Source organism: Molossus molossus, unplaced genomic scaffold (genome assembly GCF_014108415.1).
Source record: "Molossus molossus isolate mMolMol1 unplaced genomic scaffold, mMolMol1.p scaffold_m16_p_2, whole genome shotgun sequence".
NCBI lineage: Eukaryota > Metazoa > Chordata > Mammalia > Chiroptera > Molossidae > Molossus > Molossus molossus.
In genome coordinates, this window is record NW_023425355.1 from 30446237 (window position 1) to 30590415 (window position 144179).

Sequence of the window (144179 nt, forward strand, 5' to 3'; positions counted from 1 at the left end):
ACAAGAACAGGCACATAGACCAATGGAACAGAATAGAGAACACAGAAATTGACCCAAGACAATATTTGACAAAGGTGGCAAGAGCATACAGTGGGGTGAAGACAGCCTCTTTAATAAATGGTGCTGGGTAAATTGGACAGCTACATGCAAAGAAATGAACCTAGACCATCAACTTACACCATAAACAAAAATAAACTCAAAATGGATAAAAGACTTAAATGTGACTCTTGATTTCATAAAAATCCTAGAAGAAACTGTAGGCAACAAAATTTCAGACATCATATGCAGCAGAATTTTCACTGATGCATCACCTAAGGCAACAGAAACAAAGGAAAAAATGAACACATGGGGCTACATTAAACTCAAAAGCTTCTGCACAGCAAAAGAAGCAACCATCAAAATGATAAGGTCACCCACTGTATAGGAGAGCATAATTGCCAATGATATATCAGAGAAGGGGTTAATTTAAAAAATATATAGAGTACTCATACAACTCAACAAAAGGAAGACAAAGAACCCAATTTTAAAAATGGGCAGAGGAGCTGAATAGATAGCTGTCCAAACAGGACATACAAATGGCCAAGAGACATATGAAAAAATGCTCAATGTAATTAATCATCAGAGAGATGCAAATTAAAACAACAACAATAAGGTATCACTTCACACCTGTCAGAATGACCGCCACCAACAAATCATCAAACAACAAACGCTGGCAAGGGTGTGGAGAAAAGGAAACTCTAGTACACTGCTGGTGGGAATGCAGACTGGTGCAGCCAATATGGAAAATTATATGGTGTAACCTCAAAAAATTAAAAATTGCACTGATATTTGACCCAGTGATCCCACTTTTAGGACTATACCCTTAGAAGCCTGAAACACCAATCAGAAAGAATATATGTACCCCTATGTTCATAGCAGCACTATTTACAATAGCTAAGATCTGGAAATAGCGCAAGTGTCCATTAGTAAATGAGTGGATAAAATAGCAGTGGTACATATACACAATGGAATACTATGCAGCTGTAAGAGAGAAAGATCTCTTATCCTTTGAGATGACTTGGAGGGTCCTGGAAAGTATAATCCTAAGCAAAACAAGCATAACAGAGAAAAACAAATATCACATGATCTCACTTATTTCTGGAATATAATGAACTAAACAAACTGATGAACAAAATAGACCCAGAGTCATAGAAGTAGGGTACAGACTGACATTCTTCAGAAGGAGTGGGGGAGGGATAAACCACAGAACTTATATGCATGTATGCATAACCGATGTATCCAGACAACAAAGCTGGGGATGGGGTGGGAGGGTATAGGGAGGAGGGAGTCAAAGGGGGGAAAAAGGAGAAACACCTGTAACAAAAATAAATTAATAAAAAGATAAAAATAAAAATAAAAAAATAAAAGTAAATAATGAATGAAAAAAATAAAAGGAAGTAGAAGTAAAAAAAAAGAATTTGAGACTAACAGTCATAGATTATTTATACTGTTTAAAAGAGTTGGTATGTTATAAGTACAAATTGGTTTTAAGCCTAGTGTTTTAGTTTTATTCCTTTATGTTATTCTATGTTATAGTTGAGAATATAATAATTAAATCACGCCTGAACTGAATCATTTGATGTATTTTGATATGAATGAAAACAGTGACGGCATTAAAAATTAAAAGCAAAACAAAACAAAACAAAAGGGCAGAGGACCTAAATAGACACCTCTCCAAACAGGACATACAAATGGCCAAGAGACATATAAGGGGAAGCATACTTTCCATGACATGAAAAAATGCTCAATGTCACTAATCATCAGAGAGATGCAAATTAAAATGACTATGAGGTATCACCTCACACCTGCCAGAATGGCTGCCATCAACAAATTGTTGTAGCTCACTGTCCTTAGAATCCAATAAAGAAAAACAACTTGTCTTTGAGCTGCCCTAATTAACAACCTCAGGGACAGCAAGATGAACAACGTGGATTGTTATAGACAGCTTTAGCCCCATAAAAATTAACCAGAGTTTGACCTTCACTGGGAATTTGAAAAGCAACATCCTTCAGAAAAAGGGAGGACAGAAATGGCCCCAAGGCCAGAGTGTCCTACATGCTCTGTAAAGAAGCTGATAGGGAGAAACTGAAGCTCCCTTTATCCCATAAAACTGTAACTGTTAAACATATATGTATTGCACCTGGCTAACCGCTGATATCCGTCTCGAATTTGTTAGTTTTTAAAACTTAGATAATAGAATGAATAGCAGGATAGATGTATGCTGACCCAGTTCACCCAGTTCCCTTTCGCCTCAGCTCCCTCCCACGCCTCAGCTCCCTCCCACCTCCGTTCCTTCCTGCTTATCTCTAACTGCCTCTGCTTCTGTACAAGCAGCTTGCTTGCTCTGCTAAACTCTTGAATGACCCGTGCCCTATATAAGCAACCCTCCCCCTGAGCTCAGGGCTGCAGTTCTCCTCTGTGTATGTTGGCTGCAGTCCCTGTGCAGGTAATAAAGCATCCCCAAACACTGAAAAATTGAGTCTGAGTGTGGTCGATCTCCTGGGTTACAACACAAATCATCAAACAATAAGTGCTGGTGAGGGTGTGGAGAAAAGGGGACTCTAGTACACTGCTGGTGGGAATGCAGACTGTTGAAGCCACTGTGGAAAACAATATTGTGTTTCCTCAAAAAATTAAAAAGTGAACTGCCATTTGACCCAGTGATCCCACTTCTAGGAATATACCCTAAGAAGCCTGCAACACCAATCAGAAAGAATATATGTACCCCTATGTTCATAGCAGCACTATTTACAACTGCTAAGATCTCAAAACAGCCCAAGTGTCCATCAGTAGACGAATGGATAAAAAAGCTGTGGTACATATACACAATGGAACACTATGCAGCCGAAAGAAAGAAAGCTCTCTTATCCTTTCAGACAACAAGGAGGGACCTGGAGAGTATTATCCTAAGCGAAACAAGCCAATCAAAGAAAGACAAATATCACATGATCTCACTTATTTGTGGAATATAATGAACAAAAAATGCTGAGGAACAAAATAGACCCAGAGACATGGAAGTGGGGTACAGACTGACAAACCTCAGAAGAGGTGGATGTGGGGGGAGGGAAGAGATAAACCACAGAACTTATATGCATGTATGTGTAAACAAGGACATAGACAATAATGCTGGGGGGGCAGGAGCAGGAATGGGAGGAGGGTGTCAATGGGGGAAAAAAGGAGAAACATCTGTAACAAAAATAAATAAATAAATAAATAAATAAATAAATAAATAAATAAATAAATAAATAAGCAGAGGGTTTAACACCCTCCAGTTTAAGGAATTACTGAGTGATCTTGACTCTGAGTATGGTGATCTTGTTTATCACTGTGAAGTCTTGAGAACATGCTCACTAGTTTCTAGGGACTGTGGAATGAAGTCAAGCAGTTCATGGAGATGAAGGGAAAACATGTCAGGGAACTCAATGATAGCAAGTGGATGTATAATTTAGCATTCATGGTGGACATCACCAAGTACCTCTCAGAGCTGAACATCAAGCCGTAGAGCCCAAACCAGCTTCTCAGCTCCCTGCTTTCAAACATGAAATCATCTGAAGCTAAATTAAGGCTATGGAAAGTACAACTAAAAAGGAATAACACGGTGCATTTTCCCACTCTGGAAGGACAAAAGCCTATTATGACACTTGACTGGGCTGGTGAATGTACGAAACTAATTGAGGCACTTAATAAAAGACTGAAAAACATGAAAAGTAAACAAATGGAAATGAACATCTTTGCTACACCCACTATTCAATGTGGAACCAGCTGATGTGCCTGATAACCTACAACACCAAATCATTCAGCTGCAAAGCGATGATAAGCTGACAGCTAGGTACAACAACCTCCCACTACTTGAGTTCTACGAATGTTACATAAGCAATGGTGAATTTCCACTTTGAGTAGACATTCATGGAAATATGCATCTGTGTTCAGAAAAACTTACTGCTCTGAGCAGTTCTTTTCAAAACTTAACATCGAAAAGAGTCAACTGCACTCCAGACTGACCAAAGAAAACCTGGAAAAGCAGTTGCAAGTAGCAACATCATCAATACCAGCTAACATCACATGTCTCACCAAAGAGCAGCAGTTCCAGCCATTACTTTAGGGGTGAGTTACTTAAATGTTTGACCAAATATAGCAGGCTAATTTTTAAGTTGACAATTTTGTATGGCCCGCAAATAATGTTATAAATATTCAAATGGCCCTTGGCAGAAAAAAGGTTCCCCACCCCTGGCTTATATACACTATTTTGTTAATTACATGTTGCTTTCTTCTTTGCAGTTGGTTAAACTTATTCAGTTGAATTCACTCAAGTTTATCTGGTTACAGCTGCATCTGCTGTATTTTAACACACAGACTTTAAGAACTGCCCAAACCTTGAGACCCTTGTCCTGGGTCCTATCTAACACAAGGATTGTCTTCTTTATCTTATGCCATGGCTTCTAAGCCCTAATAAGGAACATATCATAGGTATGATAATTAGTGCCATTCCATTTTTTGTGGTTTTCAACCTAATACTGCCTGGAAATCCTCCTACAAAACACTAATCAGTTCCTGCTTTCATTTCTCACAACAGCTTTTCCAAATCTTCATCACTATCCTCAAACGTGATACCTATTCCTACTCTCAACAGTCTCAGTTCTTAGTTAACAAAGGAAAAATAGAACTAATAGGGTTGTGAGTTCCAGTCACTTTCTGGTCACTTTCTGGTCTGGGTTAAGTGAATAAGCCAAAGAAAATGCCTTAGTCAGCCAATTCTTGGGAAATCCACTACTGTCCAACTAACCTTCATATATTCTCTTACACTCAGCACATTGGAAATCTTGACATTTTTAAAGATCCAGAGGAGGGAAGACATTTTAGAGACTGAAGTATCCCATTAACTTGTGTCCAAGATCAGACCCTCCCATGGAGTTTTGGATCTCATCCCTTCCCTTCTCAGAAACGTCACACATCAGCCATATCCTCTTTCTTCTGCATCTTCAACCTTCTTTTTCTCCTAGCTCTCTCCTCATCAGCATATGAACATTCTCAAATCTCTACCATCTTTAAAAAACTCTTCCCTCAATCTTATGAGATTTTCCAGCTGCCATCTGCTATTTCCATTTCCAAGCTTACTAGAAGTATGACATGCATTTACAGTCTGTATTACTTTAATGCCCAATATTCCAGTTACACATTGCTGTGTAATAAATTACTCCAAAACTTGGGGCTGGAAACAATAATCATTTAATATACTCATGACTGCATTGGTGAGAAATTTGAGTAAGGCTCTTCTGTCCCATGTGGCATCTACTAGCGTCACTCAGTGGTATCCTGCTAGTGTCTAGGCTGGTCTGGAGGATCTGAGATGGTTTCCTTAATACATGGTACCTTGGTGGGGTTGTTTAGAACAGTGGGCACAACTAGGATGCTCTCTCTTTCCATGTCATCTCACGATCTCTCCATGTGGTCTCTCTAGCAGGGCGATGGGATTTTTTTACATGATTGCTCAAGGCTCAAAAAAAAAAAAAAAAAAAAAAACCAAAGCAAAAGTTTCAAGGTAACTTGACTTTACTTTCCTGCATTCTATCAGTTAAACTTATTTATAGGGCCCACCAAATTCAAGAATGGGGGACTACACAGGGGCATGATTACTGGGAGGAATGGTTAATAAGAGCCACATGTTAAAGTCTACCACACTATGTACTTGTCAAACCACTGCAATCTGGTAACACTCCTTGCTATTCCACTGAAATTACAATCTCTGAGGTAAAGACCTCTTAGTTGTTAAACCCAATGCATGATTTTCAATGCTTGCTTTTTCTGCTGAATTGGACTATATTAACCAATTCCTTGGTGAAACTCTCCGTTACTGGCTTCTGTAGACCACCTTTCCTGGTTTGTTTTTCATTTTCCTGGCTGTTTTTCAGTCTTCTAACTTATTTCTTATGCTCTCCCCTTAATTACTGGGCTTTGTTATCAGTTCTCTTTTCACTCTGCACACGGTGGACCTTGAGAAAGAATATATCTGCTAAGAAGGACTCCTCGTGGTTAACTGGGCACAAATTCAAAACTAGAGTCTAACAGCCATTGCTGACAGAGGCCTCTCATGCACACTGCATATGAGGAGAAAGCCACGGACTTAGCTGCCAAGTCTCCTGCATTGATTTCCAGTTGAGCCTACCTTTATAAAGGAGTTTCTGAAATTGTATTTTGACCAATAGACTGACCTGCCCCGTCCAATTGGAAATGCACAGCTATGTCTTCATTTGCATCTTTACGGACCAGTAAGAGCAACTCCACAATGACCAATCAGGATACACACTTCTGACCAATCAGGACAGGGTTATTTGAACCAATCAAACTGTGTAAATTTGGATTCCTCATTTGCATAAAAATGTACCAAGCAGGGACCATGGTGGGCACTTCTCTATATGATCAGGCCTCCCCTTTGTTTCAGGGGAGGGCACTTTTGCTTTCCCCCATTTGCAAACTGTTCACTTGAATGAATTTTCTCCTTTGACTGTACCCCAGACTAGGGACTCCAGTTGGCATTATACTGGTGGCAGCAAACTTTTGCTGACATACTATCTGGTTATATCATCTACACCTCACCTATCACTTATCTACTGGTCATTCCTCAATATACATATCCATCCCAGATCTTTCTCCAGTCTTTAAATTTATATGAACTCTGACTGGCTGTCCCACAGGTACCCAAACATGGCCACAGGTGAATTCATCTTCTCCCTTAAACTTGCTCTCTTTGTTATGTTCTCTATCCTATACTGATTATCCTTCCAGATGCCCAAGGCAGAAACTTGGAAGTCATCTACTCTCTCTCTCTCTCATTCTCCATCCAATACTTTGTCACTAATCCCTGACCATTTAACCTGCCAGAAACCTTTTCAATTTGTCCACTCCTCTGCATCCTATATACTAGGTCAGGCAGAGGACTGGTAGTTGTCTTCACCTGCAATTCTGATCCATAAATTGTACAGAAATTATATTTTACTGCAATAAACTCAAATAATGTTTTTTTTCTTTAAAAAAGCAGAGGTGACCAAAGATAACAGGAGGGGGGATATTTAGAGTGAAGCTCCTCATGAGAAGAGGCATTCAGATGGGTTGCAGTGAAATTCTGCCTGTCCAGAGTGAAGTGATTTCAGCTCATGGAAAAGCCCAAGTGTGGGATCATCAAACTTCTTACATCCACAAACCTACAGCCTGAAATTTCATCACATTTAACTTACCTTTATAAAAACTGCCTTTATCAAGCCACATCATCGGGAGCTGACATCCAGATGCTGGGTAAAATTTCTTACTACCCTGCTAGAACATTCTTGTTACACTGGCCACAAGTTACATAATAGGGACCAGACAGGTCTGGATTCCAGTAAGTGACCAAGTAGCTTCAATCAATATATTCTGTATTCTGACAATATATTCTGTACAAAATATTTTTTGAAAAACTACCTGAAAGTATTAACAAACAACACGAAGCAGGCAGAAACTAGAAGAGGACCTACACTAAAAGACAGACTTTTAACTTGGATGAGATTTCCATTTTTAAAGCTTTTAGCCATAGGGTAGGCCCCAATCAGTGACCCAATAGGTGGGTAAAACTGAGTCTTTACCAGAGGACAGAGTTCAGGGTTTCAGCTGCTGAAATATGTAGAGGTAAAATCATGGAATGGAGAGATCCTGATAGGGGAAACCCTAAATTCTGTGTATTAACTCTATCCAAATCTCTGGCCAACCTCTGAACCATCCATGCAGGGGCCAGTCTCCAAAGAGCCCACATAAAGCTAAAAGAACTGAACAGAACATTCAGCTGCCGCTTACCACTGGAGAGACTAAATATGGAATTTGAAATCAGTCAAGTTAACTGTCTGCTAAAACTAAAAAAATTGATAATTTTCAGAGGGATATAATGGAATCCAGATTGTCTACAACATGTCCTCTATAATGTCAAGGAGAGAAATAAAAATGACTAGACATATCAGAAACAACAACAAAAAGAATGTGAACCATACTACAAAACAAACAAACAAACAAACAAACAAACAAAACAATCAATGAGAACTGGCCACAAAACAACCTAGATGTTGGCATTTGCAGACAGGAGTTTTTAAGCAGCTATTATAAACTATGCCCAAGGACATAGAGGAAAATATGCTCATAATGAATAGTGACCAGTTGCATTCCATCCAGGCAAAGATGACCAGCCTGTACATATGGGCAACTGGTTCAAGGTGTAAAAGATCCATGGCAAGCCAGGTCAGAAGCTAGAATAACCACTTGCATTGCCTTAGTTCAGATTCTCATTTTTTTCTCATGTAGACTATTAAAAATCTCATAAATTGTCTCCCTGCTTGGGGTTGGTATTTACTATGACCACCCCCCCACACACACACACACACAATACTCAGACACTAAACACATCTACTTTGATTCCAGAATTAACTTTTAGAACACAGCTTTTTTTTTGTTTTTGTTTTTGTTTTTGTTTTGTTTTGTTTTATCCTCACCCGAGGACATTTTTCGATATTTTGTTCAGATAGAGTGAGTGGGAGAGAGAGAGAGAGAAACATCGACGTGAAAGTGACACATCGAGTGGTTGCCACCCACACGACCCAACCAGGGCTGGGGACAAACTGCAACCAAGGTACATGCCCTTAGCGGGAACCGAACCTGGGTCTCTCCGGACCGCAGGCCGACGCTCTAACTGCTGAGCCAAACCGGCCAGGGCTAGAACACAGCTTTAATCAGGACTTTAATGATTGCAAATGACAGAAATACAACTTTAACTTGAGAAAAAGAGCAAATGTATTGGAAGTCTCACATAATTATAGGAAGGGCAAGGATGTAATTGGGCCTCAAGGGTAAGTTAGGCCAGAGACTTAAACACCAATAGGAATGTACTGCTCATCCTGCATGCTGATGTCATTATCCCAAACAAGCTTCCTCCCATGGCTGTAAAAGGGCCACCAGCAATTCCAAGCCACACATCTCCCAACTGTGTCACAAAAGTGGGACACACTACCCACCCCCCATTTAAGTTAGAAAAAAAATGGAAGAGAAGGACTTTGATTGTTCTGATCTAGATCACATGTCCATAAACCAACCAATGAAATCAACTGTGACTAGGGAGATGGGGTATGATGACTGAAAGCCCCCACTAGAACTATATGGATGGACAAGAGAGAAGCAGCACCCTCCCCACAAAAAAAAAAACAAAACAAAACAGATTTTTGTTTCCAAAGGAAGGGAAAGATACTGGATACACAGACAACAAAGTTTTAATCGGTTTCCTGTATTTTTCTACTTCAATTGGTGGTAACCACAGAATTTCTCTTATAGCAGACTGCTAGCTCTGTGATCCGCAACAAATTGCTTTCTCTCTATGTACCTCAGCTTCCTCATGCATAAAATATGATAATAATATTTATCTACCCTCTAGGTTGGTTGTGAAAATTGACATAAGAGAATTTACATGCACTGAGAATAGTGCCTGGCACATAATAAATGCTCAATGAGTGTTAGCTACCATTTTCAATGCCTGCCAATTTTATCAACTAAAGACCTTGGGAGGCAGTCCCTACCTCCACAGCCCAAGTCCCACTTTATTCCACTCCAATTAGCCCTGCCTCCAATCACATTCCTCCACAGCATCCTCCACATTGCCTCAGCCTGACCTTTCTATAACACCCTGACATGACCAGGTCACTCCTATATGAATCCCCTTGATGACTATTATCTACAGAATGAAGGCTTAACTCCCTATCCTGGTGACCAAGGCCCTTTTGGATGAGTATCCAACTGGCCTTTCTGGACTCACCTTCTACCACTCTTCTACCACCAACCACACCATGGCTGCACTGAACTATTATCTGCCATCACCTACTTACTTGCCTCAAAATTGTCAACCACCCCCACACCCTCCCTCGTGAATTCTTTACTTCCTCCGCTTCAGTGGCATCACACTCTCCTGGTTTTCTTCCAATATCCCAGGCTCTTCCTTTTCAATTTTCCTCATGGGCTTCTCATTCTCCAACTCCTTAGTATGTGTCAGGGTTCCCTCCTTACTCTAATCCCTGTCTCACTTCATGTCATTTCCCAGAGAGATGGCATCTTACTTGCAGGCTTTCAAGATTCAACTGCATGCTGTAACTCCTAGATCTTCACTGATGACCTCCTGCCTGAGCTCTGCTCTCAAACACTCTGATGGATAGTACCTCCTGAAGATTACACAGACACAACCTGAACATGTCCAAAATGGAACTCATCTCCTCCATCCCAAACTTGCTTCTCCTTTTTACTCTGATGGTAGCTCCACCATCACCTAAGCCAGACACCTGGAACTCTTTGTTATCTCTCATTCTCTACATCCAAGAAATTGCCAAATTTTGCCAAATTTAAACCCTCAGTAGCTCTCCAATTTGTCTTCTCTCCCTACGCAGTGCCATTGCCCTGGTCTGGCTCTCTTACCTTCTCTAACATGGTCATCCTTTCTACAATTAGTCTCTCTGCCTTGAATCTGTCATGTCTCCAACCCAACTGACAGCCTGAGTTACCTACCTATAGTGAAAACCTGATCATGTAACTGCACTGCTTGAAATTCTTCACTGGTTCCCAGACAAAATTACTCCTTTCCCTGCAGTTGTTAAATACCTCTCAGGTACCAAGGAGTGCTAGGTTTTAGGAATACAATGTTGACCATGAAATGGCCCCTGCCTTTTAAGGAATTTTCCATCTATCTGGAAAGACAGATACCTAACCACACACTAATAACATAATGTGGTAAGTGCTGTGAGAGATATATTCACAGAGCATTACAGGAGCACAAGATTGGGTCCCTTGAGCTTAGAGACCTGTGTTTTCCTAATATTTGTATCCCCAACATCTGGTACTAGGTCTGATTCAACAGAGAATTATTTTGGAAAATTAAAGATGATCTTCTCTGATCCTCAGTTTCTCTCTATGTAAAATGGCTCACAGCTCATTTATCAAATGAATGCAATCTATGCCTTGTTTGAATCCAAACTGAATAAACCAAGTGCAATTTTTAAAAACAAATCAGCCATGTAAATTAGAACACTGGTTAGACATTTCATGATATTAAGGTATTATTGTAGGGTTTGTTTATTTTAGGGATATAATGGTACTATGGTGTGTTTAAAAAGTCATTATATTTTACAGGCATGTAAGAAAATATGTTTAAAAATGATTCAATTAATATTATCTAGGATTTGCCTGAAAATAATCCATTGGTGTTGGATGGGAGCATAGCTGAAACAAGACTGGTCACATCTGTTATTTTTTTAAAACTCATCTTTATTGTTGAATGTATTACAGATGTTTCTCCCTTTTTTCCTCATTGCCCCCTCCTCCCCATTCCCCCGTCCTGCCTTCCCCACACTAGTGTTGGTGTCCATTGGTTGTGCATATATGCAAAGAAGTTCTCTGGTTCATCTCATCCTGCCCTCCCTCCCCTTTTCCTTTGAGGTTCATCAGTCTAACAACTAATTTGTACTTCTTAATTCCTTCATCTTTTTCACCCACCCTCCCAGCCCCCACCCATCTGGCAAGCAACAAAAAGTTCTCTGTATTTATGAGTCTGTTTCTGTTCTCCTTGCTCATTTTGTTTGTGGATTCAATTGTTGATAGATATGTATTAATTGCCATTTTATTGTTCATATTTTTGTTCTTCGCCTTCAAGAAGACCCTTCAACATTTCATATAATACTGGTTTGGTGGTGATGAATTCCTTTAGCTTTGTCTGGGAAACTCTTGATATGGCCATTAATTCTAAATGATAGCTTTGCAGGATAGAGTAATCTTGCTTGTAAGTGATTGCTTTTCATCACCTTGAATATCTCTTGCCACTCCTTTCTGGCCTGCAACGTTTCTTTTGAGAAATCAGCTGACAGTATTATGGCAGCTCCTTTGTAGGTAACGGACTGCTTTTCTCTTGCTGCTTTTAAGATTCTCTCTTTGTATTTAACCTTTGGCATTTTGATGATGATGTGTCTTGGTGTGGACCTCTTTGGGTTCAACTTGTTTGGGACTCTCTGTGCTTCCTGAACTTGTATGTCTGTTTCCTTCACCAAGTTAGAAAAGTTTTCTGTCATTATTGTTTCAAATAGTTTTTTCAATTTCCTGCTCTCTTTCTTCTCCTTCAGGCACCCCTATGATGCGAATGTTGGCACGCTTGAAGTTGTCCCAGAGACTCCTTACGTTATCCTCATTTTTTTGGATTCCTTTTTCTTTTTGCTGTTCTAGACGGGTGTTTTCTGCTTCCTTATACTCCAAATCAATGCTTTACTTCTTGGCTTTACCTACTCTACTACTGATTCCCTGTAAATTATTCTTTATTTCAGCTAGTGCATCCTTCATTTCTGACTGGCCCTTTTTTATGTTGTTGATGTTCTCACTAAGTTCCTCAGAGGTCTCTTTAAGTTCCTTGAAGGTCTCACTAAGTTCCTTGTATGTCTCTCTTTTTTTAAATTAATTAGTTTATTTTTGTTACAGATGTTTCTCCCCCCCCCATTCCCCCTCTCCCTCCCTCCCCGCCCTGTCCCCAGCTTTGTTGTCCATGTCCATTGCTCATGCATACATGCATATAAATTCTGGGGTTTCTCTGACCCCCTCCACTCCCTCTTCTGGGGATTGTCAGTCTGTACCCTACTTCCACGTCTCTGGGACTACCCATTACTCAGACTGTTATGTTCATTATAGTCCACAAATAAGTGAGATCCTAACATACTTGTTTTCTCTGTTTGGCTTGTATCATGTAGGACAATACAGGTCCCTCCGTGTCGTCTCAAAGGATAAGAGATCTTTCTTTTTTTTTTAATTTTATTTTTGTTACAGATGTTTCTCCTTTTTTACCACATTGACACCCTGCATAGTACTCCATTGTGTATATGTACCATAGCTTTTTATCCATTCTTCTACTGATGGACATTTGGGCTGTTTCCAGATCTTAGCTATTATAAATAGTGCTGCTACGAACATGGGGGTACATATATTCTTTCTCATTAGTGTTTCAGGCTTCTAAGGGTACATTCCTAGAAGTGGGATCACCGGGTCAAATAGCAGTTCAATTTTTAATTTTTTGAGGTTACACCATATTCTTTTCCATAGTGGCTGCACCAGACTGCATTCCCACCAGCAGTGTACTAGAGTCCCCTTTTCTCCACATCCTCACAAACATTTGTTTGATGATTTGTTAATGGCGGCCATTCTGACAGGTGTGAGGTGATACCTCATTGTTGTTTTAATTTGCATCTCTCTGATGATGAGTGATGTTGAGCGTTTCTTCATATGTCTCTTAGCCATTTGTATGTCCTGTTTGGAGAGGTGTCTATTTAGTTCCTGTGCCCATTTTTTAATTGGGTTCTCTGTCTTGCTTCAGTTGAGTTGTATGGGCACTCTATATAGTAGAAATTAACCCCTTATCTGATATGTCATTGGCAATTATGCTCTTCCATACAGTGGGTTGCCTTTCCATTTTCATGATTGTATCTTTCGCTGTGCAGAAGCTTTTTAGTTTGATGTAGTCCCATGTGTTCATTTTCTCCTTTGTTTCTGTTGCCTTAGGTGATGTATCAGTGAAAATTCTGCTGTGTATGATGTCTGAAATTTTGTTCCTACAGTTTCTTCTAGGATTTTTATGGATTCATAGGTCACATTTAAGTCTTTTATCCATGTTGAGTTTATTCTTGTGTATGGTGTAAGATGATGGTCTAGTTTCATTTTTTTGCATGTAGCTGTCCAATTTTCCCAGCACCATTTATTAAAGAGGCTGTCTTGACTCCACTGTATGCTCTTGACCCCTTTGTCAAATATTAATTTAGCATATTGCCCTGGGTCCATTTCTGGGTTCTCTGTTCTGTTCCAATGGTCTATATGCCTGTTCTTGTGCCAGTACCAGGCTATTTTGATTACAGTGACTTTGTAGTATAACCTGAAATCTGGTAATGTGATCCCTCCAGCTTTGTTCTTCTTTTTCAAGATTGCTGTGGCTATTCAAGGTCTTTTTTGGTTCCACATGAACTTTTGAAGTATTTGTTCTAGTTCTGTGAAGTATGTCATTGCTATTTTCATGGGGATCGCATTGAATCTATTGATTGCTTTGGGTAGTATGGACATTTTAATGATGTTAATTCTTCCAATCCATGAACAAGGTATGTGCTTCCACTTTTTTATATCTTCCTCTATTTCTTTTTTCAATGTCCTGTAGTTTTCTGCAAATGGGTCCTTTATTTCTTTGGTTAAGTTTATTCCTAGGTATCTTAATTTTTTTGCCACGATGGTAAATGAGATTGTTTTTTTAGTTTCTCTTTCAGTGAGTTCATCATTGGTGTATAAGAATGCCATCGATTTCTTGACATTAATTTTGTATCCTGCTACTTTGTCAAATTCATTTATTAGGTATAGTAAATTTTTGATGGAGTCTTTGGAATTTTCTACGTATAGTATCATGTCATCTGTGAATAATGACAGTTTCACTTCCTCCTTTCCAATTTGATCCCCTTTATTTTTCCTTCCTGTCTGATTGCTGTGGCTAAGACTTCTAGTACTATGTTAAATAAGAGTGGTTAAAGTGGGCATCCTTGTCTTGTTTCTGTTCTTAAGGGAAATGCTTTTAGTTTTTGCCCATTGAGTATGATGTTGGCTGTAGGTCTTTCATATTTGGCCTTTATTATGTCGAGCTATGATCCCTCTATTCCCAGATTGCTGCACATTTTTATCAGAAATGGGTGCTGGATTTTGTCAAATGCTTTTTCAGCGTCTATTGATATGATGATTTTTATCTTTCATTTTGTTTATGTGGTGTAATTTGAGGTGTAATTGTCTGTAGATATCTATTAAATCCATTTGCTCTAGCGCCTCATTTAGAGTCTGCGTTTCCTTTTTGATTTTTTGTCTAGGAGATCTATCCAGTGATGTCAGCAGGGTGTTGAAGTCCCCTGCTATGATTGTATTGCTGTTCATTTCTCTTTTGAAGTCCTCAAAAGATTTTTAATATATGTAGTTGCTCCTATATTGGGTGCATATATGTTGGCCAAGATTATATCTTCCTGTTGGATAGATCCTTTCAATATTATGTAGTGGGGCGAGGCCTCAGGGAATTTCCAGGGCGAGGCCAGCAGTGTGCACCAGGTTGCTGGAGTCCCAGATATGGCGGCTGTCTCCCTGCCCTGTGGGGGAAGGGCTCACCAAAGGAAAAAACGGCCTCCACCAGCACTTCTGTCCAGGACAAAGCTGTCCCTCCAGCCCTTGTCCCAAGGCCAAACAGCTCAGTTCTTCCCTGTTCTCTGGTGCCCCTCAAGCTGCCTCCCCTCAGAGCTCAGAGGGAGTGAGTCTGAGTAAGTCTGTGCGTGGACTCTTTAAGAGAAACTGCTGGGGCTTCCACAGCTGCAGCCTCCCTCTGCCACAGTTCCCACTGGTTTTACAGCCAGAAGTTATGGGGACTTTTTTCCCTGGCACTGGGACCCTGAGCTAGGTGCCTGGTGTGGGACGGGGACCCCTCACTCCTCAAGGAGGACCTTCCCAGCCGAGGTGTCCCGCCTTATTTTTATCTAACACACGTGGGTGTGGGACCAGCCCTTCCGGGCCTCCACACCTCCTCCCTCCTACCAGTCACGATGTGGTGGCTTCTTTAATTTCATAGTTGTAGGACTTCCATTCGCCTTGATTTCAGGTGGTTCTGAATGATGGTTGTTTTGTAGTTTTGTTGTAATTTTCACGTGGTTGTGGGAGGACGTGTTACTGCGTTTACCTATGCTGCCACCTTCAGAACTCTCCCACATCTATGTTACTAATTGCCAAAGCAGGGTGATGGAGAAAATAACTGACAAAACTAATTTCTCAGGGTTTTATGGAAATTCAATGACATGCTTATATAAAATTTCTGATATAGTGTCTGTTATCTCAAAAAATATTACTTTTGTTTCTCCCTTTACCCATTTAACTGCATCCATGGGGGCACAGCAGGAGAAACAGCATGTTAGTGATGTAGGAAATAGAATTCCATATCCCAAGAACTGGAAACACACTCAGCATCATTTCTCTCTCCTCTGTCTGTTAAAGAGAGAGTAGCTAGAGTGCCAGGTGGCTCCCTAGCAGCCTTAGGTAGGAATGGCAGTGCTCCAAGACCAGCAGTAAAAAGTGAAAGAAATCATGGCTTGAACTTTTGTTGAGAGGAGAGAAAAACTGCCTCAGACATAAATATGAACTCTTGGCTGGAAAGGGCTGGTCTTTGTCTCTGCTGCTTGATTCCCTTTGCAATACTCCCATCTAGTGGCTCCCTAGCATCGCTTTACCTTATTTCTGGATGCAGTGCGATCTCAGTTCTGACTGCACTGCAAAAATTCTGGAAGGGAACAGCCCCTCTCAACAAAATGTTCCCTGAACAGCTCAAAGTTGAGCATAATATATCATATTCCTCATGTCCTTCTAAGTGTCTTATATTCAAACTCTGTTATAACACCTCTTACTGTATTAGGGTTGTATACTTGTGAGCATTCATTCATTCACCCAATAAACTTATGAGTGTTGTATCGAGGACAGACACTGAGTTAGGATGGGAAACACAACAGTGAACAAAACTAGCTTAGCATATAATCAGAAAATTAAACATGTAAACAGATAATTAAAATAGCCACCTTCACCCTGGCCAGTGTGGCTCAGTTGATTGGGGTTTCATCCTGTGCACCAAAAGGTTGCTGGTTTGATTCCTGGTCAGGGCATATGCCCTAGTTAAGGGCTTGATCCTTGGTGGGACGTATGCAGGAGGCAGTGAGTTGATGTCTCACTCTTAGATCGATGTTTCTCTCTCCCTCTCCCATCCTCTCTCTTTCAAAATCAATTAACATGTGGGGGAAATGGAGAAACATCTGTAACAAAAATAAATTAATAAAAAAGGAAAAAAATAAATCAGTTAACAATAAAAAATTTTTAAAAACCTGTACCTTCAGGCACTACAAGCAACAGAGGGGCTAATTTTCCAATATAGGCATACCCTGAAGATATTGCGGGTTCAGTTCCAGACCACCACAATAAAGCAAGTATTAATGTTTTTGCTGGTGGAGGGTCTTGCCTTCAGTTTGTAAAAAATCTAACATCTATGCAGTGCAATAAAGTGAAGCATAATAAAATGAGGTGTGCCAGTATAGATTTGTTAAAATCACTCTGGCCCAGGGATGGAAGTTAGGAAGAAGAAAGATTGCAGTAGAGCTAAAGAAAGGATATTATTTAAAAAATCTTTATTGTTGAGAATATTACAGAAGTCCCCCAACTTTTCCCCCACTGCCCCTTCCACCCAGTTCTTGCCCTGCCCCAGGTAATTTAATAAATAAGCCCCTTCCTTCCTTCCTTCCTTCCTTCCTTCCTTCCTTCCTTCCTTCCTTCCTTCCTTCCTTCCTTCCTTCCTTCCAAGGATTTTCTTAAAAAAAAAAAAGTAAAGGGGGAAAAAAGACCACTATGTTAAGGGAGAAAGAATTAAGATGGGTGGGCAGGGGATTCCCTTTTTGAAGCCTGAAGTAGGAGTTACCAAGATAATGATTACAGGCCAGTGAGTACAGGAGCTAAAAGCTATGTGGTCTTTTCTACCCTAACTCTTGTTTTTCAGCCACATCCATAGCCCCCATTGCCTGGAGTCAAATCCACCAAGACAGCAGGGCCTCTTGAGCAAACTTAGCTCCCAGCCCCAGTGTCCTGTGTGATGCTGAAGAGCGAGGCCAATAAAAGGCAGTTTAGTAATGGCCTCTGGTTTACTTTAATATTTTCCCAAGAAAATGTTTACAGAAAACAAAGATATTTCATGCCCAGCACATCACATTTTTCTTTTATCAGAACACTAATGCCAGAGTTCAGTGGGAGCTGCCTCACAGTCCTCAGAGCTCTACCAGGGAAAGAAAAGTGGTACAAGAGAGCAGTGTAAAAATACAAGCACAGAAAAAGCCATAGTTTTCTGGCTTTCTCCTTTCATGCATAGAGGCAATGCATGAAATAAGAACTTGTAATAAGTAAACAATATTCACACAACCAAAGGCTGTTACCATCCTTGTACATGAAGAGCTATTTATATCCATCCCTTATCATTCCAATAATTATTTTTTAGTCCCTACTATGTTCCAGGCATTGTTCTAGGCACTGGGGAGACAGCAGTGAACCAGATAAAATGCTTTGTCTTCATGAAGCACACTACTTTCACCTGCTCTTCCTCTACTTTCTTTCTTTCTTTCTCTTTTCTCCTTTATCTAATGGAGAACATCAAGCTTTGAAAAAGGAGATTGGACCCTGGTCAGTGTGGCTCAGTTGGTTGGGCACAATCCCATGCACCAAAAGGTCACTAGTTTCATTCCCAGTCAGGGCACATGCCTGGATTGTGGGCTCGATCCCCAGTAGGGGGCATGCAGGAGACAGCCAATCAATGTTTCTATTTCTCTCACATCAATGTTTCTCTCTCTCTCCCCCTTCCCCTCCCTCTAAAGTCAACAAAAACACATTTTAAAAAAGAAAAAGAAAAAGGAGACTGGGTTCCAGTCCTAGCTCTGCCACTAATCAGATGTGTGACCTTCACTAGCATCTCCCCGCTCAAGTGTCCCCTCTGCAGATCCTGAAGAACAAAGCTCCCATTTTGGAACTGTGGGGAACCCCCTGTGAACTAATGATCATTGGCACCAATTAAATGCCAAATGGAATCCCCAATTTGGGGTGCAGTGAAGAAGGAAACTACTCAGTGCAAACAGCTCAACTGTCATACAGCACAGTTGTGAAAAAAGCACAGTTGTGGAACAGCTTAATTGTGATGCAGCATGCTGTGAGGCGGCCCTCAGGCCAGGCTCCTCTTCAGCTAGGCAGCTCAGCTCTGCTCCATTCTGCACCAGTCTGCTGTTCTGCCTCTCTTCTCCTGCCCTTCAATGCCAACAGGAATCCCTAATTTGGGGTGCAGTGAAGATGGAGACAGCTTATTTGGGGCAAACAGCTCAATGGTGATACAGCATGGCTGTGAAGACAGCACAACTATGGAACAGCTCAATTGTGATATAGCATGGCTGTAAAAACTGCATGGCTGTGGAACAGTTCATTTGTTATACAGCAGGGCTGTGAAACAGCTCTGGGGTCAGACCCCTCTTGGGCTCAAGAACTCCTTGCTGGTCTGCTCTGGTGAGGCATCTTCAGTGGCTCAGCTCAGCCAGGGAACCACAGTCTTCAATGGAAAGAGTACACTCTCAGAGCCAGAGGGGAGCCGATTTATATAAACAGAAGTCCTTTATAAGGGTTAGCTTAGACGGCAGAAAATGTGCAGGCAGGTAGTTCAGTGCTGACTTCTCTGTGAAGTGCAGTTTGTGTGAGAGGCCCCTGCGCAGAAATAGCTGGTAGGCTCTGTTTTTAAAAATTTGAGTCCAGTTAGCCACCTGGATTCCCTCTTAGTAGTTATTCTCATTCTCAGGGTCCACACCCTAACTCAATCTAATATAGACTCTGTTTTCCAGGGGTTCACAGGAAAGAAGGAAAGCCAGACATGAGCCCAGAGAACTATAATGCAGAACTGAAGGTACAGAAAAGAGAAACAGAGAAAGATGATGAAGAAGAGAACAGGAGATCTAAAAGTTTCCCAAACAAGTGGCACTGACTATAGACCTTGAGTATTGGATTAGATTTGAGTACATGTGAATGTACAGGAATACTTTCCAAGGTAGAATATACAGAGGGAATAAGGAGATCCAGTAGCAGGAGAGGGATGATCAAAGTTCCCAGGGGGAGAATAGTTTGATGTAGCTGGAACACATTGAAAAAGCCAAATACTAATTCACATTAATTTTTATAATGAAACAAGAAATTGAGACATTTTCTACTTGGCCCATCACCATGAGGTCAATTGGTAGTTGTATTCAACATTTATAACCAATATCTTTTAGTGCTCACTGACTACATAATTCCAATAGTAGTACCAGAACTTCTAACTTACAGATAGCATGAGATACCCAGCAAGAGCTATTCGTATGTGTAAAATACATATAGACACATATAGAAGCTTTAAAAGTAAACCAGATTTTGCCAGATTAAAAGAATGGCTGGTGTGGGTATGACTCAGTTGGTTGAACATCTTCCCATGTACTGGTTCAATTCTGGGTCAGGGTACATTTCCAGGTTGTGGGCTCAATCCCCAGTTGGGGTGCATGTAGGAGGCCAATCAATGTTTCTCTCTCACATTGATGTTTCTTTCTCACATCAATGTTTCTCCCTCTCTCTCTCTATTTCTCAAAATCAACTTAAAAAGAATAAAATTCCTATTCCCAATGTGTCATTGGAAATAATATTGTGTTCTCCTCCAACCTCATACAATGGCATAGAGGAGATCAGACATCTCTAACCCTCTGGTTACTAAGTACTGTTAACAACGAAGATTGAACAGTTAATAGTCTTCACAGATAGTTTTAACACTAACAGCATCAGTGTCTTATGTAAACACCTCAAATAAAGCATACTGAAGCAAGCCTTCATATAATCACAGAAAAGTAGAAATTATTTTTTTATAAAAAACTCAAGATAATTGACTGAAAATGATTAGCGGGATTTCCTCAAAAGATTGTTACCATAGGCAACTAGAATATTAAATCATGCTATTCACTGACTAATTTGCCAGTGTTAATGACTTTTTCCATAGAACCCTCCTTCCCCTGTACTCCTGTTAGTTTTAATCAAGATGGTCAGTTAAAAAAATAATTAAATAGTTCAAGGTCTTATTTTAAAAGAATGCACAACTACCTGCAGAAGTTCCATTTAGTACACTGTGTGACTTCTCTTTCCACACTTCCCACTTCTGTCTACTTTAGTCCATATTGGGGTCTCTGGGATCAAAGAGCCCAGCAATAGCAGAGTTAAATGGTTTGTCACTAGCCTGTTTTTCCTTTACCAACTACTTGACTTCCTTGTTCCCGTTACTCCATTCCTTTTGTGGTAACCAAACTTCCTACCTCTGTTTGGGTTACTATTGCTTTGTGATAAACCAGTCTAAAACTCAGTAGCATAAAACAATCATTTTACTTTGCTCTCAGGTTATATGTTTGAGGAACTCAGACTGGGTACAGTAGGAATGGCTTATGTCTGTTCTATTATGTCTGGAGCCTCAGCTGGGAAGACTCAACAGCTGGGGGCTTTAATCATCTAGAGGTATCTTCATCCACAGGTCTCTTGGTTGATGCTGGCTATTAGCTGGAACCTCAGCTGGGGTTGCTGCCCAGAGGATCTATAGGTGGCCTCACAATGGACCTGGGATTTTCAAATGGCAGCCTCAGGGTAGTCAGATTTCTTACATGGCAGTTCAGAACTTTAAAGGTCAATGTCCCTACAGATAAGGCAGAAGCTGCACTGCCTCTTATTGTCTAGCCTCAGAAGTCAGAGTCTCATTTCTCCCTGTCCTATCAGTTAGTACAACCAAAATCTGTCCAGATTCAAAGCAGAGGGGACATCAACTCTACTCCTGAATGGAAGGGCAGCAAGGTCACATGATAGAAGAGAGTGTGGGATGAAAGATACTGTTGTGGCCATCTTTGAAAAATACAATCTGCTACATTCTCCCATCTACTTCTTTTGGCTTAAGGATACTCTGATTTGATTTTTACAAGGAAAAACCACCTCAGGAGACTACTATTTTTCCTGAGGCTCCTAAGTTCTGTTACAGGGTAACCAGGTGCTTTCATCCACATCCAGTCTGCAATCGTTCCTGTTCAGCACATCTAACTCTTTCTGTATATATATGGCTCCTGGTATAAAGGGAATTTGTTCTCCTACAGGCTACTAACTCAGCACCAATCACTCCAAGGAAAAAGCAGCCACTGACATATGGGACCTTGCCTGGCTCTCAGAGTTAGGCCTTGGTGTTCTCCTGATGAACATAAACAATTTCATAGACCATCAACATCAGGAGGCCACTATGTGACCACAGTGACCAAGACAAAAGCAAGACCACTGCACAGTCAGGTCTGAAAAGAGACAAAACATAAACTTTGACCAAATCACAAAAATAACCAAGCATCCTTTAATTCTGGCTAATAGAGACTGCTGCTACTCTACTAGTTAGCCTCCGTCTAGTCTAGCCTCCTTATAGATAAGATTCATTAAGATACCCAATCATAGAATTACCCCCTATATATATTCTATTACTTCCTAACAGAATCCAATCCAAAGCAAAGCCTCACTTATTTAAACCCTCCCTCAAATCACCTAATACAAGTTCCAATCCTATAATAAATCCTTTCTAACACCTCTGAGATGCTTCCCATCCAAGTTCCCCATGGTGTGCATTCTCCCTACATACACGGAGCAATCAACCCTACTTGTTCAACCACAGGCATATGCCTGGCGGTCTTTGGTTAGAGGGCACTGACAACTCCTCTAAGGACCTTGAAATTAGAGAACACATTTCTGCCGAGATCAGTGTCGATCTCCTGAACTCCAGCTTTCAGTCAGACTTTGTGTTTAGCTCTTTTATAATGTAGTTTAGAAAGACAACTATATGAATTCCTTAGACCTTCAGAAGCTATTAAAATACCCCTATTGTTAAATATATATTTACACACACACACAAATACATATATATGTAAGATTAGGCCTTCTAGGTTTCCTTATCACCTTATCAAATGCAGACAGGTTGCTGTAATAACAGCAATAGCTGCCCTGTCCCCAATAGAGTCATAGGACCCAAGGGCAACCTGGCTGCATGAATACAGGTACTTAAGTTTCTGCTGTGGGAAAAACAATAGTTACGCACCTGGCAAATGGCTAATCAGTTGCAGATACCAGATACAGAATATATTTCTGCATCCTCCTCCTCCTAGAGAGTTCTTCATTTTTCTCTAATCTTATTTTGCAAAGAAAAAATGTGACATTAATTATGATAATTACTCACTTTCCCTTGCCTTTATAGTTCTCATTCACTTGATGCAAAGACTCTCATCCTCAGAAAAACTGTTTCAAATAAAACAGTGACCTCTCATAGCCTTGTGATTAGGTGCCAGATCTGAAACCCCACTCTACCTGAGGTTAGAACCACATACTGATTTAAAGCTGTTTAGGGAATCAGATGTCACAAGCAAGAAATGTGGATTGGAAACAATCCTGTCTGAATTTGAATTCTGGAGTGATCATGTATTTGTTGCTCTGACACATATGGCCCAAAATTCTCTTTAGCATCCACCTGTCTGCTCTCAGGGTCTGTGAGATATTGCATATTCAAGCAAGAAAATTAAATCATTCCTACTTAGAAATCACTTAGGACACAGTGATGTATAGTTCAAACACAGGTTTTCTTTCCTTTGCTCTCCTCACATTTTATAGAAAATTATCCTGTCTGTAAGACTAGGTGCAGATTAGGTAGAGATGAGAACTGATGTGGAAGGGAGGAATCAGGGCACAAGTATAAGTGAGAGGCTCACCAACTCCCAAAATTTGATTAATATTCAAGTGTCATGTGTGTGAGTGTTGAGGAGGTTCCAGACATGTTATCCCAAAATATTAAACCTTGACATACTGAATATTTAAGCTGAAGGAGTTTGAGGAAATGGCAGAAGCAGGAAGACTGCCTGCCCCCATTTTCCCTTGAAACAGGCCATAAAACCCTCATGAAAGGTACCCTCTCTATACCCAGAAGAAAGGAGCATCTTTATGTCTGTAGACAAAGGGACACCTAGGAGAATCCTAAAAAACAGGCCTTGCTAAGTTTCCTCTTGTTTACTACACTTGCCTCATACTCCCTAACCTCTCCTATTCCTTCCATGACTGTCCACACCTCATCAAACCTAGCATAAAATACTCAGGTCTACTTATTTGAGTCTTTCTTTCTTTATGAAGGCTCCTGTGTCACATAAAATGTTAAATACATTTGTTTTTCTCCTGTTAATCTGTCTTTGTCACTTTGATTTTTGCACCCAAGTATGGGATCCTAAGAGGTTCAAGGAAAATGTTTTCCCACCCTTCAGTGTGTTGCTGATTCCCTTGGAATGTGGATGTGACAGACCTTTAGATTTCTGAAACATCTAGGGCACTGGTCATGCTAGCATCTTGCTGGCCCCTGCAAAGGCTCACAATAGACCCAGACCAGTTTGTTTGGACTTTTGTGTTTTATATATATCTGCATATTTTGGTTTTTTTGTTTTGTTTTGTTTTGTAACTGGCCTAAGGATATTTGGAATCCAACACTGACAGGGGTCTAGAATGATTACTGACATTTCTGAAAATGTGTCCTATCTTGGTCTTTTTGGGGCTCATGGGAGGCTTTGGAGGGTAGGTAAAACTGAGTATTGCCACTCTCCAGGAGACTGTTTAGGCTAATCCCTAAGGGAGGGTTTCAAGTTAAACCTTAACAGAGTAAGATTTCTGTTTCCCTCTGTGATATAGAGTGAATAAACTAATTGTTTCTTCTGACGCCCAGCCGACATGGCTCAGTGGTTGAGCATCGGACCCATGCACCAAGAGCCCCAGTCAGGGCACGTGCCCAGGTTGTGGGCCCGATCTCCAGTGGGGGGCATGCAGGAGGCAGCCAATCAATGTTTTCTCTTCAATTTTTCTATCTCTCCCTCTCCCTTCTTCTCTCTCTGGAATCAATAAAAAGAAAAACAAATAAAAAAACTAATTGTTTCTTCTGAGGAGAGTTTTCATTGAAGATGAAAAAAGCTAACTACTCGTCACACCTCATTTCTGACTTCTTATACTAATCTTTCTGTGTCAAATAGATTTTTATAACTGTTTTCCATTTTTAAATGTTTTTTGATTTTTTAGAGAGAAGAAGGGAGGGACAGAAACATCAATGTGATAGACAAATGTTGATTGGCTGCCTTCTGCACACCCCCTACCAGGGATTGAGCCCACAACCCAGGCATGTGTCCTGACCAGGCTTTTTTCCATTTTTAAAGTTCAAACTACTTATTACCAGAAATGAGGAACACCTCTTTTTTTGGTAATGACAGAAGTCGGGTATGAGTTCCACTATAAACAACTACCTACTTGTATATAACTCAACAAGACATCTGAAAAGAACATAGCTAATTTGTTTTTTAAACAATTTATGGTAGGAAGAACTCTGGCACCTATAAGTAAAACAGGCAAACCTTGCCTTTTTTTTTAGTTCAGGAAGATTCATGTTTGCTCATCCATTCAAAATATACAAACAAACAAAGCCATTTTATTTCATATTTACTGTGACTTAATTCAGGCATGTCTATCTAACCTTTAGAAGTTTGCCTAGTCTTCCTAAGAGATATCCTTTCTAGTTTACTAACATCAGTTGTATTTAGACCAGTAGTTCTCTAAGTGTGGTCACAGAACCAGAGGTATCAGCATCACCTGGGAACCTGTTTCTAATGTAAATCTGGGGGCCTACCACACACCTGCTGAATCAGCAACTTTGTGGTAAGGCCCAGCAATGTTTTTAAACAAGCCCTCCAGCTGATTCTGATACCCAGGAAAGTTTGAGAAATATTGACTTACACTATTGTTTCTCTAGTAAACAAAGGAGCAGGTTTGATGATTCAGAAGTTTAAAAATATTACTTAGGATTCCAGATGACTACACAGTTCCCTGCTGTGAACTGAGTTTTCTGTAAAACCAAATAGTGGCACAGAAATATTTCAAATGCTTAGGCCAAAGAGCCCTTGCATCCTACTCTGTAGAGCTTGTGGGCTCCATGTGCAAGGGAACGCCATGCTCTCAGTTAAGTCTGACTCTTTAGCAGAGATCCTGGAGGTGCCATTGTGGTGGACAAATACTCACTAGTAACAAACTAGTTTGGGCCTGAAGTGCTATTCAGTTCTCCAGGTAAGTGCACACCTGAGCTAAGCAGGGAGGGAATGTTCCTGGGAGAAAATTGCACATAGATTTGCCCTGCTTATTTTATGTTCAAAAGATATTTCAAATCATCCTATCAAAGACCATTCCAGAGTACACATTCAGGTGAGCTCGGTGGCCCCTAGTAGATTTTCAAAAACACTTGATGTATTATCTCTGTCTCCTTGTATTGTAATTGCCTGTCTCCAAATGCATATAATAACTAACAGGCTGTAAACATCAAGGATAAAGGCTAATTTCTTTTGTCACCTAGAGCCTCTATTTCAGCACCCAGCACAGAGCAGGTACTTGGTAATTTGTTAAAGGGGATCAATCAACCCATCAAAGGGAGGAATGGGGGGGAACTGAGAGAAAAAACTCATGGACACTGACAACAGTGTGGTGACTGCTGGGGGGAGGGGGGGAGGTAAGTCTGTAGGGGAAGGTACAGGAGGGTAAAGGGGGTATAAACAGTCATGGACTAGACTTGGGGTGAACACACAATACAATGTACAGATGATGTACTGTAAAATTGTGCCCCTGAAATCTGTATAATTTTGTTAACCAGTGTCACCCCAATAAATTCAATTAAAATTAACAAAATAAAAGAATCTTAAACCAAGGGCCCAATAAAATCATCCCGTATAATACGATTCATATGTGCTGGTGCCCAGCCGATAACACATTTTCACCCCCCTGACTTTACTCTTCATTCATCTGTTCGCTGTGTTCCCCATCCCCAAACAAGCGGAAAATTCACACACCTCAACAACACCTACACAACATAGCTACATCTCCCCCTTCCACCACCAACGTCATCAAATCTCGCCGCCGGGTTGTCCGTCAGTCTGTCAGTTCCCAGTGCTCCTCACCCCTCTTACTTCCGTTCCCGTCTCCCTGTGCGGTGGAAGAAAGACGTGCCTCCGCGTTCAGCCCAAAGAAGTGCTACACACCTCCGCCTCGTCTGCTATGCCAGCGGCTGCCCACGGCCACCGTCTTGCGTCCTCGGAGATTCCCTGCGGTGCCAGTGGCCAGTGGCGGTGCCTTGCCTGCATGTGGCCCTCACGTAGGGACGGTCATAATAGAGATGCACACCGGATATTTCCAGGCGCCCACGTACAACGTAGCTCCCACAATCCTCTTCGCCTAAGCGCTCTCCCCCCCCCCCATTAACCCCTTCAAGCCCATCGATCTTGCACGAAAATTGCTTGGTTCAAAGATCCGCGTCATTCATCTGTAAAAAGACAAAAAGACCGTGCCTGTCTCCTTTAGCATAACCATGTATTAAACCTTTTCTCAATTGACATGTACGTTGACCAATCATTATTAAACAGGAGCTTAACTTGTTACGTAAATTAACATGAATGTTCATAATGATGCCTTTAAGCTTCCAGATCAAACCAAACTCTAAAGTTTCTGACTGTTCACCTTGAACCTGTGCCCCTTCTACCCTCCATGCCTCATCTCCTTTTGGTACTTAGCTATTTAACTGCATACTTCAATGGTTAAGAGCACAGACTTTGTAAACCTGACTTTCTGCATTTGAGTCTCTACCACTATCCAACCGTGGAATCTTAGGCAAGTGATTTAAGCATGCTATTCCTTGGCTTCTTCATCCGGAGAATAGGTATAATGGTAGTAACTACTCTCAACAAAAGTTTACTGCCACCAATTTAATGGCAACAAAAGCCCCAAATCAGAATGTGGAAAGCAAATACATTTTATTCAAAAGAACAGTTTGCAAACTGGAGAAATGAAATCTGTAAGGAGACAAAGGCCACCTTTTATAGAGAAAGTTCCAGACTTGGTTCCTGACTAATCCATTTCTATGCAAATAAAGAATCTAAGTCTGCAGTCTGATTAACTGGAATAGCACTGTCCTGTTTGTTGTTTTTTCACATTCTGATTGGTTGTTACTGAGCGGCTCTGATTGGTCAGTATAGATGCAGATGATGATATAGGTGCACAGTTTTGAATTGACAGAGCAGGTATCAGTCCAGTGGTTGAAAATATCTCAGTAACTCCTTGATAAGTGTCATCTCAGCCAACAGATACACAGTGCAGGAGAATGGCAGCTCAGTCTGTGGCCTTTCCCTGAAATGCAGTGTGCTTTTAAAAGTTTACATGTGAGCAGCATCTAGGACATTACCTGGCACAAAGTTAAGCAGTATATTAAAACAGAAATTATAATCATTGACTTTGATGGAGCTGTATTCTCAGCTAAGACCATCTAGATAATAAATAATAAATTATAATAATAGTTAACACTTGAGCACTGTGGACCAGGTATTAGGTTAAGTGCTCTAAACCCATTTTTTGTTATTTAATCCTCACAATTATTGGTAGTAGTTACAAGTATTATCCTTCCCTCTCCTCCTCTTTTCTTTGGTTTTCTAAAGCAGCTAAGAAAATTCAGATCAGTGAGATAGCAGATAACTCAATAACTTGCCCATGCTCACAGAGGTTGTAACAAATAGAGCCAAGACTTAAATTAAGATGTCTTGGCCCTTCTCAAATATCACCAAGAAAACAACCATCAATTATTTTCTATTGTGCTTTTTCTCTAAGAGTTGCCTCATTATCCATATAAGAAAATTAGGTTCTCTTCAGAGCCAGAAGGGAAGCAGGCAATAAAGCAAGGGTCTCTCTCCCTTAAAGGCTGGCAGCAATGAAGATGACTAAAATAGCAATCGCAATAACAAGCTCCTTTATTATGCCCCAATGTGCTACACAGGCCCCCTTTCTGCCAACACTACCTAAGGCCACCAGAGACAAAGGTGCAGAATCCCCACCTAATCCTACCATTCTGCAAAGCTTGTATATTATGAAAGATTTTGCTTTAAAAAAAAAAAAGATTTTGCTTGTTTTAGGACAGTACCAAGAGACTCTTCAATATACCACCCCAACTCCAGCCAAAGTGGTAGTAATTTCCACATTATCAGTCCACAGAATCAGGTATTTCTACCTCAGCCCAAGAGTAAAGGGAAATCTCCCCTTTCACAGATTAAACCAAGAAAAGAATCCCCTCCTTTCCCTCAGAGCCTACAGTACCCAGGGTCTTGTTATTCTTGCTGCCCAATTCACCTATTGCCACTTCCCAATTTATCCTCAGGCAATCCCCAATGTTGTTCTCAGGAGAAAGCTGGTGTTGGTAAACCACGCACTGCTTTGTCCCCATCACTGTACTACTTTTGTAGTTCCCTGACCATTTCACTCCCTTTTTGCACTTCAGAATCCACTACCCTGCACTCCTCTGGGCTTGAATTGCAGAAGAATCAACATCTTGTCTTTTTCCCCCAACACCCAACAATAGCACATATTTCTAGGCTTGGTCTTACTTAAAGTGAGTAAGCTAAAAAAGAAAAAAAGAAAAAAGAAAAACATAAGACTTTTTTTTTTTTTTTTTTTTTTTTACTTATTTTCCCCATATTTCTAGCTGTCAAACTATTAGAAAGTGTCAACATAGTGGTAAAGCTGTGAAAAGTCCAGTTCCAGAGGCCAGGAAAGATAAAATTCGTTGTGCAAAGCAAAAGTGTTGACAGAGGAAAAACAGCAGACATGGGTGCCTTTAGGGCCAGTAGAAATAAACGAGGGGAGGGGAGGTTTGGGTACAGATCTCAGACACAAACAAAAGACCCTGCCTTTACAGCTCCTTTCACCCTAAACCCTTTATCCCCATTCCAAAGTCTTCATCTGTCTTAAATTCTCCTAATGAATCCAGTGCTTCCACTGATGGGCAAAAATCATGGAAGCCACCACCAGCTGCTGAAGCTTAGCAATGAGAGTAGGCAAGGGGAGAGGATCTTCCTAAATCCAATGTTAAAAAGGGAGATGTGTTCCCAACATCTTTAGTTGTTTTCATAACATATTTTCAGAAAACACATCACACATAATTTAAATGTCCAAGTTTTGCAGTGCTTTCTGTAGTATGTTTTGGATATATGTTTCTTAAGGGCTGATCTTGGGTTCTAACACCCCTGACAATGCTTCTATACTGTAGTGTTCATACACTGCTGATGACCAGTTTAGGCCCCCTTTACAAGGCAGATAGACCCACCCCTCAGCAGCAGGTAGTGCTAGCTGCAAACTACAACCGCTCTTTTCTCTGGAGAATTGTACTCTGGAGAATAAGAGCTTCAGTTCTCTACAATATCCCCACTCCCCACACAGCGCTGCAACCTGCAATCATTGACCAATTAATAATGAGGGTACATAATGCCAGCCACCTTGCCTCAAGTGGACCAATTCTGTCATGCAAATCCTACCCCAGCATTCCATGTGGGGTCGGGCTAAAGCTGGTCTCCAACTGGATTTGTGTTGTTTCCCCTGCCCTATCCTGTTTCCCTAATTCCTCCTTCCAAAAAGGCACATTGTAGAGAGCCTATTAATTTGTTGCTTTTGATTTTCCCAATGGAACTGAAATAAATATTCTTTATTTCATAAGAAAACAATATCATTAATTAAAATGTTCTGATGTGAGAAATGTTGGTTGTTTCTGAAAAACCATTTTTATATTAGTCAAATAAATAAAAATATTTATAGGTCTTGTGTGGTGATTTAGTTGCATACAAGACTGTCATTATAGTGTAGGAAAGAGTACTACATGTACTTCTTTAACACACATGTATACTGAACAGGAGATATGACTTTCCTAACTTATCTGTAACAACGGATAACTGAAGGTTTGGTAAGAACAATTGAAGAATGGTGAATCACCCATTCATTTAAACTTTTAAAGTACTTAAACATTAGAATAGATATAATTACACAGGGGAACAATATATCTTATTTTCTTTTTAGAAATAAGAAAGTTATATGAGGGCAGATATGTACATTTTATTATAATAGCCCGCTTGATTGATATTTCTCAAAATATCAATGTTTTGGACATCAACCCTTAAGAGTTTCAATGATTGCTTATGACTAACGTTACATCACCCATTGCTAATCAAAAATGGTTTCGAAGTCCATCTATTTTTCAAAATTCATCAGTTTTACCACACAAATTATATAGAATTTTAATACTTTGGTGTTTTATTTAAAATACACACCTTTCCCAACTTAGTAGATAGTTACTCACATTCTAAAAGCCCAGGTCAAATGTCACTCCCTTTGTGAATCCCTCCACATCTCCTTTCTCCCAGGTAGAACTCATCCTTTCCTTGTATCTCACTGTATTATATGTTGCATCAGTTAGCAATTGTGTTTAGCTGTCATTAAGAACCCATTGTTTCTCTACCACATAAATGAAATCCAAAGATGGGCAATTCAATATTATTATGGCGCCTCCTTTCATTTTTCTGCTGTTTTGCAAAATCAAGCTCTGCCTTACTAGCTCAAGTTTTCCTCAATGTAACATTCTTGCTGTAGATCCAACTATCACATCCGTACCTGCAAAAGAATGAGTAAGAAGGCAATGTAAAATGGCCCCCATGTTTAGCAGCCTCATAGGTACCCTTACTCCTACTCCCCCACACCAGTGCTTCCATATACACAGACAGACAAAATTATGAAGCTTTCTAGAAAGCCCCACCCAACAACTTCCACCCAAATACCACTGTCCTATATTTAATCACATGGGCACCCTAATTTAAAAGACAGGCTGGGAAATTAAATTTTCTCATCTGGGTACATAACTACCCCCCAAGAAAATAAGGTTTTGTTAGTTAGAAATAACAGGGAGAAAGGGTATGTGATACTTAAATAACAATCCCTGCCCCCCACTCCATCTATCTTACCTGCTTCTTTACCTAGACTGTGAATTCTTGGAAGGTTTAGGGTATGCCACATTCATTTTATATTTTCAGGGCCTGGAACAGTACAAGACACTTGGTAGTTTACTGTTTATTTCCTTAAACTGCAATATGAAGCGTTAATCTCTGTAATCTGCCTAGACAAAAAAGTTTCCATGTTTTACCACAATAATTGTCTGTGCTTATGTTGACTAGTATATCCTTAAGAAACATTGTTTTTTCTTAAGAGAAAAAAATATCCTCTTATGAGAGCTAAGGTTCTTGATCATCACATTACCTTATACAGTATTTTTATTCTTGTTTATTTTTCTTTTTTCTAATTTTTAGTGTTTTTTTTTTTTGTTACAGATGTTTCTCCTTTTTTACCCCATTGGCACCCCCCTCCCCATCCCCCTCGCCCCATTCCTGGCTTTGTTGTCCATGTCCATTGGATATGCATACAAGTACTGTGTTTTATCTCTTCCCACCCCCCCACCCCATCCTCTGAGGGCTGTCAGCCATACTTCCATGTTTCTGGGTCTAACGTATTCCTCATACTGTTATGTTCATTATATTCCAGATATAAGTGAGATCATGTGGTATTTGTCTTTTTCTGCTTGGCTTATTTCACTTAGGATAATACTTTCCAGGTCCCTCCATGTTGTCTCAAAGGATAAGAGATATTTCTTTCTTACAGCTGCATAGTACTCCATTGTGTATATGTACCACTGCTTTTTTATCCATTTGTCTACTGATGAACATTTGGGCTGTTTCCAGATCTTAGCTATTGTAAATAGTGCTGCTATGAACATGGGGGTACATATATTCTTCCTGATTGGTGTTTCAGGCTTCCTAGGATATATTCACTGGGTCAAATGGAAGTTCAATTTTTAATTATTTGAGGTAACACCATATTGTTTTCCACAGTGGCTGCACCAGTCTGCATTCCCACCAGCAGTGTATTAGAGTCCCATTTTCTCCACACCTTCACCAACACTTGCTGTTTGATGATTTGTTGATGGCAGCCATTCTGACAGGTGTGAGGTGATACCTCATTGTTGTTTTAATTTGCATCTCTCTGATGATTAGTGATGTTGAGCTTCTCTTCATATGTCTCTTAGCCACTTGTATGTCCTGTTTGGAGAGGTGTCTATTCAGTTCCTCTGCCCATTTTATAATTGGGTTCTTTGTCTTCCTTTTGTTGACTTGTATGAGCACTCTCCATATATTGGAAATTAACCCCTTATCTGATATATCATTGGCAATGATGTTCTCCCATACAGCGGGTTGCCTTTCCATTTTGATGATTGTTTCTTTTGCTGTGCAGAAGCTTTTTAGTTTGATGTAGTCCCATGTGTTCATTTTTTCCTTTGTTTCTGTTGCCTTGGGTGATGCATCAGTGAAAATTCTGCTGCGTATAATGTCCGAAATTTTGTAGCGTATGTTTTCTTCCAGAATTTTTATGGATTCATGGGTCACATTTAAGTCTTTCATTCATTTTGAGTTTATTTTTGTGTATAGTGTAAGTTGAAGGTCTAGTTTCATTTTTTTTTGCATGTAGCTGTCCAATTTTCCCAACACCATGTATTAAAGAGGCTGTTTTTACTCCACTGTATGCTCTTGCCACCTTTGTCAAATATTAATTGAGCATATTGCCTTGGGTCCATTTCTGGGTTTTCAGTTGTGTTCCACAGGTCTATATGCCTGTTCTTGTGCCAGTACCAGGCTGTTTTGATTACAGTCGCTTTGTAGTATAACCTGATATCTGGTATTGTGATCCCACCTACTTTGTCCTTCTTTTTCAAAATTGCTGTGGCTATTCAGGGACTTTTTTGGTTCCATATGAACTTTTGAAGTATTTGTTCTAGTTCTGTGAAATATGTCATCGGTATTTTGATAGAAATTGCATTGAATCTATAGATTGCTTTGGGTAGTATGAACATTTGAATTATGTTAATTCTTCCGATCCATAAACAAGGTATGTGCTTTCACTTTTTTATATCTTCCTCTATTTCTTTTTTCAATGTTCTGTAGTTTTCTGCAAATAGGTCCTTTACATTTTGGTTAAGTTTATTCCTAGGTATCTTATTTTTTTTTGCTGCGATGGTAAATGGGATTGTTTTTTCAGTATCTTTTTCTGTGAGTTCATTATTGGTGTATAAGAATGCCATTGATTCCTTGACGTTAATTTTGTATCCTGCTACTTTGCCAAATTCATTTATTCAGTCTAGTAGATTTTTGATGGAGTCTTTAGGGTTTTCTATGTATAATATCATGTCATCTGCAAATAATTATAGTTACACTTCCTCCTTTCCAATTTGGATTCCTTTTATTTTTTCCTCATGTCTGACTGCTGTGGCTAAGACTTCCAGTACTATGTTAAATAAGAGTGGCGAAAGTGGACATCCCTGTCTTGTTCCTGTTCTTAATGGAAATGTTTTTAGTTTCTGTCCATTGAGTAAGTTGTTGGCTGTAGGTCTTTCATATATGGCCTTTATTATGTCGAGATATGATCCCTCTATTCCCACATTGCTGAGCGTTTTCATCAGAAATGGATGCTGGATTTTGTCGAATGCGTTTTCAGCATCTCTTGAGATGATCATGTGGTTTTTATTCTTCATTTTGTTTATGTGGTGTATCACATTTATTGATTTGCGAATATTGTATCAGCCTTGCATCCCTGGGATAAATTCCACTTGGTCATGGTGAATAATTTTTTTGATGTATTTCTGGATCTGATTCGCTAGTATTTTGTTCAGGATGTTGGCATATATGTTCATCAGGGATATTGGCCTGCAGTTTTCTTTCTATGTAGTGTCTTTTTCTGGTTTTGAAATTAGAGTTATGCTGGCCTCATAAAATGAGTTTGGAAGTCTTCCTTCTTCTTGAATTTCTTGAAATAGTTTGAGGAGAATGGGTGTTAGTTCTTTTTTGAATGTTGGGTACAACTCCCCCGTGAAGCCACCTGGGCATGGGCTTTTGTTTGCTGGGAGAGTCTTGATTACCTCTTCAATTTCCTTAGTTGTTATTGGTCTGTTCAAGTTTTTTATCTCTTCCCGGTCCAGTTTTGGGAGACTGTGTGTTTCTAGAAATTTGTCCATTTCGCTTAGATTGTCAAATTTGTTGCCATTTAGTTGTTCATAGTAGCTGTTAACGATCTTTTGTATTTCTGTGGTGTCAGTTGTTACTTCTCCTCTTTCATTTCTGATTTTGTGTATTTTGGTTCTCTCTCTTTGTTTCTTGGTGAGTCTAGCTAAGGGTCCATCAATCTTGTTTATCTTTTCAATAAACCAGCTCTTTGTTTCATTGATCCTTTGAATTGTTTTTTTGGTCTCTATGTCCTTTATTTCTGCTCTGATCTTTACTATTTCCTTCCTTCTACTTGCTCTGGGGTTTTCTTTTTGTTTGCTCTCTAGTTCTTTAAGTTGTGAGGTTAGACAGTCAATTATAAATTTTTCTTGTTTCTTGAAGTAGTCCTGTAGTGCTATGAACTTCCCTCTCAGAACTGCTTTTGCTGCATCCCATAGACTTTGTGTTGTTGTGTGTTCATTTTCATTGGTTTCCAGGAAGTTTTTAATTTCTTCTTTGATCTCCATAGTAACCCATTTATTGTTCAATAACATGCTACTTGGCCTCCATGTGTTCCGATGCCTTTGCATGTTCTTGTTGCAATTGATTTCTAGTTTCATGCCATTGTGATCTGAGACAATGCTTTATATGATTTCAATCTTTTTGAAGTTGTAGAGACTTGCTTTGTGTCCTAACATGTGGTCAATGTTAGAGAATGGCCCATGTGCACCTGAGAAGAATGTGAATTCTTCTGTTTTGGGGTGTAATTCTCTGTAGGTATCTATTAAATCCATTTGATCTAGTGGTTCATTTAGAGTCTCTGTTTCTTTGGTAATTTTTTGTCTAGAGGTTCTATCCAGTGCTGTCAACGGGGTGTTGAAGTCCCCTGCTATGATTGTATTGCTGTCGATTTGTCCTTGGAAGTCCTCCAGAAGATTTTTAATATATTTTGGTGCTTCTATATTGGGTGCCTATATGTTTATCAAGGTTATATCTTCCTATTGGATAGATCCTTTCAATATTATGTAGTGGCCTTCTTTGTCTCTAGTTATGGCCTTCATTTTGAAATCTATTTTATCAGACATGAGTATTGCTACCCCAGCTTTTTTTTGGTTTTCATTTGCTTGGAAAATATTTTTCCATCCCTTCAATTTCATCCTATTCGAGTCCTTTGTTGTGAGGTGGGTCTCTTGTAAACAACATGTAGATGAGTCATGCTTTCTTATCCAATTAGCTACTCTGTGTCTTTTTATCGGAGCATTCAGTCCATTTACATTTAAGGTGATTTTTGATATGTACTTGCTTATTGCCATTTTTGTTTAGTTTGGTTATATTTTTCTTCCTATTTCTTCTACTAATTACAGTAGTCCTTTTAACATTTCTTGCAGTGCTGGTTTGGTGCTAATGTATTCCCTTAGCTTTTTTTTTTTTTTTTTTTGTCTGGGAAGCTCTTTATTTGACCTTCCATTTTGAATGATAGCCTTGCTGGGTAGAGTAGTCTTGGATTCAGATCCTTGTTTTTCATGACTTTGATTCCTTTATGCCATTCCCTTCTGGCCTGTAGTATCTCTTGTGAGAAGTCAGCTGAAAGCCTTATGGGGTTACCTTTGTAGGTAACCTGTTGCTTATTTCTTGCTGCTTTTAGGATTCTCTCTTTGTCTTTAATGTTTGCCATTTTAATTACTATGTGTCTTGGTGTGGGCCTGTTTGGGTTCTTCTTACTTGGGGCTCTCTGTGCTTCTTGAACTTGAATGCCTTCTTCCTTCACCAAATTAGGGAAGTTTTCTGTCACTATATCTTTGAATATATTCTCTAACTCTTCCTCATTTTCTTTTTGTTCGGGGACTCCTATGATGTGAATATTATTACGTTTCCAGTTGTCCCGCAGTTCTCTTAAGCTGTCTTTCTGTTTTTAAATCATTTTTTTCCTTTTGGTTTTCTGATTCGTTGATTTTTTCTACCCTGTATTCTAATTCACTGATCCGGTCCTCAGTTTCCTCTAATCTGCTTTTTAGACCTTCCAATGTGTGTTTTGTTTCTGATATGTCATTTTTTATCTCTTCTTGGTGGTTTTTAATTTCCAGTTGGTTTATTTTCAGCATCTCTATGTCCTTACTCATCCTGTTGAGCTTCCTCAAGATCATGCCTCTGAATTCCAGCTCTGTTAACTTGCATAACTGCTCCACATTGGTCTCATCTTCAGTGGAAGTCTCTTGTTCTTTCATTTGGCTTCTGTTTCTGTGTTTCTCCATTTTGGCTATCACAGTGGGCTTTGGAGCCTGTCAAGTTTTCCCTTTGGGTCTTGGTGTTCTGCTGTTTGTGGCTCTCTCTCCTGGGTTTAGATGAGTGATGGAGGACCCACGTTAAACACCACTGTCAAGTCTTACTTTCCTGGTTAAAGTTGCTAGCCCAGGAAAGGTGCTGTTATTCTCTAGCTTTTTGCCTGGAGGTAGCAGTGGAGGTTACTTGAAGAGTTTTGGGTTGTCAGTTGATTGAAAAACTCCCTCAGGTGCTCAGCATAAGGGGATTTCCCAAGGGTGGGGCAGATGCTGGGTGTTAATGAGCCTCAATTAGCATTTTAATGGCCCACAGGGTGGGGTTGTATCTCTGAGGGAGGGGCTGGTGCCTCTCTCCAGAGAGCTGGGAAGGAGCAAGATGGCCACTGTCTTGCGTGGCAGCAACTCAGCAAATGTTCTGAGCGCCCTCCAAATCCCGAGTGTCCCCTCACAGTTCCAGTCCATTCTGCCCTCCCTCTGCCAGAGTCCAAGGTGAGTGGCTGTGGTTTTTTTAGCCTCTGTCCCGGCTCTGCTCTGTGGAGCCGCTTGGGAGTTAACCCGAGGGTGCAGCTCCCGGCTAAGGCCGCTGCTGTAAGTGGGTCCCAACCCCCGTCTCGCGCCTTCACAATCCTACCAGGATCGAGTCAGTGTCCCTGGTTATATGGTCCTTGCAAGCTGCTTTTCCCCATTGATTTGTTTGTGTTATAGTTGTAATTCCAGTTTGGTTGAGGGAGATGGTCTGTGTAGGTTCTGTTCACTCCACCGCCATTTTGGAATCAGTATTTTTATTTTTAAATGTTTTGTTACTTTCTATTAATACCCAAATACTGTTTCTCATCCCAATTGTCCTGTTTTAAGTGTTCAGATATCTTGACAACTTTTATTTGTCTTTTCTAAGATTGAACCTTAAATGTAAAATTAAATAATTATCAGGGTATCTTTTGTACCTAAAGCTATTTTTACGAGTTTTCCAGCGGCCCCTGGAGAAATTTTTTCTTTCACGTATAAAAAAAATACCAGTGACTATTGTGTTTATTCTGTTATTATTGATTAGTTGCATGGGAAAAAGCTGTTCAACCAGAAGAAATGCTCGGCCTTCCCAAGATTAAGTATATTTAATTACTTATTGAGAGATTACTAACGCCCTTATTTTCAACTCATCATCTCTGGCACCAATTCAAACGTCAACAAGAACTCCCAATTTGGGGTATGGTGGAGAAGGAAACTTTATTTAGTGCAAACAGCTTGAAAGTAATACAGCATGGCTGTGAGACAGCACTGCTATCGAACTGCTCAATAGTGGTACAGAGTAGCTACTGTTAAAACAGTCTGCCTAGGGGCCAGGCGGTGCTGGGGACCAGGACGCTCTTCAGCTGGACAGGTCTGCTCCACGATGGTCTGCGCCATCCTTCAGTGCTTCGACTACAGCTGGTCTACGTTGTCTTACTCCAGAGAGAAGTCTACAGTGCTTAAAGCAGGAGCTTGAGAGGAGCTGGCTTATATAGACAGAAGTCCTGCCCCTTGTCTCTGATTGCTCATAATAGAGCCTCTCTGATTGGTCAGAGCTGCACAGTTTCGACAGGATGGGGAAAGCTTTAGTTCTATTGGTTGAACTAGAACTCCAGGAATTCCTTTATAAAGGCTGGTTTAGATGGCAGAAACAGAAGTGCAGGCAGGCAGTTTATAGATGTAGAGCCAGGTATTAGAGCATAGAGGCAACTTGTGTTAGAGGTCCCTGTGCTGAAAAGGCGGCGAAGCTGTGCTTCATCCTAAAAAAATAAAACTCTTAACCCATTTAGCCAAGCGGAACCATTCTTAGATTTCAAGTTTTACATAATTTTATATGGAAATGTGCTTCTTTTTACAAAATAATAGTAGATCTAAAAATTGCGTTCAGTTGGCAAAATTTAAAATTGGCAATCTTGTGTTTTCCTCTGAATATTTTTTTAAAAAGTATGCACCTAAGAGCTGGAACCACTTGTCTAGACTACAGATAGAGAGGAAGAAAGAACAGTATGTGACACCTAGTAAGCTGATTTAAATTGAGCAAGTTAAGTGCCCTTTCCACCGAGTATTAGCAGGGATACCTAAGTCTCCTCTGAGAGTCAGGGAAGGCTTCACAGACGAGGTAACGTTTTAGCTGGGGCTTTAAAAATTAGCAAGGGAGAAAAGGCAGGGCATTCCAGGCAGAATGCATAATGCTAGGCACAGCCCAGAGTACAAAACAGCTCTACGTGTTCAGCAGCTTTGAGTACCCTGGTAGCCCTTGCCTATAATTCTCAAGATTTGGTGAGATTTATAGGCAGGGACTATTTTTCTCTGCTTGGTTCATTTTCCTTAAAGCTCATTGCACAATTCTGGGCACACATCTACAGGAGCTCAATAAACACTTGTTGAATTGGGACTGGGTGATCGAGTGTGCCAGGAACCAGGCCATCTGGATCTTTTCTCAGGCAACCACAGTGTTACCTTGGCCAAGTCCCTTTGCTAAGGCCTGCGGCTTAAGGCTTAGTAATCAGCCGCGGGAGCGAAGGCGGAGGAGGGGGTTGGTGTGAAGTCCCCTGCCTTTCAGCGCTTGGAATCCCTGATTGGCCGCGTAGAGGGCGGGGTGGGCGGTGCTGCGGAGGCCTGCGGAGGTTCAGTTCCTCCTCCGCTCCAGCAGGGGGCACAGGGAGGGGTTTCCGCCGCCCTTCGGTCCCGGCGGGCGCCGGGCGGACTGCAGCAGTCGAGGGCGGCCGGCGCAGTGGGCGGGCCTGGCGGCGGCCACAGCACTGCACAGAGGAGGCTGGGCTGGTTAGCAGTAGCAGCGGCGATTGGGGCGGCTGTGGAGGCCACTCGGGAACTGACTTGAGGGCCGACGGGTTGCGGTGGCGTGGAGCAGCCTCTTTGCGCAGCGCAGCACCCCCTGGGCAGCGGCGGGCCGACGCTCTGCTTGCCGGCGAACTGCGGCGGGCACACCCAGGCGCAGCGGTGACTGTATACAGGTTAGAGTGGGGGCAGGGGCGGACGTGGGAGCAGCCGGGGACCAGAGAGGTAGCTTGAGCCCGGCCATCTCCAGCCATGTCTGACGAAGCGTCGGCCACCACTTCGTATGAGAAGTTTCTGACGCCCGAGGAGCCCTTCCCGCTTCTGGGACCCCCTCGAGGTGTGGGCACCTGCCCGAGCGAGGAGCCGGGCTGTCTGGACATCAGCGACTTCGGCTGCCAGCTGTCGTCTTGCCATCGCACCGACCCGCTCCACCGCTTTCACACCAACAGGTATGTACCGCGATTGGGGGCAGGGACCGATTGCCCACACCCCTGCCTCAAGTCCAGGACCGCTGGGTCGTCCCTGAGCCTGGCACTCCACCCAGGGTCTGTGCTTCCATTCGCCCCCTCCCCCATCTTTCTCTTCCACTAGCGTGCATTCCCGGGCTCCTTCCCGCTCCCCCTCCCTCTTTTCACCCCTGCCCTCCCGATTTTCCTTTCGGCTGGCCGGCATTTTACACTCTTACCCCATTCATCTCCTGACCATTTCGGCGACTTCTTCAACCTCCCTACCACCATCTGCCCGTATGAACCCCAAAACCCCACCTTTGATTTTTAGCTGCTTCCCTGTTTCCTTTCACCCACAAAAGTTTAACCCCTTCCATTTCCGATAAGTGGATTTCTTATGGCTCGAAATTAATCCGTGGATCTTTTGAAAGGTGGCACTTTTAAAGCTACCTTCTTTTTACCGATTTTTAACCTGTCTCTCAATTCTACCCTCGTCCCCATTTTCTAGCGAAGCTCTAGGAAACCAGAGTTCTTTTCTGTCTCTCCTTTATGAACTCTTTGCCTTCACACTTTGGGCCCTTCCAAAATGTATAAGCTTAAATCTGGAAGATTCCTTCATGTAGCACATGCCTTGATTTGCTCCCCCGGTGGAATGATGGAGGGAGGCTTAGGATAATCTTGCTTAATACAAATTTATTCAGGGGGTGCATCCCCTAACTGGTTTTATTAGAAGTGAGTATCCTGGAGAATTCTCTCAAGCACGTATTTAAGTCATACTGAATGTGGGGGATTTGAAGATGTTTTACACTTAGCCCTAACCTTTAATATAGGTGGATATTTGAGAAACATACTCAGGCCTTGGGAGGGAGACTGGAAAAAAGAGAGGAGGAGAGGGGTTCAGCTATAGAAAATGCTGGAGTTGAATTAAGGAGTCTAGTTCTGATTTCTGATTCATTTCATAAAATGAGCATGAACAAATTCTTTCACATTTTAATGTCTTTTGTATGTTCCTGGCCATCTCTTAAATCAGTCTACAGATTTATTGAGCTTCTACCAGATACAAAGGATCTATAAAACATTATTCTTAACTAAAAGAAAGTTATATCGTCCAGAAAGAAGGTGCTATAGTTGAGCAATCATCCAGAAGATCAATACAACGCATTTTAAAAGGAAGTGATAGTAAACTGAGCCCCAGAGAGAAAGGTCATAAAACTGAGTTAGGCAAAATCAGGATCACTCCTTTGGAGCTGGTGCTGAAACTTGGAACAGAGCTAACAGAGTAAATGGTTGTTATAGTTTCTTAGACTAACTCACAGAAACCTATTTAAGTCATGCAGTAACTATAACATGAATGGCACATATGCATAGGATAGCTAGTGTGCTATTGGAAAATAGCATAAAATAATACTTTTGCACATATTTGATAGTCACATTTTGAAGCATTGGATTGAGTTAAATACACTTGAAATGTGAGATGATTTCAGAATTAGCTTGCTCTGATAATGAGGGCAAGGGAGTGTAGGGACAAAGGCTGAGGGTAACACTGCCAAAATGGGCTGGGGTGATGGGGAGTGAAGCAAGGAGAATATCACATTCCCTACAGTTTTCTCCTCCCCATTTTTTATCTTTTTTGATTTTAGGGAGAGAAAGAGAGAGACAGAGAGAAACATTGATGAGAGATAACACTGATTGGCTGCCTCCTGCTTGCGTCCCACTGGAGATTTGGCCCACAACCTGGGCATTTGGCCCGACCGGGAATTGAACTGGCGACCTCTTGGTGCATGGGTCAAACACTGAGCCACACCTGTGGGGCTCCTCCCCATTTTTTCCTTACCCCTCCTCATGATGGTGTTTGAGAGGACCGTTTGCCTCCAGTCATTTCTTTGTAGAGAGAAGCAAACACCTAAATCATGTATGTGGGTAATGTTTAGGGAGTTCTTTCGTTTTGGAGTTTCATGTGTCACTTAAATTCACCACACCACATCATTCGTCAATTCAAGCAACAATCCAAAAATCCTATCTGTATAGTTGAATACAGATATTCTGCTTTGGGTTTAGTCATTATAAAAATGTTTAATTTAAAGTAAAAAGCATGTCAGTGTGTAGACACTTGATTTACCTTTATTTTGCTTCTTGTTGCCCAATGAAAATTGTGGAGATCATTTAAATAATGCTGTTGATAAGGGCCTTAGGATGATGACAGTTCTGCGCCTGTTCATTTATTGGACTCTGGGTTACATTTGCAACCTTCATTAACCAGGAGAGTCAGGCACTATTACTTATGATCCCTAAGGTTGAATGTTTGTAGTGTTCAGCACCTGTTACTTAGGTTGGTACGTCACTGGTCTAGTTTTAGTAAAAAGTAAATTACACGAACACAGCCAGTTTCCTAAGAATTCACACTTTCCTAGTAGTATATTTTAGGATTTTATGACCAAGTAGGGTTTGTCTGGAATTTTAGGAGAACAAAATAAATTTCAATAAGCAAAAAAATTAAATATTTTTATTTGTTTCTTTATTGATTTTAGAGTGAAAAGAAGGGATAGGGAGAGAGAGAGAAACATTGATGAGAGAGAACATTGATTGGCCGCCTCCTGCATTCCCCGCAGTGGGGATTGGGCCCACAACCTGGGCATGTGCCCTGATTGGGAATCAAACCAGCGACCTCTTAGTGCATGGGTCAGTGCTCAACCACTGAGCCACACCAGCTGGGCAAAAAATTAAAATATTTTAAAATTGAAATGTCAGTGTGGAATATATATATATATATATATATATATATATATATATATATAGTGTTAAAGACAGTTTTTTTGGTTTTGGGGATAGGATTTTTCCTATGTAGTTGTGGGTTTTTTCTTAGCAGTTGTCCACAGCAACCTCCATCATCGTAAAAAGGGATGTCATTTATGAACAGAATAGATCCAGAGACATGGAATAGGGAACAGACTGACAAACCCAGAGGGAGGGGGGTGGCAGGGCAGGAAAAGATAAACCAAATAACTTATATGCATATATGCATAACCAGTGGACACAGACAACAGTGTGGGGAAGGTGGGGGGCAGGAGTGGGGAGGAGGGTGTCAGTGGGGAAAAAAGGGACATCTGTAATACTTTCAACAATAAAGATAAATTTAAAAAAAGGATGTCATTTAGCAAATTGAAGAAATGATAATGTTATTGGTAGGTTCTATAAATAAATTGTGAGATGAAGGTGGTTAATATGAACTACTCGATGTGTTATTTTCTTCATCTTTCAGCAGTATATCAGCACTTTGACATTGAAAAATTGTAAAAAGTGTGTGGGAGGATAGTGCCTCACTTTTGTACACCCTATTGGCAGGATACGAAATGACCTATTGTATAAAGCAGTTACTCAGTTAGGTGATTTTAGAGCCCTGTTTTCAATCACTAGTAACCAGAAAAACCCCAAGACTACTGTGTGCTTTTTGAACCACCCACAGTTTTCCTACCTTAATATAGAAATAGAGCTGTGAGTTACAGGAGGGAGAACCATGTTTCATGAAGTGAGATAAGTTACAGAGGCAGTAGGAATTTGGTTTGGGGACTTGTTGAGACAAGTTAAGAATGGAGATCAGGCTTTGGAGAACTATGCAGGCTAGAAATGCAGATTTGGAAGTAATCAGAACAGAAATTCCAGTAGCATGACACAAGTGGAACTGTGGTTTACAAAGTAGATGAAACAGTAGATGAAACTACAATAAATTTAGCAGGGGAAGGAAGGAGAGGAGATGTGGTAATATTTGAAAACATAAAGTGAAGATTTTTTTTTCTTATTTAGTTTTTCTTTTCCAGGAATAGTGATTTTAGCTCCTTAGAAGCAGCCCACAGGAAAAGAGAGGGTGGTATGGCAGGAGATGGATGGGCTAAACTCAGAAGCCCAAATAGAAGAAATAGCCTTAAAAATGACCTGGAATGTTTTTATTTTCAAGACTATAGAGGGGGCAAGAGGGATGTGTAATGATCCCAAGACAATTGAGGTCACTGGGAGGGGAGTTAGGGGGGTCATATTATCTCCTCTAACGTAGGACCTTGGGGCTCCAGAGGTGTAGCCGAGGTCAGGGTTGCTGTATGTGGATTCTGGCAGGGAGTCAGTGATGAGTACTCATGATATAAGAGGATATCCTGAGAATGAAGCATAAATTTTGAATGACTTTCATCAGCCTGACAGTAGGACTTAATTCCACAATACTCAGTGGCTGGATTCTCATCCTGAGGGGTAATGGTTAGGTCTACCTGAAAGAGAAAGGGCTGGAGGAGAATGTGTATGTGGTTAGCATGCTCTTTTTAATTTTACCAAAATACCATTGAAAGTCCTTTGTCTGTGTATTCTTAGTGAAGAAGCCTTGCAGATAAATCTTGGTTTTACCTTTTTTAAAATTAAAATTTGGGCAGCAAGCCTAGTTACTGAGTTAAACTCCATTTCATTTGGGATTCTTTTCAACACTTTTCTTTTATGGTGTGGAGAAAGTCTCCTTTGTGAATAATTTTATGGTTATAGCTAGGATTTCAGGTTTAGGTAGCTTTCTCTTAGTGGAATAAGATGTAAAAGCTTTGTAAATCTAAATAGTTCAGTGCTGAGCACGTGCACACAGTGATCATTTGTTACACATTTGAAACTGACAGAACAGTTTAAAAGAATCACAATTTTTTTTTAATCCTCACCTGAGGATATTTTTCCATTTATCTTCAGATAGAGTGGGAGGGAAGAAGGGGGGGGGGAGAGAGAGAAAGAAAGAAACAGAGAAACAGAAACAGAGAAACATTGATATGAAAGAGACACATCTACTGGCTGAAGGTCCTGGCCTGCGGTCACCAGGGCCAGGAGGAACTGCAACCAAGGTACATGACCTTGACTGAAATTGAACCCGTGACTTATTGGTCCATGGGACAACACTCTAACTGTTGAGCCAAACCAGCCAGGGCAGAATCACACACATTTTTATTATGAAAGCTCATGATAGAAAATATAAAACTGTAAAGACCACTCATGATCCCTTTCACTAAAGATAACTATAAACATTTTGTTGTTGTTACTTTTGATGTTCTTTTTATGCACACATAATTTTTAAAGATCAGGATCAGGCCATATATATAATTTGTCATCAAGTTATTTACACTTATATTGTGAGTGTTTTCCTTTTCAATAAATTGTCTGAAAATAAGACTTTTAATTTTATTTCCCATGCTTGGAGTCATTTATTTTCCCCCTTTCGGCTATTATAATATAGTTTAGATGTGTTTGTACATATATCTTGTTTTCCAAATTTCTCTTTGGGGAAGAGGATAGATTCCTAGATTATTGAGTCGAAAGGAATGAACATTTTGAAAGATCTTGATATATATATATACTACCAAATGCTTTTCAGAAAAATTATGCCTGTTTAACACTACCACAAGTAGTGGATAAAAGTACTACCTACTTTGTTTTTATCCACATTGCCTTTAATAATAAAATAGTACTTTCAAAGTAGGAGATAATAGAATTAAAAATATCTTTAATAGTAAAGCATACTATTTATTTTTCTGTTTTGTTAATGATTTATTTCAAGTATGAGCCAGGTTTCATGCCACTGTTAATGAAACAGTGTTAATGTTTTTTCTTTTTAAAAAACAAAAAAGAAAAGGCTTCTAAGAATACCCAGAACCGCCCTGCCTAGTTGCTCAGTGGTTAGAGCGTCGGCCCGAGGACCAGAGAGTCCCAGGTTTGGTTTCCACTAAGGGCACGTACCTCGTACCTCGGTTGCAGTTTGGCCCCAGTTGGGGTCATGTGGGTGGCAACCAGAAGATGTGTCTCTCTCATGTCAATGTTTCTCTCTCTCTCTCTCCTTCCCTCTCTCCCTCCTTCTCTATCTGAAGATAAATGCAAAAATGTCCTCTGGTGAGGATTTAAAAAAAAAGAATACCCAGAACCCTTTTATATTTGTTATAAAGTGATGGATCTGGAAAACTGAGGAACATACTGATTTTTCCCTAAGGTAAGAATGCAAAACCAATAATAAACAAAGTCTGCAAAATTCCTGACTCTCTTGTCAGTGATCTAACCATAAGGTTATTAGTTTTTATAAAAGCCATTATTACTCATGAGGGAAATACATGCTTCTACCTAAGTTTTTCAAGCTGAAAAGGAATTCTCTTTTTTTAAATTTTTTTTATCCTCACCTGAGGATATTTTTGCATTTATCTTCAAATAGAGCGGGAGGGAGAGAGGGGGGAAGAGAGAGAGAGAAACATCAATGTGAGAGAGACACATTGAGTGGTTGCCACCCACATGACCCCAACCAGGGCAGGAACAAACTGCAACCCAGGGACGTGCCCTTAGCAGGAACCAAACCCAGACTCTCTGGTCCTCGGGCTGACATTCTAGCTGCTGAGCCAAATCGGGCAGGGCAGGAATTCTCATTAAAAACAATTATCTAATAGTTTTTCCTAGTATCCAACACAGTACTTGGCACAAAGAAGATACTGACTAAATGTTTGTTGAGTTGTGAGTGAATAAAGGTTCAAAACAAGCCATATGCGATTTCAGGATGCAAGAGAAAAAATGGTTTGCCCAGGACATAATGTAAATATAGTTTATCTGTGTTCAGGACAGAACTTACAATTGCTATTCATAGCTTTTATATTGCCTTATTGCATGATCTGGGCAATTTGGTGAATTCTACTGGGTTTGTTGATTTTTTAAAAATGAGGATACTGCCTACCTAGCAAGCATGTTATGAAACTAGGCAATATTACAAGGTATATCTTTGGATTCTTCGATGAAGTTTATAATTTGCCTATTTATAAAATTTTGTTGATGTCTATTTTTGTATTTACTGAACTACTTTTGTATTATGGCATAATAGTTTAGAGTGTATGTGTCTTTGTGTGTGTCAGTGATTTAAAATACTTTACCTTTAGCTCACTGGAAAAGGTGCTATGCCTGAATTTTGTAAATTAAGAACTTTGGAATTAAGGTTAGTCATACAAAATAAGAGGGGGAGTTAAAAAATGAAATATACAATTCAAGAAAAAACTGGATTTAATGAAAGAGAAACAACCTAATTATAGGTAGATAACAGGCTTTTCTTCAGGAAGTCATGTCAGTACCTTATTAGTATCAGATATACTAAGCCATTATCTTAAGGATTAATTTCCTAAGATACTGCCAAAGCAATGAAGATGATCTCATTACTAGCATAAAGCTACTGGAACTTTATAAAAGAAAACAGATTTGTAGGTTTCAAGACCAAGAAAAAAATTATACCCCTGCAACAAATACTACAGATGAAATGTTAACATCCTTAATGCATAAAGAACACTTTACAAAATCAATAAGGAGAACATTAACAAATGGAAAAATGCTGTAGCAAAATAGCTAATAAATATTTTGATCTTGTCAGTAATCAAAGAACTAAAAATTGATGTAACAATGTTTTTCTCCCATCAGGTAAAAATTTTAGAAATGAAAATTGCAGTGCTGTTAAGGTTGTTATGAAATGAGCACTTTTATGTACTGCTTTGGGGACTGTAAATTGGTGCAGCCTTTCAGAAAGGTATTTGACTAAGTATATATTATGGTATTTAAAAGTATCTATATTCTGTGACTCAGTACTTTCCTTTCAAGTAATCTGTCCTGCCCTGGCCGGTTTGGCTCAGTGGTTAGAGCGTGGGCCTGTGGTCCAGAGAGATCCGGGTTCGGTTCCCACTAAGGGCACGTACCTCGGTTGCAGTTTGTCCCCAGCCCTGGTGGGTTGCGCAGGTGGCAGCCACTCGATGGGTCCCTTTCACGTCGATGTTTCTCTCTCTCTCTCTCTGTTCCTCTCTCTCCCTCCCACTCTACCTGAACAAAAAATGGGAAAAAAAAATGTCCTCGGGTGAGGATAAAAAAAATAAAGTTATCTGTCCTGAGAGATTATATATTTAGATAAATAATTATAAACAAAATGTTTTATCTCAGTATTTGTAATGCCAAAAAATAGGAAACAGCTTAAGTATATATTATTGAAGGAATAAGAGTAAGTAAATTATGGTATATTTAATCAATGGAATATTATATAGGCCTTAAAAATGTTTTCAAGTAATACACTTGGGGAAATGTTCAGTATATAATGTTAAATGAAAGAAAGCTGGATATTAAAATATATGCTGAATGCTGATTCTGTGAAAAAAATGCATGCACATAAAGTACCAAAATATTATGGATTAGTTATTGTTGGGTATTATTAGTTATTTTAATCTTCTTAATTACTCCTTATTCCAATATCTTTGCAGTGATCCTGTATAACATTGACATGGAAAATTTTTAAATATAAGAAACACTTTTGAGCTTCTACCTGTATACTTTGTTGGTGCTTTTCTCTGCCCTGGAATGGCTACCCTCTTCCTTTAATGATAATAATAGCTGCCATGTATTGAGCACTTTTTATGTCTGCTAAGCACTTTGTATGCATTCTCCTATAATTTCCACAATAACTGTTTTAAAAATGGAGTACACAGGCTTGGAGAGGGTGTGTTTTGCTAATGATCAAACAGCAGGCAAGTGACATAGCAAGAATTTGAACTCAGTTTGACTCCAGAGGTTACTCATAACCATTATGCTATATGTTTTGCTAATGGATGAGGGTTCTACTTTATCCCTAATTTAAATGAATTTTTCTTTTAAAATATTGTATTATAAAAATTTTCAGACACACAGTAGAGAGACTAGTGTAATGAACGCAATATACCCATTACCCAGCGGAACAGTTATTCACATACAGCAATGTGCTTTATCAATACTCCTACTCATTTATCAACCCCTTTCTTATTATGTTGAGACAAATCCCAGACATATTTCATTCATAAATATTTTAGTATATAGCCTTAAAAGATAAGGGCTCGCCCTGGCCCATTTGGCTCAGTGGTTAGAGCGTCGGCCTGCGGTCCAGAGAGACTGGGTTCAGTTCCCGCTAGGGGCGCGTACCTCGGTTGCAGTTTGTCCTGGTTGGTCGTGTGGGTGGCAGCCACTCAATGTGTTCCTTTCACGTCGATGTTTCTCTCTTCCTCTCTCTCCCTCCCGCTATCTGAACAAAAATGGAAGAAAAAAATGTCCTTGGGTGAGGATAAAAAAAAAAAAGATAAGAGCTCTTTCAAAAATAATCACAATATCATTATCATACCTAAAATATACCCCTGTTCCTCATAAATGTCATAAATGTATTGTTCATATCTTTAAATTGGGTAGATTCTGTAATTCCTGTTGTGATTTCTTTTGTGTTCTTTTTTAAAGGTGGAACTTAACTTCTTGTGGAACAAGTGTTGCCAGCTCAGAATGCAGTGAGGAGCTGTTTTCATCAGTTTCTGTTGGAGATCAAGATGATTGCTATTCCCTGTTAGATGATCAAGACTTCACTTCTTTTGATTTATTCCCTGAGGGGAGTGTCTGCAGTGATGTCTCTTCTTCTATTAGCACATACTGGGATTGGTCGGACAGTGAGTTTGAATGGCAGGTAGGTTTTTTTCCCTTATATTGCCACCATTACTCCTAAGGAGAAGTAGGAATTTCTATTGTGATACTTTCATTGCTACCTCAAAGCAAATTTCTCCAGTGTATATCCAATTCTACAGATTCTCTGAAAACATTAAGAATTAGATGGAATATATATCCTTTAGTTTTGCTAATGTACCTTTTAGATTTCTGAAGCTGCTTACTATCCTTTTGTAGATTTCCAAGTAATTGAATACTTATAAAATGTTCCCACTATTATGTATCATCAGTACCTTTCCATGCATGAATCTGAGCAAATTTACTCTTCCTACATTATAATAGCTTTCATGTCCTTATAGGCATAGTATCCTTATATCAGGATCATGTTATATATTTAAGATCACAAACCACTATTATCATAAATACATAATTTTGAGTTGTATTATCAGAAATATAATTTCTCACTTTGTATTCTATGTGTGTGTACAGATTTTTTTTTCTGGTAGTGTTTTTTTCTTGTAAAATGGCTTTGTGGCAAATTGTTTGGAAATGCTGCCTGATAATGAATACAGTTTATCAGAAAATGTTGCTTGTGTTATTGCAACATCCATTTTCTGATTGCAAAAGACAGTAACATTTAAAGAAGTTTTCTTTGCACACAGAAAATGTTATATTCAACATACTTGAATGCTTAATGTGTTTTAAAGCCATCAAATACTTGAAGTTGTATTCCAAAGAGGACTTAAATATTATTTTATTTCAAAAAAAATTTTATTGAAATATTATAGAATGGCATAAAATTAAAAATAAAGAGTTTCCAAGTTCTACTCAGCTGCAGTTAGCACTTTTAAGAGCTTGTGCAGATACAATTATGTTTGCATCACATTAAATCATACTTCCGCCACTGTTTTGGCCGTGTGTTTTTTCAACTAATATATCTCAGCCTTTCTAATAGCTGCATCATAATTTAATAAATTCACTAAAAATGGTATTTAGATTGGTTTCAGTATTTTTCTTGTTATAAACAGTGCTACACTGAAATTTAAGAGTTTTTGAAGAGAACAGAGAAAAATCCACAACTTCTATATTTTTGTGTTTTATATAATTTCAAAGGCTTCTATTTTATATATAGTGTAAATATGACTTGGATAGTAATTATAAATTTTTAAACTTAAAAAATTGAGGTAAAAGTTGCCATTTAAATAATTTTACAGTGTCTATTTCAGCAATTTTTAATATATTCACAGTACTACACAGCCATTACCACTAAGACATTTCCATCACCCAAAAAAGAAATCCATACCTGTCAGAAGATAGTCTCAATCCACTCCCCCCCCATCACCTAGCAATCATTAATATACTTTCTCTATCGACTTACCTTTCTTGACATTTTATATAAATGTTCTCTTATATGTAGCCTTTTATTTCTGAAATTTTTTTACTTAGCATATTTTCAGGGTTCATCCACGTTGTAGCATGTAACAGTACTTCATTCCCATCTTAGCTCAAATTGCTATAACACATACCATAGTCTGGGTGGCTTAAACAATAACATTTATTTTTACAGTTCTGGAGGCTGGAAGTTTGATATCACAATGCCAGCATAATAAGGGTCTGGTGAGGGCCTTCTTCTTGGTTTGCAGATGGCTTCCTTTTGCTGTATCTTTATGTGGAAGGGGGAGAGAGAAAGAGAAAGGAAGAGAGAGAAAGAGGGAGGAAGAGTAAGAGAGAGAGAATGCTCTAGAGAGAGGGAGCAAGCATATGCGAGCTGTAGTCTCTTTCCCTTTATAAAGTAACCAGTCCCATCATGGGGCTCCACCCTCATGAATTCTATAAACCTAGTTACCTCCCAAAGCTCCACCTTGAAATAGCATCACGTTGGGGATTAGGGCTCCAAGATACAGAGTTTGAGGGGGAGGTACACAAACATTTAGTCCATATCAATTCCTTTCTGTGGCTGAATATTCCATTGATTGTATGGACACAACACATTTTGTTCATTCATTCATCAGCTTATGGACGTTTGAGTTGTTTCCACTTTTGGGCTGCTATGAACATTCAGGTACAAGGTTTTATATGGATGTATATTTTTAATTCTCTTGGGTATATACTTAGGAATGGAATTTCTGGGTTATGTGATGACTTTATGTTTAACTTTTTGAGGAACTGCCAAAATGTTTTCCAAAGTGACTGTACCATTTTACATTTCTACCAGTAATACAGTCATGTCCCACTTGACAGGGATATGTTTTGAGAAATGCATCGTTAGGTGGTTTTGTTGTGTGGATATCATAGAGTGCACTTACACAAACCTAGATGGTATAGCCTACTACACACCTAGACTGCATGGTACAGCCTTTTCCTCCTAGGCTAAAAGCCTGTACAGCATATTGTTTTATAAAACAACACGAGATTAAATCCAGCACAGAGAAAATAATGGCATCAAGAGGCATAATAAACACAAGATGTATGAGGCTGCTGCTGGAGTAACATGATACAGTTTCACAGCAAACTTTTTTTTTTTTTTTTTTTTTATCCTCAACCGAGGATATTTTTCCATTTTTTGTACAGATAGAGTGGGAGGGAGAGAGAGGAAGGGAGAGAGAGAAACATTGACGTGAAGGGACACATCGAGTGGCTGCCACCCGCACGACCAACCAGGGCCGGGGACAAACTGCAACCGAAGTACGTGCCCTTAGCGGGGACCGAACCCGGGTCTCTCCGGACCGCAGGCCGACGCTCTAACCGCTGAGCCAAACCGGCCAGGGCGACAGCAAACTTTTTAATAAGTAGAAAGTACTCTAAAGTAATGATATAATGATAAAAAGTACAATATGGTAAATATATTAACAGTTATTATTGTTACATACTGTATATAATTGTATATGCTATACTTTTATACCACTGGCAGCACAGTAAGTTTGTTTATAGTAGCATCACAGCAAACACGTGAGTAATGTGTTGTGCTTTGATGTTATGACTGCTGAGACATCACGAGGCAATAGGAATTTTTCAGCTCTGTTATAATCTTTTTTTTTTTATCCTTACCTGAGGACATTTTTTCCATTTTTTTTTTATTCAGATTGAGTGGGAGGGAGAGCGAGGAAGAGAGAGAGAGAGAGAGAGAGAAACATCTATGTGAAAGGGACATGTCGAGTGGTTGCCACCTGCATGACCCAACCAGGGCCGGGGACAAACTGTAACCAAGGCACGTGCCCCTAGCGGGAACCAAACCTGGGTTTCTCTGGACAGCAGGCCAACGCTCTAACCACTGAGCCAAACTGGCCAGGGCAGCTCTGTTACAATCTTATGGGACCACCCTCATATATGTGGTCTGTTGTTGACTGAAACGTGATGGGACGCATGACTAGATGAAAGTTCCAATTTCTTCATGTCCTTGGAGACAGCACTTGGTATTGTCTGTCTTTGGGTATAGCCATCCTATTAGTAAAGTGGTATCTCATTGTGGTTTTGATTTACATTTTCTTAATGACTAATGATTTTGAGCATCCTTTCATGTGCTTATTGGCCATTTGTATATCTTCTTTGGAAAAATGTCCATTCAAACCTGTTGCCCATTTTTAATTGTATTATTCATCTTTTATTTTTGAGTTGTAAGAGTTCTTTATATGTTACGGCTAATAGGCCCTTATTCTGTAAATGATTTGCAAAATGTTTCCCATTCTGTGTATTGTCTTTTCACTTGATAGTGTCTGTTTATTTGATAAGTGTCCTTTGACACACAAAAGTTTTTAATTTTTGTAATTGAATTTATTGTGGTGACATTGGTACGTATAACTCAATAACATATCGTCTGCATACTGCATCTTGTACTCACCACCTAAAGTCAAGTCTCTTTCCGCCACCATTTATGCTCCCTTTGCCCTCTTTTATCTCCTGCCACCCCTAAAAGCTTTTAATTTTAATGAAGTCCAATTGGTCTTTTTTTTCCCCCTTTGAATGCTGTGTTTATAATGTCATATTTAAAAAAACAAAAAACAAACACATTGGCTATGCCTATTTTCACCTGTTTCCTTCTCAGAGTTTTAGTTTAGGTCTCTGATTCATTTTGAGTTACTTTTTGTATATGGTATGACATCCAGGTCCAAATTCATTCTTTTGCATGTAGATATCCAGTTGTCCCAGCACCATTTGTTGAAAAGGCTATATTCTTTCCTTATCAAATGGTCTTGGTACCCTTGTAGAAAATGAATTGATCATAGATATATAGGTTTAGTTCTGGACTCTCAGTTCTATTCAGTTGATATATATATATATTTATATCCTTATGCCAGTAACACACTGTTTTGAACTTTATTTTTATTGACCCTTTTATAAATGTTCCCATTACCCCCCACTTAGCCCACCTCTACCCAGTCCCCCACCCCTTTTCCTTCTGGCCATCCCCATACTGTTATCTGTGTCTTTGTGTCATGCATACATGTTTTTTTGGCTGATACTTTCACCTTCTTTCATCCAGTCCCCCTTTCCCTCCTCCCCTCTGACAGCTGGCAATCTGTTCCCTGTATCCATGCCTCTTTCTTTTTTGTCATTTTATTTTGTTCATTAGATTTCACATATAAGTGAGATCATATGGTATTTATCTTTCTCTGACTGGCTTATTTTACTGGTTTATAATAATCTCCAGATCCATTCATGCCGTCACAAAAGGTAGGAATTCCTTCTTTTTTGTGGCTACATAGTATTCCATTGTGTAAATGTACCACAGCCTTTTTATCCACTCAGCTACTGATGGACACTTGGGCTGTTTCCAGATCTTGGCTATTGTAAATAACGCTGCAGTGAACATAGGAGTTCTTTCAAATTAGGGTTTCAAGAGTCTTAGGGTATGTTCCCAGAAGTGGTATCGCTGGGTCAAAAGGCAGTTCCACTTAAAATTTTGTGAAGAATCTCCATGCTGTTTTGCATAGTGGCTGCACTGGTCTGCATTCCTACCAGCAGTACACTAAGGTTCCCTTTTCTCCACATCCTCACCAGTTCTTGTTTTTTTGCTTTTTGTTTTTTAAATTTATTTATTGATGATAACCATTCAGATAGGCATGAGGTGATGTCTCATTGTGTTTTTAATTTGCATCTCTGTAGTCATTAGTGACCTTGAGCATTTTCCATATGTCTCTTGGCTGTCTGTTTATATATCCTCTTTGGAGAAGTATCTATTCAGGTCCTTTGCCCATTTTTTAATTGGATTGTTTGTCTTCTTTTTGTTGAGTTATATAAGTTCTTTATATATTTTGGAAATGAACCCCTTATAAGATGTATCTTGGCAGATATGTTCTCCTATACTGTGGGTTCCCTTTTCATTTTGTTGATGTTTCTTTTGCTGTGCAGAAGCATTTTAGTTTGATTTAGTCCCATTTGTTTGTTTTTTCTTTTCTTTCCCTTGCCCTAGGAGATATTGTGTTAAAAATACTGCTATGAGAGATGTCTGAGATTTTACTGCCTATGTTTTCTTCTAGGATTTTTATAGTTTTGCAACTTACATTTAAGTCTTTTATCTATTTTGAGTTTATTATGGTATATGGTGTAAGGTGGTGGTTTAGTTTATTTTTTTGGCCTGTACCTGTCCAATTTTCCCAACACCATTTATGGAAGGAACTGTCTTTATTCTATTGTATGCTCTTGTCTCCTTTGTCAGATATTAATTGATCATAAAGGTGTGGGTTTATTTCTGGGCTTTCTGTTCTGTTCCATTGATCTATATGCCTGTTCTGATGCCAGTACCAAGCTGCTTCGATTACAAAGGCCTTGTAGTATAGTTTGACATCAGGTATTGTGACACCTCCAAATTTCTTCTTATTTCTCAAGATCATATTATTTTTAATTACCCTGGCTTTGTAGTAAGGTTTGAAATCAGGAAGTGTAAATTCTCCCGCTTTGTTCTTTTGCAATATTGTTTTGGCTATTTGGGGTCCCATTCACAATTCCCTATGAATGTTAGGGTTAGGTTGTCCATTTCTGCAAAAAGGACAGTTAGAATTTTGATAGGAATTGCATTGAATCTAGATCGATTTGCGGAGTATTGCCATCTTAATAATATTAAATGTTCCAATCTATGGACATAGGATGGAATATCTTATTTAGGTCTTCTTTAGTTTATTTCAGTGATGTTTTGTTGATTTCACTGTCCAAGTCTTATACTTCCTTTGTTTAATTTATTTCTAAATATTTCATTCTTTTGATGCAGTTGTAAGTGGAATTGTTTTTTAATTTAATTTTTAGATTGTTCATTTCTACTGTATAGAAATACAACTGATTTTTGAATTTTTATTTTATTTTATTTTTTATTGACAGTATTACAGATGTCCCCTAATTTCCTCCCCCTTTACCCCCCTCCTCCCAGCCCATGCCCCACCCCAGGCCTTCACCACACTATTATCTGTGTCTTTTGTTTATGCATATATGTATAGAAGTTCTTTGGTTAATCTCTTCCCATTCCCCCCCTCTCCTCTGAGATAATATCGGTCTGTTCCATGCCTTCGTGCCTCTGGACCTGTTTTGTTTGTCAGTTTATTATGTTCATTAAATTCTACTTATAAGTGAGATTATGTGATATTTGTCTTTCTCTGACTGGCTTAATTCACTCAGCATAATATTCTCCAGATCCATCCATGCTGCTGCAGAGGGTAAAAAATCCTCCTTTTTTACGGTTGTAAGTGTACTACAGCTTTTTTATCCACTCATCTACTGATGGGCACTTGGGCTGTTTCCAGATCTTAGCTATTGTAAATAACGCTGTTATGAACACAGGGGTGCATATATTCTTTCTGATTGGTGTTTTGGGCTTCTTAGGATATATTCCTAGAAGTGGGATTGCTGGGTCAAATGGTAGTTCTATTTTTAATTTTTTAAGTAAATTCCATACTGTTTTTCATAGTGTCTGTACCAATTTGCATTCCCACCAGCAGTGTATCAGTGTTCTCTTGACACTTGTTGGAAAACTTATTAATGGTAGCCATTCTGGCAGGTGTGAGATGATACCTCATTGTAGTTTTAATTTGCATCTCTCTGATGATTAGTGATGTTGAGCATTTTTTCATCTGTCTATTGGTCATCTGTATGTCCTCTTTGGAGGATGGCCTATTCAAGTCCTGTGCCCATTTTTTATTGGGTTATTTGTCTTCCTTTTGTTCAGCTGTATGAGTTTTTTATATATTTTGGAAATTAACCCCTTATCAGATGTGTCATTGGCAAATATGTTCTCCTATACAGTGGGTTCCCTTTTCATTTTGATGATACAGTTGTTCCTTGCCACTTCGTGCTTCGACTTTCATGGCTTCACTCTATTGCGGTTTTTCAAATATATTTAGTAAAAAGTTGATGGAGACAGTGAAAATGATACAGCGTGTGCTCAGTTGTCTGAGTCAATTATACACCCCTGTATTACAATTAAAATTAAAATTACTGTATGTATGGACTTTAGGCCTACATATTCGAGCACCCCAGGAGTCCTTCAACGCCAGGTGCAACCGCTAGAGTCTGGAACGGATTAACTGCAATAAACGAGGGACAACTGTAGTTCCTTTTGTTGTACAGAAGCTTTTTAGTGTGATGTAGTCCTATTTATTTTCTCCTTTGTTTCTCTTGCCCTAGGAGATGTATCAGTGAAAATTCTGCTACGTGAGATGTCTGAGATTTTGCTGCCTATAGTTTTCTTCTAGGATTCTATGGTTTCATGAGTCACATTTAAGTCTTTTATCTATTATGAGTTTATTCTTGCATATGGTGTAAGTTGGTGGTCTAGTTTCATGTTTTGCATGTACTTGTCCAATGGCCCAACACCATTTATTGAAGAGGCTGTCTTTACTCCATTGTATGTTCATTCCTCCTTTATCAAATATTCATTGACCATAATGATGTGGGTCAATTTCTAAGGTCTCTGTTCTGTTCCAGTGATCTGTATGCCTGTTCTTGTGCCAGTACCAGGCTGTTTTGATTACAGTGGCTTTGTAGTCTAGTTTGATATCTGGTATTGTGATCCCTCCAACTTTATTCTTCTTTCTTAAAATTGTTGTGGCTATTCAGGGTTGTATTTTTATTTTATATCCTGCAACTTTGCTGAACTCATTTGTTAGCTTTAACACTTTATTTTTTGGATTCTTTGGATTCTATATTTAAGATCATGTCTTCTGTGAATAGAGGTAGTTTTTCTTCTTCCTTTCCAATTTGTATAGCTGTGTTTTTTTTCTTTGCTTAATTTCCCTGGCTAGATCTTTAGTACAGTGTTGAATAGAAGTGGCAAAAACTCATCCTTTCCTTTTTTCTAATCTTAGAGAAAAGCTTTCAGTCATTTTTCATGATTGAGTATAATATTAGATGTTAGCTGTAGATTTTTCATAAATGCCCTTTAACATATTGAAGGATTTCCTCTTTGTTGCTAATTTATTCAGTGTTTTTATCTGAAAGGGTATTAGATTTTTGTCAAATGCTTTTTTTGCATTTATTGAAATGATCATGCAGTTTTTCTCCTTCATTCTATTAATATGATATACAACATTGAGTGATTTTTGTATGTTGAATCACCCTTGCATTTCTGGAATCGATCCTAATTGGTCATGGGATTATAAATACCTTTTAACATGCTGCTAGATTTTGTTGCTAGTATTTTTTTTTTTTTAAATCCTCACCCGAGGGCATTTTTACATTCATCTTCAGATAGAGTGAGAAGGAGAGAGGGAGGAAGAGAGAGAAAGAAACATCTATGTGAGAGAGACACATCAACTGGCTGCCACCCACACGACCCCAACCAGGGCCGGGGACAAACTGCAACCGAGGTACGTGCCCTTAGCGGGAACCGAACCCGGGTCTCTCTGGACCATGGGCTCTGATGCTCTAACCACTGAACCAGACCAGCCAGGGCTGTTTGCTAGTATTTTGTTGAGGATTTTTACATCTGTATTCATAAGGGATATTGGTCTATAGTTTTCTTGTGATGACTTTGGTCTCGTAAAATGAGTTAGGAAGTGTTCCCTTTTCTTCTGCATAAAATAATTGCAATAAAATTTTTTCATTTAACATAAACTTTTTCATGATCCCCATAATGACTACATAATATTCCTGAGACTAGATGTGTCATTCCCCTGTGTATATGTGTTTAATTTTTTTTCTCTTAAGGTAACACAGAAGTGAGCATCTTTGTGTGGGTACCTTTTTGTTCTTCAGTGCCTTGTTTTTAAAGCTCACACTTTGTATTTCCAATCAGACTATAAGGATTCTTAATAAAATGTAATCAGATGAAGTCCTGATAGTTCAGAGAAACATTTTTTCTTATTTTATGTGACTTATTTAGAGTTCTTATAATATTGCAAAGTGGCAAGCATTTTTTAATTGCTGACTTCTTCACTCATTTCATGATTAGAGTGGAGAACTGTCCTTAATCACTCACTGATAATGTACATGACTGACTAGAACATTGGAACAAAAATCAGGCCTGCCTTAGTAATGTGTTTTTCCACTTGTGAAACTGGAGTGTGGGTACTCTGTTGCCATGGATATTTGCTATTTAAATATGCTGAAAGGTTTAAAGTGCTCTCTTGTTTTTGTAGGACCTCATAAATGATGAGCAGTAAATTATTACAAATGTGTTAGGATTAATATAGACTTAAAATTGTTGACTGTAGTTTAATAATTCATGTTACCTCTCTTGTGATTAAAAATTGCATCTGTTTAAATCTTTCGTTTTAACAGATATTTCAGTTAATACTAAGGTAAATATAAACAGTTACTACTAAAGTAAATGTAAACTATTAATAGATTCTGGGAAGATAGTACTATCTACTTAATAAGGCATGATTTTAACCTTAGAATAAAGTAGCATCTTAGCATTTGAAATAGTCTCGAAGCATTTTGCTTTGCTGATTTTCTTGCTTGCAGTCCTTTCATTATTAAAGATATATGTGACTAGTTCTAGAGGTTGAGAAATTATTTTATTGTTGAGCAAGAAAGCATAGAAAATTTAAAGAGTGAGTAATTCAGCTGTCACACTTGAAACCTATAGGTGCAATTTGAAATTACGTATCAGCTGTTACAGAAATGAACTTACTTATAAAATTTTGCTGCATACTGCAGTAAATACTGGCAGAGGTTTGATTTAATTCTCCCTATGAGTCACAATTACCGATTATAATAGAAATATACGAGATACTATTGTCTATGGAAAATATAGATTGAGAATTACTAAGCATTTTTATCCTGAAATATATCATCAGTTATAAAATGGAAAACTGCTGGTCTAATAAATATACAGGAGCACATACAATTAATTGTCATGTATATCTGCTGCTCTCATCTAATACCTCCAATTGATTACTTCACATTTCCACTTGGATGACCTTATTATTTAATGCTAACCTGTTATCTGGTACTGAGTCCTTGATCAGTAATGAAACTTTCAATTATAGTGTTTCTGTGGGAAAAAAATAGTGATTTGTTACATGCCTTAGAGTGTAGTGAAGACACTTGTACTTCTCGTCATTCCATATTCCAAATTCCATTCTTCTCTCATTCCAAAAGCCTGCAAAGCAAGATGTCCTTGCTTAGTTGAAAGCACTGGACTTGTGTCCTACTTTGGATGTTGCCACTAACTGTGTGACTCTCTTTGGACATCACTTTTCCTTATTTGTAAAATGAGGGTGTTAGACTAGAAGATCTATAACATTGCTTCAGGTGTCTTGCTCTAAAAATTGAGGTGTTTAAGTGCATCACCCTGGATGGATTGTAGACTGAAATGTTGCCAGTTTTCTTCCGGTCTCACATCGGTCTTCTGACTATTACCCTTATCCATTTAGTTTTAAACAGCCTTGTAAATTGTTTTTCATTTTCTGTTCTCATTTTTCTTTCCATTTTTGCTTATCTTAGTCAAGGCCTATATCAGACAAGAGTTCCCATCTATTTCCAATTTTTCCTCACTCTATTTTGTCCCTATACTGCTTTTTAACTCATCTTCTCTCAGGACCAGTTTCATCAAGTTGCTTCTACTGAGGAAGTGTTACCAGCTTACTTTCACCTATCATATACGTTTCTGTTTATTCTGGTAGCTTTCAAATCCCTAGCACGATTTTCTGTTTTAATTGTATTATTTTTCTTAAACTCATCTTGTGTTTTTTTCCATCTGGTTTACTAAATTATTCTCCTTACCTGAATGCCTTTTCCTTTACCTCCTTTTGCCATTCTGAGAGACTACCTTGTAAAACGTAACCCAGCCACTTTAGTGGTATATGTCATTCTCGGAGGGTTTGTGCTAACTTTTTAAGGGTTCAAAACCATGGCAAGAGATGGAAAGAGCAAACTATGCCTATTTATTAAGTGCCACCTAAGTGCCAGGCATGTTACCTAATTTAGACCTTTCAACAATCCTTTGAGGTGAATGGCATTAACCATAATTTATATGGGAGATTGTGAGGCTCAGAGAAGTGAACTAACCACCACAAGATCACAGGGCTAGTGAGCAGTGGAGTTGAGATTTGAATTCTGTTTTGAATCTTTTTACTTCTCATTAAAAACAAAACAAAACAAAACAAAACAAAAAAACAGAAGACGGCCAAAGGATCATTAGTTGCCTTTGTACTCCTAACTCAAACACATAAACAGAATTAAAGACACAAATTTAAGTGCTCAACATAACTTGGCACCTTGCATGTATTTGCTAAAGATTTAGATGGAATTTTTTAATTTTTATTTTGAGAGTATAGATATTTTGAGAGTTTCTTTCTCTACCTAATTTATAAAAGGAGCTTGAAGTAGGGGGGCGAGGACTTTCATCTGATGAGTGTCTCATTTTCTTTTAGGAACCTTAGGGAGATCTTTAATGAAGTCTTTCAAAGGGAAAATAGTAAAACATTTTCTTTTCTGACATTAAAGGCTGAAAAAAAAAAAAAAGATGGCCTTTATATGTGTGTTCAGCAATCATCCTTTCATGACAGTGAATAGATAACTTTAGGGCTAAGAGTGAGCAATTCAAGCAGTACTGTTAATGAGATTTTTAAGAAAGTCATACAAATTGTTGGAAGTTACTTATGCACTTGGATTCATCAGACCGTCAAAGTGAAAATGTGGTTTTTAACAGTAGTAACTAACTTAGTTTCCTTCTACACATCAAGATCATCTTGCATAGTGATCAACCCTATTTCTGTGGCTTAGTTCCTCTCTTCTATGCGATTGACTCCCCAATGCTTGCCCGCCTTGAAACTCTCCTAAGTTTTAATCATGCAGCTTTAACTTGCTGCTACAACTTTCCATTGGTGATCTGTCATCTCCAACCTAACATTTGTAATTTTCTATGTCATATAATTGTATGTTTGTTACTGTATTATGTACTCGAGTATAAAATTCTTAGGTGAGGATCATGACTTACACTCATTTGAATTCCCTGTACCTATTATAGTTCTGTGAGTACAATAGGAAGCCAAATACATGTGATTGCAGTAATTTCATGGCAAAAGTAACTTTTCTCTTTTGTTAACTTCAAAAGCCTGGTTGGTATTTATCCAGAGTTCAGATATAATTGCAAAGTCTATAAAACCCAACACCAACAAAATTCTGTTCTGTATCTTGTAAAAACAACAGCATTATTTTCTATAATTGTTATGTACTCCTTGTAGAATAAAATATTTTATCTTTTTGATGAATGTCTTAAATACATTTACTTAAAATTAAATCCTTTCTGAATTTTGGAGTTGATGGATATATGTTTATTACCTTGATTGTGATGATGGTTTCAAGGTATATGTATATGTCCAAACTCATCAAATTGTATACATTAAATGTATTACAGTTCTTTGTATATTAGTTATAAATCAATAAAGCTGTTAAAATTTATTCTAACTGGCCTTTAATAGGCAGTACAAAAATATAGCACATCTTTTTGCTGTTGATTTCACTTTTAAACTGATTTGATTTTCTGTGTATTAGGCTTACTTGCATTTCTCCTTTGCCTACATGTTGTCTCACTCTTTTTTCCTGTAATTTTTCTTTTATAATACTTGTGGTCTTTAAAATGTTTTACTTTATATTAAGGAAATATTTTAAATTATTTTAATTGCCTTGAGATTATTAATACAGACTTGAGGACAAAGACCATGATTTATTTGTCTAGCACAGTGTCTGGCAAAGAGCCAGGTAATGGCAGCGCACTCAGGTCTCCTGAGATGGAGACCAGTGCTCCTTTGTCATTATGCTTTGTGGGCCCAGTCTGTAGTCGCATTATGAATCAAAAATCTGAAGTTAGCGCTTTAACAGGTCTTGATTATGATTTTAAGCTTTTGGAAGATGTCTCTCATTGAATAAATAACTATATACAAAGAGTATATTGATGTTGCTGCACTAAAATAGGAATGAATCAGAATTAATGTCTTCTGATTCTGTATTTGTCATTAGTTTTTGATTAAAGTAATTTTTAATAAATATAAAATATCTTGTGGTATTTAAAATGTACTTTAAACAAGTTCTGTTTTCTCTACCCTTATATTTATAAAGTTACCAGGCAGTGACATTGCCAGTGGGAGTGATGTGCTTTCTGATGTCATACCAAGTATTCCAAGTTCACCTTGCCTGCTTCCTAAAAAGAAAAACAAGCACCGGAATTTAGATGAACTTCCTTGGAGTGCAATGACAAATGATGAGCAGGTAGAGATCTTGGCATTCTTAATTAAAAGCATGTACTTGGTGAATATGTGAACCTCAATTTATTGCCTGTTTAAAGTCACAAGGTAAATATGGATTGCTTAGTAAATCCGAATTTGAGTTATAACTGTTTTATAGGGAACAAATATAATATTAAGTATATCGATATTTTAAAAACATTATGAATGACACACTAAACAATCAGGTTTTAGCATTGATCTTGTTTATTATAATTTTTCATCACATAGGTGGAATATATTGAGTATCTGAGTCGTAAAGTCAGTACTGAGATGGGTCTTCGGGAGCAACTTGATATTATTAAAATAATTGATCCTTCTGCTCAAATCTCCCCTACAGACAGTGAGTTTATTATTGAACTTAACTGTCTTACAGATGAAAAACTGAAGCAGGTATGTAAAAAAAAATACAGATTGTTCAGCTCTTGAAAATACCACTGTTTTATAACATGTATACTTGAGTAATTATGTAAAGACATAAATAATTAGGTAAAAAAAATCACTGCTATGAAATGTAATATTAGAAAAATGGTAATATTTGAGAACACATGGTTTTTAAAAAAAATTATTGATTTTTAAAGAGAAAGAGAGAGAGAGAAATATTGATGTGAGTGAGAGTGAAGCATCGATTGGCTGCCTTCTGCATGCCCCCTACCAGGGAGGGATCAAGCCCAAGAACTAGGTATGTGTCCTGACTGGAAATTGAACCAGCACCCTTTTGGTGCACAGGACGACACCCAACCAACTGAGCCACACTGGCCAGGGTGAGAACATGTGGTTTTAAGAATTTTTATGTACATTTCATTTGGCAGGACCTTTCTGTGATCATGTGGATCTAGAACCTGCTTTTTAGTTATGTAGGCTTTGAAACTTAATTTCACCACATGAGGATTGGTTGCACTAAAGTATAGATTTAGTCTAACTCAGCCTATAAAAGACCAATTGACAGAATGAAAATACTGATTATTGAGAGGTATACTTGAATGAATATCTGAACTGAAGGATTAGTCTTACGGAGTAATTGAGCCTGGCTAGGGTAACATGTAATTAATTTTTTCTTCTGCTATTTTGAAATACACATTTCTGGTATCTTCTAAATACATTTTTGACTGTTCTCTTTTTTTGCTGATACATAGCCAAATAAATACTTATGTTCTACTTTTTGAAAAAATTTGCATTTATCATCATTTAGGAAACATTTTTCTCATTTCAGTATTTTTCTCAACAGGCATATTTATAATTTTCTATATTCCGGCCCATTTTTCATTCTTTTATTTATTATGGTAAATTGATGCCTTGCGTTTGTTTGAAGATAGGTACTATGGGCCCCTAGCTAAGATTTATGAAACACCCTAATGTTTGGTAAAAGCCAGAGAAGGAATCATTGAGATAATAAGATATAATTAGCAATTTATTTAAATCATCTTTAGTTAGAGACATTTAAAAAATCTCATCTATTTTATTTTATTGTTAGTTTCTGTGTCTGAGTGTTATTATCCTATATCCCTAAATTCTGGAGGCCAGTAACCCTTCATTTACTGATTATATTTTATGTGCTTTCAAAATCTGGCTCCATAATATGTATTCTAGAAGTTTGAACATTGTCAACAGGTTTCTTTTTGTCCTTATATTCTACCTATGTATATCTGTAACACTTTTGACAGTCTTTTAACTTACGTACACCATTCTTCTTTTCTCCGGTATTTTGAGGGCACAGTGTCAAGTACAGCACTAACCACTTTTTGTCTGCACATTCCAAGGTCAGAAACTACATCAAGGAGCATAGCCCTCGCCAACGGCCTGTAAGAGAAGCCTGGAAGAGAAGCAACTTTAGTTGTGCGAGCACCAGTGGAGTGAGCGGTGCCAGCGCCAGCAGCAGCAGTGCCAGCATGGTCAGTTCTGCAAGCAGCAGTGGGTCCAGTGTCGGAAACTCCGCTTCAAACTCCAGTGCCAACATGAGTCGAGCGCACAGTGACAGCAACCTGTCTGCAAGTGCAGCAGAGCGGATTCGGGATTCAAAAGTAAAACATCTAATCAATACAAAACTTTACCTTTCAATATTAACGTTAGTACTGTCTCATATAAATTTCTTCAAGAGTTAAACTTATCCTGCTATCCAGATGCTTATGGGGTTTGATTTTAATTTTTTTTGGCTTACATTCTTTTATTTATTATGAATATGCAGATATGGTTTTTTTTGTACAATATTTGGTTCTATGAAATAATCATACCAAGGCATTCTATTGGTAATGTTCCCCAAATCTGCGGTGATTGCATCGGGGCAGGGTGGCAAGCAGCTGGTTCAATTGAACAAAGCCCTTTAGGTGAGTGCTTTGGAACACTGTTGTGACCTACAGACATAGCATTCAATTTTATCTGATTTTTGTGTCTGCTTTAAGTAAGATAAATTGATGGAAACAATGAGTGAGTCTCAGGATTGCAGTGTTGACTGCAACTCACTACTGAGCGGGTCTCACTATATTGCTGATGTTGCCGTCTATTAGTCCCTAAGAATGTTCTTTCTTGTGTGTGTGTGAAATGTTTTTTTTTTCAATGTTTTAGTCTTAAATATTTCTTCTTAGCCCTTTTATAAAAATGTAATAAATAATGCTTTCTCTAATTTCTGTCTGCTGTATAATATTATTGGGCATATAAAAATAGGAGATACAAGTATATGTATGGTTCTGTGATGCTTAGCAGTGGAGTTCAATTCTTGTAGTGGTGACAATCTGGAGCCAACGTAAAGAGCATAAGGGTATCTTTATAACGCTTTAGGATAACTTAGTGGTGACTAGAAGATACACAATGATTCCTTCTCTCGCTTTTACCAAAATAACAGAAATATAGCCAGCTTTGTTGATTGCCAAGGGATTCCTCTGGCTATGTATGTTGTCATTCCTTTTTAGCATCAGTTCACCAGTGACAAGTAATAGAGTATCCATTGGGGTTCTATTGGGCTTTTAAGATGGTATTTGCTTAATATGGAAAATACATTATTCTTTTCCAGTAAAATTGCTAGTGCTTTTGGTTGAAAGGCACCTTAAAAGCATAAACATTAGAGATTTTGGAAATGTTTGCTACATTTGTGTTCAGTATTGTTTACTATGTGTTCACTCTGCACTGACACCAACGTACCTTAATTTGATTTTTAAATCTTTGAAATGATTGCTTATTCACAAGTAGTCAAAATGATCAAGTTTCAACCCTTCCTTATCAGAAGATTCACTGGTCAAAGACTATAAAAATAGAATCTTGAAGAATTATTTTCAAGTCTAAACCAGTGGCTCACTTACTGGAACCAGGGTCATAGTGCAGAGGAATTTGAACATCTCTAAAAATTCTGAAAATATAGTTGATCCATAAAATACTTTGGGGTGGATATACCAGAACTAAACCTTACTGATTTAGAAAATTTTATTTTGACAGAAGCGATCCAAACAACGGAAGTTGCAGCAGAAGGCCTTACGCAAGAGGCAGCTGAAAGAGCAGAGGCAGGCTCGGAAGGAGAGGCTCAGTGGGCTCTTCCTTAACGAAGAAGTGCTGTCCTTGAAAGTGACTGAGGAAGACCACGAAGCAGATGTAGATGTTTTGATGTAATAAGAGTGAAGTTATCAGCATTCTTTCTAAGCATTAAAGCATTCTATTCTTATTTGTTTACATGCATCTTGACCAAACTTTTGGTTAGGGCTGTGCTGATGTACCATTAATAATTTAGGCCAGTGGTTCTCAGCAGGTGGTCCCTGGACCATCATCTTCAGCATCACTTGAGAAGTTGTTAGAAATGCATACTCTGGGGCCCCACCCCACACCTAGTGAAATCAGAAGCCCCAGGGGAGAGGCCCAGCATTGTGTTGTAACAAGCACCAGGTTATACCGCACACTAGTTTTAAGAACCACTGATTTAGTAAATGTTTTGACTATTTAAACTTTAGGGTGGTTAAATATTAGTACTTTTACAATTTAGAAGATTTCAAGGTACTGCTGACAAGTAGTTTATTATGTCAGTACATGTACATGTGTAGAGATCGTAATTCAGTTTCCTTAATGTGACAGTTTCTTAGTTTACTTTTTCTAAAGGGCCATAGCATAATCCTCAATTTCTAGTGGAAATATTTTTTTTTTTTAGGTTGTGGGGATGGAGTGTGGATTACTGTTTACAATAGTGCCTTCATTAGGTTTAGTTCTATCTGTTTTCATTTATTATTAACTCAAAGGTGTAAAAACAGGCCCTACTATTTTTCCTGTTACATTTGTTTTTACTTTTCACTTTATGTACAATTAGAATCCTTTCCGTGATGACTACTGAGGAAATAGTGTTACTAATAGCTGAATTTTAGACTTGATGCTATGTTGATTAATATTTAAATGAGAAAGCAATTAAAACAACTCATTCTACTTTTTCACTGCTTTCTGAATTTTTAGGCTGTCAAACTGTCATAGAGGCAGAAAATATCTCTCAGTTCTTTTGGTAGGTCACTTTTTTTCAGCACAGCTCTAAGTTTTAAATATTTGGTATAACAGCTTCTGGCATGTGAACAGGTTAATGTTCAAAATGAACTAAAGGAAACCCTTATAGTTCTGCTAACCTTCCCTATAAATCTTTAGAAATACATAGAGCAGTGAGATAATAGAACAAAACCTTAGCTTGTTGGTGGTTAAAGTAGAACTAATTTTAAATGTGAAATGGAGTTTCTTTAAATGCTTTCATGGAGGGTTTGTTATGAACATTCGAAGTAGTGTGACTCCTTTTCTTCTACCACACATCTTTAATCATTCACATGGGTTAAAGAAGATGGAAACTGATACTACTGACAATCAAGCTGCTTTTTTGACTTTCAGAATTTTCATTTAATTGTAGATAGCTTTTGGAAGGTAATCATACTATACAAGTTGCAGTCAATATTTTTAAAACTAGAGTCAGAGGTTGATGGGAATTTCTACATTTTTTAACTTTTTAATTATACCAAGTAACGTGTTAAGATAAAGATTAATGACTTAATTCTTAATTTAAAATTCTTAATTTAAATATGAAGGCATGATCTTTGCTTACAGTCATTTGTTTTGAAAATTTGGTTTCATTTTGCTTCGTTGAAGGTTAAAGAATTGAAATTGAGGATAAACATTGATATAGTATAGCTTTGCTGAGGTCTGTAACATTTTGAACCTCATTAAATTCAAACTTTAAAATGTTACTAAAATAAAAAATAAAAATATATATGTGTATATGGTTATCAGTTGGAATAGACTCTCTGACTTTCCTCTTACCCCCTCTTTGATGCTCTTAACCAGCTTAGAGGGCCCAAAGAGAACACGGGGTAGACCCCAGAATACTGTGAGGAAGGTGGAAGGGTCAACCTCATTGTTGTTTTCCCTTTCAAGTATAGGGAGAGTCAATGGAGAGAAGAGCAAATGCAGCTGAATTCTCTGTCTGCTCTTACCAAAAGCAAAAGCAAATTCCAGAGAACGATTGTTCTCTTTACCCAATCTTCCAGGAAAACAGGCCCCTTTTGGAGACCACAGAGCAGAATTTATTCTGTTAAATACTTGGAAACAGTTTACTTGACAGTGACCAGCAAAAGAAAATCCTAAACAGGGTTGTGATGTAATAAGACCAATTCCTCTACTCTCCCAACAATCACATAGTCTTATTACCTCAGATTTAACTTAGATCACTATTAAACAAGTTTACCAAAGCACCACAAAGCCAATTTTAAAAGTGTATAAAGGTTTGAGAGTTTATAGTAAAGTGTGCCATGAAATTGTGTGTAAATCTGGATGAACTGTCTTTATGGTACTATAAATTACAGAGCTCATAAAGTTTGTTTGGAGGAGATTGAAAACTTCCTCTCATTAAAAGAAAAAGGAAACACAACTTTGGTTTGTTTATGATTGTAGAGGGAGATTACAAAGTCTTTCTCCATCCCCTTTCAAAAAACCCCGGCAGAAAAAGACAGAAAGTGATGTTGTCTTTGTTAATGTGCTACACTCTTGTTCTGTTTTAATGCCTCATGTAGATAATTTAAGTTTGAATTATTTCTTTTTTGGTATAAGTAATAACGTTCAAGCTGGTATATCTCTGAGTTCAATTTAAAACAAACCCAGTGTTATGTTTTTTGTTTTTGTTTTTCAATTTAAAACGAACTCAATCCTTTTTTTTTTTTTTTTCTTTTTAAATATAAGTCCTAAATAAGCCTTGTTAACAGAGAACAGGGTAAAGTCCCCTCAGATTTATCCAGAAATATTTTATTTGAGATCTTGTATGTATGTCGATTGTATCTCAGTAAAATGGAAGAAAAGAGATATCACAGAAGTCTGTCAGTTCTCACCACAGCTTTTTAAAGTATGAACCTTGCCCTGGCCTGTTTGGTTCAGTGGTTAGAGCATTGGATCTTGAAACAAAGAGTTGTGGGTTTGATTTCTGGTCAGCACATACTCGGTTGCGAGTTCGATCCCTGGCCATGGTCGGGGTCATGTGGGAGACACCCAGTTGACACAATCACATCAATGTTTCTTTCTCTCTCTCCCTCCTTCCCTTCCACTCTATCTAAAAATCAATGGAAAAATGTCTTCAGGTGAGGATAAAAAATTAATAAAGTATGAACCTTGAGTTAAACAAAATGGCATGTCTTTTTCTATAGTTTTGCAATGGAATTAAAGTAAGGCGGTGTAGTTTAATACACAGTGGAGTATAAAGGGCTAGTTCATTCTGTCCCAACAAGAACTTAAGAGTAAAATAACACCTTTTTTAAATGAGACGTGTTTAATTTTTTTTTAAGCTGTGGAGATTTTGTCCATTTCCTCAGTCCTTAAAATTATTGATTGATATTACTGAATCCCAGAAACTGACTTGTAATTTTGATTTTATGGTTGGGTGGACATCTCATTTTATAGAGTTTTTAAAAGTGCTAAATCCCCTCATAAAGTAAAAATTCAAAGAACCTATAGTATAAAGGCATGCAGATTCTGATCTTTAAAAATTGTGAAATTTATGAAATATGTTAATATGCTAAAAATGTTACACTACAAATGTAGAAGTCTTGTTTTCAGATTGTATAGCAGAGAATTTTGTTTGTGGCTCACTCTATTTAGCCTCATGTGCCTTAAAGGTGAATTCTGTACTTTTTGTCAATATCAGGCTTTTCCAAACTGAAAAATAATCTAAATGTTGTAATTAGTTTTATAAAATGCCCATGCTGTTGGCTATCAATAAGCAAAGCCATTAAATTGAACCAATCAATAGTAGTAGAGTGTATAAGGAAACAAAAGCCTTCAATTTTTAAATTTCATTTACCTAACTTTGTTTTAGCCTATCTAGGTCATTGAAGAACATTGTAAGTTATCTAAAGTATAGTGTAATGTATTCTTTTATTTTTCCCCCTGAAAAACATCATAAAACCAGGTAACTCTTAGTATCTGGAAAGAGAATTTTTAATACAAAAGTACTTCAAGAACAAAGATTATATAGCAAGTAGATTATTTTGTTAACTTTAGGGATTCTTTGCATTCATTTGTGCAATAACTGGAACCCCCCGCCCCTTTAACAAATTACCTTTTAGCACTCCTATTTTCAAGAAAATGTTTGCTTAGAATTGGAAGGGAGTTACTCAAAGTCAGTTTATAGTTTGAGATGATTGATAGAAAAACTCTCAGTTGCATTCAAATAATGTATTGACAGTGAGCACACTGACATTCAACATGTCTGAACTTAGAGGTGAATTTAATCCTTAAAAGGACTACTAGTTAGAAAATAAGTATTTGTATATACATGTACTGTGGTAACTTTGGATTTGTTTTAAGTCTGACAAAGTAAGATAAATTTTGTCTTTATAATGACATTATGTTAAATGGGTAAGAAGCATCTGAGAGACATTTAGACCTAATCATCTTTGTCAGCATAGTATCTGGAACATAGCTCCTTAGAATGTTTAATTCTTATTTCTTTGGAAAATACTTATTCCAAAAGGCTTAGAAAGAACTCAAATTCCTCTAATTAGTTGGGTATTAAGATAAGAGTAAGAGAGTTGCATGGTATAGCTGAAGATCTGAGTTGACTCGCTAAAATTTTATTTTCATATTTTTTCTACTATTAAAATTATTTTCAGCCCCCCCTTCACAATTATATTTTAAGTTAAAGTTATTAATGTTTTAACTTTAGTTCACATTATGGTAAATTAATTTTTAATTGACATTCATATTGAACAAAGAAAAACTGGTTTGGTCTCAGATTTCAATATGTAATACTTTATTGTCTAGTTTTGATGTGGCATCTTTCAATGGAATTTATGGAAATGTGTTCTTTTCTGTGGTAAGGGATAGGAGTGGAAAAGAGAATTGCTCTAATTATACATAGGCATTTTGACTATATAAAGGTAGTTGTAGATTTAATCTGTATAAATGACAAGTTAATATTTACATATTCCGAATTGTTCTAAGGAACAGTGGCCTGAAGGTATGGCTTGTTTTGTGGAGCTGCTTGCTCTTTAATGGTAGTTGATCAATTGGATTTAAGTTGAAACTTTAGGGGTAGGTTATCTAGCTCAGGCTTTTAGGAATAGAGCAGACCAGGTCTGTTCCTGTAGTGGATCAACTTAATTTCCTTTTTAAGTACTCTAATTTAGATATAGATATTATCCATTCTAAATCTTTGTGTTGGGAGTTTAACAAGACTATTGTCAAAAGCTGTTAAGGATAAACACAGGTATATGTAAAACATTTCACAGTTAAAATTTTCCTTTTTTTAGTTTCAAAGGTTAGTTTTTATAGCATCAATATCATAACCAAAGCAAGTAGGAAGCTGACTTGTTTGGAGAATCTTCAAGTAGTCTTAAATGCTGTAATGTATCAGATTGTTAACCAGGATTTTTTCCTGTATTTCTGCTAAATGTATTATTATATTAATGCACTTTTGTATATAACTGTCTTCTGTACATTCTGTACTTACTACAGTGCACATAAAAGGTGTTTTTCCTGAAGCTGTGAGGGAAAAACAATAGGTGTAACATAGTCGTTTCTATTTTGTTTCTTCTTGTACTTGAAAGTAGTAGTTCAGTAGTTAAAGTTAAATGAGTAAGTATATATGGTTGTAATTAAAACTGGCAATGTGACAGAACTGTCTTTTGAAACTGAATAGTGGAATGAAAAGAGTTGTTTTGGTTATTAAGAACTCTTGTTATATGTTTTTTTAAGGTACCATGAGTTTTTACAAACCCCATTGTTGTCAAATCTACTACTTTTCATGTTCCATCCCAGAACATTTATCAAGAGAGAAGATTTGCTCTCATTTCTTTTACTCAGTTTGATTAAGGCTTCATAAATTTTTGTTTTATAAAGCCTCAATTTCTTTTTGTTTAATAAAGCCTGGGGCAGGTCTTTTTCTTTCTTTTTTTTTTTTTTGGAGAGAGCAGATTTCTGTGGAGATTAGCATTCATAGTAAGTGAAAATTAGGTCTAACTTTTATTTACAAAAAATCAGATCTATTTTCCTTATATATTGATCTAGAATCTTTTAAAGTTGTAATTATATAAATGTCTGTGAGCAGTTATGTATAGATAAAGAAGCAATTCAGCTTTTCAGTAGCAACTTTATCTCTTGCCACTAGAGGGAGGTCTGGTTGCTCACTCCTTCAGAAAATGTCTTGGCTGCTTTTTTTTATTTTATTTTAATTTTAGAGGTTGAAATCAACCTCATTCTCAAAATTCCTCTTATGATATTAAATTCTTACATTTATTAATCTAAGGTCAGTTAATTAAGCTTGTGTAATAAGGCCAGTCTTATTCATGCTTTTCCATAATCTTCAGTTTTTAATAAATGTTAGATATTAAGTAAAACGTGTGTGTGTATGTGTGTGTTTGCTTTTTTAGAGCTGTGCTGTCCATTATGGTAAGTACTAGCCACATATGGCTATTTAAATAAATTTAAATTTAAATTTTAGTTCTTTGTCCCATTAGCAACACTTCAAGTGCCAAAAAGCCACATATAGCGAGAGGCTACTATATTGGAAACCATAGGATACAGAACATTTCCATCATCAAAGAACGTTCTGTTGAACAGTACTGATCCTACAGATTTGATGGTTTATATAGTGACTTACCATTTTACCAATGAAGAATAATCAGTGGCTCAAAACTTCTGCCCATAGTTAATTATTGTAGGTGACTTGTGTGAGAGGGACGGCAAGCTGCAGCAAGTAAGTAGAAGTGTCAATTTAAGACTCATCTCTTAGAGCACTGGCTGGTTTGGCTCAGTGGTTGGAGTGTCGGTCTGTGGACCAGGGAGTCGCAGGTTCGATTCCAGTCAGGGGCACATACCTCTGTTGTGGTTTGGTCCCCCGGCCCTGGTCGGGGGTTATGTAGGAGCCAGCCAAACAATGTGTCTTTCTCACATTGATGTTTTTTTTTCTCTCTCCCTCCCTCCCACTCTATCTGAAGATAAATGGAAAAGTATCCTCCGGTGAAGATTAAAAAAAAAAAAGAATCATCCCTTAGATATAGTGGTTCTCAACCTTCCTAATGCTGTGACCCTTTAATACAGTTCCTCATGTGGTGACCCCCCCCAACCATAAAATTATTTTTGTTGCTATTTCATAACTGTAATTTTGCTACTGTTATGTCTTAGGCAACCCCTGTGAAAGGATTGTTCAACCCCCAAAGGGGTCGCGACTCACAGGTTGAGAACCGCTGCGAGTGTTTCTTCTTGTGATATAAGAGCCTTAATACAGTCACTGTTACTTGGGTCTGACAATCCCCCACCCTGTCACTATCAGTTTGGATCTTATGGTAAGTTAGATTTTTATATTACATTATCCATGTATCTTAGTAATAGGTTGACAAAGACTAGATTTAGGTAAATGTTATTCCCTTTGTAATGGGGAAACATTTTTAACATTCCAGTTTATTTATTTGATTGACAGGATCCTAGTATATGCTTATTTTTTTCTCTTAAAAATGGATAATTGAATTTATATACTTTCAGCTTTGTCTTATAAGCATTTGCAAGTAAAACAGTAAAATGAGTCTCCACATACCCATATCTACTTCAGCTCTTCTCTTGTGGCCAATCTGGTTTCTTTTGCCCTGTCACCCACTCACCGTATCTCAGTTCCCGAAGATACTAAAGCCAGCTCCAGGTGACATATTTCATTTTTATGTATTTCAGTATCAGATTTCTGAAAAATAAGGACACTCTTGTTTCATACCTAACTATGACATCATCATCATACCTCCATAAATGAAAATGATTTGTTATATTAAATATCGGTTGTACTTGGCTTGGAATCAAAACTGTAACTGTTAGTCTTACTAACTTTAAAATCATTCTGCATTTTGTTAGCAATAAGGTAGAATAATTATATTGCTTGATAAGTCCTGATGGTGTGTCTTGAACACATTTTCATTGAAAGTGATATATCTATTACCTTTAGATTAAGGCATATTCCAATAGTTTTCTTTAATACTTTGTTAATAAAGCTATGGCATAATTTCAGTAGCAGGCAGAAAGGAGGGAGGGAAGGAACTGTTCAAGGTAAGTTGAACAAGGTATTTTTTTGTCTCACCTACCTCTGGGTTCAAGTTTTTTAGTCAAAATTGACCTACATAGTGAAGATTTGATTATCTACTATTTATAAGGAGTTTTGCAAGGGTACTATGAGGGATATAAAGAAAAATATTGTTTTTTACCTTAGAAATTAAGTTTTGGAAATGTTTTAACAGATGTGACTGGGGTTATTGGTTTTGGTTTTATATTCTAACTTACTGAAGTTTATACTTTCCAAATAAAGTGTACAGTTTGAGAGCTTGAAGGGACTTTGGGAATTGTTTAGCTATTTGTTTCTCAAACTTCAGTGTGCATCAGAATCCCCTGGAGGGCTTGTTAAAGCACAGAGGGCTAGATCAGGCCCCACTTCCAGATTTGGGGTGGGGCCTGAGAATTTGCATTTATAACAAGCTCCTAGACCAGGGGTGGGGAACGTCTGGCATGGCCCACAAAATCAATACCAGCTAGCATCACACGCCTTGCCAAAGAGAAGCAATTCCAGCCATCACATTAGGGGTGAGTTAATTAAATGTTTGACCAAATATAGCAGGCTGCTGGTCCAATGAACACACAGAGAAGTATTGACAGTAAAGTGACTTCTTTGCCCTTAAACTGGTTAGTGACATAGCCAAATCAGAATCCAAATCTTTTTTTTTTATCACCCGAGTACATTTTTTTATTTTTTTGCATTTATCTTCAGACAGAGCGGGAGGGAGAGAGGGAGGAAGAGAGAGAAAGAAACATCGATGTGAGAGAGACACATCTAGTGGCTGTCACTCACATGACTCCAATCGGGGCCGGGGACACACTGCAATTGAGGTACGTGCCCTTAGCAGGAACCAAACCCAGGACTCTCTGGTCTGCGGGCCTACGCTGTAACCGCTGAGCCAAACCGGCCAGGGCCAGAATCCAGATCTTAAGGTTCCTTATTCACACCCCAAGTCCAGTGTTTTTCCTATTGTGCATTTGTTCCCTTTAGACTATTTTCAAATGATTTCTCAGAATCTTCTCTGAACATTTGGATTTTCTTGGTAGTGGTAAGTTTTTATCTCACTAGATGGAAAGTTTCTAAGTTGTGATCTGGGGATTAAAATTTTTGGCAAAAATGTTTTGCATGCTGATGTATTTTTCTGGGGAGGGCTACATCTCTTTTATCAAATTTTCAAATTAATTTTCTTCCCCTTAATGGCTAAAAGGACTTTCTCCTTTTAGGGCAGTTATGGTTTTTGGAAATAACCAAGGATAATTTGGAGGCTATCTGGTGCTTAATGTGAGTGAGAAAGCTAGAAATCACTACATTTGATCAGTGGGTTGTGATTTTTGAATGTAATAAGACTGGTTTTCTTTTGTGGCCTAGAATCCAGCTGTGATGTATATTAAAGAAAAGAGTTCCAGAAATATTTTGGGCAATGACAGCATCATTGGGCTAGGTGTATGGTGATGGCATGGAATGAGGATGTTATTAATTTGGATATATTGGCTTATTGATAAAAAAATCTTCATTACTTCATAATCATTATGTGTTTTAGAGAAAAATCTTCCACTAATGTTTTGGAAATACGGATTAGATTTTATGAAATTGTTTATTGAGTCCAAGATAACAGAGCTAGATGATAATCTAAAAACATGAAAGACATACAGACTTTTTGATTAAATGGTCATTAAACCAGTTTCTTTATTTTTCACATGAGAAGTTTCAGCCTAAGAGAGGTAAAGTGTTTCATACAGGTCCTATGACTGAATGATGACAAATTCAGAACTAGAATCCAAGTCATCTTGAGCTGTAAACTAGAGTTCATTTCACTGTATCACACTGCTTTATTTTATGCTACTACTTTTCATAGTGGTTTGGGAGAAACCACCTTAAGAGTTTGATATAGAGCAGTGGTTAAAGTTTGGACCCCACACCAGCAAAATCGGCATCACCTGAGAACTTGTAAGGGGTGCAAATTCTCAGGCTCCACTCCAGACCTACCGAATCAGAAACACTGGGAGTGGGACTCAGCAATCTGTGTTTTAATAACCCCCCACCCACCAAAAATTCAGATGTATGCTCAAGTTTGAGAGCCGCTAGGATAAAGATTTTCTACTCTGGCTGAACATCAGTATCATCTAGGCAACTCTTAGAAAATAATGGTGCCTAAGTACCATCATCCTCACTAACTGAGAAATTAAAATTGGAATCTTAGAGGTGAGGCCTGGGCATCTATTGTTTTTGTTTTTGTTTTTTTTTTATCCTCACCCGAGGATATTTTTCCATTTTTTGTACAGATAGAGTGGGAGGGAGAGAGAGGAAGGGAGAGAGAGAGAGAAACACCGACGTGAAGGGACACATCGAGTGGCTGCCACCCGCACGACCAACCAGGGCCGGGGACAAACTGCAACCGAGGTACGTGCCTTTAGCGAGAACTGAACCGGGGTCTCTCCGGACCGCAGGCCGACGCTCTAACCGCTGAGCCAAACTGGCCAGGGCGCATCTATTGTTTTATAGTAAACATTTTGGAATAATTTTAGGGTTGTAGAAAAGTTGTAAAGATAATACAGAGTTCATCTATACCCATTACCCAGTCTTCTGATGTTAACATCTTCTGTAACTATGGTACATTTGTCAAAACTAAGACATTAACATTGGTATATTGTCAACTACAGACTTTATTCAGATTTCACTTGTTTTTCCAATAATGTTCTTTTTCTATCCAGAATTCAGTCCATGATTGCTCATTGCATTTAATCATGTCTCCTTAGCCTCCTCTGGTCTGTGACAGTTTCTGTCTTTCCTTGCTCACGATCTTGACAAATATGAGAGGAATCAATTAGGTATTTTTCGGAATGTCATCCCTCAATTTGGATTTGTCTGATGTTTTCTTCATGATAGACTGAAGTATTGGGATTTAGGGAGGATTACCACAAAGGAGGTGCCATTCTCATCACAGCATCCTGAAGGGTGCATACTGTCAACATGACTTAATACTAGGCATAGCTGACTTTGACCGCCTGGCTAAGGTAGCACAAGCTTGCTCTTCATTGCAAAGCTACTGTTTTCCCCTTTCCATACTCTTCATTGGAAACAAGTCACTCACTCAGTCCAACCCACACTCAAGTGGAAGAAGGGAAATAGGCTCAACCTCCTAAAAAGTGAAGTATCTACATATATTATTGGGAATTCTCTTTGGAAGACTTGCCTTTCCTTTATTATTTATTTATTTAATCATTTATATCAGTATGCATTCATGGGTCTTTATTTTATACTTTTGGTTATAACCTAATACTATGTTATTTATTTCGGATTTTTTCAGCTTTGGACACTGAGGATTTGTAAAGGTTGGATCCAGTGTCCATTTGACCTATCCCTATTTTGTATTTTGAGCACTTTATTTTCTGATATCACATGATGCTCTAGCACTAGAATCAGCATTTCTACAAGGAGCTGGGCACCTCTTTTTAAAAGCTGCTCAGGTGATTCTAATGTAGGATAAGTGTGGGAACCACTGATATTGAGAGTGAATCATAACCTTTAATAAATTCAATGCCATGATGAGACCAAATCCTATCTTGAATCTTCAAAAAAATGTAGTCATATTTGATTTAGTCCTCTTCCTCCTTTTCCTTTCATGTTGTCTTTTCACTAGAGCTGTTTGCACCTTGTTGGCATCCAGAGCAGCACTTTTAAAACTTCAGTGTACATAGGATCATTTTAATGCAGATTCTGATTCAGTACATCTGGAGTCAGGGTCTAAGATTCTGCAGTTTTAACAGGTACTCAAGGGATATGAATACTGCTGATCCATGAACAACATTTTGAATAGTAAGGGTCAGAACCAAGTACAGACAACTTAAGACAGCCTCAATGGTCTGATGGGCCGCAATCTACTTTACAGTTTCATCTTCTATGCATTTCTTCATTTACCCTACACTCAAACCAACTCAATACTATATTTGTAGTATTCACCTTCAGATGTAGCTCTCAAGGATTGTGGCGATTCAAGCCTTTGTTTAATGCCCTTCCTTTGAGTGCGGGCTGGACCTAGTGACTGACTTCTGTTACAATACAGCAAAAGTGATGGGATGTCACTCTGTCTTGAAATTGCAAAAGACTGTGACAGCTGTTTTGCTTGTATTCTCGTCCTCTTGGTTGTTCACTGATTAAATAAGTTGCTGTGCTGTGACATGCTCTGGAAAGGCCTACATGGCAAGGAACCAAGGGTCAACAGCCCATGGATGGTATAACAGCCCACGAGGAACTGAATCTTGCCAATAATTGTAAGTGAACTAGAAAGTGAATCCTTTCCAGTGGAGCCTTAAGATGACTACAACCTGGTGAGATCCTGAGCTCAAGTACCCATCTAAGTAATGTACAGCTTCCTCAATCACAGAAATAGATAATTTTTGTGACTTGTTTTAAGCTGCTAAATTTTGGGGTAAACTGTTATGCAGCAATAATAACTAATACATTATTTGCTAAATATGCCATGAAATGACTTCCTGTTAAATCCTTCTCAAGCAAAAGAAAACTCAAATGCTGCCTCCTCATTCATTTGGCAATAGTTGTTGGATGCCAACTCTATGTGAAGCACTGTGTTAAGTATTAGGAGATAAGTAGTAAATAAGTAGGCACAGTTTGCCATCACACAGCTTATATTCTTTGGCATTGGTTTTCAAAGTTTCACAAAAGAGGGAACCAAGATGCATTTCATTAAAAAGCTATTTTTAATGTCAAGAAAGTAAGAAAAAAATAATATAAAGAAGCTATATGAGTCAAATGGAAGTTCAGTTTTTAATTTTTTTAATTTTTTGAGGTAACACCTTAGTGTTTTCCATAGTGGCTACACCAGTCTGCATTCCCACCAGCAGGGTACTAGAGTCCCCTTCTCTCCACACCCTTGCCAACACTTGTTGTTTGATGATTTGTTGATGGCGGCCATTCTGACAGGTGTGAGGTGATACCTCATTGTTGTTTTAATTTGCATCTCTGATGATTAGTGATGAGCATTTCTTCATATGTCTCTTAGCCACTTGTATGTCCTGTTTGGAGAGGTGTCTGTTTAGTTCCTCTGCCCATTTTTTAACTGGGTTCTTTGTCTTCCATTTGTTGAGTTGTATGAGCACTCTATATATATTGGAAATTAATCCCTTATCTGATATGTCATTAGCAATTATGCTCTCCCATGCAGTGGGTTGCCTTTCCATTTTGATGATTGTATCTTTTGCTGTGCAGAAGCTTTTGAGTTTGATGTAGTCCCATGTATTCATTTTCTCCTTTGTTTCTGTTGCCTTAGGTGATGTATCAGTGAAAATTCTGCTGCGTATGATGTCTGAAATTTTGTTGCCTACAGTTTCTTCTAGGATTTTTATGGATTCATGAGTCACATTTAAATCTTTTAACCATTTTGAGTTTATTCTTGTGTATGGTGTAAGTTGATGGTCTAGTTTCTTTTTTTTTTCTTTTTGCTAGGAATATACCCTAAGAAGCCTGAAACACCAATTGGAAAGAATATATGTACCCCCATGTTTGTAGCAGCACTATTTACAATAGCTAAGATCTGGAAACAGCCCAAATGCCCATCAGTAGACTAATGGATAAAAAAGCTGTGGTGCATATACACAATGGAATACTATGCAGCTGTAAGAAAGAAAGATCTCTTATCCTTCGAGATGACATGGAGGGACCTGGAAAGTATCATCCTAAGCGAAACAAGCCAAACAGAGAAAGACAAGTATCATATGATCTCACTTATTTGTGGAATATAATAAACATAACAGTCTGAGGAATGGGGTAGTCCCAGAGACGTGGAAGTGGGGTACAGACTGACAATCCCCAGAAAAGGGGGTGGTGGGGGAGAGATAAACCACAGAACTTATATGCATGTGTGCATGAACAATGGACATGGACAACAAAGCTTGGGACAGGGTGGAGAGAGGGGTATCAGTGGGGGGAAAAGGAGAAACATCTGTAACAAAAATAAGTTAATTAATTAAATTTTTAAAAAAAGCTATATGAAAAGTTTTTTCACATTGACATGTTTGTCATTGTGCTACAGACCAGTATGAACTTCATTGTGTACTAGCATAGACCACATTTAGGCATTTTGAAGTCCTAATTCTAGTGAATTTTAAGAAAGCCCCAGTTCCTCTCTATTGGGTTTATTACCTTTTCTAAGCAGTACTAAAATGCTTCTTGTACATTTACTTAGCTTGTGTGCCATTCTGCCTTACGATTAGGTTTATTTTCTCCACTAGTTTTCATTTAATTTTTATATCCCTATAGTTTCTTGCACATGTGCAAAGAACTTGCTAATTTAATAATAATAGCTTCGTTGACCTGAGATAAATGCAGATTTTAATTCAAATAGAGTTTTAAAAAAAACCTCCAAGGACCAGTTCTTAATTTTCTCTTGTTTTAAGAGAGTACTTATTACAAGCACAAATCCCGTTTGTTTCTTTATAAATCCCTATTCCCTGCAAAATGATTTAGGTCATGATAATACTGTTTATTAAGGTTACAAGTGCTGGTCATTATAAAATGAAGAAAATCCATTTACAGACATAAAATGAAGATAATTTTTAAAATTTAATTTTTGAGAGTATTACAGATGTCCTCTCTTTTTCCCACCATTGTCCCCTTCCTTCTGGTTCCCATTCCACCCCAGGTCTTCACCACCCTATAGTCTGTGTCCATGGGTAATTTATATGCATGTAAGTTCTTTGGTTAATCTCTTCCCTCCCTCCATCCCTCTGAGGTTCATCAGTCTGTTCTATGTTTCCATACCTCTGTTTCTATTCTATTCATCAGTTCATTTTGTTCATTAGATTCCACATATAAGTAAGATCATGTGATACTTGACTTTCTCTGACTGGCTTATTTTGCTTATCCTTTTTCTTTTTTACAGCTGCATAGTATTCCATTGTGTACCTGTACTACAGTTCTTTTTTTATCCACTCATCTACTGATGGGCACTTGGCTGTTCCCAGATCTTAGCTATTGTGAAAAGCACTGCTTTTAACATAGGGGTGCCTGTATTCTTTCTGATTGGTGTTTGGGGATTCTTAGAATATATTCCTAGAAGTGAGATCACTGGATCAAACAGCAGATCGATTTTTAATTTTTTGAGGAAATTCCATTGTTTATCCTTAAAGTTATTAATGTTTTCCATAGTGACTGCTCCAGTCTGCGTTCCCACCAGCAGTGTACTAGGGTTCCCTTTTCTCTACACCCTCACCAGGACTTGTTGTTTGTTCAGTTACTGATGATAGTCATTATGGCAGGTGTGAATTAATTTTATTTTTAAATTAAACTTAGTGGGGCGACATTGGTTAATAAGGTTATATAGGTTTCAAGTGTACATTTCTATGATACATGTTCTGTATATTGCATTGTGTGCCCACCACCCATAATCAAATTGTCTTCCATCACCATATATTTGGCCTCCTTTACCCTTTACTGCCCCCCTACCTCCTTCCCTCAGGTAGCCTGTGTTGTCTGTGTCTATGAGTTTTGGTTTTATATCCTACATAAGAATGAAATCACATGGTTCTTAGCTTTTTCCGACTGACTTTATTTTGCTTAGCATAATATTCCCAATGTCCATCCATGTTGCACATGGCAGTATTTCATCTTATGGCTATAGTATTCCATTGTATCTATGTACCACATCTTTATCCAGTCCTTCCTCTATTGGAGGACACTCTGGTTGTCTCCATGTCTTGGCCACTGTAAATAATGCTGCAGTCAACATAGGAGTGCATATATCTTGACAAATAAATATTTTTGAGTTTTTTGAGTAGATACCCAGAAGAATGATTACTGGGTCATATGGTAACTCTACTTTTAATTTTTTGAGGAATTGCCATATTGTTTTCCATAGTGGCTGTGCCAGTTTACATTCCCACCAGCAGTGAATGAGGGTTCCTTTTTCTCCACAACCTCTCCAACACTTGTTATTACATGTCTTGTTGATAATAGCCATTCTAATAGATGTGAGGTGGTATCTCATTGTAGTTTTGATTTGCATTTTATTAAAAGCAAATGAAGTTGATCATCTTTTTATATGTCTGTGGAGGTAATTCCACAAATAAGTGAGATCATGTGGTATTTGTCTGAGGTAATTTTTAAAAAATGTTTCAAGTAAGATTTCTATTCTGGTAATGGTGGACTAGAAACTTGGACAACCTTCTCACTGAGGAAAACCCTAAAAATGTGTGTGTGTGTGTGTGTGTGTGTGTGTGTGTGTGTGGCAGTGAAGAATTTTGGAGGCCAAACTTCAGAGGGCCAAGAAAAGACAGAAACTCAGAGAAGTGAGTCTGACATCTGGAACAACTTTTTCTATAATAAGGTTTCTGTTGATTCCAGAAGACACTGCTGAATGACTGAGAAACCAAGCAGAGCTACAGTCCAGAGCTTACCAGGAGATGAGAGCCTCGCAACTCCCCAGCAATATGTAGTTGGGACTTAAGAGGCTACATCCTAGGAATAATGGGAAACTGGAAATTGACTAGCCCTTGCAGGAATTGAAGTCTAGCTTATAATAACCTCAGTCCTTGAAATTGGATTAATTGAATTAAGATGATATCAGATTGCTAGGGATTCTAACCACTTGCAGGAAGGCTCTTTGGGTAAGGCAACTGTATTCTATGCCCTAAATTATATTTTTCAGTTAGTCATATAACAGTGTTAATCACCCATTCAAAAATAACCATGTACAAGAGAAAACAAAATATTGTAAACAGAAACCAAGAAAAGCAACAGAAAATAGGTGTAGTCTCACAAGCACTCCAAATAATGGAGTTATTACACATGGACTTTAAAATAACTATCCTTAATATGTTAAAGGAGATGAAAGGGCAAGATTGAAAATTTTGAGCAAAGATTAGAAATTGGGCAAGAGACTTGAACAGGTGCTTTACAAAAGATCCCAAATGTCCAATACGCATATGAAAAGGCAATCAACCTCATTTGTAACTAGGAAAATCCAAATTTAAAAAATGAGATACTCCTACATACTCCTTAAAATAGCTATATTAAAACCATTGACAATACCAAGTATTAGTGAAGGATGTGGAGCAATAGGAACTCTTCAATACTGCTGGTTAAAATGTGTTTTTGTGCAACATGTTTAGAAAGGAGGTTAGCATTATCTACTAAGGTTGAACATATACATGCCCCGTGACACAGCAACTTTATATCTAGGTATATACCCAACAGATATGCATGTGTGTGTGCACCAAGACAAATAAGCATTATTTATAGTATCCCCAATTGAAAGCAGTCTGAATCTCCATTAACAGTAGAATAGAACAATAAAAAAAAGTGCCATCTTTAGACGACGGCATATTATATATCATGTAGTATGCATATCTACATGGATGGATCTCATAGTTACAATGTGGAACAAAAGATTCCAGGCAAAGGAGCACCTGTTGTATGATTCCATTTACATGAAGTTCAAAAACAGGCAAAACTAATCTCTGTTAAAAATTGAGGATGGTGGTGGCCTTTGGAGAAGGAAAAAGTATCGCAAGAGGGCATGGAGGAGTATCTTGGAGGACTGGTGAGGTGCTATTTCTTGACCTGAGTTATAAACATCTGCAGTGACTTAATGACAATACATTTACTTATTATTCACTTTCTTGTATGTATGATATTTTACAATAAAATATTAAATCTCTATATTTCCATTTCTTTTATTTTTTTCTTTATTGAGTTCAGAGACAGTAGAAGGGAGAGGGAGAGATAGAAACATTGATGAGAGAGAACATCGATTGGCCGCCTCCTGCATGCCCCCCACTGGGGAATGGGTCCACAACCTGGGCATGTGCCCTGACTGGGAATCGAACTGGCGACCTCTTGGTGCATGGGTCGATGCTCAGCCACTGAGCCACACCGGCCAGGCCATTCTTTCCATTTCTAACCTACTTTTACTCACTGTTCATTTGACACTCTGGAATATATCCAGCTGGGCTCCCACAACTCCCCATCTCCTCTATGAAGCCTTTTCTAACTCTTCCACATGGAATCGTAGGCTTCTTTCTTTGAGCCCTTACTGTATCATAATACCTGCAATAATATGTTATTCTTATGTATTTGTTTACTACAAGATTGTAAATCCCTTAAGGTTAAAGATTATTATTATTTTTAACCCAAAACTGAGTGGAGTGTCTGGTACCACAGGCATATAATGAATATTTGTTGGAAGGATGAATTGCAAAAATTACTTTTCCCATTTTACATACATGGAAATCAGTACTCCTGCCCAAGATTACATAGCTACTGGATTGCTGGCCGAAGTTTGGATTCAGATCCACCTGATTCTAAAGTTGGTGCTTCTGTCCTCTGCGGTGGCGGGTTACCTATATTAGCTTACTTAATCTTCACACATCTTCATGACTTAGCATCATCCCCTTTACACAGATGAGGCAGCTGAAGCTCAGGTCCAGTAACCTGTCCAAGATCACACCACCAGGAAGTAGTTGAGCTGTGATTCAAATTCAGGTTTTCTTAATTCTTAAGACCCTTTCTCTTAACACTATATCATAATACATTTATTATGTACCTCATCATACATTTAAACTGCCTTTTGTCAGAGCAGGGTACAAATTCAGTGTTTTCATTTTAGGGTTGATGCCCAAATATCTCCTAACATTATTTTGTCTTTAAAGCTGGTATATTTTTCCAATAAGTTTACAAATGAAATTTTAATCTTTGAAACCTCCATGTTACAGATGCTGGTTAACAGAACTCTGGATCAGATCTGGGTTTGAATTTGGGCTAAATATATAATTTCTCCTCTCTAAACCTATGTTTCTTGATCTCTAAAATGGGTTAACAATAGTAATTACTTCATAAAGTTGTACAGATTAGTGCCTGAAAATAGAATTTTTCTTGTATCATTATTGTCAATGATGTTGCTTAAATTACTGTTATAGAAAGGGAAAGAGAAGCATGAAAGGGGTAAGGCATTTATCTCTTCTAGTTGTGTTCTCCAACAAGGTTTTATTTGAGAAACAAATGCCTTTGTGAAACATGACTGGATTTTGCTTTACTTTGTTCTTTTAAGATAAACTCTGTTAAACACTTTTCATCAATTCTTCCTACTCAATAACCAAATTATGTTTTTTCTCACTGCTCTTTGGATCACATTATCCTCATCCCATCCCTGTGGCTTTGCATCTTACCTGCTCCTTTCTTCCCTTCATGTCTTCCCATTCCTGCAATGACTGCACTCATTGCTCCCTAACCAGGCCCCTGGGCTATGAGCTGGCTGCTCCCCTCCAGCCCCCAGAAAACTCAAGTCATTGATGCTTCTACTCTAGTCTCCTTACCTTGAAAGCTGGTTTTCCCTCTAATTCATGGTCATGTCCTCTAAGACCTGGCTGAAGATTCCTATCTTCTAAGTGTCTCACTCACTCATTCAACAAATATTTTTTGAGTGGCTACTCACTGGAAATATCGAAATGAGAGATACAGATAAGATCTGCTTTCTTTCCTGGAGCTTATGTTATAGCAGATGGGGGAGAAAGTGAGAGGGGGAGAGGGAGAGAGAAAGGGGAAGAAAGGGAGGGAGGGAAAAAGGGAAGGATAGAGAAGGAGAGAAAAAGTGCTAAAATGAAGGAGGGAGAGAGTCTTAAAAGACAAGATTAGGAGGCACTCATGCATTCCTGGCAAAGAGATCTGCTAGGGCAAAGAGAGCATAGAGCAGAGTACTACATACAAAATAGGCACTTTGCAGATTCCTTTTGAATACATGAAGATGGCTGCCTATTAACATCATTTTTCAAGTTAAAATGTGATTACTCTTTCTTTAGGCAAAAGGATTCATGATTTTAAAAAATCCCTTCCCATACAAACACTGTAATTATTCATGCTAGACTTAATACCCATCAAGACAAGAGAAAAGAGAACTGTTAAAGTCACCAAACAGATCTGGCTGGCCACCAGCTACTCCTGTTGGATTTGCTAACCATGCCTTATAGCCTTGCCCAGGTCAAGCTGAACTCCTAAAGGCACAAACATATGCACTGAACATTTTACAGGGTCACTCGCTTTCTAAGAATGAGGTACTCTTTAGGCCAGGGGTTTCAGGTTAAATGAGAATACTACACAACAGCATCCCAAAATTCCTTAAGAGAGTTGCTGCTAACATATCAACAGAACTACTACAATTCTTTCTCTCTGTCTCCACCTCTCAGTAGCTCCCTCTCCTTCCACCAGATTGCCACAGGACTGAAATTCTAACACAAGTCATTCCTACATTTAAGATTTATTTCCTAGGATCCCTGTTAAAAGGGTTGTAGCCTAGGAAGGGGAACATGCTATTCCATCACTTCCGTTTAGCACAATACTATAACCTGACTAGTCAAATGGTCCTAAGATCATACAACCTGGGCATGGGGCCAGGCTTCCCAGTAAGCTTTGTCAGAACAAGCAGCAACACATCTGCCATTGCCTAGGCTGAGGGGAAACAGAAGAATAATAAGTAAAAAAGAGTGAGATTAACAAAATTTTTCTTTGACACTATCACCTTCTTTTCCTATAGATGCCTCCATGTTCTCATCATCCTTCCTTCTATCCCCAAGAAAACGTGCAATTGAGAGTTGCTTAGAAAAGGAAACAAAAAATCAGATCCTTAGGTTCTATGCCCAGGGACTTTGATCCAGCAGGTCTAAGTGAGACGTAAAATTTTATATTTTAACACTCTTTCAAGTGACTCTGGTTCTTGTTTTCCTCAGACCTCGCTGAGAATCACTGATTTAATATTCAATTGGGGATGTTGCAAATCAGACAAATGACTAAGCGCAACTAGAACTGAAGTTTTGCAGCTGAGTTTGTGCATTTGGGTGAGGTTGCTACAAGGCCTGGAATCTGGATAAATCATCTACAAGATATACCAAACTGGGCACACATTGGTCAGATAAATGATTTGTAAACATTTAGCAACCACATTTGAGAAAGCATTGGAAGTCATGACAGAGCAAGGGACTGGGAGGAAAGTGAGACAAAGCTGCTGTCACTAGACAATTGCACATCTATAGAAGGGGGAGATATGGAGAGTGGAGATGGTTATCAATCCCAGAGGAGTTTTTCCTGCCTAGAGGTAAAGGAGTAGGTGTAGCTGTTAAAGTAGGAAAGATTAGAGGGGTGCTGGGCAAGAGGGGTGGGGTCATGGATGGAGCTAAGAAGGGGCAGAACTAGTGTGAACCTGTGTCCCTCTCATTCCAAAGCCCCCACTTTAAACCTCTAACAGTAAGTTACATCTTTGCTCCAACTGTTGCCTTTTTCTGCCATCTCTGCCTGAGGAAATCCTGTCTTATCTCTCAAGGCTCATTTTAAATGCAGCTTCCTCTATGACACCTTCCCTGATTTCATGCTCCCCATGTCTAACAGATGTCAGCCCTCCTCTTGCTGTGAGATTGGGGATAAAAGAGAACCAGGCCTCTGAGTGGTCAGAGCAGTGAATTAAAATTTAACCACATAGAAACCACTTTTGGGGGCAAGGGGGTTAGCTGGAGGTAGGGACACCCCACTGAATAGAAAAAAGGTATTTTCCGTCCAGAGACCAAGGACAATAGGCCACCCTCTAACTAAACATGTGCAGTTGGAAGAGTGTTCCATGACACAATGGCTGGGGAGCTGTGTGTACAGGGAAGGGTGGCAAGAATGCCAGAAAGGCAAAATCGTTTGAGAAACTTGTTATAAAGGTAAACTGGTGGTTCACACTCCCAGATATTGTTGATTGATACAATGGAGTACAGGACTCTGCCTTTTAAACAAGTGCCTTAGATATTTCTGATGTGGGTGGTATATGGAGCACTCTGAGAAACATGGCTCAAAGTAAGGTGCTCTGGGTCACCTTGGCTGCCTGTCATCTAGGCAGTTTTAAAACTAACAATGGACAAGCCCCATCCAGGACTAAAAAAAGTCAGAATCATTGGGGAGTGAGCCCAGGTAGCAGAGTTTAAAACTCCCAGGTGATTCTAATATACAGCCTAGATTGAGAGCCAGTGATCAAAATAACAGCAGGTCCTTTATTCTGGGGCCAGGGAGAAGTGGAGAGAATCTGAGAGTCTGAAAAGTACATAAATACATTTTTAAAAACTATATTTCATTGTGATTTTCCACTTTAATACACCTTACGCTTTCATGTTAATTTTTTTAAGCAGAACTTTTGAGTCCCATTTTATAGATACTCACATTGAGGCACAGAGACGTTAAGCAATTAGTTCAGAATACCCAGCTACAAGCTGCAGAACTAGGATTTGAGCCCCTGCTGCAAGATTTCTAAACTTCACTGTACAATATGTATTACGGATGTTCCTCATTTTTCCCCCATTGACCCCCTCCTCCCCACTTCCGCCCCCCTCCCGCTTTTTCCCACACTATTGTCTGTGTCCATTGGTTATGCATTTAAATTCTTTGGTTTATTTCTTCCCACCCCCAACCCCTTTCCCTTTGAGGTTTGTCAGTCTAGCAATGAATTTGTACTTCTTAATCCCTTCACCTTTTTCACCCATTCCCCCAACCCCCCTCCCATCTGGCAACCAACAAAATGTTCTCTGTATCTATGAGAATGCCTCGGCTCTGCCTGTTCACCTCGTTTGCAGATTCCATTGTCGATAGATATGCATTCATTGCCATTTTGTTTGTTCATATAGTTTATCTTTTTCTTCAAAAAGACCCTTGAACATTTCATACAATAGCAGTTTGGTGGTGATGAACTCCTTTAACTTTTTCTTGTCTGGGAAAGTCTTTATATGGCCATAGATTCTAAATGACAGCTTTGCAGGATAGAGTAATCTTGGTTGTAGGTTCTTGCTTTTCATCACTCTGAATATTTCTTGCCACTCCCTTCTGGCCTGCAAAGTTTCTTTTGAGAAGTCAGCTGACCATCTTATGGGAAGTCCCTTGTAGGTAACTAACTGCTTTTCTCTTGGTGCTTTTAAGATTCTCTCTTTGTCTTGAACCTTTTGCATTTTGATGATGATGTGTCTTAGTGTGGGCCTCTTGGGGTTTCATCTTGTTTGGGACTCTCTGTGCTTCCTGGACTTGTATGTCTGTTTCCTTCACCAAGTTGGGAAAGTTTTCTGCCATTATTGTTTCAAACAGGTTTTCAATTTCTTGTTCTCTCTCTTCTCCTTCTGGCACTCCCAAGATGCAAATGTTGGCACGCTTGAAGTTGTCCCAGAGGCTCCTTACACCGTCCTCATTTTTTTGGATTCTTTTTTTCTTTTTGCTGTTCTGATTGGGCATTTTTTGCTTCCTTATATTCCAAATCGATGGTTTGCTTCTTGGATTTACATACTCTACTATTGAATCTGTATAAATTATTATTATTATTATTACTTTTTTTATCCTCCATTGAGGACATTGTTTTCCATTTTTTATTCAGATAGAGTGGGAGGGAGAGAGAGGTAGAAAGAAAGAGAGAGAAACATCGACGTGAAAGGGACACATCAAGTGGCTGCCACCTGCACGACCCAACCAGGGCCGGGGACAAACTGCAACCGAGGTACATGCCCTTAGCGGGAACAGATCCCGGGTCTCTCTGGACCGCAGGCCGACGCTCTAACTGCTGAGCCAAACCGGCCAGGGCTGTGTAAAGTATTTTCATTTCAGTTAATGCCTCCTTCATTTCTGACTATGTATCCATCATTTCTGACTGGTCCTTTTTTATGCTCTTGAGGACCTCCCTAAGTTCACTGAGGTTCTCACTAAGTTCATTGAGCATCCTTGTAAGCAGTATTTTGAACTCAGCCTCTGTTAGGTTGCTTATCTCCATTTCGCTTAGTTCTTTTCCTGGGTTTTTGTTCTTTTCTTTCATTTGGGACCTGTTTCTTTGTCTCCTCATTTAGGCTGCCTTTCTGTGTTTGTTTTTGTGTATTACTTAATGAGAGGTATGGGGTTATCTGCGACCAGATGCTGCTTGTTTGAAAGAATTTAGGAAAACCTGAAGCAGGATCCAAGACAGGCCAATCCTATGGTAAAGGAACTGGCAACATCTTGGGTGGGCCTGAAAGGTGGGTGGGGCGGGGCCTCAGGGAGTCAGCAGGGCGGGGCTACCAGTGTGAGCCAGGTTGCTGGAGTCCCAGATATGGGGGCTGTCTGCCGCCCCAGGGAAGGGCTCACCAAAGGAACAAAGGCCTCTGACAGCACATTTGTCCTGGAGAAAGCCCCCTCTCCAGCCCTCGCTCCAATGCCAAACAGCTCAGTTCTTCCCTGTATGTCTCTGGCGCCCCTCGAGCTGCCTCCCCTCTGAGCTTAGAGGGAGAGAGTCCAATAAGTCCGTGCGCGGGCCCTTTAAGGAGCTGCCTGGGGCTCCAGCTGCCTCAGCCTCCCTGAGCCTCAGTTCCTGCTGGTTTTTCCAGCCAGAAGTTATGGGGCTTCTCTTCCTGGCACTGGAACCCTGAGCGGGGCGCCTGGTGTGGGACAGGGAACCCCTCAGTCCTCAGGGAGGACCTTCCCAGCCAAGGTGTCCTCCTGATTTTTACCCACCACACGTGGGTGTGGTACCAGCCCGTCCACCTCCTCCTCTCCTACCAGTCTGGATGTAGCTGCTTCTTTAATTCTGTAGTTGTAGGACTTCCATTCAGCTTGATTTAAGGTGGTTTTGAATGATGGTTTTTCTGTAGTTTAGTTGTAACTTTGATGTGGTTGTGAGAGGACGTGATACTGCGTTTACCTACGCCGCCATCTTGATCGAAAGAGGGTTCCGTGGCTTCTTCTTTAAATCCTTGGTTTTTGCCCTGGCCGGTTTGGCTCAGGGGTTAGAGTGTCGGCCTGCGGTCCGGAGAGACCCGGGTTCGGTTCCCGCTAAGGGCACGTACCTCGGTTGCAGTTTGTCTCCGGCCCTGGTCGGTTGTGCGGGTGGCAGCCACTCAATGTGTCCCTTTCACATCGATGTTTCTCTCTCTCTCTCTGTTCCTCTCTCTCCCTCCCACTCTATCTGAACAAAAAATGGAAAAATGTCTCGGGTGAGGATAAAAAAAAAAAAAATCCTTGGTTTTAAGGCTTCTTTTCAGCTAGTCTTCAGGTGCTTATTCAAATTGATTGTTCTTTATTTTAGTTGTAGTTCCAGATTGGTCCTGGGAGGTGGTACATGTAACTTTCACCTACCCCACCACCATCTTGGATCAAGATGTGTAGTTCTAAGTTAATTTTTTTTTTGTATTTCTAGTCAGTTGTTCCAAAGTACTTAGTTAATATAAACATTTTTTCTCATCATTTTATAGTGTATATTTGCCATCTGTTAATGTTATATATGCTAAAAGCTATTTTCAAGCTCTCTCCTCTGTTCCATTGATAAATATTTCACTTTTGAGCCAGCATCACAGTTTTAAAATTACTGCTTTGTAGTCTGTTCTAATGTGCGGTGAGACAAACCTTTACTTATTACTCTTTAGACTTTTTTTTTTCTGGCTTATTTTCCCTTTTAATAGAAATTTTGTTAAAATTAGAAAATTATTGGGAGCAAAATATCATATTTACACATATGCTCTCTTCCTATTCAAGAGCAGGTCATAGTGAGTCATTTTATAAATTATGCCGAAATCTTAAATATTCTATCAGCATTACTGGAGTCCCAAAACTGTCCCTGAACTATTCTCTTTCTAGTACCAGGGGCCAATTCTCTTTGTAACATTCATTGGCTGTGGTTATAAGCAGAATAGTATATCCTCCCAAGGATTTCCACATCCTAGTCTCCAGAATGTGTGAATATGCTACGTTACATAGCAAAGAATAATTAAGGTAGGAGATAGAATTAAGATTGTTAATCAGCTGACTTTAAAATAAAGAAATTGTCTGGATTATCTGTGTGGACCCAATGTAAGTACAAGGGTCCTAAAATGCAAGAGGGAGGCAGAAAAGTAGATCAGAGTGATGAGATGTAAAAATAACTCTGAATGGCCATTGCTGGCTTTGAAGATGAAGGAAGGGGACCATGAGTCAAAGAATGTATGCTGGAAAAGGCAAGGAAACAGGTTAGTCCCCAGAGCCTGCAGAAGAGAACACAGTCTTACTGACACTTTGATTTTAGCTTAATGAGACTCATGTTGGACTTCTATAGAGCTATAATATAATATATTTGGGTTCTAAACCACTAAGTTTGTGAGAATACATTATAGCAGCCATAGGAAATTAATATTTTAGCTAAGTGAAAGCTGTACAAGTATTTTTCTTACACTTACTTTCTCATGCTTTCTGCCCTTAACCTTTTTCCCCGGCACCAGTAAAAGAGCAGGCCTGGCCTTGGCCCCTCCCTGCCTTTTCTGGCTCCCAGAATACAGGAGATAGCTTTCTAGATATTAGTTGTTTCTGCTTGGTATATTTTGTACTACTTTGTTTGGTCCTGCCTTCCCATTTTTATCCTTCTACCTTCATCCCTGAAACACGTGGGAATCTGTAGGTGCTCAGAAGTGGCAGAAAGAGGGAAGAGAAACTTGAAATCACTCACATTATGTCTCCCTCCTTGGATTGATTAGATTTGTAAAATTTTTACACCATCCACACATTTTCTCAAACATGCATCGTTCTTTCCCTTAAACTACAGACAAGATTTCCTGGAATTATTTAACACTAGTTTTTAAGTGTCTGATAAATTAGCTCTTAGGATGAAGAACCAAGAGACCTTCCAGCTTGTGTGGCAGGCTAGATTTGGAATTTACACAGCAAATCTATTGTGCCTTTGACAATTAAAATCTTTAGAATTAAAATGCTCTTTAATTTGAAAGTATAAAAGATCTTTCATTTTTATTTCATGAATAAAATGTGTAGAAACAATGACCATGAATCACATATTTCTGGGATAACATAAGATGAGACTAATCTAAGGGGCTTGTCAGAGGGAATATAATTTCCCTTTGCCAGGGTACATTGGTGGAGACAGTACTAGTATAAACTGCCCCAATTTCAGTGGCTTTCATTTACTGACTCTATTCTGTGTTAAGTGAAGTTCTAAATAATATAAATAAATGATCTTATTATATCCTCACATTAACACTAAGAGTTAGGTACAGTTATCCCCATTTAAAGATGAGGACGTTGTTGCCCATGGTCACAAAGTACATAAAAGCTAGGATTTAAAGTCAAGTCTATCTGACTCCAAAGTCCTTGTTCTATCAAGTTTAATACAGTGGTAAAGCAATGAGATGTCAGTGTTAGAGCAATCTGGCTTCCAGTTCTAGCTCTGCCACCTCCCAGTTATTTGTTCTGAGAAAGTTACCTAACTTCTGTGTCTTCAGCATCCTTCTCTATAAGATTGAAATAATAGAGAACTGATGAGAAGAATAAATAACATAACAATCTATGCACCTGGCATATCCCCCTGGCCACAGAGTAAGCACTCAGAAAATGCTCACTATTACTCCGTACTACCTTCTATCATCACATTATAACCTGTTGTGCCATCTTTCATATATGGCACAATGGAAAGAGACCTGATTGATTAGGACTCAGGCATTCTGGGTTCTTGTTTCCGCTCTATTTACTATCTCTGGAATTTGAACAAGTCACTTAAACTGCTATATTGATGTTGTACCATATTAAGTCATAAGAGCAAAACCCTGCCCCATGCATACAAAGTTGTTCTAGGGATGAAGTGAAGTCAGACATATTTCCAAAAAATCAGAAAATTATAAATGGATAAAGGTGTTATATAGACATAAGAAATTGTCCCTTCTATCTCTTGGTAGAGATCAGAATATCTTGTTCATATTTCTACTTCCATTCCCCATTCCCAGACTAAACCTTCCCATTTCTTACTTCTCCCCAGAGAAATAGAAAGGAAATTAGATAAGGTGAATTACATGGAGAAGAATTTTCAAAGTAAATATTTGGTGATAGTAAAAAAACTGGTCATATTTTGGCTGTAATGATGACACTGGTTCTGTTTATTTTTTTTTAAATCTATTTTGTAGAGATACATACTAAATATTTATGGATACAATGATATGAAGTCTGGATTCCTTTTAAAATAATCCATGGTTTGGAGGGCAATGATGCAACAAGATTGGCTATAAATGATAATTGTTGAAACTGCGTGATGCATGCATGAGGTTTATCTTATGATTCCCTCCACTTTTGTATATGTTTGATATTTTCCATAATAAAACTAAAAAAAAAAAGTTACAAACTCAAATGCCTACAGAGCCAGCAAGTAACATAAACGAGGGAAGCAAACCAAATGGGGACTGTGGAGAACCTGGAAAGAATACAGTAGTCTCCCCTTATCCTCAGTTTTGTTTTCCATGATTTCAGTTACTTATAGTCAACTGCAGTCTGAAAATATTAAGTGGAAATTTCCAGAAATAAAAATGCATGTTTTAAATTGTGCACCATTCTGAATAGTGTGATGGAATCTCAAGTTATTTTTGCTTTGTTTCATCCAGGAGGTGATTCATTTCTTTGTCCATGTTGTATACACTACCCGCCCATTAGTCATTTAGTAGCCCTCTCTGTTATCAGATAGACTGTTGCAGTATCACAGTACTTGTGTTCAGGGAACCCTTCTTTTACTTAATAATCACCCCAAAGTACAGGAGTAGCGATGGTAGAAATTCGGATATGCCAAAGAGAAGTCATAAAGTGCTTTCTTTCAGTGAAAAGGTATGCATGTATAGGAAAAATCATAGTATATATAGGGTTCAGTACTATCCACAATTTAGGCATCCACTGGTGTTCTTGGAACCTATCCCCCATGGATAAGGCAATGGGGGAGGATTACTGTATGTCTCATCCAGAGGGTACTCAGCTTCAATCAACTGTTGCTGGATGGGAATGTGGGGCTGGGCTGACAGATTTTTCAGTTTTTCAAGAGAATCCAGAAATTTCAAAAAATATTAAATCAAATCTTCCAGTAGTTAAATGTTGGCAATTAATTCAAATATGTTTTACTGACATTGTAAACACTAAAACAAGTCTGAGGACCAGGTTCAGCCTGCAACTACCAATTTGTAACCTCTGCCTGAAAGGCTAATTTGAGGCAATTTGCACAACTTGGAAGCAGTAGAAAGTAATGGAAAGTCCTTCCAAAATCAACAAAATTAGAATGCCATCATTCTGCCCTGACCTTCCTCATTACAAGTTCTGCTCCTATATATATGCTTTGTTTTCTACCCTCCATCCCTATTTGCATTGCTCTAACTTCATCCTTTACCTAGTTCTAATCTCAAATCCCTGACCACTGAGGACCAAGACATCAAGCAGTTCCAAGACAAGAGGCCTCACAATGAGAAATCAAAGAGAAACATATGTAACAAAAATAAATTAATAAGAATTGCAAAAAAAAAAAAAAAAGAAAAGAAATCAAGTTTTAGGCCTCCGGTGACCTGACTCTTCTTTCTGCACATTTTGCTGCTCTTCTTAATGACAAGCAAGTATCTTGGAGAAATCTTAAAAACATCATGTCACAAGGGGCAAGGAAATAGGCTAGGAAGGGTAGGACATCCTAAGGAAAGAGAAGGTATTGTGTTATCCTTAAAACCCAAAGTTGTTGCTCCTGAATGAGCCCATAAAGCAGACAATTAGTATGTGTTTCCTAACAATGATGGTAGAGGAAGCTGTTGGGTCTGCTCTAAGACCTCCACTCTCCCTCATTCATCCTTCCATGACTAGACACTTATGAGATATCTGATGAGGGTGTAAGGTTTTTCTCTGAGAGCCTTCCTATAGATGTGATGTTTTAAGCTGAGATGAGAAGGATGAGCAGGAGTTAACCAGATAATGGATGGAAAGCATTTCAGTGTAGGAAAAAATCCCAATGTAGGAAGACATTTGGCACCTTCGAAAAGTTGACAGAAACCCAATGTAGCTGTAGAAAGAAGAGTGGGTAAAGATATGGCTAAGGTTGCAAGCAAGAGTAAGATCATGCAGAGCTTTGTCAAGCCCAAAATGGAGATCCCATTGAGTCCATAACACCGTGCTGGACACTACGGAAGCTATAGACACAATACAAAGTCCCTGCCCTCCAGTATCAGATATTAGACAGGAGGATATTAATTAAGCAAGTGTTATCAGGATTGCTAAATAATATTATTGGAAGTGTTGACCCCAAGAATGAACGTACCTACTGAGAAAGACTTCTGGTGACTAACTGGGCTCAAATTTATAAATGGACTCTAGCAGCTGTTGCTAAATAGGGACTTCTTACACAAGCTCTGCTTCAGGGAGAAGCCTGCACTAAATTGCCTTCTGCCTGCACTGAACACTCTACCTCCAGGACTTAACTGCCTACCTGCACTATGTTCCTGCCAGCTGAGACAACCCTTATAAATGAGTTCCTGGAATGATATTTTAATCAATAGGACTGAGATTTTCCCCATCCAATTGGAGCTTTGCAACTATATTGTCATTAGCTCTCCATTGACCAATCAGAGCAGCTCCGTTCTGACCAATCAGGACAGTGCTTTTTGGACCAATCAAACTGTGAGGATTTGGAGACTCCTTCACAGGCAAATGTAACAACCAGGAACCTGAAACATGGAAGACCTCTCACCAGACAATAGTGGAGCTATTCTGTCTCAGTGGAGTGGAGCAGAGCAGAAGGCAGAACCTTCTTGGCACAGTGCACCAGAGCAGATCAGAGTGGATCAGAAAAGACCAATCTGGCCGGTGACGGTCCAGATTTATTTGTGCCCAGGATTGCCTCACAGCCATGCTGTTTCACAGCTGTCCTATTTCATAATTGAGTTGTAACACTGCTGGACTGATCCATAGCCATGTTATATCATAATTGAGCTATTTGCACTGAATAAAGTCTCCTCCTTCACAGCATCCCAGATTGGGGATTCCTGTTAGCCTTGAATTTGTGTCAATGACCATAGATTTACAGGAGGTACTAAGAAGGAAGAGGTTACTTTGGAATGGAGAAATTGGGGGAGACTTCAGAAAAGAGGTGACAGTTACTTCAACTTTGAAGGATAAATGGAATTTTAACTGAAAAAGAAGGCGGGCAGAGAATTTCTGACAATTTGAGCAGCCTGCACAAAGAAACAGAGGCAAAGCAGTTCAGAGCATGTTTGAGGGAAAAGGAGAGCAAAGTTTGTGGTGGGAACATTGCTCATACCATACAACTTTGGGGAGTCCTTAAATGTCTAGCTAAGAAGTTTTATCTTCTTTCTGTTGGCAATGGAGAGACTTTTGAGTAGAAGAGGCATCAATGTGGACAAAGAGAGAGGCCATAGCATCAGGCTTTTTCTAACAATGTAAAAACACCTAGATGTGGCTGGTAATAGGGAATAAGAACTGCCAACAAGAGGTCTAAACCTAAACCTAATGACACATTGTGGGGAAAAGGATACTTTTTTGTTGTTGTTAATCCTCACCCGATAATATTTTTCCATTAATTTTAAGACAGAGTGGAAGGGAGGGAGGGGGAGAGAAAGAGAGAGAAACATCGATGTGAGAGAGGAACATCAATTGGTTGCCTCCCATACTCCAATTAGGGCTGGGGATCGAACCTGCAACCCAGGTACATGCTCTTGACTGGAATCAAACCCAAGACCCTTCAGTCCACAGATGGACACTCCAACTACTGAACCCAACTGGCCAGGGCAAAAAAAAAAGTATACTTTTTATTACTGTGATGGTTCAGTTTAGGAAAGTAGGGGTGGTTTATAAATAATGAAATATAGTGACAAGAACATAATCTATTCTGTATAAGTGATGGTACTGTGGAGAGGGGTAGACTGGAAAGAGAATAAGTCTTATTTTACCCTATGTCACAAAAAGAATAATCTCTCTGACCTTTCACACAGACAGCTGCCCTGACTGGGAGATGGGGTTATATTATCTCAGAGGGGCTCTTCCAATCATAGGATTCTTGGAATGTGAAATGGAGAATGAGATCAGTGATAGCTTATACAAAATGCTAAAAAAAAAAAAAAAAAAAAAAATACAGGAGAACTGAATTCAAGCTTTTCCCATAATCGGGCTGAACCAACAAAGTCCTTCTGGAAGAGGGAGAAAACCAATTCCCAAAGGTAACAAAGATAGGAGCATCCTACCAGCACACCTTAGAGGAACTCACAAGTTTCTTTGTGGCCAGCAGACTTGATCAGGGAAGCCTGCAGGGCTCTTCCCACCAGAAACACACTCTCTGTCTTCCCAGGTCTCCAGATAAATCAAGCACAAAAGAACCACTGTCTCTCCTTCCTTTCAAAGATAGCACCCTGTAGCACAGAACTTGACTGTTTCCAAGTATTAGCCTAATCATATTAAGCTCACCTAAGGGTTAGGAGTCTAGATTTGAAAACACTCTCCAATTTTATAGTTTCTCTAGAGACAGTACTTGTTCATTTAATGGAGCAATTGTTGACTCCTGTAGTAGTCAATGTCTAGGATAAAAGGATGGGCATTCCTCCAAGGCCACCTTCAATGTAAGAAGCTGGCAGAGGAAATCAACCTGAAAGGTAATGTGATCTTCCAGAGTCCCACAAACATGCAGCACAACATTCCCAGATTCATGTTAGCCCTGGGCTTTTGGAGAGTCACTTGTGGCCTTCCATTTGCCAATGTCTTCTTGGTACTGGCAGATATGCAGTGAACATGCACCTACTTAGCATCAGGTTATTATTTTCATTCACGTTTATGTTGCAGCCTTAATGCATGAAATCCACCTGCTCATTTATAAAGAACATGAGCATCTGCAAATGTCTAGCTTGGTTCTGCCCAATGGAAGACAGAAAATACTTAGGACCCGTAAATCTACTAGAGCTAGTATTTCTGACATGATATATGAAGAATAAACACTCTTTAGTTTAAACAAGAACTAATTCTACTTTCTCTGCCTAGCAAGGGGATCAAAGGAAGTTTATAAAGCTTAAATGCCTCTCATACTATAACTATAATGGGCTTATTATTTTATTTATTCTGCCTATTAAAAATCAGAAGTAACTTTATGTTTCTATTACTAATAGGACTTTTTCCTGGCATACTGACATTTTAATTAGTTTTGAATAGCCCTAAATTATTCTCCACCTTGGATTGATATGCATATATATGTAACACATGCATATAAAATAACATACTCATATATGTATATAAATACACATGCATGAACACATATATACACATGCACACATATACAAATATACAGGCAAATAGGTGGATAGATAAGTCTAAATGTAGTTATATACACATATATAAACATACAGATGCATATACACATAAATATATGCACCTGAAATCAATACTGTGAGGAATTCTGGTTGTACAGAAAGGAAGAACTAGCAAAATTAGCAAAATTTCCAGGATGACCTGGAAAGTATCATCCTAAGCAAAAAAAGCCAAACAGAGAAAGACAAGTATCATATGATCTCACTTATTTGTGGAATATAATGAACATAACGGTCTGAGGAATGGGGTAGTCCCAGAGATGTGGATGTGGGGTACAGACTGACAACCCCCAGTAGAGGGGTTGGTGGGGGAGAGATAAACCAAAGAACTTATATGCATGTGTGCATGAACAATGGACATGGACAACAAAGCTGGGGACAGGCCCGGGAGGGAGTGAGAGAGGGGAATCAGTGGGGGAAAAAGGAGCAACATCTGTAACAGAAATAAATAAATTAATTTAAAAAAAAGTTTTCTCCAAAAAACTATTGATAATTGAATTCAGTAAAGTTGCAGAATACAATATAAATATTAAGAAATTAGTTGCATTTTTATACACCAATATTGGACTATTGGAAATGGAAACTAGGAAAACAATCTCATTTATAATTGCATTACATATAATAAAATGACTAGGAATAAATTTAATCAAGGAAGAAAAAGACCTGCACTCAGAAATTTGTATGGCACTGAAGAAAGAAATTGAAGAAAATGCAAATAAAGAAAGCATATACTCTGCTTCTGGATAGGAAGAATTAACATAATTAAAATATCCATACTTCCTAAAGCAATTTATAGATTCAATGCAATTCCTATAAAAATTCCAATGGCATATTTCACAGAAGTAGACCAAATCATCCAAAAATTTCTATGATAACATAAAAGGCCCTTAATAACCACAGAAATCTTAAGAAAGAAGAAAAAGTTGGAGCTATCACCCTACCTGATATCAAACAACACTACCAGGTCATAGTAATCCAAACAGCATTGTCCTGGCAGAAAAGCAGACACATAAATCAATAGAACAGAATAGAAAGCCCAGAAATAAACCCATACCCATATTGTCAAATAATATTTGACAAAGGAAGCAAGTCTTTACAATGGGGTAAAGGCAGTCTATTCAATAAATGGTTTTGGAAAAATTGAACAGATACACAACCTTTTCATACTATATACAAGAATAAACTCAAAATGGATTAAAGACTTAAATGTAAAACTTGAAACCATAAACTTCTACAAGAAAATATAGGAAGTAAAATCTCTGACATTTCTCTTAGGAATATTTTTTCTGATGTATGTCCTTGGGCAAGGAAAACACAAGAAAAAATAAACACATGGTACTATATCAAACTAAAAAGTTTTTCACAGCAAAGGAAATCATCAGCAAAATGAAAAAACAACCCACTAAATATATTCCTATAAAATATATTTGCCAATGGTACATCAGATAAGGGGTTTATATCCAACATTTATAAAGAATTTAGATAACACCAGAAAAATGCATAACTCAATTAAAAAGTGGACAGAAGATCTGAATAGATACTTCTACATTTGAGGTAACTTTTGTATATGGCAGGTCAATGAAAGTTTGCTGCCACTAATTTAATGTCAACAGGAATCTTCAACATAGGGTGTAGGGAAAGGAGAGACTTTATTCAGGGGAACGGTTTGCCAACTGGGGAAGCCTAGGCTCAGGACAAAGAAAGAGGTGCACTGTCATCCCTCCCCACTCCAACACAAAGGGGAGACCTGCTATATAATGTGTCCACTCTGGTCACTGATTGGTTCATTTTTATGAAATGAGGAAACAAAATTTGCACATTTTGATTGGTCCAAATCACACTGTCCTGATTGGTGCAAATAGCACTGTCCAGATTGGTTAGAATGTGGTGCCCTGACTGGTCATTGTAGAGCTGCTCTGATTGGTTGGTAAAGATGCAAATGAGGATATAACTGCTGGTCAGGTCTAAGTCCATTGTTCCTAATACAATTCCAGGAAATCCTTTATTAGGGTTGACTTAGCATTCAGGAAGCTAGTAGCTCCTTCTGTTGTTTTTCCCTGAAATACACAGTGCATGAGAGACCTCTGCCAGTAATATCTGATAAGCTCAGATTTTTGAGCCCAATTAACCACAAGGAATCCTTGGCAGGTGTATTCCTCCTAGGAGTCAACAGGTATAAGGTGTAAGGTAAGGGTCTACCTTCACTGTTTTTCATGTGGATATACAATTTTCCTAACACCATTTGTTGAAGAGACTGTCCTTTCCCCTTTGAAGGGTCTTGACACTCTTACTGAAACTCATTTAACTATATAAACATCCATAAACTACTTTTACAACTATTGTAAACTGAAAAACAAACAAATAAACAAACAAACAAACACTAAAATAGGCACACTTTGAAAGCATTGAATTCAAAGGAGGAGTTGGCCACATTCATACCCAGATCTTGCCTTGTTTTTAATACTATGACACTTAAAGATTACAAAGATATTTACATGTTCATATTCTGCTTATCATTCACTCAGAGAAAGGGAGATCACTTTCTCTTTTAAAAAGAATATCTTAAAACAGAGAAAAGAAATCTGTTTAAGTGGTTCACATAGAAGAACAAATGAAAAAAATCCCAGATTGATACCTAATAATTTTATCTGCTTAATTTTTATCCAGAAATATTGACGATATATTAAAGTAACCATTAATACACCAGAGTTCCCAACAAATATAGTTTTTCATTGTAATGGAACTTTATGATAATTTGAAATTTAACAAGAAACTCATGTTTTTGTATATTTCCATCTATTCTGTTGAAAAAATCGTGAAAACATTTATCAGTCCATTTTCCTCTCAAATTTAAAGAATCCAGCAAACTGAATTCAATGTTTGATGCAATGATTATGCATACACCAAAGTGACAAAAACCTTGGTTTGAATTCTATCATAGCCATTTTATGAGCTGTGTCATTTGGGGCAGGTAATTTAACCTCTTTATGTCTTAGTTTCTTCATCTGCAAAATATTGATAATTGTAATTCATATATATTGCTCATCACAGTATTTGGTACATTCCAAGTCCTCAGAAAATTTTAGTTATCATTACCACTATTTTTTATTCTTTGTTCAATGTAAAGCAACATCCTTCGTGCAATGGGGGAACAAGGAAATAGGAGACAATTGGAAATTTCAGGTGCTTACTGTGCAATTAAGGGATACAAGAATTGCAACTACAAAATAATTTTAATTTCAGTGGGATGCCATAAGTTATGAAGATTCTTGTCAAATGAGTGGTCCATACCTCAGCCTATAGGGATTCAGGAAGAGGAGGCAACAGCTGGATAGGCAGGATTGAGGAAAGGGTGAGTAGGGAAAGGAGGAGGAAAAGGCAAAATAGAAGCAGGCAAGCCCTGAATGATTCAGCTAGACAAAGAAGGGACACAAGAAGAGCACATGCAAAATTATGGGGTCAGGAGTGAGCATAATATGTTCAGTATGAGGCTGTAGTGTCTCAGAGTCATTCCGGAGATCAAATTGTTGTAAGGACAGTAGCTGGAAAAGATGTAGGCAATTAAATTGAATGTATGCTGACCCCTAGGACTTCCTTTAAATGGTTGTACAAAGCACAACACAATGAAAAGGACTTTAAAAAGGGAAAACAGAAAAAAGGCTTTTCTGGCAATTTGCTTTTTCCCCTGCAATAAATACATGATCCCGATAAACAAGTTCCCTGCAAACGTGACCTTGAGATGTTGGTGTATATTATAAGGCTTTTTCAGTTATGTGGGAGAACAAGCTACACTTGTGCAGAGGCCCTGAAATGTGGGGGCTATTAATAGAGTTATTAAAAATACCATTTGACTACTCCCTACCCCCCCCACTAAGGCACACACTGAGGGGTGCTCTGCTCACTGGTCATGCCTCCCAGACACTCCAGTGATTCTGCCATGCCTCTGGCCAAGACCTCGCCAAAATGCCGTCTCAAATGGGACACACTATAGAAACCATGATGTTCATGTTTCACAAATTTTCTGGGGATAAAGGCTATTTAACAAAGGAGGAACTGAGGGTACTATGAAAAAGGAGTTTTCTGGAATTTTGGAAAATCAAAAAGACCCTCTGGCTTTGGAAAAAATAATGAAGGAGCTAGACCAGTGCTGAGAGGGCAGAGTGGGCTTCCAGAGCTTCTTTTCACTAATTGCTGAACTCACCATCACATGCAATAACAATTTTTTTAATCCTCACCCAAAGATACTTTTCCATTTATCTTCAAATAGAGTGGGAGGGAGGAAGGGAGAGAGAAAGAGAGAGAGAAAAACAGCGATGTGAGATTGATTGCCTCCGGCACGACCTTGACCAGGGCTGCAACTGCAACCGAGGTACATGCCCTTGACCAGAATCGAACCTGCAATTCTTTGTTCTGCAGGCTAACGCTCTAACTGCTGAGCCAAACTGGCCAGGGTGCAATGACTATTTTGTGGTACATATGGAGCAGAGGGGAAAGAAGTAGGCAGCACAGAGTAGTTACTCCTGTCCTGATAAGAATTCTCCCAATGGGTACTTAAGGAATCTCTGTCTCACAGCTTCTTACCTGCATAAAATTTCATGAGAAGATTGGAACCCTTAGAAAATATACAAATAAAGTTCCACCCCCATTTGACAAGAGAAAGAAAAGCCAGTTAAAGACAAATTTCTTTTAAAAATTTCATTTGAATTTTGCCTGTGGACTGAGACTTTCTCATGGTCCCCAGATGAAGAAATTATAAGAAGTAGAATGAGGTGAATGGACCTTGATTTCTGGCTTTGGCTTTGCTTGATACACTTGGATAGCAGCTTCATGACTTGTGATGACTTCCTCATCTCTTCATGTTCCACATGTTTACTAGGATCACAGCTGGGAAACAATCTCCTTACTTGCTGTTTGAAATTAATGGATTGAACCTTCTCTTCAACAAAGTGATAGGGAGAATAAAGAGGTTATATAATATATTCATCTTGTGGAAAAACAGATTTGGCCACGGGGATGCCTGAAGTTTAAGTCTCTGTGTTAAATAAACATCAGAAGAACCAATTTAACACCTTGTAATATTTCTGTCTGACTCCCTTTTGGAGTTGAGGTTTTGACATGGTAGGTGGGCCCAGGGAATTCGCTGGACATCCTTAGAAGTTCCTTCTGGTTAAAATGAAGAAACAGAACCATCTTGGGTGTTTTTTTTTTTTTATTAAAAAAAAAACAGGTTTGCCCTGGCCGGTTTGGCTCAGTGGTTGGAGCGTTGGCCTGCGGTCTGGAGAGACCCGGGTTCGGTTCCCACTAAGGGCACGTACCTCGGTTGCAGTTTGACCCCGGCCCTGTTTGGGTCGTGTGGGTGGCAGCCCCTCGATGTGTTCCTTTCACATCTATGTTTCTCTCTCTCTCTCTCTCTCTCTCTCTCTCTCTCTCTCTCTCTCTCTTCCTCCCATTCTATCTGAGCAAAATATCAAAAAATGTCCTCAGGTGAGGATAAAAAAACAACAACAACAACAAAACAGGTTTAATTCACTTTATTTTTCTTGTATAAAATAGAGAGGAAGGGGTGAGAAAGGTAGAGAGAGAAAAAGAGACAGACAGACAGACATTGATCTGCTGCCTCCTACACATAACATGACTGAATCCGAAACCTGGGTATGTGCCCCAACTAAGAATCAAATCTGCCATCTTTTGGTTTATGGAACTATGTTCCAACCAACTGAGCCACACACGCTGGGGCATCTTGGGTGGTTTTTGAGGTTCTGGGGCTGGAGACCTGTGCCAGGGACAATCATATTGTAGGACCCCCTCTCTGTCCTGACATTCCCACTTTTCTCATGAATATTTCAATCCTGGTGAGAGCCCTTAAGGTGGTCAGTTGGGTTAAAGTAGATATGAGAGGAAAAGAGGAGCCTCTTACTTTACCTTGTAATGGGAACTATAAAAGAAGATGTTAGGGACTGATTGACATATTGACCTGACTTCTGTTTTTCTCTTTTATTTTTTTTGTAAAGCTCAGCTGACCAGGGCCACCTCCTTGTTCCCCCACTGCCACCCCCCCCCCCCCGCCCGAAACCCAGCAACAGCTCTGGGCCCAGCCATGGACATGAATTTCTTTCTCTCCTATGTCACCATGGCCTCCTTTCCCACTCCTGATTTTCAAACATCATTTGGTTCATTTATTTGTCTCCCTTGTTCAAGGGAGAACATTAGAGACTATTCCTTGGTCTCTATTCTACCTTTTGTTTTTTTCCTAAACCAAGATTCTTGGACCAAGAATAGAAAATAGTGTTCCAACTTTGCAGTTCTTATAGAGGCCCTAGTTTTGTTTGGGGGCTGTTTGTCAGAAGGCTCCAGGTGTATCAATTATGCTGCCCATGCCTGTGTGCTGCCTCTTCAATCACTGTGTCCCATTGTTTGTGAAGCACAACACAGTGTGCTTTCAGAAGGAGTCTTGTATTTCTAGAGTCTAAAAATATTTGCATGTAAATGTTGGGAATCCAGACAGTTTCCTTAAAATATACACTTTGCATGGGGAAACATACAACCATCAGGGCGTGTTTGAAAAATAAATTTAAACTGTTGGATCATGGGTCCCTGTCTCACAGTGTTGCAGTGACGTATGAGAAGTAGTGAGAGTGACATTGATCAAGGCAAAGCATAAATAACCACATTTCAAAATGAATACTAATTGCATAATGACAGTTTCCAAACTATTAGCCTACTTTACAAAAAATGTTAATTCAACACAAGCCCAGAGCTGGCTGTTGGTTATGTGTTGTGCTGCCATTTGGCAGGCACAGCTTTGCAAGGGGATTGGGGGAGTCAAGGGTTATTGTAGTGAAGCACACTTGGTCTTTTGTGAAGAGGGTACAAACTGGATCACTCTCTCAAGCCCCTGCTGTTCAGCGTTCAAGAGTGAACACCAGGATACTGCATCCTTACTTTTCCTAGAGGTAAAATGGTCCAGTGCCAAGGCTTGGGGAGGAGCCTTGGGTTTGTAGCCCCTTGAAGGAAAGAAATCTGTGTAGATGGATTTGATGAGCACTGAAGAGCTGAATCTGGGCTGGTGTGTGCTGCCCCTAGCTTGGAAATTCGGGCCCAAGGGAGGGCATGACCACACAGAGGCTGGCATTCTCTAGGATAAAATCTGCATGCTACCTCCAGCAGGCCATTCCCTGCTCTGTGCCTGTGTAAAATTAAGGGGGTGGACTGGATGACCATGAAAGCTTCCTCCAGTTCAGAAAGAATACCAGGGTCTCTTCTTCTGAGCTGAGTGTCCCTCAGAAGAAGAATGATACTTTGCTTGGAAGAGTGGCATGAAAGGATGAAACAGGTTCCCTCTTGTTGCCATCCTTTTACTGCAGGATGCAAACAAGTTTGTCTCATTTGCCAAATTAAGTTGCTCTTGTGTGAAAGTTCCTTGAAGGAAAATGAGAAAGTGTCTGTTAAGAAAAAGAGCTGAGGTAAGGCTTTATTCTCTGGGACATCCCATTGTCTTAACTAACTGGGAGTGAACATTAGGAAGACCTCAAATGAATCCCCAAATAAAAATAATTTCATGCAGCATTCTTAGGAAGAAGGGTATGTGACGAGGGTTATGTTGTGATATGATTTGCCTCTAGAGAGCGTCCACTCAAGATTTGAGAAACCCAGTCAGGTACTGCTTTATATTAATTCCCCAGCTCCATCAGCAGGAGGCCCTGGGCTACAGGATTCAAATTAGACAAAGTTGGATTTACCAATCAAGAAATTCAGGGAAGGGCTCTTATTATTTAGCATCATTATTTTACTTTCAGGTTTTCAGCATTTCCTAAAGTCACACCAGCATCAAATGACTGGGTGGGAAAACAGTATGCTGATGCTCAGAGCATGCCCAGTTTTAGTTATAACACTTCATGATCAGAATGCAAGCAAATATCTGATTGTCCTTTCGAAAACAACTCAGATTGAACCTCATTTCCCCATTTTTTATACATATACAGTAACTCTTTTTTTAAAAGTCAATTTTCACACCTATTTCAAAGGAGACCCTTGCACTCTCAGCTAAAGAATCATTTCTAGTCTCTTCTTTCCTTGCACTCTGCTCCCCCTCCCCCTAAGGATTTGTAGTCCAAATAATGACTGCAAATTTTATTCCCAAGCACTTCTAGGTTACATCACTGAAGTGCTGATTAGATTTCTTTGAAACAAGATCCAGATCACGTAATCTAGCTTTAATAATAATAATAATAATAATAATAATAATAATAATAATACTTTATTTCCCCTCAAAGATTTCATGGCTTCTCCATTTAATTTGACCATGAAAGTGACTATAGTGAAAGCTCCCTGTCATGTGTTTTTCAATGTGAAACAACTTCAGAAAGAGCACATCTAGAATTATTACTGTGAAATGCTGAAGCTCCTGTACTCTTCTTGAAATTGTTTTTCTTGATAGCCAGTTTCTAAAAAATTTTAATCAAAATAATTTTCTTACATTATAATTTATGATCCAGGCATTAGAGATATTTGAAGTGTACTTTAAGAGGGATACACTTTGTGGGATTATTTGAAAAGATCTCTTCCTTTGAAAACCTAGACTGAGGGGAAGCTTTATGCAGAAATGTTTTTACATATTTCCTCTGCCCCATTCCCCCACCCTTCTTTAAATCATTGGGCATCTGGAAAAAGTAGGTATTAATTTTAAATTAGTGTGTATATCTCATGAAGACCCATCCACTTATGGGAAAGAGGATTCATTTTTGTTTATTCCAAGCAGCCAGAGATGAAAAAAAAGATGTTGTTTGTGTGTGTCAAACTAGTTATGAGAGTTAATTGCAGGATTTGTGCACTAGATGTTTGATTTTGAGTCTCAGGGTGGCAGGGCTGTATGGGGTGTTATAGCTTTTATTGTACAGATTCTTTAATTCTAAGAGGACTTAAAGCATTGAGGAACCAGATTTAACAAGAAGAAAAGGGGTTAACATTGGGAAATAAGAATGGCTGGGTTTTTCTTTTAATTCTTACTCAAGTTCATGGAGAGGGAGGGAGGGAGGGAGAGAGAGAGAGAGAGAGAGAGAGAGAGAGAGAGAGAGAGAGAGAGAGAGAGAGAGGAAGAAGAAATATTTATCTGTTGCCTTTTGTATGTTCCCTGACTGGGGATCAAACCAAAAACCCAGGTATGTGTCCTGACATGGAATCAAATTGGCAATCTTTTGGTGCACAGGATGATGCTCAACTAACTGAGCCACGCCGATCGGGCAAGAATGGCTGGGTTTTAAAATCACCTATTGAGGATGTCATTGAGGATGTCAGTGGCATGCACAGGTGCCTTCTTGGATGTTCCTCACTCCCAACAGGGATTGGGGCCTCTGGGGTAGTAATATCCTCCTCATTGCAGAAATTACACATTAGGTAAAACTGCTTTGCTGACATTTGGCATCCATATGTGTGAAGTGAGGAAAGCAATGAAAAATCAACAGACAATACTGCAAAAAACATATGCTTTCCCAAGAAAATTAAGCCTCCCTTCAAGCTAGGAACATATAACAACTGTGAAACTTGTCTTTGCTACCTCACCTCCTCCCAACCTACCTCCTGGGAGAGGAAATTCTGGTGTTACCGTGCCACCCTTATCTGAAGTCATTACAGTCATTTCCTAGTATAACCGTGTTCATAAAATTACCATAAAATGCCAGAGATTGAGCAAAAGCCAAAGTTCTACTAAAAATACTGTTTTAAAAACAATGGACCTGGTCTCCTTCCCCAACCTTGTTTTTGTTTTTCTTGTTTTCTCTCCTAGCAGTTTTACATGAAGACAGCATGAAAGAAAAGGTCTGCTTCTGTTCAATGTCCGCTTATTCTGGAACATTGTTCAGGGAGCCATCTCTTGGATGTTAATGGTGACAAATACACTTGATGATGTGACTGTCTGCCTCTGTGCTGGGGATGCTATAACAATAGGCTCTCTTGGCCTGGGGGTAAGAAAATAAAGATCCCTTTTCTGATCTTAATGTAGCCCTCTCTTGTGTCTCTGAAAGAGAATGGTTCCTTTTCCAACGCCACCACAACATAGAGGGCAGTGAACAGAATTTGGAGTATGGATGGATGTTTGGTTGCCACCTTCCCTTAGAGCCCTGTGAGTATTCTCTTAAGAATTTTCCCTTAGAGTCTATGGTTGTTGAATCCCTGGCATGAATGGTACATGGCCCTCCTTGGAAATAGTTTTCTCATTGGAGATTCGCCCTTCCCCATCTTGCACATACATGTGCTCTCAATGGGGCAGGTGGGAATGAAGATGGTGGGGGGAGGAGGTGTGGAAGGAGAATGTGTGGTCAATGTAAACCCCCCATGGGCACTTACAGAACTCGGTGATGTGCATGGCCTATTGATGGTGACTCAAGACTATGTATGGCACGCAAGGGGGCCTCTGACATTCTGCTTGAATGGCATTCCCTTAGCCATTCCCATGCATAATATACTTATCCCACTTAGCACTCACAACTAATGCATTGCCAACTTGTGTCTTTATTGAAAATGCAATATGCACTACAATAACAACAGGCATTGAAGTTTTCATTTACTAAATTCATTTAACAAATTACTTTTGATATTGTGCTATGCACAGTTTATATATGGCAGAAAAATACTTTGGAAAAGTGTCTTAAAGGCCATACTTCAGTAACGGGGACCTGGGAAATTACTATTGACAACAGGGGCCCATGCCACACCTACCGGAGCAAGAGCAACGGGAGGCACTGGGGGTGGGCGTAGCATAGGCATCATGGGCGGCCCACATAGCATGGGTGGCCTGGGTACCAGAGGTGGTCCAGGTACCAAGGGTGGCCCATGTGGCCTGGGTGGTCCAGGTGGCAGGAATGGCCCACGTGGCAGGGGTGGCCCAATTGGCAGGAATGGCCTACGTGGCACGGGTCGCCCAGGTGGCATAACTGGACATGGCACCAGAGGAACACATCTCAATGAAGGCTCCAAAACAGGGATGGTTGCATAGGGCCCATCATAGACTGCCCCCACAGGAGGGCCCATGGTGACGGGGACCATGTTTCTGAACATCTGTTCTCTTCTCCACTTGGTCCTTCGATTCTGAAACCAAACCTTGAATCAGAGGGAAAAGGGGACTGGTTATTGAACAGTTAATATCATGATAGAAAACACACAACATGCAACTCTGCTATTGAAATTTTACACTGTAGCAGGAGAAGCTATTTCTTTATTGCTAAAACAGCTCAGGAAAGTAAACAGCACATTTTTTCCTTCAACTAACTCTTAATGAACCATGCCTGATCCAAAGTTAGGCACATAGCTTTGTCTCTCTTCTCTCATTTCTAGTATTCCTTAGTGATTTTTGTCCAGGTCTCGGATGCAGGTGTAACTGATGAACTGCACCAGGGTCCTGTTATTAATGCTCATGTCTGATAACAGGCTAAAGAAACATTGGACCATCAGCTGCCTCCACCCCCTTCTCATCAGGGATAGTGTCACTCTGGTTGGAGGGGCGTAGAGTGAAGCTCATAATGACATAAAGGTGGATCTGATTAAAGTCATACTAAGGGAACCACTCCCTATTTGAAAGTACATCTTCAGTCTGAAGTAACTAATTCCTAGGAGCATGTTGCATACACACACACACACACACACACACACACACATATACACACACATATATATAGTTGGTTTTGTTAATCCTCACCCAAGGATATTTTTCCATTGGTTTTAGACGGAATGGAAGAGAGGGAGGGAGAGAGAGAGAGAGAAACATCTATGTGACAGTGATACATAGATTGGTTGTCTCCTGCAGGGCCCCAACTGAGGCCGGGTCTCAAACCTGCAACCTAAGTATGTGCCCTTGACTGGGAATTGAACTCATGACCCTTTGGTCCACAGGCTGACACTCTAACCACTGAGCAAAACTGGCCAGGTCCACACATTGCCCATTTAGACAGGAGTTTTCCTTCAATGATGTTTAAGGGATCATTCTTTCTATGAAACATCTTAAGAATTAAATAGGTGGTATGTATGTGCCCTGGCCAGTTTGGCTCAGCGGTTGGAGCGTCGGCCTGCGGTCCAGAGAGACCCGGGTTCGGTTCCCGCTAAGGGCACGTACCTCGGTTGCAGTTTGTCCCCGGCCCTGGTTGGTCGTGCGGGTGGCAGCCACTCGATGTGTCCCTTCACGTCGATATTTCTCTCTCTCTCTCTCTTCCTCTCTCTCCCTCCCGCTCTATCTGAATAAAAAATGGAAAAATGTCCTCGGGTGAGGATAAAAAACAAACAAACAAATAAATAGGTGGTATGTAAAGGAGGCTTGATCATGGGGGTCCTAGGGGCTTTGAGGCTTGTCTTGCTGGGACTTGAGAGTTGCCAATGCCCTGGATACTGCCTTGATATTTTAGCCATCAGTGTTAAGGAAAAATTTAGCCTAAGTGAATCCAAATTCACTCAAATCAAAATCCCTTTCCCCAGATAAGAGACTGGGTACCCCATTGTCACCCCTGTCAATTCTGTATACTAAAATCTGCCCTATCCTTCAAACACTCCTAGGCCCAGTCCAAGGTCAGCTCATTCGACTCTCGCTATAGTTTCAGGATCCTGGATGGACAGAGGCTACTGTTGGTTAAGCAGAGTGCTGGGGTGTCCTAGGCTCTGCCTGTTCCATTCCTTAATCAATCAGGACACTGCAATCCCCATTAGTCCTTCCTACAGAAGGTCCAATTATGCATTTTAGGAAGATATTCAACAACAATGTGGGGTTAGGGGTCAAAAGGGTCTCCTCCTTAAGTGCTAACCAACTATTAATAAATAAACAGAAAAGAGAAAAAACTAAGATGGCGGCAGAGTGAATGGAAGCTACACAGACCATCTCCCAGGACCAAACTGAAATTAAAGTAAAATAAAGACAAAACATCAGGAAAAACCAACTGAAGAGCATCTGGAAGAGAGCCAGTACAACCAGGGACAGAGAGTGGATGCCAAAATGAGCCCAGTAGGAACTGCAGAGGCATGTGGGTGCAGACTGGGAGCCCACGGACAGCAATGGAGGGCTGTATTAGCAGTGTGCACTTACCACTGAGAAAGAGGGGTTGTAAAAAGCACCAAATCAGCTACAGCCACTCACCTTTGGCTCCAGGAGAGGGAGGGTGGACTGGACTGGAACTGTGTGGAGAGAGTCTGGGGCTCCTGGCTCAGGAAAGAGGTGAGAGCTGGATGGTAGGGCACCCGGAATCTCGTACTGAATCATTCCCTCACAGGACAGTAGTCATATTACTCAAAGGACCCCTTCCCAGAGCCCCAGGGAAAAGCAAGGGCCCCTCACCCAGGAATTCAACACTACCAGGCCAGAGAAATGCAAATTGAGGCTCAATAACATCTAAAGTCTGATAGCTAGCAAGTGTCCCACCCACTGGAAATCCTCTTACACTCAAGGGATTTTTCATTCAGCTGTGTGCTACAAATCCAGGCTCATCAAGTAACTGAGACTAAGAGCCTACAGGCAAAAAGCTAGAGGATAACTGAACCTTTCCTGGGCTTGCAAATCTACCCAGGAAAGTAAGACTTGACAGTGGTGTTTAACTTGGGTCCTCCCACACTCATCCAAACCCAGGAGAGGGAGCCACAAACAGCAGAACACCAACACCCACAGGGAAAATTTGGCAGGCTCCAAAACCCACTGAAACAGCCAAAATGATGAAACGAAGAAACATATCCCAAATGAAGCAACAAGATAATTCGGCAAGAGAAGAAATAAATGACATAGAATTAAGCAAGATATCAGAGGGACAGTTCAGAATAATAATCACAAGGAAGTTCAACAACATGAGTAAAGATATAAAAATATTGAAAACCAACCAATTAGAAATGAAGAATGACACAGCAGAAATTAAGAACACATTGGAAGGAAAACCAGCAGAGTAGAGGAAGCCGAGGACCAGATCAGTGAATTAGAAGACAGGGTAGAAAAAAATCACTCAATCAGAAAACCAAAGAAAAAAAACAATTAAAAAACAGGAAGACAGCCTAAAAGAACCGTGGGACAATATGCATGTCACAGATGTGCCAGAAGATGAAGAAAGTGGACAAAGATTAGAGAATATATTTGAAGAAACAGTGACAGAAAACTTCCCTAGCTTGGTGAAGGAAAAAGGGATACAAATTCAAGAAGCACAGAGAGCACCAAGTAAGAAGAACGCAAACAGGCCCACACCAAGACACACAATAATTAAAATGCCAAAAATTAAAGACAAAGAGACAATCCTAAAGGCAGCAAGAGATAAGCAACAGGTTACCTACAAATAAACCCCCATAAGGCTATCAGCTGTTTCTCAACAGAAATACTACAGGCCAGAAGGGAATGGCATGAAGTAATCAAGGTAATGAAAAACAATGATCTGAACCTCAGAATACTCTATCTAGCAAGGCTATCATTCAAAATAGAAAGTGAAATAAAGAGCTTCCCAGACAAAAAAAGTCCGAGGAAATATATTAGCACCAAACCAGCACTCCAAAAAAAAAAAGAAAATGTTAAAAGGACTGCTGTAATAAGCAAAAGTAATAGAAAGAGAAACATAACCATAATAAACAAAAATGGCAATAAATAAGTACGTATCAATAATAACATTAAATGTAAATGGATTAAATGCTCCGATTAATAGACAGAGTAGCTGAATGGATAAGAAAGCATAACTCATATATGTATTGTTTATAAGAGACCCACCTCACAACAAAAGACTAACATAGGTTGAAAGTGTAGGAATGAAAAATTTTTTCCAAGCAAATGGAAAGGAAAAAAGCTAGGGTAGCAATATTCATATCTGATAAAAAAAAAAGACTTCAATATTTGCAAATCCATAAATGTGACACACCATGTAAACAAAATGAAAGATAAAAACCATATGATCATATCAACAGACGCTGAAAAAGCATTCGACAAAATCCAGCATCCATTTCTGATAAAAACGCTCAGTAATGTGGAAATAGAGGGATCATATCTCAACATAATAAAGGTCATATATGAAAAACCTACAGTGAACATCATACTCAATGGGCAAAAACTAAAAGCATTTCCCTTAAAAGCAGGAACAAGACAGGGATGTTCACTTTCACCACTCTTATTTAACATAGTACTAGAAGTCTCATCTACAGCAATTAGACATGAAGAAAAAGGAGAAGGGATACAAATTGGAAAGAAGGAATAGAATCTGTCATTATTTGCAAATGACATGATGACCATAAAGACTCCATCAAAAGTTGACTAGAGTTAATAAATGAATTTGGCAAAGTAGCAGGATACAAAATCAACATCAAGAAATCAACAGCATTCTTATACACCAATAATGACTCACAGAAAGAGAAATTAAAATACCATCTCATTTACCATTGCAGCAAAAATACTAAGATACCTAGGAATAAACTTAACCAAAGAAGTAAAGGAACTATTCTCAGAAAACTACAGGACATTGAAAAAAGAAATAGAGGAAGATATAAAAAAGTGGAAGCACATACCTTGTTCATGGATTGGAAGGATTAACATCATTAAAATGTCCATATTACCCAAAGCAATCTATAGATTCAATGCAATCCCCCCATTAAAATACTGACACATTTCATAGAACTAGAACAAAACTCCGAAAGTTTATATGGAGCCAAAATAGACCCCGAATAGCCACAGCGATCTTGAAAAAGAACAAAGTAGGAGAGATCATAATACCGGACAGCACGTTATACTACAAAGCCACTGTAATCAAAATTGCCTGGTAATGGCACAAGAAGAGGCATATAGATCAATGGAACATAACAGAGAATCCAGAAATTGACCCAAGATATTATGCTCAATTAATATTTGACAAAGGTGGCAAGAACATACAATGAAGTAAAGACAGCCTCTTTAATAAATGGTGTTGCAAAAATTGGACAGCTACATGCAAAAAATAAAATGAAAATAGACCACCAACTTATGCCACACACAAAAATAACTCAAAATCGATAAATGACTTTACTGTCACTTGTGAACCCCTAAAAATCCTAGATGAAAATGTAGGTAGCAAAATCTCAGACATCACATGCAGCAGAATTTTCACTGATACATCACCTAAGGCAACGGAAACAAAGGAGAAATTAATAAATGGAACTATATCAAACTAAAAAGCTTCTGCACAGCAAAGGAAACAAGCATCAAAATGAAAAGGGAATCCACTATATGGGGGACCATAATTGCCAATGATGCATCAGATAAGGGATTAATGTCCAAATTATATAGAGTACTTATACAACTCAACAAAAGGAAGACAAATAATCCAATTAAAAATGAGCAGAGGATTGGGGGAGGGGGAAATCAGTGGGGAAAAACGAAGAAACATCTGTAATAAAAATTAATTAATTAATTAATTAATAAAAAAAATGAGCAGAGGGCCTAAATAGACACCTCTCCAAACAGGACATACAAATGGCTAAGAGACATGAAAAAATGCTCAACATCACTAATCATCAGAGAGATACAAATTAAAATGACTATGAGGTATCACCTCACACCTGCCAGAATGGCTGCCATCAACAAATTATCAAACAAGTGCTGGTGAGGGTGTGGAGAAAAGGGTACTTTAGTGCACTGCTGGTGGGAATGCAGACTGGTGCAGCCACTATGGAAATCAATATGGTGTTTCCTCAAAAATTAAGAATTGAACTGCCATTTGACCCAGTGATCCCCCTTCTAGGAATATACCCTAAGAAGCCTGAAACACCAATCAGAAAGAATGTATGTACGCCTATGTTCGTAGCAGCACTATTTACCATAGCTAAGATCTGGAAACAACCCAAATATCCATCAGTAGATGAATGGATAAAAACGCGGTGATACATATATACAATGGAGTACTATGCAGCTGTTAGAAAGAAAGAGCTCTTATCCTTCGAGATGACATGGAGGGGCCTGGAAAGTATCATCCTAAGCGAAACAAGCCAAACAGAGAAAGACAAGTATCATATGATCTCACTTATTTGTGGAATATAATGAACATAACACTCTGAGAAATGGGGTAGTCCCAGAGATGTGGAAGTGGACTACAGACTGACAATTCCCAGAAGAGGAGGTGGTGGGGGAGAGATAAACCACAGAAATTATATGTATGTATGCATGAACAATGGACATGGACAACAAAGCTGGGGACAGGGTGGGGAGGGGGGAGGAGGGTATCAGTGGGGGAAAAAGGAGAAACATCTGTAACAAAAATAAATAAATTAAAAAAAATCTGTGGTACATATATACACAATGGAACACTATGCTGCTGTAAGAAAGAAAGATCTCTTATCCTTTGAGATGACATGGAGGGGCCTAGAGAGCATTATTCTAAGTGAAACAAGTCAAGCAGAGAAAGACAAATATCACATGCTCTCACTTATTTGTGGAATGTAATGAACAATACACGCTGAAGAACAAAATAGATCGAGACATAGAAGTAGGGTTCAGACTGACAAACCTCAGAAGAGGGGGACGAGGCGTGGGAAGGGAAGAGATAAACAACAGAACTTATATGCATGTATGCATAACCGATGGACATAGACAACAAAGCTGGGGGTGGACGGGATTGGGAGGAGGGTGTCAATTAGGGGAAAAGGAGAAACATCTGTAACAAAAATAAATTAATAAAAGTTGCAAAAAATAAAATAAACAGACAAAAAACTGTCAATTAGACTTTAATGTTCTCTTAGCATACTAGTTGATGGGATTTCCATCGCATTTAACCCTTTGGAAGTTCCCAAGCTGCAAAATTTAAAGGTGACAAAAGGCTTCTTCTATCCACCTAAAGCTACCTTTTCTATCTCCTAGTTTAGGATTTGGAGTCCTTCTGTTACATGAACATATAGTCTGAAGAAGGACAGTGCAATAGCACTCACTTTGGAATGATTCTAAAGGACCTGTGGTCGAACCTGTCTAAACATAACCAAAGCCCAACATCTGGCATATTCTGGTGTGGGTGTTATTAGGTCCATATTCCCAATATTGGTTTCATAATACAGGTCTACTCTATTCGAAAAAGGGGGGCAGGGCAGTGTCTATTAAGTTTCTTGGGGAAATTCATGCTGCACAGTTTGAAATTATATGAGAACATGGATTTTTTTTCCTTATTTGTATTTCCTGGATCATTTTCTCTTCAGAAATCTATTGAGAGGATTGTGTGTAAACCCAGGGAGGAAGAAAAGCAACTCAGCAAACCTTGTTTTGCTTTTCCTCTGAGTTCACTTTGCCTGCCTAAGAAAGTGAAGGACTCATCCTCCTTACCTGAGAGCTTGACTGTTAGTCCTGCCTGTGATACTATGATGACCCGATTTGCTGAGCTCCTTTTCTCCCACCACTGACATATGCAGCACTCTGAGACAAATTACTAAGCCATCTGAATAAACAAATACACACACACACACACACACACACACACAATCACACACACACACACACACACACACACACACATATATATATGGGACAAACACTTTTTTGATGTAAGGATGGTTTTCTCTCACCTCAAATAGTCACTTTTTTATCCCATAACATATAAATTAGTAATTACTGCCTGCGTAAATGAAAACATATTTTAAATAAACACAGGTAAGAATCTGGACTGAAGTGAGAGTACCCTTTCAAGTGATAAAATTCCAGAAAACTCAACTTTTCAAAATAATACCACCAAATGAAAAAAAAAAAAATCTTAGATGTTAAAAATTCCTCAAGAGTATTCTTACTTCCACATTTGGTAGTTTCTTAAAATTGAATTTGTGTGGCATCTGCAATGCATATATTTGAATGTGTGTAATTCTCTACCTTTTCATCCCTTCTTAGGTCACTGGGACTTTATTAAAAATGGTTCTTTCTCAACAAAATAAACAAACAAACAAAATTGAAACAGACTCATAGACACTGAGAGCAAACTGGAGGTTGTAAGAGGGGAGAGGGGTTGAGGGACTGGGTGAAAAAGGTGAAGGGTCTAAGAAACACAAATTGATAGTGACAAAATAGTCACAGGTATATAAGTAAAGCATAGGAAATATAGTCAATAATATTGCGATAACTATGCATGGTGCCGGTTGGTGTACTGAAAGCATCAGGAGGGAACACTTTGTAAAGTATATGATTGTTTAACTACTAAGCTGTACACCTGAAACTAATACAAAATTAAATTGAAAGAAAAAAATTTACAAGAACAACAACAACAAAGAAGAATTATGGGAAATATATTTCTAAAAGTAAATGTGAATGTTATAAACTTGGAAAACTAAAGATAAACATAGTAAGACTTTTAAAAATCAGGAGACAAAGAAGTTACAGGAGAAAACGCATAAGTGTTAATACTCTCATCTTTCTCTGTAAGAATTAATTATATTAGTTAAAAACAATAATATGTAGCTTTTAAAAATCTTCAACCACTTAATTTTCATTCTCTCTCTTCCTTCCTCCCTCTGGCCCTCCCTCCTCCTCCTTTCCTCTGTTCTTAAAGGAATATTTCATTATGTCTTGTGGTAAAGACACATTTATTTCAAACTCAACAATTCTTTCCATCTCACAAAACATTTTCTTGTATTAAATTCAAATAAACATAAATTATTAAATTGAATACTTTTTAATATAAGCAGCATCTAATTTTTTACAAAATATTATCACTATACTTTAACTGTGTACATATAAATAATACAATATACAATATGTGCGTATATACATAAACATTTAAAAAGTCTTTATCTTAAGGTAAGTTTATTTCTTAAGATAATTTTTTTTAAGTTTGCAAACCTTTCTCCATTACCACCATAATTATTGTATTTTGGCAATGTTTTCAAGCCAACATTAAAGTCTTCCAAAAATTAGAATTTAAAGCTGTGTCTCTTTACACTGCTTTGCAAAAAAAACACTTAAAAACAATGGCAGGAGGACTAGGCACTTGGACTTAAGCTACACTCCCCACAATCTCAATTTAAACATACATTAGTTACCTATGTATTGTGTTCTGTGTGTGAATTACTCCCTCATGCCAATGGCTAAATTTCATTTAGCCAGGAGCTTATACCTGATTTTAAATATGCTAAATAATTTTGTACAGTTGAACCTTCTTATAACCTAGCTCTGCAGTGCATTAATTTGAGTATGTCCCAGGTGGGACTGAGCTCAACATGATTCCACACAGAAAAATTCCGTAAGGAGAGCTAACATCCTTCCTAAAGGATACCAGTGTTAAAAGGTGACCTTTATTGGAAAAAATGTCCCTTTTAGGAAATCATATTTCCTCTGGTAATGGGCAATTTTCATAAGCTCCAGCTTACTTATCCCATTTTTAGTCCCCAAAGCGCCCAATGTTCAGGACTTATTTACTAACACGGAAAAGACAACAAAACACAACAACTTGAGAATGAATGTACAGGACAAAACCTAAAGCATGTTTTAGAATGACTGCCCTGCCAACTGTTTTTTAAGATTTACTGACCTGCACTCTCGTTTCAGTCAAATTCAGGCGTCCCGCAATCTGCTCTCTGAGGGGGAAAAATTGCAAATGTTCAGTATTTGGAGTTGTGGTAAAAATAAAATATATCATGTACATTATTTCTATTCCCACCACTCAGTGCAGTTGTCTCTAATGCAGCTTGAAGCTTGCTTTAAGGAGAGTTTCTCATGTTATTTAACAACTTGTCTGTTAAATAAAATAGAAAAAGGAATATGTTAGTGTGTCTGTTAGTTAAATATGACTCAATCAATTTTTCAGTTTGTGAAACATTAGAAAACAACCCTGGAAATCTTCTCTTGGGAGGTCCCCCCGTAAAAATAAAAACGCCAAAACACCTTTAAAGGGGTGTTTTGAAGCAGAATATTCGTTTATTGTAGAAGGGAGTCGTGAACTCTCATGGAGAAACTCCACTTCGGCAGGAGCGCTCAAGGAAAATTTCTGTTTTGCTCTTTGGTGGGCAAAAGCTGAATTCAGCGGGCCCAGAAAGGGCGTCCCTGAATTTCACACCATCTTGTCCTGGTTCCAGATTCCTGCTGGCCAGAATCGGTCTGCCCCTTTGTACACTACAGCGGTCCGGACCAGAAGGGCTCTGAGGAAGGCAAGCAAAGTGGAGCGAAGGAGTCGCTATCTTTTGTTTTACAATTTTTTTTTTTAACAATAATTAAAAAAAAAAAACCTTTATTTATTTATCCATCAAAACTCTGCCACCTGGAAACAGAGCTGCATCTGGCCAGGAGGGACTGACTTGGGGGAGACTCTCAGGTAAAAAAAAAAAAATTTAAGGACGCAAAAAACCTAAGTTATCACGAGAAATACTTTAATGCAATACTCAAGTTATAAAAATTATGCAAAAACCCATGATAAACAAAATACCGAAAATTTAAATTAGAGTCGGATTCATTAGACTCTGCTTTACTTCTTTTACCCAAGTATCACTCCAGTTTCCACATTTCCACAAGCGCTGTAGGCATCGTACCAACCCCAGAAAGCCAGGGTGGACCCCAACACCCATGAGCCCCTTAAGTGGCTTTTGGTTCAGGGGAGGAGGAAAAGGATCCTGAGAAACAGCCCAAGGCGCCCCGGGATGAGTCTGACCCCCCTGGAGAACTGGGCGCCTTTGGCGCAAACCACTTACCGCGCGAAAATGTCGGGGTACTGACATTGACGGAATAAGTTCTCCAGCTCCTGCAGCTGCAAGGCGGTGAACACCGTGCGGTAGCGGCGAGGAATCCTCGCCTCTACCTGTGGACCCTCCATGACTGGGAGGGCAGGCTCCACCTGCTGCTGCGGGAGCTCCTGGCCGCCGCCGTCGCCACCGCGGTCGCCGCCGCCGTCGCCGCCGCCTTCGCCTTCGCCTTCGCCGCCGCCGCCACCGCCGCCGCCGCCGCCGCCGCCGCCGCCGCCGCCGCCACCGCCGCCGCCGCCCCCTCGGGTTTCTTCGTCCCAGAACCTGGCTTCTCCCTCTCCAAGGTCGTTGGCCGCTGCCGCTTCGGCTCCAACTTCAACTTCGGACCGTGTTTCCTCCTGGGCTCCCCGCATTACAACCTCCGAAGTTAAGGTGGACGGCACCTCTAACGAAGGATAAAAGCAAAAGGAAGCGACCGGGACGTTGGCGCTCACGGTGGTGGGCTGGGCTACAGGCAAAAAGGGGGCCACTGTGGAAAAGTAGCGGCGACTGCCGCGCAGCTTTCCGCCCCCCGTCCCGCCAGGGAAATTCCTCTCCTGGAGTTTGCAGAACCCTTTTCCCAATCTAGGCACTCACCACGCAGTTCTTCGTCATCTCCTAGGTTGCGGTAGCGGGTGTCGTAGTAGCTACTCCCTAAATAGGATTTCATGTCCGAAGTGCTGTCGAATAACTCTAGCGCTTCTGCAGTCTGCGCTGGTGCTCCCGGCGATCCGCGGGTCCGGACTGAAGTAGGAGTCAGGGAGAGTCGAAGTACTCTCCACGCGCCGGGTCCGTTAACTGGCGTCGAGTGGTGGGCTGCGCGCCTTATATAAGGGCACGTTGCCTTCCGCAAATTCAAAGCGTACGCGCTCGCGTCGGCTAAACTCTCTCTCAGAGTGCACCCTACCTCTCACGGTACTTGTTCAATGGGAGAGGGGCGCGCTCTCAGACGGGGCACTTATGTAAAATAGGACGGCGAGTGTGTACAAGAGTGGTTCTGGTAGTGGGCGTGTTTGTGTGAGGTACGGTGACTCCAATTTGCAGTTTAACTGACTACTCCCAACTTAGACCGTTGGATCGGAGGAATGGGCTTGCTGGACTGTGAAAGTCGTCCTGTGGGGCGCGAGGAGGGCAAAAATTCACGTTAGCTTTTGGAGTTCCTGAAGTAGTGAGGTGAATATTCCTCCGCCCAACCCTCCACATGCGGTCGCCTGCGAATGGCGCGGAGTCCCTTCCTTTCCCAGAGGAAAAGAGAGAGAGAGGGTTGAGGAGAGCGCGGAGCCCTCAGCAACCTAAGTACACTAAAGCGAAGTTATTAGTGAATTTTGTACTGGGCTTAGCGCGACTGTCCTCTTCCAGAAGCTGGTGAGCAATGGCTAGGATTGTCTGGTCTGAAATAATTGCGCCCAACCCGCGTATGGAGCTAGTGCTTAAAATGAAATGATTAGCTTGGAGGCTGATGGTACAGGGATTTAAAAATCAGTTTCCGTGCATTTTGGGAGCGGAGGTTTGTGGGTGGGGTTGGAGGAGCAGCCCTGGTGCTCATATGCACGCTGCACGAAACCTCACGTGGCTCCTGAGAAAGCTCCAAGGACTTCAGATTTATAGGAATGAACCCACGTCAGAGTGAAAGTGTAGAAGCCTACTAAATGCTTAGTGAATCCAAGAATGTATGTTACACGGGACCTCTTTTTTCATTCTGGCGTATATAACATTTGCTATGCTAGATTGCTTCGCTCCTTAACTGCACCGCGCTCCGGAGGCCCCTAAAGCGCGCCTTTTCCCAGACCAGTACAGGCGCCTAAGGCGTGCCTTATTCCTGAGCCAGTACTGTAGACCAGGGAAGAGTTTCTGCCTTCCCCACTACCGCCTCTTCTCTCCTCCTCCCTTTTTTTATAGAATTATTTTTCTGAGCTCTTTTCCCCCACTAATGTGTCAAATAAAAAAGAAATCAGGCTATGAATGAAGGCTCCTATGGTTCTTCCAACAAAAAGTGTTTACCGGTGCTCCAGGACCTGTTAATGCCCTTTATAAGAATAACTTCTAATAGTAGGCTCTCTGCTTGGCATGGTACATAATTTCTCTTACTTTTGTCTTTTAAACCATCCTTATTATCATCCCCATTTTCTTTTTTCCACAAAAATACTGAGCCCTGGGAAAGCCTGGCAACCTGCCCAAGGTCATAATTTTTTTTTAAAAAAATTATAGCTGTGTTGATATAAAGATAAATGTAATTTGGGCTTCATTATATTAATATTTTTATTTCAAAAGAAATGAAAATGTTTTCATGGGTTCCTAAAAATTGTGGTTTCTGTGACCACCATGCTTAATGGAGGAGTCCAGAGGATGGTGGGTAGGATACCAGCTAATAGACAGTTGGATGACCAACTCACTTCCAAAAAGATGCCAAGGGCCCTGTTCGGTTTGGCTCAGCAGTTAGAGTGTTGGCCCACTGACTGGAAGGGTCGTGGGTTTGATTCTCATCAAGGGAAGGTACCTGGCTGCTGTTAGATCCCAGCCCTGTGGGGGATTCTGCGGGAAACAACAAATCTCTCTCTCTCTCTCTCTCTCTCTCTCTCACTGCCTCCTTCTCTCCTTCCCTCCTTCTCTTTCACTCTCTCTAAAAATCAATTGGAAAAAAATATCCTCGGGTGAGGATTAACAAACAAAAAAAGATGTCAAGGGATGACAACCCCACAGCACATCTCTGACTTTAATCAAGATGTTTCCTCCTCAGACTGGCTCTTGCTGAGTTCTGCAGGCGTCCCTCTCTTTTTGGCTAGATACCTGGCGAACAATTTTGGCCTGGGCTGAGTTATGACACAAGAATATCATACAAGTTTTAAGCATGGTGTGCAGTAGCCAGATAGTATGTTGGTAACAGCGCAGGTGTGTTCTGTCACATCTTAGATTTCTATGGTTTATTTAATGTACTGTTTTCCAAACCTCAACCAATCATGTTCCCCTCACAAGTTTTGACAATCCTGGTACCAGCCGTGATAGTGTTTACTTAACATATTTACTTAAATTGATTTACTTTTTGAAAACCTTAAATACCTAACTGAACTTCATCCTAGGCAGAAATAGCTATGAATTCAAGTGTTTGATAAATTATATACCAGATTTATGTGAGGTAGAGCACGACAGTAATTGAGAGCAGGGACTCTGGAGCCAGACTGCTAATCCTTGCTAGCTGGCTCAACTGGTGAGTTTCTTACTCTCCATGTGCCTTAGTTTTCTCATCTTTAAAATGAGAATAACTGATACTAACCACTTCATGGGGTTGTTGTGAGGATTAATTGAAATGATTACCATAGCTAACACTTAGCTAATTCTTACCATGTGCCAAACATTGTTCATAGTGCTTTCTATATATTAACACATTTAATCCTGATAACAGCCCTATGGAGGTAGATATTGCTGTCATCCTCATTTTATAGATGATGTCGTTGAGTCACAGACAGGTTAAGTAATTTGCCTAAAGGCACACAGCTAGTAAGTGTTGGGACTAGGATTTGAACCTTTTTAGAATGATACTTTGTAGAGAGAACATGCTCAATAATGGTAGTTATTATGATTTTTAAAAATTAAATATACTATCCCATCATTTCTAGTATATTCACAATATACTAGAATCGCTATCCTATCACTAGGATCTAATTCCATTACATTTTCATCACCCTATAAAGAAAGTCTGTATGTACCCATTAGCAGTCATTTCCCAGTCTCCATTCCTGGTAACCCCTGGTAAACACTACTGTACTTTCTATCTCTGTGGAATTACATATGTATTCTGGATATTTCATGCAAATGGAATCATGCAATATGTGGCAACTTGTGTCTGATTTCTTTCATTTAGCATTGTGTTTTTGAGGTTCATCCATATTGTATCAGCACCTCATTCCTTTTTATGGCTGAATAATACTGCATTGTACAGATATACCATGTTTCACTTATCCATTCATCAGCTGATGGGCATTTGAGTTGTCTCCGCCGCTTGGTGATTGTGTATAATACTGCTTTGATTGCTATGAACATTCGTGTACAAGTTTTGTTTGAATGTGCTTTTAACTCTTTTGGGTATATATTAAGAATGGAGTTACTGGATCATTTGGTAATTCTATATTTAACTTTTTGTTGAACTGCTGAATTGTTTTCCACAGCAGCTATATATATATATATATATATATATATATATATATACCATTTTACATTCTCACCAGCAATGTTTAAGGGTTCCTATTTTTCCACATCCTTGCCAACACTTATTCTTATTTTCTATGGAAAAAAATTATAGCCATCCTAGTAAGTGTCAAGTGGCATCATTGTGGTATTGATTTGCATTTTTCTAATGACTAATGGTATTGAGTATATTTTAATTTGTTTGTTTGCCCTCTGTATATCATCTTTGGAGAAATGTCTATTCAAATCTTTGCCCAATGATTAATTGGGTGTTTGTCATTTTGTTGTAGAGTTGTAAGAATTCTTTTTATATTCTGGATACTAGAATCTTTATTATTTGCAAGTAGTTTCTTCCATTCTGTAAGTTTTCTTTTCACTTTCTTAGTAGTGTCCCTTGATGTTTACAATCACAAGCCTGTCCTCATGTGGCTATGGAGTTCAAGTGAACACTATTAGCGTAATCCAATTCATTCCTGGTAGACTCAGACATGTGGCAAAGCAAATCTTGTTCTTTACTTTCTGGAGGGATCTCACGGATAAAGCCCCATCAAACATGCACATATATGTTTTATAAAGCCACCATTATCACAAACAATAAACCAATGATGTAGATCTCCAAGTACTTATTATCAGATGCAAACTACTTAAAAACATGTTTTAAATGTTTAAATAAGAGGATATACAAAACACAAGGAACAAATAACTAAATATTAAAAAAAGAATTTCTAGAAATGTTACTAAAAGATAAATTAAATTTTTCTTTTTTTATTGTGGTAAAATACATAATGTAAAATTTGCCATAATAATCATATTAAAGTGTACAATTCAGTGGCATTTAATACAATGTTGTGCAATCATCACTACTATCTAGTTCCAGAACATTTTCATCATTCCAAAGGGTAACTTTTATACATTAAGTACTCACTTCCCATTGAACCTACTTTTTGTCTCTATAGATTTGCCTATTCTGGACGTGTCTTATAAATGGAATTATACAATATATGGCTTTTTGTGTCTGGCTTCTTTCACTTTGCATAATGTTGTCTAAGTTCATCCATGTTGTGGCATAAATCAGTATTTCATTCCACTTATCTGGAGGCATTAGGTACTAGCCTCAAGGAGCTAAGCACCAGGATAATCTGGAGCTGATGTTTCATACAGAGGCTCGGGGTACCCTAATTATGGCTTTGACACTGCCACACCAAGATGGCACACTTATCTTCCTTCCGCTTGCTGAAGGCCAGCTGGTTGATGCAGGCATAGACTTCCATGAGGAGTCCTGCTAGGCAATGATCCCCTTGTGAAGGAACTAATAATGATCTTTGAATAAAAACCTCTGGTTCGTAAATGGAGGCAATCTCTAGATAATTTTTAAGGATCTTTGTAGTCAAGGGAGCTGTGATATTATGGAAGTTTCATTCTTACAGATTGTTTCTACAGCAAGTAAGAGTCACCTGTCCCAGCTGTGGCCAGTGTTAAGAAAGGAGTGGAGGGGCTTTCTGGTCATTAAGGCCCGTAGGAGCCCATTCATAGCACTGTGGGGCTTATATTTCTCTCTGTAAGGGGACTCTGTAGTTAGGATTTAAAACTTTTTCAGTCCTTGACCAAAAGGCCCTGCAGGCCACTCTGATAATCAACCACAGAAAGACTGATAGGAAGAGTAGGGTGGCTTTTGATGCAATGCCAGTGGGGCGATGTCTGTTTTTATTAAACACCATTAGTAAATTATTCATTCATGTCAGAAGCCAAACTTTGGCTTTTCTAAAAAAATAAAAAGGCATTACTTCTTAGAGATGTAAGGGGCATATGGTGGCTTCTTGTACTTTTGGGAGAACCACAGACTCTTGAGACTGTGTATACACCGAGAAAGTGAGAGGAAAACTCACTGAGGCCAGTTGCGTATCTAATCCTAGTGTTTAGAGAAGACAGGAGGGAAAGAAAGACATCCTGGAGATATCTGTAACTTCTGGTGATTTTATGTGGCATTAAAAGTGACTGATTTTTGCATTTCATTTCCTATCTTGGAATATCATGGACCCTTCAGGTTTATTCCATGAAACTGAATCATTTGTACACGAAATCCCATCCAGAGTCTGGGCCTCTTTGCTGTATTCAGAAGTCAAGGATAAAATTCTATGATTTTTCTTTTAATTCTGCCTAATTTCTTTGGCTATTGTGACTAGAAAGTTTATAGAATGATGTTAATGGCTACAAGCGAGGATGCCGGAATCTCACACCACCCCTAAGGATATCTTTAATCTATCTAGGGCACCCTAGGCTCAAGCCTGGACTGCTGCATTATCTGTAGGGACCCTACAGAGGGAAACCTTTTATGACCTTCTTGATACTTGCTATGATCCGGGAAAGTAATTTGCTTTTGGTCTACCTTATGGTGAAAGAAAACTGCAATATGCTCATTACCATTGACTTTCAGCTATTTCAAGTTCTAGCTCAATTCCCACCATTATTAGGAAGTCTTCCAATCCCACCTAGCCTGCACTAATCTTGTCTTCCAAAGCTCTTACAGAACTTTCAGTCTGAAGTATTCATTTGATTCTCATTACACACTACCTGAGTGTGAGTTACTTTTATTTTATGCAGATATGAATGCATGATTGTGTATATGGATGTGTGTTTAAATTTCTCAATTATATTGTGAAATCCTTACACTTAATACATTTCTTAGTGTTCCCCAAATCAGTGCTGAGTATATAGTGGGCATTCGGTAAGATTTATTGATTGGTTGGTAAATATGGAGAATATGAATAGAGGTGGCTAGTCTTGCCCGAGGCCAAGACGCTGAAGACTTTTACTAGCTTAGCTTGTCCAGTGTTTCCTCCGTCCTCTCATTTTCCTGCCAGCTCATCTGGCATTCCAGAGAGGCAAACCCTGAGATGGAAAAATTCTTCCTAGGAAGGGTTTGGGACTTGCTTGATGGTCTTAGATGTGGTTTGAGAAAATAGTCTGCACCACACTATTCCCTCCATCTGGAGCACTGTCTGAGGAGGCCTTTGCAACTCCTGTCTCCTTTGAGAAGGCTCTTCCATTTTGGCCCTTTATCCTTCTTCACTGTTATCATCTTTTTCTTCCGTACCATATGTGTGAGTGTGTATGTGAGTGTGTTTACTCTAACTCAGTGTCAAGTAGTGTGTACAAGGGCCACAGAGATGAGCAAGACATAGAGATAAAGAAAATATATAATATTTAAAAATATGTCTTTATTGATTTTAGAGAGAAGAAGGAGGAGGAGGAGGAGAGGAAAGAGAGAGAGAGACATGTATCTGAGAGAGAAACATTGATTGGCTGCCTCCTGCATGCATTCTGACCAGGGATCAAGCCTGCAACCTGGGCATGTGTCCTGACGGAATTAAAACGGCGACCTTTCAGTGCACTCAACCAACTCAGTCAGCCACACCTTCCAGGGAGAAAATATATGATATTTTAATATAAAGTGGAACAAGGCAAATGCCACAAGAGAGGAGAGCAAAACAATCTTATGGAAGTTCAAATGAAAGTGAGGTTACATTCAGGACAAAACTGGAAATATATGAAGGAGGTGAAATTTAAGGTGACTTGAAATATTCTTATGCGTTGTTTCTTTACTTTTTAAAAATAAATGCCTTTTCCCTTCTGATTACAAAAGCAACAAAAGATTGTTGTGCTAAATTTGGAAAGTACAAAGAAGCAAAAAATAATATAAAATAAAATAGCTCACCCATAACTTTTTCTATCATCGAGAGGTGATAAAGACAACTTTAATTTTTTTCTATACTTTTTACAAGTACTATATCCCATCTAACTATCTGATACTTTATTTTACTTGTCTATTATTATATCACAAGTATTTCTGACATTTAAAATTGTTTTAAAGCTTTGCAAATTATCACATAATCACATAATTAGTCTGTTATTTGTTCATCCATTATCTCAATCATTCCACTAATACTTATTGCCAACCATATACACTATTGTATTTCAGTGTCAAGCCAAGTGCCTGATACTTATTGTATGCTCAATAAATATTTGTTGAATCAATCAATGAATGAATAAGTTTCAGGCACTATGCTAGATCTGTAGTAATTTTCTTGACCACTTTCTCTAATGTTAAACATATGATTTCCTCCTCTATTTTACAACCAGTGCATTTTTGTGCATGAATTATTTGTGGGAATAATTTCAACAGGTAGCCCTGGCCAGTTTGACTCAGTGGTTAAGCGTCGGCCTGCGGACCAGAGAGTCCCAGGTTCGGTTCCTGCTAGGGGCACGTACCACACACACACAAAAATCAATACGTAGAGTTCAGAGATAGGGGAGAGAGTCTAGGCAGGTAACTCAGAAATGAAGATGATACAGAAAAAGCTAATTTGTGGGCCAGCAAATAGTTCTATTTGGCTGGAGCCCAGCTAGGGGAGATATGGGAGCCAGGGCTTAAAAGTGATAATATTTTTTTCACATTTGTATAGCAGTCCCTAATTTAAAGAGTGCTTTCATGAACATTAGTTTATGTAATGCTTGCAGCGTTATTATTTCCAATTTATAAATGAGAAAATTGAGAATTAGAGAGATTGAGTTGGCCAAGTTTGCACAGCTAGTAAGTCGTGGAAATAAAATTGGGTTTTGAAATATATGCTTAGGAGTTTGGGTTTTATCTTCAGAGCAATGGGAAGTCATTTGGAGGGTTTTATTATTAGTAGTAGTAGTAGTTGTCGTTATAGTAGTAGTAACAATTAGTATAACTTTTTGTTCTGAAATAGTTTGACTCTCAAGAAGTTGCAAAACTAGTATTACAGAGTTCCTATGTACCTTTCAATCAGTTTTCCTAATAATAATAACTTGTATAATCAGTACTTATCAAAACCAGAAAATTTATATTGGTATAATACTATGAACTTAGTGTTTCTCAACCTTGGCACTATTATTATTTTGAATGAAATAATATTTTGTTGTGAGGAGGCTGTCCAGTGCATTGTAGGATGTTTAGCAGCATCTGGGACCTCTATACACTACATACCAGTTGCACCACCTGTCCTCAGTTTTCACAACAAAAGATATTTCCAGACATTGTCAAATGTCCCTTAGGTGTTCACAACATCACCTATGGTTGTGAACCACTGCATTAAGTATAGAACTTAATCGGATTCAGTGTGTGTGTGTGTGTGTGTTTCTATGACATTTATCACTTGTATAGATCTATGTAACCATCATAACACTCTGGATACAGAGCTTATTCTCTCACCCCAAAGAAACTCCTTGGTATTACCCCTTCATAGTGCTCTAACTCCTGGCATCTACTGATCTATTATCTACCTATAATTTTGTCACTTTACAAATGTTACGTTAATGGAAACATACATATATAACATTTAACACAGGCTTCTTTTCTTCAGTCAACATAATTCCCTTGAGATCTATTTCAGGTTGTTTCATGTATCAGTAGTTTGCTCCTTTTTATTCCTTAGTAGTGTTGCTTAACCACTTACCTGTTGCAGACTTTTGGGTTGTTTCTAGTTTTTCTTTAAATAATTTTTATATTAATATATTTTTGTTACAGATGTTTCTTCTTTTTTTCCCCATTGACACACTCCTCCGATCCCACCCACCCCATACTCGGCTTTGTTGTCCGTGTCCATCGGTTATGCGTACATGCATGTAAGTACTGTGGTTTATCTCCCCCCCCACACCCCTGTTCTGAGGATTATCAGTCTGTACCCTATTTCCACGTCTATGTGTCTACTCAATTCCCCAGACTGTTGTGTTCATTATATTCCACAAATGAGTGAGATCATGTGATATTTGTCTTTCTCTGCTTGGCTTGGTTTGCTTAGGGAAATACTTTCCAGGTCCCTCCATGTCACCTCAAAGGATAAGATATCTTTCTTACAACAGCGTAGTACTCCATTGTGTATATGTACCACCGATATTTTTTTATTTAATTAATTAATTTATTTTTGTTACAGATGTTTCTCCTTCTCCCCCCACTGATTCCCCCCTTTCCCTCCCTCCCCGCCCTGTCCCCAGCTTTGTTGTCCATGTCCATTGTTCATGCATACATGCATATAAGTTCTGTGGTTTATCTCTTCCCCACCACCCCCTCCTCTGGGGATTGTCAGTCTGTACCCCACTTCCAGGTCTCTGGGACTACCCCATTCCTCAGAGTGTTATGTTCATTATATTCCACAAATAAGTGAGATCATATGATACTTGTCTTTCTCTGGCTTGTTTCGCTTAGGATAATACTTTCCAGGTCCCTCCATGTCATCTCAAAGGATAAGAGATCTTTCTTTCTAACAGCTGCATAGTACTCCGTTGTGTATATGTACCCCTGCTTTTATATCCATTCACCTACTGATTGACACTTGGACTGTTTCCAGATCTTAGCTACTGTAAATAGTGCTGCTACAAACATGGGGGTACATATATTCTTTCTGATTGGTGTTTCAGGCTTCTTAGGGTATATTCCTAGAAGTGGGATCACTGGGTCAAATGGAGGTTCAATTTATAATTTCTTGAGGTAACACCCTATTGTTTTCCATAATGGCTGTACCAGTCTGCATTCCCACCAGCCGTGTACTAGAGTCCCCTTTTCTCCACAACCTCGCAAACACTTGTTGTTTGATGATTTGTTGATGGCGGCCATTCTGACAGGTGTGAGGTGATACCTCATTGTTGTTTTCATTTGTATCTTTCTGATGACTAGTGATGTTGATCATTTCTTCATATGTCTCTTGGCCATTTGTATGTCCTGTTTGGAGAGGTGTCTATTTAGTTCCTCTGCCCATTTTTTTTTTTTTCCTCACTCGAGGACATTTTTCCATTTTTTGTTCAGATAGAGTGGGAGGGAGAGAGAGGAAGAGAGAGAGAGAGAAACACTGAAGTGAAGGGACACATCGAGTGGCTGCTACCTGCACAACCAACCAGGGCCGGGGACAAACTGCAACCGAGGTATGTGCCCTTAGCGGGAACCGAACCCGGGTCTCTCTGTACCACAGGCCGACGCTCCAACTGCTGAGCCAAACCGGCCAGGGCGTCTCTGCCCATTTTTTAATTGGGTTCTTTGTCTTCCTTTTGTACCAGATTTTTTATCCATTTGTCTACTGATGGACACTTGGACTGTATTCAGATCTTAGCTATTGTAAACAGTGCTGTTATAAAAATAGGGGTACATATAATCTTTCTGATTGGTGTTTCAGGCTTCTTAGGGTATAATCCTAGAAGTGGGATCACTGAATCAAATGGCAATTCAATTTTTAATTTTTTGAGGTAACACCATATTGTTTTCCATAGTGGCTGCACCAGTCTGCATTCCCACCAGCAGGGTACTAGAGTCCCCTTTTCTCCACACCCTCGCCAACACTTGTTGTTTGATGATTTGTTGATGGCAGCCATTCTGACAGGTGTGAGGTGATACCTCATTATTGTTTTCATTTGTATCTTTCTGATGACTAGTGATGCTGATAATTTCTTCATATGTCTCTTGGCCATTTGTATGTCCTGTTTGGAGCGGTGTCTATTTAGGTCCTCTGCCCATTTTTTAATTGGGTTCTTTGTCTTGCTTTTGTTGAGTTGTATGAGTACTCTATATCTTTTGGAAGTTAACCCCTTATCTGATATATCATTGGCAATTATGCTATCCCATACAGTGGGTTGCCTTGCCATTTTGATGGTTGTTTTTTTGCTGTGCAGAAGCTTTTGAGTTTGATGTCGTCTCATGTATTCCTTTTCTCCTTTGTTTCTGTTGCCTTAGGTGATGTATCAGTGAAAATTTTGCTGCGTATGATGTCCAAAATTTGGTTGCCTACATTTTCTTCTAGGATTTTTATGGATTCATGAGGCACATTTAAGTCTTTTATCCATTTTGAGTTTATAATTGTGTATGGTATAAATTGATTGTCTAGTTTCATGTTTTTGCATGTAGCTGTCCAATTTTCCCAACACCATTTATTAAAGAGGCTGTCTTTACTCCATTGTATGCTCTTGCTTCCTTTGTCAAACATTAGTTGAGCATAATGTCTTGGGTCCATTTCTGGGTCTCTGTTCTGTTCCACTGGACTATATGCCGGATCTTGTGCCAGTACCAGGCTGTTTTGATTACTGTAGCTTAGTAGTATAATCTGATATTTGGTATTGTGATCCCACCTACTTTGTTCTTCTTTTTCAAGAATGCTGAGGCTATTCAGGGTCTTTTTTGGTTCCATATTAACTTTTGAAGTATTTGTTCTAGTTCTGTGAAATATGTCGTTGGTATTGTAATGGGGATTGCATTGAATCTATAGATTGCTTTGGGTAATATGTACATTTTAATGATGTTAATTCTTCCAATCCATGAACAAGGTATGTGGTTCCACTTTTTTATATCTTCCTTTATTTCTTTTTTCAATGTCCTGTAGTTTTCTGCAAATAGGTCGTGTATTTCTTTGGTAAAGTTTATTCCTAGGTATCTTAATTTTTTTGCCACAGTGGTAAATGGGATTGTGTTTTTAGTTTCTTCTTCTGTGAATTCATCATTGGTGTATAAGAATGCCATCAATTTCTTGACGTTAATTTTGTATCCTGCTACTTTGCCAAATTCATTTATTAAGTCTAGTAAATTTTTAATGAAGTCTTTGGGGTTTTCTACGTGTAGTATCATGTCGTCTGCAAATAATGACAGTTTCACTTCCTCCTTTCCAATTTGGATCCCTTTTATTGTTTCCTTCTGTCTGATTGCTGTGGCTAATACTTCCCATACTATGTTAAATAAGAGTGGCGAAACTGGGCATCCCTGTCGTGTTTCCATTCTTAAGGGATATGCTTTTAGAGTTTGCCCATTAAGTATGATGTTGGCTGTAGGTTTTTGATATATGGCCTTTATTATTTCGAGATATGATCCCTTTATTCCCACATTGTTGAGTGTTTTTGTCAGAAATGGGTGCTGGATTTTGTCGAAAGTTTTTTCAGCGTCTACTGATATGATCATGTGGTTTTTAGTGTTCATTTTATTTATTTGTTGTATCACATTTATTGATTTGCAAATATTGTACCAGCCTTGCATCCCTGGGATGAATCCTACTTGGTCATGGTAAATAATTTTTTGGATGTATGCTGGATCTGATTTGCTCGTATTTTGTTCAGGGTTTTGGTATGTATGTTCATCAGGGATATTGGCCTGTAGTTTTCTTTCTATATAATGTCCTTTTCTGGTTTTGGAATTAGAATATTGCTGCCCTCATAAAACGAGTTTGGAAGTCATCCTTCTTCTTGAATTTTTTGAAATAGTTTGAGGAGAATGGTGGTAACTCTTCTTTGAATGTTTGGTAAAACTCCCCCATGAAGCCATCCAGGCCTGGGCTTTTTTTTGCTGGGAGAGTCTTGATTACATCTTCAATTTATTCTGTTGTTGTTGGTCTGTTCAATTTTCTATTTCTTCCCAGTCCAGTTTTGGGACACTATGTGTTTCTAGAAATTTGTCAGTTTCGCTTAGATTGTCGAATTTGTTGCCATATAAGTGTTCCTAGTATTTGTTAATGACCCTTTGTATTTCTGTGGTGTCAGTTGTTACCTCCCCTCTTTCATTTCTGATTTTTTTGTTTGGGTTCTCCCTCTTTGTTTCTTGGTGAGTCTAGAGTGTCCATCAATCTTGTTTATGTTTTCGAAAAACCTGGTCTTTGTTTCATTGATCCTTTAAATTGTTTTTGTTGTCTCTATGTCATTTATTTGTGCTCTGACTTTTACTATTTCCTTCCTTTTACTTGCTCTGGTGTTTTCCTTTTGTTTGCTTTCTAGTTCTTTATGTTATGAGGTCAGATAGTCTGTTAGAAATTTTTCTTGCTTCTTGAGGTAAGCCTGTAGTCCTGTGAACTTCCCTCTTAGAACTGCTTTCACTGCATCCCATAGATTTAGTGTTGTTGTGTGTTCATTTTCATTGGTTTTCAAAGTTTTAAATTTCTTCCTTGATCTCCTCGGTTACCCATTCATTGTTTAATAACATGTTATTTAGCCTCCATGTGTTCAAATTTCTTTGCATGTTCTTGTTGCAATTGATTTCTAGTTTCATGCCATTGTGATCTGAGAAGATGCTTGATGTGATTTCAATCTTCTTGAACTTGGAGAGACTTAGTTTGTGTCCTAACATGTGGTCTATCTTTGAGAATGTCCCATGTGCACTTGAGAAGAATGTGAATTCTGTAGTTTTGGTGTGTAATTGTCTGTAGATATCTATTAATACTATTTGGTCCAGTGCTTCATTTAGAGTCTCTGTTTCCTTGCTAATTTTTTGTCTAGAGGATCTATCCCCTGATGTCAGCGGGGTGTTGGAAGGCCATTGCTATGATTGTATTGCTGTCAATTTCTCCTTTGAAGTCCTCCAGAAGATTTTTAATGTGTTTTGGTGCTCCTATATTGGGTGCATATAGGTTTACCAAGGTTATATATTCCCATTGTACAGATCCTTTTAATATTATGTAGTGGCCTAATTGTCTCTAGTTCTGGTCTTTATTCTGAAATCGAATTTATCAGATATGAGTATTGCTACCCCAGCTGTTTTTTCCTTTCTTTTGCTTGAAAGATGTTTTTCTATCCTTTCACTTTCAACCTATGTGAGTCTTTTGTTGTGAGGTGGGTGTCTTGTAAAGAACATATATCTGAGTCATACTTTCTTATCTAATCAGCTGTTCTGTGTCTTTTTTATCGGAGCATTCAATCGATTTACATTTAAGGCGATTATTTTATGTACTCATTTATTGCCATTTTTTGTTTAGTGTGGTTTTATTTTTCTTCCTATTTCTTCTACTAATTATAGCAGTCCTTTTAACATTTTTTGCAGTGTTGGTTTGGTGTTAATGTATTACCTTTGCATTTTTTGTTTGTTTGTTTGGGAAGCTCTTTATTTAACCTTCTATTTTGAATGATGACCTTGCTGAGTAGAGTAGTCTTGGATTCAGATCCTTGTTTTTCATGACCTTGATTACTTCATGCCATTCCCTTCTGGCCTGTAGTGTTTCTGTTGAGAAGTCAGCTGAGAGCCTTATGGGTGTTCCTTTGTAGCTAAGCTGTTGTTTTTCTCTTGCTGCCTTTAGGATTCTCTCATTGTCTTTAATTTTTGGCATTTAATTACTATGTATCTTGGTGTGGGTCTGTTTGGGTTCTTCTTACTTTGGGCTCTCTGTGCTTCTTGAACTTGAATGCCTTCTTCCTTCACCAAATTAGGGAAGTTTTCTATTACTATTTCTTCAGATATATTCTCTAACCCTTGCTCATTTTCTTCTTCTTTGGGGACTCCTATGATTTGAATATTACTACGTTTTCAGTTTTCCCACAGTTCTCTTAAGCTGTTGTCCTGATTTTTAATTGTTTTTTTCCTTTTGGTTTTCTGATTTGTTGATTTTTTTCTACCCTGTCTTCTAATTCACTGATCTGGTCCTCAGCTTCCTCTAGTCTGCTGTTTAGTCCTTCTAATGTGTTCTTTATTTCTGCTATGTCATTCTTCATTTCTTCTTGGTTGTTTTTAATTTCCAAATTGTTGATTTTCAATGTTTCTTTGTCTTTACTCATGGTGTTGATGTCCTTACTCATGCTGTTGAGCTTCCTCCAGATCATGGCTTTTAATTCTAGCTTTGTTAACTTGCTTAACTGTACCTCATTTATCTCATTTTCGGTAGAGGTCTCTTGTTCTTTCATTTGGGATTTGTTTATTTGTTTCACCATTTTGGCTATCTATGTGGGTTTTGGAGTTTGCCAAATTTCCCTGTGGGTGTTGGTGTGCTGCTGTTTGTGGCTTCCCTATGGGGTTTAGATGAGCGTGGGAGGACCCACCTCGAACACCACTGTCAAATCTGACTTTCCTGGGCAGATTTGCAAGCCCAGGAAAGGTACTGTTATCCTCTAGCTTTTTGCCTGGAGGCTGGCAGTGGAGGTTACTTGATGAATTTTGGGTTGTCAGTTGATTGAAAAACTCCCTTAGGTGCTCAGCACAAGGGGATTTCACGAGGGTGGGGCAGATGCTGGTTGTTAATGAGCCTCAATTTGCATTTCAATGGTCCACAGGATGGAGTTGAATCACTGAGGGAGGGGCCGCAGCCTTTTCCCAGAGCCCTTGGAAGGAGTAAGATGGCCACAGTCCTGTGTGGCCACAACTCAGCAAAAGCTCTGAGTGCCCTCCAAATCTCGAGTGTCCCCACAAAATTCCAGTCCAGTCTGCCTTCCCTCTTCTAGAGCCCAAGGTGAGTGGCTGTGGCTATTTTATTATCTGTTCCGGCCCTAAGCTGTGGAGCTGCTGGGGAGTTTAACACCCAGGGCGCTGCTCACAGTTAAGACTGCTGCTGTCCGTGGGCTCTGAGCCCCCTTCTCGCACCTCTACAATCCTACCAGGATCAGTTCAGTGTCCCTCGTTGTATGGTCCTCGCATGCTGCTTTTCTGTTGCTTTTTCCCGATGAATTGTCGTTATTTTATTTTTAATTCCAGTTTGGTCCTGGGAAATGGTCTATGAGCTTCCATTCACTCTGCCTCCATTTTGGAATCTGTTTTTAGTTTTTGATTATAATGAATAAAGCTGCTTGAACACTCATGTACAGGTTTTGTGTGAATATCAGTTTTATTTCTTTGCTATAAACCAAGTATGTGATTTCTGGATCTTACGGTGTCGTATGTCTAGTTTTTTTTTTTTTTTTTTTAATAAAAATCCACACCTGAGGATATGTCTTATTGATTCTAGAGAGAGAGAGGAAGGGAAAGAGAGAAATAATCTGTTGCTTCCTGCGCACACTCTGACTGAGGATCGAACCCGAAATCTAAGTTTGTGCCATGACCAGGAATTGAGCCTGCAACCTTTTGGTTGGACATAAGGACACTCCAACCAACTAAGCCATGTGGCCAGGGCTATATTTAGTTTTAAAATAAACTGCCAAACAATTTTTGGGGTGGCTGTACAATTTTACATTCCTACCAATATCATTATTACAGTTTTTTCACATCCACACCAACATTTGATGTTGTCACTTTTTCTCTGATCGGTATACTGTGACATCTCATAGTGGCAATCTCATTAAGAAAATGTGCATTTTTCTAATGGCGGATGATGTTGAACATCTTTTCATGTGTTTATTTGCCATCTATATATCCTCTCTGGTGCATGTTTGTGAATGTTTTTATCCGTATTCTAAATGAATTTTTTGTTTTTCCTACTGAATTTTTTGAGATTTCTTTATATATTCTAGATTTGTTTTATATACACACACAGTGGAATATTATTCAGCAATAAAAAAGAATGAAATCATGCCATTTGTGACAACATGGATGAATCTAGAGGATATTATGCTATGTGAAATAAGTCAGTCAGAGAAGGACAAATACTGTATGGTTTCACTTATATGTGGAATTTAAAAAATATATATTCTAGATTCTTTGTCAGTTATGTGGTTTGCAAATATTTTCTTCTTGTCTGTGGTTTGTATTTTTAGCCTCTTAATAAACTCTTTGAAAGAGAAGTTTTAAAATTTTTTATTTTATTTTTTATAGTTTTATTAAGATACAATTAATATACATCTCTGTATATAAGTTTAAAGTATACTACATAATGACATACATATATTGTGAAAGGATTATTACAATATTTTTAACACATCCATCTCCTCATATAGTTACAATTTTTTTTCCTTGTAATGAGGACTTTTAAGATATATTCTCGGCAATTTTTAAATGTACTGTACAACAGCATTAACTATAGTTATGTTGTACATTATATCCAATATTTATTTTATAACTGGAAGTTTGTACCTTTTTTTTTTTTTTTTTTTTTTGCTAGCTGAGGATCTTTTCTATTGATTTTTCAGATAGAGTGGAAGGGAGATAAGGAGAGAGAGAAACATTGATGTGAGAGAGCCACATCAACTGGTCACCTCCCACACGATTGTCAGGGTTGGGGACCGAGCCTGCAACCCACGCATGTGTCCTTGACCGGGAATTGAACCCAAGACCCTTCTGTCCCCAGGCAGATGCTCCAACCGCTGAACCAAACTGGCCAGGGTGAAATTTGTATGTTTTAAAACCCTTATCCAATTAAAAATTTTTAATTTTTATGAGGCCCAATTCATTACTTTTTCCCCTTATGGATCATGTCACATCTAAGAACTTTTTGCTTAGTCCTACATCCTGTAGACTTTCTCCTATTTTTTTTCTAAAATCTCTCTAGTTTTATGATATACATTTAGGTTTGCGATCATTTTGAGTTAATTTTTATATAAGGTATGAGGTTTGAGTCGCGGGTCATCCTGTTGCCTGTGAATGTCCCATTGCTGCAGCACCATTTGAATTTTTTCAACTATGAAAAAATCTGTTGGGCATATTTGTGTGGGTCTATTTCTAGATTCTCTATTCTGTTTCTCTTATCTATGTGTTTGTCCTTCTGCTAATACCACACAATCTTGGTTACTGTAGTTATGTATTGAAATCATGTAGCTTTATTCCTCCTACTTTATTCTTTGCAATATTGTGGGAAGCAAACCTGGGACTCTCTGGTCTGCAGGCTGACGCTCTAACCTCTGAGACAAACCAGCCAGGGTGAGAAATAATTCTTAAAGGTGCAACATATAGAGTCAGGGAGATACATTAGGAGGCTATTATAGTATGTTAGGTAAGAAATTATGATAATGCTAAGTGAAATAAGCCAGTCAGAGAAAGACAAGTTTCACATGACCTCACTTATATGTGGAATCTAATGAACAAAATATACTGACGAACGAAATAGATCAAGAGACATGAAAGCAGGGAACGCACCGACATACCTCAGAGGGAAGTGGGCAGGGAAGTAGGAAGGAGATGAACCAATGAATTTATGTGCATATATGCATTGCCCATGGGCACAGAAAATAGGGTGGTGGAGGAAGGGTGAGGTGGGAGTGGGGAGGAGGGGGATAATGGAGGAAAAAGAAAGGACATCTGTAATACTTTCAACAATAAAGATAAATTTATTTTATTTTTTTAAAAAAGAAGAGATAATAATAAAATAAGATTTTCTAAAAAACAGTAAAGGTCTAGCTTGAAAACAAAAGAAATGATAATAATGGAGATGGAGAGAAAAAACATGTTTTGAGGTCTATCTTTTAGGTGGAAGTAATATAATTTACTGATGGACTGAATGTGGAGATTAAGGAGGAGGGAAGTGTCAAGGATAATTTCTGGGTTTCTGGCTTGAGCCAGAAGATGACTCCACTTACTAAGAGAAATAAAATATGGAAGGAGTGAGTTTTGGGGAAAGAGGATGTTGTGAGTTTGGGTGCCGGTGGGCCTTCCAGATGTTGAATATAGAGTCAAAAGCTAATGGGAAAATTGGTGCTTTATGTGTTATCATCTGTACTTTTGAATTAAAACTGGATAAGCTTGACACTCAAGAGTGAAAACTTAACTCCCAGGGCTCCAATAATTTGGAAAGGGTCACAAGCCCCATCACTTAGCTCATAGGTAGGGAAATAAGGAGCAAGATGTATGTAACTTGGTTTCTTGAGGGTTGGGCAGTAATCATATGACTGCTGATGCAAATGAAGAAGGTGAACAGATAATGAACTCAAAATGTTTGTGGACCCCTTTTAAAAATCTAGTGCTGAAGATTTTACTTTTTATGTGCTTTTACTCTGGCAAGAAGAATTAGAAATGCCTGAACTAGAGTTTTGATTTAAACTTTTGGCAGTGGTGGTATTTTGGGGGAAGGAGGGTAGAAATGGGAACCTTAGGTCATTTTAGCAGTGCTCTTGTTTACCCCAAAAGAAAAGATTTGGGAATTATACTCCTATTCCAATGAGTTAGATACGGGGTTCTGCTAAGGAGAAGCCAGAGCCACGAGCTGAGGTCTATGGATGGTTTGTTGCAGGCAGGGTGAATTACAGGTTTGGGACTTTTAAAATATGTTCTCTGGTATATTTTGAGTGTACATTTGTTCAGCTGGCAACATTTTAGAATGCTTCCCACTCTAGGGGACTTCTCTAATGGTGATGGGACCTTTCTGGCATACTAGGATAAGGTGAAAGCTTCAACCTGGCCAATGTGGCTCAGTGGTTGAGCATCGACCTGTGTACCGGGAGGTCACTGGTTTGATTCCTGGTCAGGGCACATGCCCAGGTTATGGGCCTAATCCTCAGTGTGGGGCATGCAGGAGGCCGCTAATTGATGTTTCTATCTCTCATCAGTGTTTCTATCTTTCTCTTCCTCTCCCTCTAAAATCAAAGAAAAAAACAAAGATGGAAACTTCATGTGTTCTGGTAGTGTTCCCTGGAGCACATTCATTTTACCTGTTGACACCAATGGTGAGGTCAGCCTCCACCTCCAGGTTGTAATTCCTCTTATTACTGTCTCCTTTTTACCACTCTGAGTCTTTCTTTTTTTTTATCCTCACCTAAGGACATTTTTTTTTCCCATTTATCTTCAGAGAGAAGGAGGAAGAGAGAAAGAGAGAAACATCGATGTGAGAGACACACATCGAGTAGTTGCCACCCACACGACCCCAACCAGGGCCAGGGACAAACTGCAACCAAAGTACCTGGCCTTTCTGGTCCACGGGCTGACGCTCTAACCGCTGAGCCAAACCGGCCAGGGCCTGAGTCTTTCTTATTTGGAGGTTAGCAAGAAGCATCTGTTCTTCCCATTCATCAGTTCTACGCATCCATTAAAGAAAAACATTTCCTAAGCCAACTAGGCAATTCATTCGTTTTAAGCATTTGTGCTCTGTGACCCAGGAATTCTGTAGTGCTAATTCAAATAAATTATCTGGTTCGCTTAACAAGGTTAGAAATTTCTTAAAGATGGGTAAAAAGGGGGGAAATGGAAGAGAAAAAAAATTAAAGTCTTGCTACAATGTTTAAGTGAAACCCATCACCCTATCTCTGGGCTGATTGGTAACTCAGCCCCGGAAGCCCTGCTCAGGATTCCACAGGGCGGGAAGAACATGAACTGAATCCCCAAATAAGTGTGAGCCACCTTTTCCTCTCCCTGGTTTCAGAATGTGTGTGCACCTCTGTCCTTTACAGGCAGGCTAGGCCAACATCTAGGAAATCAAGGGTAAGGGAACAACGGTCTGCCCTAAGAGATCCCCCTCACCAATAGGTCTACCCTGTGGCTTGAATTTCCACTGTTGTGGTATTCCTTTGGTGGGGTACCTAAATATTGGCCACATGGGGGCATCCTTTACAGAATTTGGCATTTTAAATACCACCAATACCATTTACTAAATGTTTTACTTTAAATTGATTTCAAATGGATTCACCTTTTGTAAAAAAATGTCTCTGCATATCTTTTCATTTTGGATTACTGAGGTGAGATTATTTTATTTAATTTATTTTTTGTTGTTATTTTATTTCTTTGTTATTATTATTATTAAAATATGTTCTTATTTTATTTTATTTTTTGAAAGAGAGATAGAAACATTGATGTGACAGAGAAACATCAATTGGCTGCCTCTTGCACACCCTCTACTGAGGATTGAGCCCACAACCCAGGCTTGTGCCCTGACTAGGAAGCAAACTGTGACCTCTCAGTCCATGGGACGATGCTCAATCCACTGAGCCACACTGGCCAGGCTGTGGGGGTGTTTTTTTTTTTTTTTTTTTCAGTGTTGAGTTATATGAGTTCTTTATACATTTTGGATATTAATTCCTTATTGGATGTATCATTGGCAAACATCTTCCATTCAGTAGGTTGTTTTTTTTATTTTGTTGATGGTTTATTTTGCTGTGCAACAGCTTTTTTTGCAGTAGTACCATTTGTTTATTTTTTCTTTTGTTTCCTGCACAGGACATGTATAAAAAATATTGCTAAGAGAAATGTGAGAGACTTTACTGCTTATGTTTTCTTCTAGGAGTTTTATGTTTTCAAGTCTTACTTTTAAGTCTAATCCATTTTGAGTTTATTCTTGTATATGGTATAAGAATGTGGTCTAATTTTATATTTTTGCCTGTATCTGTTCAATTTTTCCAAACCCATTTATTGAATAGACTGTCTTTACCCCATTATATGTTCTTGCCTCCTTTATCATAGATTAATTGACTGTATAGTCTCAGGTTTATTTCTGGGCTCTCTATTCTTTTGCATTGATCTATGTGTCTGGTTTTGTGTCAGAAGGCTGATTTGGTTACTATAGCCTTGTAGTATAGTTTGATATCAGGTAGTGTAATACCCCCAACTTTGTCCCTTTTTATCAAGATTGCTGTGGCTGTTTGGGGCCTTTTGTGGTTCCTTATAGATTTTTAGATTGTTTGTTCTAGTTATGTGAAAAACACTATTGGTGTTTTGATAGGGATTGTATTGAATTTATAGATTGCTTTGGGCACTACAGACATTTTAACGATGTTAATTCTTCCTATCCATGCGCATGGCATATGCTTTTTAAATTTATATCTTCTCCAATTTATTTACTCAGTGTCTTATAATTTTCTGAATAGTGATCT

The 144179-nt window shown here is 38.9% G+C and overlaps 1 protein-coding gene and 1 pseudogene across 1 annotated transcript; both read left to right on the forward strand.

Moving 5' to 3' along the window:
* Nucleotides 1-39670: 39670 nt before the first annotated feature.
* On the forward strand, nucleotides 39671-66980 carry FAM199X (family with sequence similarity 199, X-linked). The gene is made up of 6 exons (XM_036271757.1): nucleotides 39671-40194; nucleotides 49465-49684; nucleotides 63154-63303; nucleotides 63549-63710; nucleotides 65078-65338; nucleotides 66744-66980. Exons 1-6 carry the CDS (start codon nucleotides 39998-40000, stop codon nucleotides 66912-66914), a joined length of 1161 nt encoding a protein of 386 aa, XP_036127650.1. The 5' UTR covers nucleotides 39671-39997; the 3' UTR covers nucleotides 66915-66980.
* Nucleotides 66981-103913: 36933 nt separating this feature from the next.
* LOC118636632 lies at nucleotides 103914-104450 on the forward strand (annotated as a pseudogene).
* The last annotated feature ends 39729 nt before the right edge of the window (nucleotides 104451-144179 follow it).

Excerpts from the sequence above, each read along its gene's own strand:
- FAM199X (XM_036271757.1), top strand. The coding sequence starts at position 39,998 with ATGTCTGACGAAGCGTCGGCCACCACTTCGTATGAGAAGTTTCTGACG. Across the intron at positions 63,304-63,548 it reads CAATGACAAATGATGAGCAG|GTGGAATATATTGAGTATCT; the intron begins GTAGAGATCTTG and ends TTCATCACATAG. Across the intron at positions 63,711-65,077 it reads CAGATGAAAAACTGAAGCAG|GTCAGAAACTACATCAAGGA; the intron begins GTATGTAAAAAA and ends GCACATTCCAAG.